Source organism: Pristiophorus japonicus, chromosome 23 (genome assembly GCF_044704955.1).
Source record: "Pristiophorus japonicus isolate sPriJap1 chromosome 23, sPriJap1.hap1, whole genome shotgun sequence".
NCBI classification, from domain to species: Eukaryota; Metazoa; Chordata; class Chondrichthyes; family Pristiophoridae; genus Pristiophorus; species Pristiophorus japonicus.
In genome coordinates, this window is record NC_091999.1 from 26,554,611 (window position 1) to 26,698,789 (window position 144,179).

General features: G+C 44.4%; 1 non-coding gene and 1 pseudogene across 1 annotated transcript; one reads left to right on the top strand and one right to left on the bottom strand.

The window, feature by feature from the left end:
- The first annotated feature begins 29,099 nt into the window (after positions 1–29,099).
- trnal-uaa (transfer RNA leucine (anticodon UAA)) lies at positions 29,100–29,182 on the top strand. Its single transcript has one exon. It is a non-coding gene; the product is annotated as a tRNA-Leu (tRNA).
- A 24,465-nt stretch (positions 29,183–53,647) lies between these two features.
- On the bottom strand, positions 53,648–108,610 carry LOC139235451 (Ig heavy chain C region, secreted form-like; annotated as a pseudogene).
- Positions 108,611–144,179: the final 35,569 nt, after the last annotated feature.

Sequence of the window (144,179 nt, forward strand, 5' to 3'; positions counted from 1 at the left end):
TAACACAGGGTACTGAGGTAGTGTGACTAACACAGGGTACTGAGGGAGTGTGAGTAACACAGGGTAATAAGGGAGTGTGAGTAACACAGGGTACTGAGGGAATTTGAATAACACAGGGTACTGAGGGATTGTGAGTAACACAGGGGACTGAGGGTGTGTGAGTAACACAGGCTACTGAGGAGTGTGAGTAACATAGGGTACTGAGGGATTGTGAGTCACACATGGGACCGAGGGTGTTTGAGTAACACAGCGTACTTGGAGAGTGTGAGTAACACAGGTAGTGAGGGAGTGTGAGTAACACAGGGGATTGAGGGGGTTTGAGTAACACAGGGTACTGAGGGAGTGTGAGTAACACAGGGTACTGATGGAGTGTGAGTAACACAGGGTACGGAGGGAGATTGAGTAACACAGGGTACTGAGGGATTGTGAGGAACACAGGGAACTGAGGAACTGTGAGCAACACAAGGTACTGAGGGATTGTCCGTAACAGAGGGTACTGACGGAGTGTGAGTACAAAGGGTACTGAGGCTGTTGTGAGTAACACAGGTTACTGAGCTACTGTGAGTAATGCAGGTTACTGAGGGAGTGTGAGTAACACAGGTTACTGAGGGAGTGTGAGTATCGCAGGATACTAAGGGAGTGTGAGTAACACAGGGGATTGAGGGAGTTTGATTAACACAGGGGACGGAGGGAGTGTGAGTAACGCAGGGTACTGAACGAGTGTGAGTAATTCAGGGGACAGGGAGAGTTTGAGTAACACAGGGTACTGAGGGATTGTGAGCAACACAGGTTACTGAGGGATTGTGAGGAACACAGGGTACTGAGGAACTGTGAGCAACATAAGGTACTGAGGGATTGTCAGTAACAGAGGGTACTGACGGAGTGTGAGTAACAAAGGGTACTGAGGCTGTGTGAGTAACACAGGTTACTGAGCTACTGTGAGTAATGCAGGTTACTGAGGGAGTGTGAGTAACACAGGTTACTGAGGGAGTGTGAGTATCGCAGGATACTGAGGGAGTGTGAGTAACACAGGGTACTGAGTGAGTGTGAGTAACACAGATTACTGAGGAAGTGTGAATTACACAGGGTACTGAGGGAGTGTGAGTAACACAGGTTACTGAGGTGGTGGGAGTAACACAGGCTACTGATGAGTTTGAGTAACACAGGATACTGAGGGAGTGTGACTAACACAGGGTTCTGAGGGAGTGTGAGTAACACAGGGTACTGAGGGAGTGTGAGTAACACGGGGTACTGAGGGGGTGTGGGTAACACAGGATACAGAGGGAGTGTGAGTAACACAGGGTACTAAGGTAGTGTGAGTTACACAGGGTAATAAGGGATTGTGAGTAACACAGTGTACTGAGGGAATTTGAGTAAAACAGGTTCCTGAGGTGGTGTGAGTAACACAGGCTACTGAGGACTTTGAGTAACACACGTTACTGAGGGATTGTGAATAACACATGGGACTGAGGGTGTGTGAGTAACACAGCGTATTGAGAGAGTGTCAATAACACAGGTACTGAGGGAGTGTGAATATCACAGGGAACTGAGGGAGTGTGAGTAACACAGGGTGCTAAGGGAATGTGAGTAACACAGGTTACTGAGGGATTGTGAGAAACACAAGGTACTGAGGGAGTGTGAGCAATAGAGAATACTGAGGGAGTGTGAGTAACACAGGGTACGGAGGGAGTGTTATTAACATAGGGTATTGAGGACGTGTGAGTAACACAGGGTACTGAGGGACTATGAGGAACACAGGATTCTGAAGGAGCGTGAGTAATACAGTGTACGGAGGGAGTGTGAGTAACACAGTGTACTGAAGGAGTGTGAGTAACACAGGGGACGGAGCGAGTGTGAGTAACACAGGGTACTGAGTGATTGTGAGTAACAGAGGTTACTGATGGATTGTGAGTTATACAGGGAACTGAGGAAGTGTGAGTAACACAGGGTACTGAGTGAGTGTGAGTAACACAGGGTACTGAGTGAGTGTGACTAACACAGGGTACTGAGGGAGTGTGAGTAACACAGGGTAATAAGGGAGTGTGAGTAACAAAGGGTACTGAGGGAATTTGAATAACACAGGGTACTGAGGAATTGTGAGTAACACAGGGGACTGAGGGTGTGTGAGTAACACATGGTATTCAGGGAGTGTGAGTAACACAGGGGGCAGAGGGAGTGTGAGTAACACGGGTTACTGAGGGAGTGTGAGTTATACAGGGAACTGAGGGAGTGTGAGTAACACAGGGTACTGAGGGAGTGTGACTAACACAGGGTACTGAGGGAGTGTGAGTAACACAGGGTAATAAGGGAGTGTGAGTAACACAGGGTACTGAGGGAATTTGAATAACACAGGGTACTGAGGGATCGTGAGTAACACAGGGGACTGAGGGTGTGTGAGTAACACATGCTACTAAGGAGTGTGAGTAACATAGGGTACTGAGGGATTGTGAGTCACACATGGGACCGAGGGTGTTTGAGTAACACAGCGTACTTGCAGAGTGTGAGTAACACAGGTACTGAGGGAGTGTGAGTAACACAGGGATTTGAGGGGGTTTGAGTAACACAGGGTACTGACGGAGTGTGAGTACAAAGGGTACTGAGGCTGTTGTGAGTAACACAGGTTACTGAGCTACTGTGAGTAATGCAGGTTACTGAGGGAGTGTGAGTAACACAGGTTACTGAGGGAGTGTGAGTATCGCAGGATACTGAGGGAGTGTGAGTAACACAGGGTACTGAGTGAGTGTGAGTAACACAGATTACTGAGCAAGTGTGAATAACACAGGGTACTGAGGGAGTGTGAGTAACACAGGTTACTGAGGTGGTGGGAGTAACACAGGCTACTGAGGAGTTTGAGTAACACACGGTACTGAGGGATTGTGAGTAACACATGTGACTGAGGCTGTGTGAGTAACACAGCGTACTGAGAGAGTTTCAATAACACAGGTACTGAGGGAGTGTGAATAACACAGGGTACTGAAAGAGTGTTAGTAACACAGGGGACGGAGGGAGTGTGAGTAACACAGTGTACTGAAGGAGTGTGAGTAACACAGGGGACGGAGGGAGTGTGAGGAACACAGGGTACTGAGGGATTGTGAGTAACAGAGGTTACTGAGGGATTGTGAGTAACACAGGGTACTGAGGGACTGTGAGTAACACAAGGTACTGAGGGATTGTCACTAACTGAGGGTACTGACGCAGTGTGAGTAACAAAGTTTACTGAGGGAGTGTGAGTAACTCAGGGGACTGAGGATGTGTGAGTAACACAGTGGACTGAGGGACTGTGAGGAACAGAGGGTACTGAGGGAGTGTGAGTAACACAGATTACTGAGGGAGTGTGAATAACACACGGTACTGAAGGATTGTGAGTAACATAGGGTACTGAGGGAGTGTGAGTAACACAGGGTACTGAGGGAGTGTGAGTAACACGGGGTACTGAGGGGGTGTGGGTAACACAGGATACAGAGGGAGTGTGAGTAACCGAGGGTACTAAGGGAGTGTGAGTAATACAGGGTAATAAGGGAGTGTGAGTAACACAGTGTACTGAGGGAATTTGAGTTACACAGGTTACTGAGGTGGTGTGAGTAACACAGCCTACTGAGGAGTTTGAGTAACACACGGTATTGAGGGATTGTGAGTAATACATGTGACTGAGGGTGTGTGAGTAACACAGCGTACTGAGAGAGTGTCAATAACACAGGTACTGAGGGACTGTGAATAACACAGGGAACTGAGGTGGTTTGAGTAACACAGGGTACTGAGGGAATCTGAGGAACACAGGGTACTGAAATAATGTGAGTAACACAGGGGACGGAGGGAGTGTGAGTAACACAGTGTACTGAAGGAGTGTGAGTAACACAGGGGATGGAGGGAGTGTGAGGAACACAGGGTACTGAGGAATTGTGAGTAACAGAGGTTACTGAGGGATTGTGAGTAACACAGGGTACTGAGGGACTGTGAGTAACACAAGGTACTGAGGGATTGTCACTAACTGAGGGTACTGACGCAGTGTGAGTAACAAAGGTTACTGAGGGAGTGTGAGTAACACAGGTTAATGAGGTACAGTGAGTAACGCAGCGTACTGAGGGAATGTGAGTAACAGAGGGTACTGAGAGATGTTTGAGTATCACAGGATACTGAGGGAGTGTGAGTAACACAAGGTACTGAGGGAGTGTTACTAACCCAGGGTACTGAGGGAGTGTGAGTAACACAGATTACTGAGGGAGTGTGAATAACACAGGGTACTGAAGGATTGTGAGTAACATAGGGTACTGAGGGAGTGTGAGTAAAACAGGGCACTGAGGGAGTGTGAGTAACACATGGTACTCAGGGAGTGTGAGTAAAACAGGGGACAGAGGGAGTGTGAGTAACACGGGGTACTGAGGGGGTGTGAGTATGACAGGGTACTCAGGGAGTGTGAGTAACACATGTTACTGAGGGTGTGTGAGTAACACCGGGTACTGAGGGAGTGTGAGAAACACAGTGTACTGAGGGCACGTGAGTAATACAGCATACTGAGGGAGTGTGAGTAACACAGGGTACTGAGGGAGTGTGAGTAAAACAGGGTACTAAGGGAGTGTGAATAACACAGGGTACTGAGGGAGTGTGAGTAACACAGGGTACTAAGGGAGTGTGAGTAACACAGGTTACTCAGGGATTTTGAGAAACACAGGATACTGAGGGAGTGTGAGTAACACAGGGTACTGAGGGAGTGTGAGTAACACAGGGTACGGAGGGAGTGTGAGTAACACAGGGTACTGAGGGAGTGTGAGAAACACAGGGTACTAAGGGAGTGTGAATAACACAGGGTACTGTGGGAGTGTGAGAAACACAGGGTTCTGAGGGAGTGTGAGTAACACAGGGTACTGAGGGAGTGTGAGTAACACGGGGTACTGAGGGAGTGTGAGTAACACAGGATACAGAGGGAGTGTGAGTAAAACAGGGTACTAAGGGAGTGTGAGTAACACTGGGTAATAAAGGAGTGTGAGTAACACAGGGTACTGAGGAAATTTGAATAACACAGGCTACTGAGGGATTGTGAATAACACAGGGGCTGAGGGTGTGTGAGTAACACAGGCTGCTGAGGAGTGTGATTAACATAGGGTACTGAGGGATTGTGAGTAACACATGGGACCGAGGGTGTTTGAGCAACACAGCGTACTTAGAGAATATGAGTAACACAGGTACAGAGGGAGTGTGAGTAACACAGGTGATTGAGGGGGTTTGAGTAACACAGGATACTGAGTGAGTGTGAGTAACACAGGCTACTGAAGGAGAGTGTGTAATACAGGGGACGGAGGGAGAGTGAGTAACACAGGGTACTGAACGAGCGTCAGTAACTCAGGGGACGGGGGAGTGTGAGTAACACAGGGTACTGAAGGATTGTGAGTAACACCGGTTACTGAGGGTTTGTGCGGAACACAGGGTACTGAGGGAGTGTGAGTAACACAGGGTACTGAAGGTGTGTGAATAACACAGGGTACTGAGGGAGTGTGAGAAACACAGTGTACTGAGGGCACGTGAGTAATACAGCATACTGAGGGAGTGTGAGTAACACAGGGTTGTGAGGGAGTGTGAGTAAAACAGGGTACTAATGGATTGTGAATAAAACAGGGTACTGAGGGAGTGTGAGTAACACAGGGTACTAAGGGAATGTGAGTAACACAGGTTAGTGAGGTACTGTGAGTAACGCAGGGTACTGAGGGAGTGTGAGTAAGACAGGGTACTGAGGGAGTGTGAGTATCACAGGATACTAAGGGAGTGTGAGGAACACAAGGTACTGAGGGAGTGTTACTAACCCAGGGTACTGAGTGATTGTGAGTAACTCAGGGCACTGAGGGAGTGTAAGTAACATATGGTACTCAGGGAGTGTGAGTTACACAGGGGACAGATGGAGTGTGAGTAACACGGGTTAGTGAGGGAGTGTGAGTTATACAGGGAACTGAGGGAGTGTGAGTAGCACAGGGTACTGAGTGAGTGTGAGTAACACAGGTTACTGTGGTACTGTGAGTAATGGAGGTTACTGAGGGAGTGTGAGTAACACAGGTTACTGAGGGAATGTGAGTATCGCAGGATACTGAGGGAGTGTGAGTAACACAGGGTACTGATTGAGTGTGAGTAACACAGATTACTGAGGGAGTGTGAATAACAGGGTACTGAGGGAGTGTGAGTAACACAGGTTACTGAGGTGGTGTGAGTAACACAGGCGACTGAGGAGTTTGAGTAACACACGGTACTGAGGCATTGTGAGTAACACATGGGTCTGAGGGTGTGTGAGTAACTCAGCGTACTGAGAGAGTGTCAATAACACAGGTACTGAGGGAGTGTGAATAACACAGGGAACTCAGGGGATTTGAGTAACACAGGGTACTGAGGGAGTGTGAGTAACACAGGGTACTGAGGGATTGTGAGTAACAGAGGTTACTGAGGGATTGTGAGTAACACAGGGTACTGAGGGACTGTGAGTAACACAAGGTACTGAGGGAGTGTTACTAACCCAGGGTACTGAGGGTTTGTGAGTAAAACAGGGCACTGAGGGAGTGTGAGTAACACATGGTACTCAGGGAGTGTGAGTAACACAGGGGACAGAGCGAGTGTGTGCAACACGGTTTACTGAGGGGGTGTGAGTAACACAGGGTACTCAGGGAGTGTGAGTAACACAGGTTACTAAGGGTGTGTGAGTAACACAGGGTACTGAGGGAGTGTGAGAAACACAGTGTACTGAGGGCACGTGAGTAATACAGCACACTGAGGGAGTGTGAGTAACACAGGGTACTGAGGGAGTGTGAGTAAAACAGGGTACAATGGGAGTGTGAATAACACAGGGCACTGAGGGAGTGCGAGTAACACAGGTTACTGAGGGATTGTGAGAAACACATGGTACTGAGGGAGTGTGAGTAACACAGGGTACGGAGGGTGTGTGAGTAACATAGGGCACTGCGGACGGGTGAGTAACACAGGGTACTGAGCGAGTGTGACTAACACAGGGTACTGAGGGAGTGTGAGTAATACAGGATACTGAGGGAGTGTGAGTAACAGAGGGTACTGAGGGAGTGTGAGTAACACAGGGTACCGAGGGAGTGTGAGTAACATGGGGTAGTGAGGGAGTGTGAGTAACACAGGATACAGAGGGAGTGTGAGTAACACAGGGTACTAAGGGAGTGTGAATAACACTGGGTAATAAGGGAGTGTGAGTAACACAGGTTACTGAGGGAATTTGAATATAACACAGGGTACTGAGGGATTGTGAGTAACACAGGGGACTGAGGGTGTAAGAGTAACACAGGCTACTGAGGAGTGTGATTAACATAGGCTACTGAGGGAGTGTGATTGACACAGGGGATTGAGGGGGTTTGAGTAACACAGCATACTGAGGGAGTGTGAGTAACACAGGCTACTGAAGGAGAGTGTTTAACACAGGGGATGGAGGGAGAGTGAGTAACACAGGGTACTGAACGAGTGTGAGTAACTCAGGGGACGGGGGAGTATGAGTAACACAGGGTACTGGAGGATTGTGAGTAACACAGGTTACTGAGGGATTGTGAGGAACACAGGGTACTGAGGGAGTGTGAGTAACACTGGTTACTGAGGTGGTGTGAGTAACACAGGCGACTGAGGAGTTTGAGTAACACACGGTACTGAGGCATTGTGAGTAACACATGGGACTGAGGGTGTGTGAGTAACTCAGCGTACTGAGAGAGTGTCAATAACACAGGTACTGAGGGAGTGTGAATAACACAGGGAACTGAGGGGGTTTGAGTAACACAGGGTACTGAGGGAGTGTGAGTAACACAGGGTACTGAGGGATTGTGAGTAACAGAGGTTACTGAGGGATTGGAAGTAACACAGGGTACTGAGGGACTGTGATTAACACAAGGTACTGAGGGAGTGTTACTAACCCAGGGTACTGAGGGTTTGTGAGTAAAACAGGGCACTGAGGGAGTGTGAGTAACACATGGTACTCAGGGAGTGTGAGTAACACAGGGGACAGAGGGAGTGTGTGTAACACGGTTTACTGAGGGGGTGTGAGTAACACAGGGTACTCAGGGAGTGTGAGTAACACAGGTTACTGAGGGTGTGTGAGTAACACAGGGTACTGAGGGAGTGTGAGAAACACAGTGTACTGAGGGCACGTGAGTAATACAGCACACTGAGGGAGTGTGAGTAACACAGGGTATTGAGGGAGTGTGAGTAAAACAGGGTACAATGGGAGTGTGAATAACACAGGGCACTGAGGGAGTGCGAGTAACACAGGTTACTGAGGGATTGTGAGAAACACATGGTACTGAGGGAGTGTGAGTAACACAGGGTAAGGAGGGTGTGTCAGTAACATAGGGCACTGCGGACGGGTGAGTAACACAGGGTACTGAGCGAGTGTGACTAACACAGGGTACTGAGGGAGTGTGAGTAATACAGGGTACTGAGGGAGTGTGAGTAACAGAGGGTACTGAGGGAGTGTGAGTAACACAGGGTACCGAGGGAGTGTGAGTAACATGGGGTACTGAGGGAGTGTGAGTAACACAGGATACAGAGGGAGTGTGAATAACACAGGGTACTAAGGGAGTGTGAGTAACACTGGGTAATAAGGGAGTGTGAGTAACACAGGTTACTGAGGGAATTTGAATATAACACAGGGTACTGAGGGATTGTGAGTAACACAGGGGACTGACGGTGTAAGAGTAACACAGGCTACTGAGGAGTGTGATTAACATAGGCTACTGAGGGAGTGTGATTGACACAGGGGATTGAGGGGGTTTGAGTAACACAGCATACTGAGGGAGTGTGAGTAACACAGGCTACTGAAGGAGAGTGTTTAACACAGGGGATGGAGGGAGAGTGAGTAACACAGGGTACTGAACGAGTGTGAGTAACTCAGGGGACGGGGGAGTATGAGTAAAACAGGGTACTGGAGGATTGTGAGTAACACAGGTTACTGAGGGATTGTGAGGAACACAGGGTACTGAGGGAGTGTGAGTAACACTGGTTACTGAGGTGGTGTGAGTAACACAGGCGACTGAGGAGTTTGAGTAACACACGGTACTGAGGCATTGTGAGTAACACATGGGACTGAGGGTGTGTGAGTAACTCAGCGTACTGAGAGAGTGTCAATAACACAGGTACTGAGGGAGTGTGAATAACACAGGGAACTGAGGGGGTTTGAGTAACACAGGGTACTGAGGGAGTGTGAGTAACACAGGGTACTGAGGGATTGAGAGTAACAGACGTTACTGAGGGATTGTGAGTAACACAGGGTACTGAGGGACTGTGATTAACACAAGGTACTGAGGGAGTGTTACTAACCCAGGGTACTGAGGGTTTGTGAGTAAAACAGGGCACTGAGGGAGTGTGAGTAACACATGGTACTCAGGGAGTGTGAGTAACACAGGGGACAGAGGGAGTGTGTGTAACACGGTTTACTGAGGGGGTGTGAGTAACACAGGGTACTCAGGGAGTGTGAGTAACACAGGTTACTGAGGGTGTGTGAGTAACACAGGGTACTGAGGGAGTGTGAGAAACACAGTGTACTGAGGGCACGTGAGTAATACAGCACACTGAGGGAGTGTGAGTAACACAGGGTACGGAGGGAGTGTGATTAACATAGGGCACTGCGGACGGGTGAGTAACACAGGGTACTGAGCGAGTGTGACTAACACAGGGTACTGAGGGAGTGTGAGTAATACAGGATAATGAGGGAGTGTGAGTAACACAGGGTACTGAGGGAGTGTGAGTAACACAGGGTACCGAGGGAGTGTGAGTAACATGGGGTACTGAGGGAGTGTGAGTAACACAGGATACAGAGGGAGTGTGAGTAACACAGGGTACTAAGGGAGTGTGAGTAACACTGGGTAATAAGGGAGTGTGAGTAACACAGGGTACTGAGGGAATTTGAATAACACAGGGTACTGAGGGATTGTGAGTAACACAGGGGACTGAGGGTGTGTGAGTAACACAGGCTACTGAGGAGTGTGATTAACATAGGCTACTGAGGGAGTGTGATTGACACAGGGGATTGAGGGGGTTTGATTAACACAGGATACTGAGGGAGTGTGAGTAACACAGGCTACAGAAGGAGAGTGTGTAACACAGGGGATGGAGGGACAGTGAGTAACACAGGGTACTGAACGAGTGTGAGTAACTCAGGGGACGGGGGAGTATGAGTAACACAGGGTACTGAAGGATTGTGAGTAACACAGGTTACTGAGGGATTGTGAGGAACACAGGGTACTGAGGGAGTGTGAGTAACACAGGGTACTGAGGGTGTGTGAGTAACACAGGCTACTGAGGGGTGTGAGAAACACAGTGCACTGAAGGCACGTGAGTAATACAGCATACTGAAGGAGTGTGAGTAACACAGGCTTCTGAGGGAGTGTGAGTAAAACAGGGTAATAAGGGAGTGGGAATAACACAGGGTACTGAGGGAGTGTAAGTAACACAGGGTACTAAGGGAATGTGAGTAACACAAGTTACTGAGGGATTGTGAGCAACACAGGGTACTGAGGGAGTGTGAGTAATAGAGAGTACTGAGGGAGTGTGAGTAACACAGGGTACGGAGGGAGTGTGATTAACATAGGGTATTGAGGACGTGTGAGTAACACAGGGTAATGAGGTAGTTTGAGAAACACAGGGTACTGAGGGAGTGTGAGTAACACAAGGTACTGAGGGAGTGTGAGAAACACAGGTTACTGAATGAGTGTTAAAAACACAGGATACTGAGGGAGTGTGAGTAACTCAGGGTACTGAGGGAGTGTGACTAACACAGGGTACTGAGTGAGTGTGAGTAACACGGGGTACTGAGCGGGTGTGGGTAACACAGGATACAGAGGGAGTGTGGGTAATACAGGGAACTGAGGGAGTGTGAGTAACACAGGGTACTGAGGGAGTGTGAGCAGCACAGGGTACTGAGGGATTGTGAGTAACACAGTTTACTGAGGGATTGTGAGGAACACAGGGTACTGAGGAACTGTGAGTAAGACAGGGTACTTAGGGAGTGTGAATAACACAGGGTACTGAGGGAGTGTGAGTAACACAGGGTACTGAGGGAGTGTGAGTAACACAGGGTACCGAGGGAGTGTGAGTAACATGGGGTACTGAGGGAGTGTGAGTAACACAGGATACAGAGGGAGTGTGAGTAACACAGGGTACTAAGGGAGTGTGAGTAACACTGGGTAATAAGGGAGTGTGAGTAACACAGGGTACTGAGGGAATTTGAATAACACAGGGTACTGAGGGATTGTGAGTAACACAGGGGACTGAGGGTGTGTGAGTAATACAGGCTACTGAGGAGTGTGATTAACATAGGCTACTGAGGGAGTGTGATTGACACAGGGGATTGAGGGGGTTTGAGTAACACAGGATACTGAGGGAGTGTGAGTAACACAGGCTACTGAAGGAGAGTGTGTAACAGAGGGGATGGAGGGAGAGTGAGTAACACAGGGTACTGAACGAGTTTGAGTAACTCAGGGGACGGGGGAGTATGTGTAGCACAGCGTACTGAAGGATTGTGAGTAACACAGGTTACTGAGGGATTGTGAGGAACACAGGGTACTGAGGGAATGTGAGTAACACAGGGTACTGAGGGTGTGTGAGTAACACAGGCTACTGAGGGAGTGTGAGAAACACAGTGCACTGAAGGCACGTGAGTAATACAGCATACTGAGGGAGTGTGAGTAACACAGGCTTCTGAGGGAGTATGAGTAAAACAGGGTACTAAGGGAGTGTGAATAACACAGGGTACTGACGGAGTGTGAGTAACACAGGGTACTAAGGGAATGTGAGTAACACAGTTTACTGAGGGATTGTGAGCAACACAGGGTACTGAGGGAGTGTGAGTAATAGAGAGTACTGAGGGAGTGTGAGTAACACAGGGTACTAAGGGAGTGTGAGTAACACTGGGTAATAAGGGAGTGTGAGTAACACAGGGTACTGAGGGAATTTGAATAACACAGGGTACTGAGGGATTGTGAGTAACACAGGGGACTGAGGGTGTGTGAGTAATACAGGCTACTGAGGAGTGTGATTAACATAGGCTACTGAGGGAGTGTGATTGACACAGGGGATTGAGGGGGTTTGAGTAACACAGGATACTGAGGGAGTGTGAGTAACACAGGCTACTGAAGGAGAGTGTGTAACAGAGGGGATGGAGGGAGAGTGAGTAACACAGGGTACTGAACGAGTTTGAGTAACTCAGGGGACGGGGGAGTATGTGTAGCACAGCGTACTGAAGGATTGTGAGTAACACAGGTTACTGAGGGATTGTGAGGAACACAGGGTACTGAGGGAATGTGAGTAACACAGGGTACTGAGGGTGTGTGAGTAACACAGGCTACTGAGGGAGTGTGAGAAACACAGTGCACTGAAGGCACGTGAGTAATACAGCATACTGAGGGAGTGTGAGTAACACAGGCTTCTGAGGGAGTATGAGTAAAACAGGGTACTAAGGGAGTGTGAATAACACAGGGTACTGACGGAGTGTGAGTAACACAGGGTACTAAGGGAATGTGAGTAACACAGTTTACTGAGGGATTGTGAGCAACACAGGGTACTGAGGGAGTGTGAGTAATAGAGAGTACTGAGGGAGTGTGAGTAACACAGGGTACGGAGGGAGTGTGATTAACATAGGGTATTGAGGACGTGTGAGTAACACAGGGTACTGAGGGAGTGTGAGAAACACAGGTTACTGAATTAGTGTTAAAAACACAGGATACTGAGGGAGTGTGAGTAACTCAGGGTACTGAGGGAGTGTGAGTAACACAGGGTACTGAGTGAGTGTGAGTAACACGGGGTACTGAGGGGTGTGGGTAACACAGGATACAGAGGGAGTGTGAGTAACACAGGGTACTGAGGGAGTGTGAGTAACACAGGAGTCTGAGGTAGTGTGAGTAACATAGGGTACTGAAGGAGTGTGAGCAACACACGGTCCCGAGGGAGTGTGAGTAACACAGGGTACTGAGGGATTGTGAGTAATACAGGGTACTGAGGGAGTGTGAGTAAGACTGGTTACTTAGGGAGTGTGAATAACACAGGGTACTGAGGGAGTGTGAGCAGCACAGGGTACTGAGGGATTGTGAGTAACACAGTTTACTGAGGGATTGTGAGGAACACAGGGTACTGAGGAACTGTGAGTAACACAAGGTACTGAGGGATTGTCAGTAACAGAGGGTACTGACGGAGTGTGAGTAACAAAGGGTACTGAGGCTGTGTGAGAAACACAGGTTACTGAGGTACTGTGAGTAATGCAGGTTACTGAGGGAATGTGAGTAACTCAGGTTACTGAGGGAGTGTGAGTATCGCAGGATACTGAGGGAGTGTGAGTAACACAGGGTACTGAGTGAGTGTGAGTAACACAGATTACTGAGGGAGTGTGAATAACACAGGGTACTGAGGGAGTGTGAGTAACACAGGTTACTGAGCTGGTGTGAGTAACACAGACTACTGAGGAGTTTGAGTAACACACGATACTGAGGCATTGTGAGTAACACATGGGACTGAGGGTGTGTGAGTAACTCAGCGTACTGAGAGAGTTTCAATAACACAGCTACTGTGAATAACAAGGGAAATAAGGGGGTTTGAGTAACACAGGGTACTGAGTGAGTGTGAGTAACACAGGGAACTGAAAGAGTGTGAGTAACACAGGGTACGGAGGGAGTGTGATTAACACAGTGTACTGAAGGAGTGTGAGTAACACAGGGGACGGAGGGAGTGTGAGTAACACAGGGTACTGAGGGATTGTGAGTAACAGAGGTTACTGAGTGATTGTGAGTAACACAGGGTACTGAGGGACTGTGAGTAACACAAGGTACTGAGGGATTGTCACTAACTGAGGGTACTGACGCAGTGTGAGTAACAAAGGTTACTGAGGGAGTGTGAGTAAAACAGGTTAGTGAGGTACTGTGAGTAACGCAGGGCACTGAGGAAGTGTGAGTAACACAAGGTACTGAGGGAGTGTTACTAACCCAGGGTACTGAGGAATTGTGAGTAAAACAGGGCACTGAGGGAGTGTGAGTAACACATGGTACTCAGGGAGTGTGAGTAACACAGGGGACAGAGGGTGTGTGAGTAACACGGGTTACTGAGAGGGTGTGAGTAACACAGTGTACTGAGGGCACGTGAGTAATACAGCATACTGAGGGAGTGTGAGTAACACAGGGTACTGAGGGAGTGTGAGTAAAACAGGGTACTATGGGAGTGTGAATAACAAAGGGTACTGAGGGAGTGCGAGTAACACAGGGTACTGAGGGAGTGTGAGAAAAACAGGGTACTGAGGGAATGTGAGTAACATGGGGTACTGAGGGAGTGTGAGTAACACAGGATACAGAGGGAGTGTGAGTAACACAGGGTACTAAGGGAGTGTGAGTAACACAGGATACAGAGGGAGTGTGAGTAACACAGGGTACTAAGGGAGTGTGAGTAATACTGGGTAATAAGGGAGTGCGAGTAACACAGGGTACTGAGGGAATTTGAATAACACAGGGTACTGAGGAGGGTGATTAACATAGGGTACTGAGTGAGTGTGAGTATCGCAGGATACTGAGTGAGTGTGAGTAACACAGGGTACTGAGTGAGTGTGTGTAACACAGGTACTGAGGGAGTGTGATTAACACAGGGGATTGAGAGCGTTTGACTAACACAGGATAGTGCGGTAGTGTGAGTAACACAGGCTACTGAAGGAGAGTGTGTAACACAGGGGAGGGAGGGAGAGTGAGTAACACAGGGTACTGAACGAGCGTCAGTAACTCAGGGGACGGGGGAGTGTGAGTAACACAGGGTACTGAAGGATTGTGAGTAAACATGTTACTGAGGGTGTGTGAGTAACACAGGGTACTGAGGGAGTGTGAGAAACACAGTGTACTGAAGGCACGTGAGTAATACTGCATACAGAGGGAGTGTGAGTAACACAGGGTTCTGAGGGAGTGTGAGTAAAACCGGGTACTCAGGGAGTGTGAATAACACAGGGTACTGAGGGAGTGTGATTAACATAGGGTACTGAGGACGTGTGAGTAACACAGGGTACTGAGGTAATGTGAGAAACATAGGGTACTGAGGGAGTGTGAGTAACATAGGGTACTGAAGGAGTGTGAGAAACACAGGTTACTGAGGGAATGTGAGTAACACAGGATACTGAGGGAGTGTGACTAACACAGGGTACTGAGGGAGTGTGAGTAACACAGGGTACTGAGGGAGTGTGAGAAACACAGGGTACTGAGGGGGTGTGGGTAACACAGGATACAGAGGGAGTGTGAGTAACACAGGGTACTAAGGGAGTGTGAGTAACACAGGGTAATAAGGGAGTGTGAGTAACACAGGGTACTGATGGAATTTGAGTAACACAGGTTACTGAGGTGGTGTGAGTAACACAGGCTACTGAGGAGTTTGAGTAACACACGGTACTGAGGGATTGTGAGTAACACATGAGACTGAGGGTGTGTGAGTAACACAGCGTACTGAGAGAGTGTCAATAACACAGGTACTGAGGGAGCGTGAATAACACAGGAAACTGAGGGGGTTTGAGTAACACAGGGTACTGAGGGAGTGTGAGGAACAAAGGGTACTGAAGGAGTGTGAGTAGCACAGGGTACGGAGGGAGTGTGAGTAACACAGTTTACTGAAGGAGTGTGAGTAACACAGGGGACGGAGCGAGTGTGAGTAACACAGGGTACTGAGGGAGTGTGAGTATCACAGGATACTGAGGGAGTGTGAATAACACAGGAAACTGAGGGGGTTTGAGTAACACAGGGTACTGAGGGAGTGTGAGGAACACAGGGTACTGAAGGAGTGTGAGTAGCACAGGCTACTGAGTGATTGTGAGTAACAGAGGTTACTGAGGGAGTGTGAGTAACACAGGAGTCTGAGGGAGTGTGAGTAACACAGGGTAGTGAGGGAGTGTGAGTAACACAGGGTACTGAGGGAGTGTGAATAACACAGGGTACTGAGGTAGTGTGATGTGTATGTGTTTGTATGTGGGGTTGGGGTTGAAGCCCAGATTCTCACAGAGACAGAATCCAGATTCTGACAGAACCAGAAAAGACGAGTGGTTCAGGCGTTGGCCTTAAAATTCAATGGCCTTTTCCCGCGTGGGTTCGTACCCCGCATCTCTATATATGTACATATTTGAGTCTTTTTCTCACGCAGTCTGCCTCTCCTTCTCAGTCTCACACAAACTGTCTCTCGTTGTCTCTATCTCGCTGTCTGTCTCCCCCTGTTTGTCGGTTTGTCTCTATCTCTCAATGTGTCTGTCGACTTCTCATGGTGTCCAGTTCTGTTCACAGTGGCTCGATTCCTGCTCTGACAGAACTGATACCCGTCAGTTCCTCGTTAGTATAGTGGTGCGTATCACTGCCTGTTACGCGGGAGACAGGGGTTCAATTCCCCAACGGGGAGGCAGTTGTTTCAAAATGGAGAATTTTACTTCTGTTTCTTGGTCGAGATTCATATTGAAAAGAGCAAAAAAGAACTGTAAAAATACAGGTAGAGGAGATTGCCTCGTCCAGATTTTTAGCAAACGGAGAATTTTTCAGGAATCTTTGTCCGTCTGCTGCACAGAGATGGATGACTGAGTTTTTTCTGAGTAATGTTTAAAAAGGCAGCGACACAGTAGTCGTGGCCGAGTGGTTAAGGCGATGGACTAGAAATCCATTGCGTTATCCCGCGCAGGTTCGAATTCTGCCGACTACGACTCTCTCGCGTTTTCCATTCCATTTCACAATTTGACCAGTTTTCTGCGAAACTGATCCTCAGATAGATGGAATAACGTCCCACACCTTTCAAAACTTACATGTTTTTCTCATTTTTATTTATCTGCAATATTCACGATACATCCGTTTAAGAAATCGCAAACATCAGTCAAATTTGCGACAGTGATTCAGCCTGTCTATCCCTCGAGATGTCCAAGGCATCTGTGCATGTCTGTTGGTGCGTGCAAATTTTTGGTTATGTGTGTGTCTGTGTCTGTCTATCTCTATATATGTCTCTGTGTATGTGCAACTGTCTGTGGAAATCATCACCATGAATTTTGTATGCCCTGGAACTTATAAAAAAGACTTGGGGGAAATAATAAGGTTGTGAACTTTTGTATCGGCTTTGGTTCAGTGGCAGCATTCTCGACTGAATCGGGAGTATGTGTGTTCAAGTCCACTCTTGAGACTTGAGCATATAATCTTGGCTAACACTCAAGTGCAGCTCATGAGGAATTTTGCAATGTTGAAGATGTTGACTTTCGGATGAAATGTTAAATTGAAGCTCCGTCTGCACCCTCGGGTGGATATGAAAGTTCCCAGTGCATTACTCGAAAAAGAATAGGAGAGTTGCCCCGGTCTCAATATTACTAAAAATGTTCGTAAATGCTCACTGAAAGCCGATGTGTATGTGTTTCTATGTGGGGTTGGGGTTGAAGCCCAGATTCTCACAGAGACAGAATCCAGGTTCTCACAGGAGCAGGATAGCCAAGTGGTTGAGGCGTTGGCCTTAAAACTCAATGGGTTTTTATCCCGCGTGGGTTCGTACCCCACTCCTGGTATCTCTTTAATTTAACACGGATTTCCTCCCATTCTGATCAGTGAGACCGGATTTTCATCGGTTGAATCAGCAATTTTCTGTAACAATGTGACACTCTGAACCGATAATGAAATGAAATTGTGAAATGTATCTGTGTCGCTCGGTCTCTACCTCTCTCTCTCTCTTCAGAGAGTTGTGTATGTGTTTGTATGTTTGAGTCTTTGTCTCTCTCAGTCTGACTCACTCTGTCTGTCCCTGTTTCTCTGTTTGTCTCTGTCTCTCAATCTGTCTCTTTCTCACGGTGCCACGTCTGGTCCAATGGGATTCTCTCAGACTCTTTGTCTGACTGGCTCTCTCTTTCCCATCATTTCGGTCTGTCCATGTCTTTGCCTGTCTCTGTTAGTCCCTGCCTGTAAGCTGAGAAGTATTCCCATCATTTTCTGTTTTAGTATTTATCGCTCTCTCTCCATCTGTCTCTCTCCTTGTCACTGTCTTTATCATTGTCTTTCTCTCACTCTTTCCCTCTCTCTTAATAGATCACACACACACATCTCTGTATATGTATATGTTTGAGTCTTTTTCTCACTCAGTGTGCCTCTCCTTCTCAGTCTCACATTTTCTGTCTCTCGTTGTCTCTATCTTGCTGTCTGTCTCTCCCTGTTTGTCGGTTTGTCTCTGTCTCTCAATGAGTCTGTTGACTTCTCATGGTGTCCAGTTCTGTTCACAGCTCGATTCCTGCTCTGATAGAACTCATGCTCGTTAGTATCGTGGTGAGTATCCCCGCCTGATCCGCCGGATACCGTGGCTTTACTTCCCGACGCGGTGGCAGCTTTTACAAAATGTAGAATTGTACTTCTGTTTCTTGGTGTTGATTCATATTAAAAAGTTCCAGAGCAATATAGAAGAGTACAAATACAGGAAGAGGAGATTGCCTCTTACAGATTTTTAGCAAACGGAGACTTTTTCCGTATTCTGTGGCCGTCTGCTGCAAAGAGATGGATGACTGAGTTTTATCTGAGTAACATTTAATGATGCAGCGAGCCAGTAGTCCTGGCCGAGTGGGAAAGACAATGGACACAAAATCCATCGGGGTTTCTCTGCGCAGGTTTGAATCCTGCCGACTATGTTTCTCAGCATATTCCATTCTGTTTCACAATTTAACCACGTTACTGCAAAATTGATTCTGAGATAGATAGAGCAACGTCCCACATCTTTCTATGCAGCCGCTGTTTTCTTTCTTACATTAATCTGCAGTATTCACGATACATGTGGATAGAAAAACGCAAAAACCAGCCAAAGTAGCCTCAGTGACCCTGCCTGTCTATCCATCTATTTGTCTAAGGCAACCAGTGTATATCTTGATCTGGGTGTCATAGTGCATCAGTCATTGAAAGTTGCATGCAGGTGCAGCAGGCGGTGAAGAAGGCAAATGGCATGTTCGCCTTCATAGCTCGGGGATTTGAGTATAGGAGCAGGGAGGTCTTACTGCAGTTGTACAGGGCCTTGGTGAGGCCACACCTGGAATATTGTGTTCAGTTTTGGTCCCCGATTCTGAGGAAGGACGTCCTTGCTATTGAGGGAGTACAGCATGATTCCAGGGATGGCATGATTGACATATGAGGAGAGACTGGATCAACTGGGCTGGTATCCACTGGAGTTTAGAAGAATGAGAGGGGATCTCACAGAAACATATAAAATTCTGACGAGATTGGACAGCTTAGAGGCTGAAAGAATGTTCTCGTTGCTAGGGAGTATGAGAACAAGGATTACAGTCTAAGAGTAAGGGGTAAGCCATCTAGGACCGAGATGAGGTGAAACTTCTTCACTCAGAGAGTAGTTTACCTGTAAAATTTTCTACAGCAGAAATTCGTTGAGGCCAGTTCGTTAGATATATTCAAAAGGGAGTTAGATATGGCACTTACGGCTAAAGGTATCAAGGGGTATGGAGAGAAAGCAGGAAAGGGGTACTGAGGTTGAATGATGAGCCATGATCGAAGGGCCGAATGGCATATTCCTGCACCTAATTTCTATGTCTCTATCTTTCTATGTTGATGCGTGTAAAGTTTTGGTTATTGTGTGTGCGTGTGTCTGTGTATGTCTATCTGTATGTATTTTTCTGTGTATGTGCAACTGTCTGTGGAAATCATCACCATGAATTTGGTATGTCCTGGACCTTTTTAAAAAACTTGGGGAAAATAATATGGTTGTGAACTTTGGTATCGGTTTTGGTTCAGTGGTTCCATTCTCGACTGAATCAGGAGGTTGTGTGTGTAAGTCCCACTCCTGACACTTGAACACATCATCTTGGATGACACTCAAATGCAGTATTTGGGGAATTTTGCATTGTTGAAGCTGTTGACCATCGGCTGAAATTTTAAATTGAAGCTCTATCTGCCCCCTCGGGTGGATGTGAAAATTCCCAGAGCCTTAGTCGAAAAAGAATAGGAGAGCTGCGCCCGTGTCAATATCACGAAAAATGTTCGTAAATGCACCTTGAAATCCTCTGTGTCTGTGTGTCTGTGGGGGTGGAGCTGAAGCCCAGATTCTCACAGAGGCAGAGTCCAACCACTGACAGGATCAGGACCAGGATGACCGAGTGGTAAAGGCGTTGGACTTAAGATGTAATGGGTTTATTGCCCCGTGGGTTCAACCCCGCCTTCTGGTAATTCCTTCATTAAACAGAGATTTTTCCCATCCTGCTCAGTGATACCCGATTTTCATCTGCTGAATCTCCAATTTTCTGTAACTATGTGACACTCTGAGCCGATAATGAAATGAAATTGTGAAATGTATCTGTGTCGCTCTCTCTCTTTAGAGAGCTGTGTTTGTGTTTGTGTGTTTGAGTCTTTGTCTCTCTCAATCTACCTCTCTGACCCACTCTGTCTGTCCTTGTTTCTCTGTTTGTCTCTGTCTCTCAATCTGTCTCTTTCTCACGGTGTCTAGTTCTGTTGCAATGGGATTCTCTCAGACTCTCTGTCTGACTGTCTCTCTCTGTCCCATTATCTCTGTCTGTCCATGTCTTTGTCTGTCTCTGTTAGCCCCTGACTCTAAGCTGATAAGTATTTCCATCATTTTCTGTTTGTGTCTCTATGTCTCTCTCTCTCTATCTGTCTTTCTCTTTATCTGTCTCCCTCTTTGTCTCCCTCTTTGTCACTGTCCTTTTCTCTGTCATTCCATCGCAAATTGCCTCCCTCGCTTTATGGGGCACGCAAATACATCTCTGTGTATGTATGTGTTTGAGTATTTTTCTCATTCAGTCTGATCCTCTCTTTCAGTCACAAACTTTATGTCTCTCTTTCTCTCTATCTCACTGTCTGTCTCTCCCTGTTTCCCTGTTTGTCTCTGGTTCTCAATGTGTCTGTCTCTTTCACACCGTGTCCAGTTCTGTTCGAATGGGATTCTCTCAGTCTCTCTGTCTGACTGTCTCACTCTTTCCCATCATCTCTGTCTCTCTGTGTTTCTGCCTGTCTGTCTCTCTTTGCCTGTCGCTGGTAGTTCCTGTCTCTAACCTGCTGAGTATTTCCATCATTTTCTGTTTATATCTTTGTCTCTCTCTCTATCTGTCGCTCTCTCTCTATCTGTCTCTCACCTTGCACTGTCTTTATCACTGTTTTTCTCTCATTCTTTCCCTCTCTTTTTATAGATCGCACTTACACATCTCTGTATAAGTAGGTGTTTGAGTCTTTTTCTCGCTGTCTCTGACTGACTTTTCAGTCTCACCCTTTCTGTCTCTCGTTGTCTGTCTCTCGTTGTCTGTCTCTCCCTGTTTGTCGGTTTGTGTCTGTCGATCAATGTGTCTGTCGACTTCTGTTCACAGCTCGATTACTGCTCTGACGCAACCCGTTCCCTCGTCCGTGTAGTGGTGATTATGCCCCCCTGTTAGGCGGGAGAACCGGGTTCAATTCTCTGATGGAAAGCAGCTTTTTCAAAATGTCGAATTGTTTTTCTGTTTCTTGGTGTCGATTCATATTAAAAAGTTCCAGAGCAATATAGAACAATAAAAATACAGCAAGAGGAGATTGCCTCTTCCAGATTTTTTGCAACGGAGACTTTTTCGGGATTCTGTTGCCGTCTACTGCACAGAGATGGATGACTGAGTTTTTTCTGAGCAACATTAAAAGTGCCAGAGATGCAGCAGTCGTTGCTGAGTGGTTAAATCGATGGTCTAGAAATCCTTTGGGTTTTCTGTGCATTGGTTCGAATCCTGCCAACTACAGTTCACATCATTTTTCATTCCATTTTACAATTTAACCAGGTTTTTGCAAAATGGATCCTGAGATAGGCGGAATAATGTCCCACACATTTCAACACTGACATCTATTTCTCATTTTTATCAATGTGCAATATTCATGATGCATACGGATAGAAAAACGCAAAAATCAGCAAAAGTAGCGACAGTGATTCAGCCTGTCTATCCCTCTGTATCTCTAAGGCATGTCTGTTGGTGCATGCATATTTTTGGTTATGTGTGTGGGTGTGTGTGTCTCTGCGTCTGACGTTCTGTATATATGTCTCTGTGTATGTGCAACTGTCTGTGCAAATCATCACCATGAATTTGGTATGTGCTGGAACTTTTTAAAAAGACTTGGGAAAATAATACGGTTGTGAACTTTGGTATTGGCTTTAGTTCAGTGGCAGTATCCTCGACTGAAAAACGCAAAAGACAGCCAAAGTTGCAGCAGTGACCCTGCCTGTCTATCCATCTATTTGTCTAAGGCAATCTTTGTATATCTTGATCTGGGTATCATTGTACATCAGTCATTGATTGTTGGTATGCAGGTGCAGCAGGTGGTGAAGAAGGCAAATGCCATGTTCCCCTTCATAGCTAGGGGATTTGAGTATAGGAGCAGGGAGGTCTTACTGCAGTTGTACAGGGCCTCCGTGAGGCCACACCTGGAATATTGTGTTCAGTTTTGGTCTCCGAATCTGAGGAAGGACGTCCTTGCTTTTGAGGGAGTACAGCGAAGGTTCACCAGCATGATTCCCGGGATGGCAGGATGACATATGAGGAGAGACTGGATGAACTGGGCTGGTATCCACTGGAGTTTAGAAGAATGAGAGGAGATTTCAAAGAAACATGTAAAATTTTGACGAGATTGGACAGCTGAGAGGCTGGAAGTATGTTCTCGCTGCTGGGGAGTTCGAGACCAAGGATCACAGTCTTTGAGTCAGGGGTAAGCCATTTAGCAACGGGATGAGGAGAAACGTTTTCACTCAGAGAGTGGTTAACCTGTGAAATTTTCTACTGCAGAAAGTCGTTGTGGCCAGTTCGTTAGATATATTCAAAAGGGAGTTAGATATGGCCCTTACGGCTAAAGGGATGAAGGGGTATGGAGAGAAAGCAGGAAAGGGGTACTGAGGTTGAATGATCAGCCATGATGTTATTGAATGGTGGTGCAGGCTCGAAGCGCCGAATGGCATATTCCTGCACCTAATTTCTATGTTTCTATGTTGATGCGTGTATACTTTTGGTTATTTTATGTGTGTGTGTCTCTGTGTATGTGCAACTGTCCGTGGAAATCATCACAATGAATTTGGTGCGTCCTGGAACTTTTAAAAAAATCTTGAGGAAAATAATGCGGTTGTGAAATTGAAGCTCCGTCTGCACCCTCGGATGGATGTGAAAGGTCCCAGAGCATTACTCGAAAAAGAATAGGAGAGTTGCCCCCGTGTCAATATCACTAAAAATGTTCGAAAATGCTCCCTGAAACCCTCTGTGTTTGTGTGTGTCTGTGGGGGTGGAGTTGAAGCCCAAATTCTGACAGAGACAAAGCCCGTTTCTGCCAGGCCCAGGATGGCCGAGTGGTTAAGGTGTTGGACTTAAGATCCAATGGAATTATAACTGCGAGGGTTCGAATCCCACAACTGGTAATTGCTTAATTAAACAGAGATTACTTCCCATGCTGCTCAGTGATACCCGATTTCCATCTGTTGCATTTGCATGTTTCGGTGACACTCTGAGCAGATAATGAAAGGTATCTGCCTCTCTCTCTCTTTTTAGAGAGCTGTGCATGTGTTTGAGTCTTTGTCTCTCTTAGTCTGCCACTTGTCCAGTTCTGTTCCAAAGGGATTCTGTCAGACTCTCTATCTGACCGTCTCTCTCTTTCCCATCATCTCTTTCTGTGTTGGTCCCTGTCTCTAACCTGATGAGTCATATCATCATTTTCTGTTTTTGTTTCTATGTCTATCTCTATCTGTCTTTCTCTCTATCTGTCTCCCTTTTTGTCTCTGTCTTTTTCTTGTCAATCCATCACTATTTGCCTCCCTCTCTTTATGGAGCACGCAAACACATCTCTGTGTATGTAAGTATTTGCGTGTTTGTCTCAGTCAGTCTGACCCTCCCTCTCAGTCTAAAACTTTCTGTCTCTCTCTGTCTCTATCTCGCTGTCTCTCTCTCCCTGTTTCACTGTTTGCCTCTGGTTCTCAATGTGTCTGTCTCTTTCTCACGGTGTCCAGTTCTGTGCGAATGGGATTCTCTCAATCTCTCTGTCTCTCTCTTTCACATCATCTCTGTCTGTCTATTCCTCTGCCTGTCTGTATCTCTTTGCCTATCGCTGTTAGTTCCTGTCTCGAATCTGCTGAGTATTTCCATCATTGTCTGTTTATATCTTTGTCTCTCTCTCTCTCTATCTGTCGCTCTCTCTCTATCTGTCTCGCTCCTTGTCACTGTCATTAACACTGTCTTTGTCTCACTCTTTCCCTCTCTCTCTTTATAGAGCACACACATTTCTCTGTATATGTATGTGTTTGAGTCTTTTTCTCACTGCGTCTGCCTCTCCTTCTGAGTCTCACATTTTCTGTCTCTCATTGTCTCTATCTCGTTGTCTGTCTCTCCCTGTTTGTCGGTTTGTCTCTGTCTCTCAATGTGTCTCTCTACTTCTCATGGAGTCCAATTCTCTTCACAGCTCGATTCCTGCTCTGACCAAACCCACATTCGTTGGTATAGTGCTTACTATCCCGGCCTGTTATGCAGAAGGCAGGGTTTCAATTCCCCAACAGGCAGGAAGCTTTTTCAAAATGCAGGATTTTACTTCTGTTTCTTGGGAAAGATTCATATTAAATAGTTCCAGTGCAATACAGAGCAGTAAAAATACAGGAAGAGGAGATTTTTTCAGAATTCTGTGTCATCTGTTGCAGATGGTGGATGACTGAGTTTTATCTGAGTAACATTTAAAGACATAATGAGTAGTCGTGGCTGAGCGGTTACAGCGATGGACTAGAAAATCCATCGTATTTTCCCCCTGCAGGTCGAATCCTGCCGACTACGATTCTCAGCATTTTTCATTCCATTTCACAATTTAATCAGCTCTCTGCAAAACTCATCCTCAGATCGAAGGATTAACGTCCCACACCTTTCAAAACTGTCATTTTTAAAATCATTTTTATTAAACTGCAATATTCACGATACTTACGTATAGAAAAACGCACAAATCAGCCAAAGTTGCGACAGTGATTCAGCCTGTCCATCCCTCTATATGTCTGCGCATGTCCGTTGGTGCGAGTAGATTTTTGCTTATGTGTGTGTGTGTCTGTGTCTGTCTATCTGTATATATATATATCTGTGTATGTGCAACCGTCTGTATAAATCATCACCATGAATTTGGTATGTCATGGAACTTTCTAAAAAACTTGAGGAAAATAATACGGTTGTGAACTTTGGTAGCGGCTTTGGTTCAGTGGCGGTAATCTCGACTGAATCAGGAGTTTCTGTGTTTAATTCGGACTCCTGAGACTTGAGCAGATAATCTTGGCAGACACTCAAGTGCAGTACTGGGGGAATTTTGCATTGTTGAAGCTGTTGACTTTCGGAAGAAATGTTAAATTAAAGCTCCGTCTGCACCCTCGGGTGGATCACAGCATTACTCGAAAAAGATTAGGAGAGTTGCCCCCGTGTCAATATTACTAAAAATGTTCCTAAATACTCACTGAAACCCGATGTGTATGTGTGTGTCTGTGGGGTGAGTTGAAGCCCAGATTCTCACTGAGACAGAATCGAAACACTGGAAGGACCAGGCTGGCCGAGTGGTTAAGGCGTTGGCCTTAAAATTCAATGGGATTTTCCCACGAGGGTTCGTACTCGAATCTCTTTACTTTATCACTGATTTCCTCCCATGCTGATCAGTGATACCTGATTTTCATCTGTTGAATCACCAATTTTCTGTTACGCTGTGACACTCTGAGCCGATCATGAAATAAAATTGTAAAATGTATCTGTGTATCTCAGTCTCTGCCTTTCTGTCTTTAGAGAGCTGTGCATGTGTCTGTGTGCTTGAGTCTGAGTCTGCCTCTCTCTAATTCACTCTGTTTGTGCCTGTTTCTCTGTTTGTCCCTGTCTCTAACCTGATGAGTATTTTCATCATTTTCTGTTTTAGAAACATTGAAACATGGAAAATAGCTGCAGGAGTAGGCCATTAGGCCCTTCGAGCCTGCGCCGTCATTCAATATGTTCATGGCTGATCATTCCTTCAGTTCCCTTTTCCTGCTTTCTCTCTATACCCCTTCACCCCCTTATCCGTAAGGGCCATATCTAAATCCCTCTTGAATATATCCAATGAACTGGCATCAACATCTCTCTGCGGCAGGGAATTCCACAGGTCAACAACGCTGTGAGTGAAGAAGTTTCTCCTCATCTCAGTGCTAAATGGCCTACCCCTTATCCTAAGACTATGTCCCCTGGTTCTGGATTTCCCCAACATCGAGAACATTCTTCCCGCATCTAACCTGTACAGTCCCGTCAGAATCTTGTATATTTCTATGAGATCCCCTCTCATCATTCTAAACGCCAGTGAATAAAAGCCCAGTTGATCCAATCTCTGCTCATATGACAGTCCTGCCATCCCTGGAATCAGTCTGTTGACAATATCGGACCGAGTCAGCATGGATTTATGAAAGGGAAATCATGCTTGATGAATCTTCTGGAATTTTTTGAGGATGTAACGAGTAGAGTGGACAAGGGAGAACCAGTGGATGTGGTGTATTTGGACTTTCAATAGGCTTTTGACAAGGTCCCGCACAAGAGATTGGTGCACAAAGTCCAAGCGCATGGTATTGGGATTAATGTACTGACGTGAATAGAGAACTGTTTGGCAACTGGTTTGCTGCACTCCCTCAATAGCAAGAACGTCCTTCCTCAGAATAGGAGAGCAAAACTGAACACAATAAAGCAGGTCTGGCCTCACTAAGGTCTTGTACAACTGCAGTAAGGTCTCCCTGCTCCTATATTCAAATCCCCTAGCTTGAAGTCCAGCATACCATTTGCCTTCTTTACCGCCTGCTGTACCTGCGTGCCCACTTTCAGTGACTGATGAACCATGACACCCAGGTCTCGTTGCACCTCCACTTTTTCTAGTCTGCCTCCATTCAGATAATATTCTACCTTCGTGTTTTTGCCCCCAAAATGCATAACCTCACATTTATCCACATTATACTGCATCTGCCATATATTTGCCCACTCACCTAATCTGTCCAAGTCACCCTGCAGCCTCTTAGCATCCTCCTCACAGCTCGCACCGCAGCCCAGTTTAGTGTCATCTGCAAACTTGGAGATATTACACTCTATTCCTTCAACCAAATCGTTAATGTATATTGTAAAGAGTTGGGGTCCCACCACTGAGCCCTGCGGCACCCCACTAGTAACTGCCTGCCATTCTGAAAGGAACCTGTTTATCCAGATTCTCTGTTTCCTGTCTGCCTACCAGTTCTCTATCACATCAGTACATTAATCCCAATACCATGCGCTTGGATTTTGTGCACCAATCTCTTGTGCGGGACCTTGTCAAAAGCCTACTGAAAGTCCAAATATACCACATCCACTGGTTCTCCCTTGTCCACTCTACTCGTTACATCTTCAAAAAATTCCAGAAGATTCGTCAAGCATGATTTCCCTTTCATAAATCTATGCTGAATCGGTCCGATCCTGTCACTGCTTTCCAAATGGGCTGCTTTTTCATCCTTAATGATTGATTGCAACATTTTCCTCACGACTGATGTCAGGCTAACCGGTAAAGACTTACCCGCTTTCTCTCTCCCTCCTTTTTTAAAAAGTGCCGTCACATTAGCTACCCTCCAGTCCATAGGAACTGATCCAGAGTTGATAGATTGTTGGAAAATGATCACCAATGCATCCACTATTTCCAGGGCCACTTCCTTAAGTACTCTGGGCTGCAGACTATCAAGACCCAGGGATTTATCGGGTTTTAATCCCATCAATTTCCCGAACACAATTTCCCACCAATAAGGATATATTTCAGTTCCTCATTCTCACTAGACTCACAGTCCCCTAGTAGAATTGGAAGGTTTTTTGTATCTTCCTTTGTAAAGACAGAACCGAATTATTGTCTCTATCTCTCTCTATATCTGTCTTTCTCTCTATCTGTCTTCCTCTTTGTCTCTCTCTTTGTCCCTGTCTTTGTCTCTGTCATTCCATTAGTATTTGCCTCCCTCTCTTTATGGAGCACACAAACACATATCTGTGTATGTATGTGTTTGAGTCTTTCTGTCATTCACTCTGACCCTCCCTCTCAGTCTCACTCTTTCTGTCTCTCTTTGTCTCTATCTCGCTGTCTGTCTCTCCCTGTTTCACTGTCTCTCAACTTATCTGTCTCTTTCTCACGATGTCCAGTTCTGTTCCAATGGGATTCTCTCAGTCCCACTGTCTGACTGTCTTTCTCATTCCCATCATCTCTGTCTGTCCATGTCTCTACCTGTCTCTCTCTTTGCCTGTCTCTGTTAGTTCCTTTCTCTAACCTGCTCAGTATTTCCATCATTTTCTGTTTATATCTCTGTCTATCTCTCTATCTGTCGCTCACTCTTTCTCTGTCTCTCTTTTTGTCACTGTCTTTCTCTCACTCTTTCCCTCTCTCTCTTTATAGAGCACACACACACACATCTCTGTATATGTGTGTGTTTGAGTCTTTTTCTTACTCAGTCTGCCTCTCCTTCTCAGTTTCATACTTTCTGTCTCACGTTGTCTCTATCTCGCTGTCTGTCTTTCCCTGTTTGTCGGTTTGTCTCTGTCTCTCAATGTGCCTGTCGTCTTCTCATGGTGTCCAGTTCTGTTCACAGCTCGATTCCTGCTCTGACAAAACAAATACCCGTCAGTTCCTCGTTAGTATAGTAGTTGGTATCCCTTCCTGTCACGTGTGAGGTCGGGGTTCAATTCCCCGACGAGGGTGGAGCTTTTTCAAAATGTTGAATATTACTTCGACATGTCCTGGAACTTTATAAAAAGACTTGGGGAAAGTAATACGGATATGAGCTTTGGTATCGGCTTTGGTTCAGTGGCAGCATTCTCGACTGAATCAGGAGGCTGTGTGTGTAAGTCCGACTCCTGAGACTTGAGCATATAATCTTGGCTGACACTCAAATGCAGCACTTGGGGAATTTTGCATTGTTGAAGCTGTTGACTTTCGGATGAAATGTTAAATTGATGCTCCGTCTGCACCCTCGGGTGGATGTGAAAGTTTCCAGAGCATTATTCGAAAAAGAATAGGAGAGTTGCCCCTGTGTCAATATTACGATAAATATTTGAAAATGCTCATTGAAAACCTCTGTCTGTGAGAGTGGAGCTGCAGCCCACATTCTCACAGAGACAAAATCCGAACACTGACAAAACCAGGATGGCCGAGTGGGGTAGGCGTTGGACATAAAATCCAATGGAAAGATAGCTGCGTGGGTTCGAACCCCACTCCTGGTAAATCTTTAAATTCAAACCGATTTTCTCCCAACCTGCTCAGTTATACCTGAATATATTCTATTGAATCTGTACATGTCGATAACTTTATAACATTCTCAACTGACAAAGAAATGGCAATATGTAATGTTTCTGTGCCTCTCACTCTCTGTCTTAAGGGAGCTCTTTATGTGTTTGTGTTTGAGTCTGACTCACTCTGTCTGAGGAATTAAAAGCTGAATTTCGGGAGCTGGGAGCAAAATTAACAAATAGGACCTCAAAGGTAGCAATTTCAGGATAGCTACCACTGCCAACTGCTAGTCAGAGTAGGAATCGCAGGATAGCTCAGATGAATGTGTGGTGCAGAAGGGAGGGCTTCAATTACCTGGGACATTGGAACCTGTTCTGGGGGAGCTGGGACCAGTGCAAACCGGACGCTTTGTACCTGTGCAGAACCAATGTCCACAGGGGAGAGTTTGCTCGTGTTGTTGGGGAGGGGTTAAACTAATATGACAGTGGGATGGGAAACTATGCAGTGAGACAGAGGGAAGTAAAATGGGGGCTGAAAAGTAAAGGTGGAGGGCAGAGAAACACAAGGCAAAAATCAAAAAGGGCCACATTGCAGCCAAATTCTAAAGGGACAAGGTGTGTTAAGGTAACAAGCCTGAAGGTACTGTGCCTCAATGCAAGGAGTATTCGTAATAAGGTGGACAAATTAACTGCACAGGCAGCAATTAATGAATATGATGTAATTGGCATCACGGAGAAATGGCTCCTGGGTGACGAAGGCTAGGAACGCAACATCCAGGGAGATTCACCATTCAGGAAGGATAGACAGAAAGGAAAAGGAGGTGGGGTGTCATTGCTGGTTGAAGAGAAAATTAACGCAATAGTAAGGAAGGACATTCGCGTGGATTCTGTGTGGCTGGAGCTGCAGAATATCAAAGGGAAGAAAACGCTAGTGGGAGTTGTGTATCACCAAACAATCGTAGTTAGTTTGGGGACAGCATCAAACAAGAAAGTCGGGATGTGTGCAACATAGGTACAGAAGTTATCATGGGAGACTTTAATCTACATATAGATTGGGCGAACCAAACTGGTAGCAATACGTTGGAGGAGGATTTGCTGGAGTGTATTCGGGATGGTTTACTTGACCAATATGTCGAGGAACCATCTAGAGGGCTGGCCATCCTAGACTGGTTGATGTGTAATGAGAAAGGACTAATTAGCAATCTTGTTGTTCGAGGCCCCTTGGGAAAGAGTTACCACAATAAGGTTGAATTCTTTATTAAGGTGGAGAGTGAAACAATTAATTCTGAGACTGGGGTCCTGAACTTAAGGAAAGGTAACTTCGAAGGTATGAGACATGACTTGGCTAGAATAGACTGGGAAATAATACTTAAAGGGTTGACGGCAGATAGGCAATGGAAAACATTTAAATATCACATGGATGAACTTCAACAATTGGACATCCCTGTCTGGAGTAAAAAATAAAATGGGAAAGGTGGCTTAACCGTGACTAACAAGGGAAAGTAAGAATAGCGTTAAATCCAAGGAAGAGGCATATAAACTGGTCAGGAAAAAGCATCAACCCGAGGACGGGGAGAAATGTAGAATTCAGCAGAGGAGGACAAAGGGTTTAATTCGGAGGTGGAAAATAGAGTATGAGAGGAAGCTTGCTGGGAACATACAAACTTCTATAGATATGTGAAGAGAAAAAGATTAGTGAAGGGAAACGTAGGTCCCTTGCAGTCAGATTCAGATGAACTTATAATGGGGAACAAAGAAATGGTAGACCAGTTGAACAAATACTTTGGCTCTGCATTCATGAAGGAAGACACGCATAACCTTCTGGAAATAGTACGTGACCGAGGGGCTAGTGAGAAGGAGGAACTGAAGGAAATCCTTATTTGTCGGAAATTCTGTTCGGAAAATGGATGGGACTAAAGGCCGATAAATCCCCGGGGCCTGATGGTCTGCATCCCAGAATACTTAAGGAAGTGGCCCTAGAAATAATGGATGCATTGGTTATCATTTGCTAACAGTCCATCGACTCTGGATCAGTTCGTATGGACTGGAGTGTAGCGAATGGACCACCACATTTTGAAAAATGAGGGTGAGAGAAACCAGGTAATTACAGACCAGTTAGCCTGACATCAGTGGTGGCGAAAATATTGGAATCAATTATTAAAGATGAAATAGCAGCACATTTGGAAAGCAATAACAGGATTGGTCCAAATCAGCATGGATTTATGAAAGTGAAATCATGCTTGACGAATCTTTGAGAATTTTGTGAGGATGTAACTAGTAGAGCGGACAAGGGAGAACTAATGGATGTGGTGTAGTGGGACTTTCAAAAGACTTTTGACAAGGTCCCACACAAGAGGTTGGTGTGCAAAATTAAAGCACATGGCATTGGAGGTAATGTACTGATGTGGATAGAGAACTGGTTGACAGAGTCGGGATAAACGGGTCCTTTTCACAATGGCAGGCAGTGACTAGTTGGGTGCCGCAGGGCTCAATGCTGGGACCCCAGCAATTTACAATATACATCAGTGACTTAGATGAAGGAATTGTGTATAATATCTCTAATTTTGCAGATGACATTATGCTGGATGGCGGTGTGAAATGTGAGGAGGATGCTAAGAGGCTGCAGGGTGACCTGGATAGGTAAGGTGAGTGGGCAATTGCATGGCAGATGTCGTGTAATAACGATAAATGTGAGGTTATGCACTTTGGTGGCAAAAACACGAAGGCAGAATATTATCTGAATGGCGGCAGATTAGGCAAAGGGGAAGTGCAACGAGATCCGGGTGTCATGGTACATCAGTCATTGAAGGTTGGCATGCAGGTGCAGCAGACAGAAAGAAGGCAAATAGCATGTTGGCCCCATATCTTGGAGATTTGAATATAGCAGCAGGGCGGTCTTGCTGCAGCTGTATAGGGCTTTGGTGAGGCCTCACCTGCAATACTGTGTTCAGTTTTGTTCTAATCTGAGGAAGGACGTTCTTGCTATTGAGGGAGTGCAGCGAAGGTTCACCAGACTGATTTCCGGGATGGGAGGACATATGAGGAGAGATAGGATCGACTGGGCCTGTATTCACTGGAGTTTAGAAGAATGAGAGGGGACCTCAGAAACATTCTGACGGGACTGGGCAGGTTAGATGCACGAAGAATGTTCCCGATGTTGGGGAAGTCCAGAACCAGTGGTCACAGTCTGAGGACAAGGGATAAGCCATTTAGGACCGAGATGAGGAGAAACGTCTTCACTCAGAGAGTTGTTAACCTGTCGATTTCTCTTCCGCAGAATGTTGTTGATGCCAGTTCATCAGATATATTCAAGAGGGAGTTGGATATAGCCCTTAAGGTAAAGGGATCAAGAGGTGTGGAGCGAAAGCAGGAAAGGGGTACTGAGGTGAATGATCACCCATGATCTTATTGAATGTTGGTGCAGGCTCGAAGGGGCGAATGGCCTATTCCTGCAACCTTTTTCTATGTTTCTATGTTTCTGTGTTTCAGGGTGCATGCATCTAATAGCCCAGTGTGTTGTGCCATTTCTTTCAACTGGGTACTATTTATTGAACCTGTAACTCGCCCGGTTTGTATCTGATCCATATTGTGTCTCACCTGACCAATCATCCATCTCCCATAGGCATGACATGTGTCGCTTTTCCTGTCCTCGGCATCGTCCTCTCAATTCCTGCTTATTTTGCTCGTTAGTTGTTCGTGCATGGCCTTCCAATACGGATACACCCTCTAGCATTTTTTTGGATGTTTTAGATCCTAACTCTGAAGATGGTATCTCAATCCTGATCTGCTTCCTGATTAGTAACTCCGTTGTTCCCCTCAAACTATCTACACCTGCCTGGATCGCCTGTATATCTGGTGCATCTACTAGAGATGTCCCTGTAAAGTTAATACGTCATTCGCTGTAAATCTCCTCTGTCTTCCTTCTTTGTGTCTCAGCTTCTTGTGTTACTCCCTTGCTCCTGATGTGTCACTAGCTATTCTCAGGATTGTGTCTAGCAATCCTATTTACAACGCTTTAGTCTTGTGGCTATTTTTTTCTGGCAGGTATAGGGCTGATTAATTTATGCTCACAGGTCACATTTCATGCTGGTCATTGTCAAATAACAACATTACTTCTGTTCCAGGTTTAATTACCACGCAATTTCCCAAGGTTAATTCCCCTGGTTTACAATATTCAGGTAACATTTTTTACACACTTATCTTATGGCTTCAAGACAAACGCTCCGGACACTTAGATGCCGCCCCCTAGAGGCTGCTTTACGTAGTTGTTGTACCCTCCGCTGTGGTTAAATGTTTCCTGGCCCCCTCGGGGCGGCCTTGTAGCTTGTCCTTGTAGAATCGGAAGGACGGTGATGATCACATTTATATTCTGTTGATAAAACACATCTTGGATATTCCAGGTTTTAGTTAGACTCTTACCATTTCCATTTCAACCGGATTTTCCTTTCACTCGCCATGTATTGGTTCTGCAATTGCTTTGGTTAGGCACAAAATTCCTGCAATAGCTAAAGAACCCCAGTACCTTACGAACCCCTCAGGCTGGTTTTGGTCGTGGCATAATCCTAATGTCCTCCTTCCTGACATTGGACATGGTCCGAGTTCCTTGAGATATTTCGTGTCCCAGGTACTGTACCACAGGTTGTCCTATTTGTGCCTGTTTGGGATTTACTTTAAATCATGCTTTCCGTTATCTCAAATGTCTTTTTCATAACTAGAACATAGTCTAGCACGTAGGCTTTGATAGCTGCTTTCTGTTATCTCAAATGTTCCAGTTTCAAAGCCTTTACGTCTCAGTTTCTATGGTTCTTCAACCACTGTATCTTAAGTCACAAGTTCAACTTATATTTTCCTTTGTTCTAAACTGCTAAAGCCTGCCGTTTTAACATTTAATTTTTTTCAAAATTCCTTTTACACTTTCGCAGATAGCTCCCCACTTGCCCAGGAGTTTGACCTGATCACTGAAGGTATTTCTACATTGTTTCCAAACATTATAGTTTTATTTCTTTTTTTTAAGAGATCAGATTTAAATTTTTATGTTAAATGTATTTCATTTTGTTGTGTATTTTCTTAAACAGTGGTACTTGAAATCTTCACAACAAGATTAACTCTTCACTGCTCCCATCCTAATTTCTGCTCCCCTTTTGCAGTATTTGTATTCATTGTTGGATTATGAAATGTCAAATATGGTAATACTGTTTTTTAATCGGACTTATCATTTATGCTTATAGTGATTCATAGATCACAGAATGCAAAGTACTTGTTTTATAATTATTTGCCTGACTTCTGTTTTAGAAGCTGAACATCAAAAACTCTAATCTTTTGCACTGTAACTTCAATTTTGTGATACAGTATCTCATAAATTTAATCTTTTTAAGCTTCAGCTTCTGACGCAGTATGTTTACTTTTATTAAAAGTCTTCCAAACCCAAGATTTTCCAATACAACCAAAATGTTTATCAAGGAGAATCACCAGAAATATCTCAAAATCCCAATTCAAATATTGTACTGCCAATCTTTTATTTAAAAATCTGTTTACTGAGCTCGAAGCTTTCACATCAAGATTTTACACAAAGAAATATGGGGGCGTACTTCCCAAGCCCGCAGCCTTGAGACACCCACGCAGGATTCTTTTTTTAAGGCATTACAATTTCCCTTCTCCATTCTTTATCTCATTCCTAGACTAAATGTATTGTCTTTCAAACAAATGTAATCAATGATTACATGTTTTCTTTTGACAAGTGAGCGTGTCAAAACATTTTTTTTAAAACCATCGGGACCACACATTTTTTATCTTTTGCTCAACAAACCTATCCTTTGTGCATTTCCTAGCTCCATATCATATCATCTGAATAAATCTACACCTGGGTTTCTAAATTAAAAAGTAATTCAATTCTAGGTTCACATTTTATTAAAACTTTCCTCATACAGGACAACACTGCAAAGGGTTAAAACAAATTCACTCTGTCTGAAAAAGTGGGTGGGGCCAAAACAACAGACACCTCTACCACTTCTGAAGCATGCTTTCAGACACCTGAAAAATTCATTAATTCCCACCTCAAATATTCCGAAGTTAAAAATCACACAAGCACTTTCATTCAAAGACAGACATTCACAAAAATCTCTCTTCATTCAACAAAGCTTATTGTTTGGCCGGCTCTATTTTTGTATCCATACTTCACTTAAGAAAGTCACTAACAGTTTTTGTTATGGACTTCCGAAAAATATCTACTAAGCGAGCCTTCTGGCCCCCAATCAATCCTTCATTTTCATCAGGTCCTAATCATAACCCTGTTAGTGGGGGATACAAATTTGGGCCAAATTCCTCTGTCCATTCCCTTCTGTCATCTATATCTATTTTTATACTTACATCCTGTTGTCTTTTGTCACTTTCTCTGTCCATCTCACCTTCGGGTATCTTTCTATTCATCTTTCCGGCTGTTAAAATTATCTTTTTCCCTTCATCATATCCTGCCTTAACCATCTTCATGACCTTTTCAGATTTATCTCTCAGAAACTTTTCTGGTAGTTTATACATCAGCCCTCCAAGGGGCTTGGCAGATTCCTTTGCCATTTCATACATTGGGGCTTTTTCCCCAGTTCCTGTTTTACCATCTTTACTTAAGCAGAACTTTTTAAACCAAGGCTTTACACCTAGTGCTGTTTTTCCGCCTTTACATATACGTAACTATTTACACTGAGGCTTTTTCCCCGATATCTCGTATATGTACTTATTGTCCCAACACTTACAGTACTTATTTACATTGTCCTGACGCACCCTTCAACTGGATTTACTGGCTGCATGGACTCTACCTCAGATTCGTTGGATCTCTGGTTACTTTGCGAGGAGAATTTCTCAAGGTAATTCTCTAGTCACTCATTATTCGGTTGGTTTGGCTTTTTGTGTCAAATCTGCCCGTCCAGTAGATCCTGCTGACTGCGCCAAGTTGTTAGAGTTAACTTCAAACCACCACTCGGAGATACAAGCTGGCAGGTGAGCTACCCTTGAATGAATGCTCAGAGAAACTGCCAGAGACATCTTATTTTATACAGTTTCAGATTATCGTCTTATATAATTACGCAAGTTACAATTAATATGTGCTGATTGATTAATACATGATTATCTGGTAGGTTGCTTCCTCCAATCTGGCCTCTATATACTTTAATTAGTAATTCAGGATACATGTTGTTATGATTTATTTTATTTAACTTGTATCTTATTATAGAATTCAAATTCTATGTTATCTGTGTCTGCGCCCAGCTCCCAAGGCCTCTGGTCGATGAATTGGAACATTTGCCTCTCTGCGGAAGGCATCCCACACATGCTTCCCACATTCTGAAAAACAGGCTGTGGGATCCATTTAAAAAATATGTTAACTCCATTTTAAAAAATCACAATTATTATTATTAATTGTAATTACAATTTGTGATCTGCCCTTTCAGTCTATTATGGGGTATCTTATCGAAGGCCTTTCGAAATCTAGATAAATTACATCTACTACATTACGTTAGTTTACGCTATCTGTTACTTATTCGAAAAATTCAAAGAATTTGGTCAATTCAAGACTTTCCTTTTCTTATCCATGCTGACTATTCATTTTTGGTTTCTAGTTGTTCTTCCACTTTCTCCTTTAGTAGGGAATCCATTATTTTTCCTCCCAACGATGTTAAGTTGACTGGACTATAGTTCCTCAGATACGTTCTACCTCCCTTCTTAAAAATAGGTATTACATTAGGTATCTGCCAATCCTCCAGCACTGCACCTTATTCTAACGATATATTAAATATGTTTATTAATGCCTCTGCTATCTCTTTTCTAGATGTAATTTGTCCGAAGCCGGCATTTTATCCATTTTCGGTTTGATTAGTTGATATAATATTTTCCTCTTGTTATTTTAAATGCAGTTATTTCATTTCTAATATCATCCAATGTCATGTCCACCTGTGTTCACTCCCTGATAAATACTGATTCAAAGTAATTGTTTAATATTTCTTCCTATCTCTGCCTGTGGACAACCTTCTGAGCCACGTACCTTGGTATGTATTGTGGATGTCCTCCACGCAATCTTTATCCTTATCGTTGGGCAGGAGCAGTGTCTCATTCTCAGCCTCTTCTCATTTCTCGCTTCACGGCACCCAATCAGCCACGGACTTTACTGAGCCTGCGCTTTTCTGTGGGATGTGACTGTTTTCTGGATTAAATCACTTCTCCTGTGTGTTTCAGAGTGTGTCGAACTTGCACTCCAGCCCAATTATCCTGAGCCAGAGAGAATAAAGCAGAGACATTTCCTGCAGATGTAGGAATGTGGGACAGATTTGATGTCCACAAACTCACACACATTACAGTCTCGACTTATTGCCTGCCCTGCCATCTTTTGTTATTTTTTATAAATTTATTTGCTTATTTACACACTGAATTAATTTAATTACTTTGTTTTTATTCAAATGGTTATTTATAATTATATTAATTAATTAGTAATTATAGTTAAATTATTAATTTAATAAAGTATTGTTATTGCTCCCAGGTCTTAGTGTGGACCAAACTTCGAGAAAAAAGGTAAAACTCACCAAACGTTCATCTACCTGCTGTATTTTGGAGGCCAAAGCAGCACCTCCTTCAACCATTGTTCCCATTCAAACTCTCACCAAATTCCGTTTAATATCACTGTGCAGAACACACTGTGCATCAGCAGTTAGTCTTTAGTTTTATACCATTGGAGCCACACACAAGTTACAAGTGCTGTCTCAGCTCCATGCCCATTGCTCGCAGTAATTAGCACATATTTAAGACTAACACTTACAGCTGACTGATAGTTAACTACCAGTAACAGGCAGTTTCTGCTAACTTCTGTTTTTAAAGTTCTAACTTCAATTCAAAACGTTAATCCAAATGTCCCTTTTTACAGCTAATACTCAGCCAGACTCACCACGGACTTACCACGGAATCTCACTTTCTCTCCGTTCCCAAGTTTAGCACTCTCTTTGTGCACTCCGTTTAAGATCAGGATGTGATGATAGAGTAAGCTCTGACATGCTTTGCTGGGCCGAAAGGGTCCGGGTGGGGAAGGTCGCTCTGTAAATTTGCAGTCCACAAGCAGATGGGCTGCTAAGTCCCAGCACCCCCAGGGAAACCTCAGGGCAACCGCCTCAGACCAGTTTGTAGCCGCGAGCAACGAATGGCCTATTTCTGTGCTGCAGACATAAGTAACTCTTTGTAAAGTGAGGTGTGAAGGAGAAGGGATGTCTGAAATGCGATTCTGGGTCAACCACAGACCAGGGCGTGGTCAGAAGGGCAGGTCTGTGATGGCACAATGCTCAGGCACAGTGTCATGCGAGTTTCCCCGCTTTATTACATCACACATACTGCAATACCTAGCAACAAAGCTCGTTACCACCCTCCCTGAACACTGCATATTATGGGCTATGTTTAGCACGGAGATTTTACAGAGAGTGAGGAGGAGCTGAGTTTAATGTGTGTCGAGTGTGTGCGGGGAACACTTCATCCTGCAGATCACCGCATTGTTCAGGCAAACTTACAAAGGAACGTTATAGTGGTGAATGTCACTGGGATATACTCCGTCTGCAGGAGACCCTTTAATCCCAAAGGTAGATTATCTGAAACAAGGATACGTCACTGTCTCCGGGCGCTGGGGCTGCTCACGTTAAACCCCACTGGGAGAAAAACACAAGGAGCCTGTAAAAGGATGAAAGCACTGACCTTTGAGCCTTTGAAACCTTCCCTCCCTGGCTGTTGTTTGGTCCCAGGCCATTTCCCCCCAGCTTTCCCTGGGAGTGCTGGGGACTGAGCGGCCCGCCCGTGGACTGAAATGTAACAGAGCCACCTTCCCCGCGCCGCTCCCTTTGGGTAAACACATCCGACACGAGCCTGGCTGTCGGTAGCTATATAAATCCGTCCCAGGCCGCAGCAGACATCTTAGCGGGGATAACATCTGCAGGAGTCCAGCGGGACTGATCTCCGTGGACTTCCCCACCTCTATCATTTTTGTTAGTCGCTGAATCCGCGCGGTGAAAGATGAAAACAGGCCTCACTGTGTGTGTATAACAGAGATGAGCGAATTGGGCAGAACACCCGCCCAAAACATTGTGTGATTCTTATTATTTAATACATTTAAAAATTACAGTAAAGGGATATTTCACCACATTCTTCAACTCCTCTCTGAATTTCGACTGGGTCACGGCATAAATACATGTGTTGGTGCAGCAACTCAGGAGCTGAAGCATAAATCCAATTTCCTGTACATATTGAGGTAGATATACAGGAATAAAGTTTAACAAATACAATCGTTCAACCACAGAATATAAGAGAAACACTGCCCATAGCAGGATAAAATTGCCGGATATAACAAACAGTAAAATGATGGATTTCCTTCGCTTCTCCATCTCTGGGTCACTGGGAATCTCCCCACTGCTGTGGGCCCTGAGTCTCCTGCGGGCTCTGCTCGATACTAAAACCTGTCTGACAGTTAAAGTATTGAGCAGAAGGATCAGAACAAATGGAATAAACGGTGTTATAATATAATGAAGGAATTCAATTACTGCCCATGATAGTGACTCAGAGACTTCCCATGTAACAAAACAAAACCAGCTACCATTGGAAATCTGATACATACCTCCATACATAAAGTACCAGAAAGTGTTCTTTACACAGAATAGCGCACTCAGTGTTCCCATAGCCACAGTCGCCGTTTTCTCGGTGCAATATTTGGTTTTGAGCTTCTGACAACAAATGGCTATACATCGATCAAAGGTAAAAGCAACTGTGAACCAGACGGAACAGTCAGTGACTGCGTAAAGCAGGATGGCATGGATATTACACACTTTGCTCTTCCACTTGAAATCAAACGCGGTTGAATAAAGAATAGGAATCTGCCTGGATATCAGGTCGAGGATAACGACCAGTAGATCTGCCGCTGCCATTGCCACCAGGTAACGGCTGACACACTTGGAGAGACCGCACCTTCCTCGAGACAGGATCATTATCGTCACTAAGTTCACTGCAAGAAAGAGAAAAACAGGGAATTTATATTTCAGATTGAGAGCAACATCAGCTGTCTCAAAGAATTATGTGTGAAATGTGTCAGGATTAAATGAACTATACAATGGGACGTGTGGTGTTTGGGTCAGGACTGATTACACCAGCGGATGGGACGTGTGGTGTTTGGGTCAGAACTGATTACACCAGCGGATGGGACGTGAGGTGTTTGGGTCAGGACTGATTACACCAGCGGATGGGTCGTGTGGTGTTTGGCACAGGTATTGAAAGAACCAATATATGGGACGTGTGGGTGTCGGGGCAAGGACTGAATGTACCAATGGATGGAACGTGTGGGCGTTGGCTCTGGACTGAATGTACCAGTGGATGGGATGTTTGGGTGTTGTGACAGGGAGTGAGTGAAGCGGTGGATGTGATGTGTGGTTGCTGGGTCATGACTGAAAGAGTTAATGTGTTGGACTTTTGCCGGGATGTTAAAGCGCTGAATGAGACTAATATATAACGCCATATCCAAGTCAGAGTGAGCAATAATTCAGCACAAGAAGCCGCGAGTTTGTCAATAACCTGTGTCCATTGAGGGGAATAGAGTCATTGTCCAGGGATGGGAATGTAGTCTGGGGACAGCGAGGGGAATGGAATCTGTGTCCAGGGAGGAGAATGGAGTTGTGGGCCAAGGGAGGAATGGAGTCTGTGGCCAAGAAAAGGAATGGAGTCTGTACAGGGAGGGGAATGGAGTCTGTGGCCAAGGTGGGGAATGAAATTTGTTGCCAGAGAGGGGAATGGAGTCTTTGGCGAGATTATGGCGGTTGTGTCGAAGGCTGAAGAAGATGACTTGAATTGCATTATGTATCGAAATCAGAACCTTTCCAACCATTGTATTGAAAGTACACTTTGTAACTGGCTTAAGCTGACTTTCCAGGAATATTGCAAATAATCTTTAAAGAAGGGACTGTCGCTTTACAATAGACTAATGATGACCCATGTTGTATGATGTCACAGAGGATTTTCGAACGTGTCTGTTTACAGCTGGAACTGTGTCAACCTGCTGCCTTTCACCTGGTGTGAGAAAGTTACAGACTTCCAGTTGACAGAGAGAGTTTGAGACTGGAAATATCAAAATATTTCACAATATAGTGCTACATTTTGAATAGTTGCTACCGTGCGGCCCACACCGAGATCTCCTGAACTGTGGCTGAACAAGGGAAATAAATCAATTCAAGCACAACTGAATAAACATTTTACTGGAAGACGCATTGCAGTTTTAACCCGGTCCTGATCATCTGGAATTAGTGACTATGAGGCAGAGCGGGAGGCGGTGGAAATTACGACAACTGTCTATAGCTGAATCATTAGTGGATAATGTCTCATATCTCAGTGTATTTGTGAAGGATCTCTCAACGCTGATTTCCACAGAGCAGTGTCATTAACAATAACCAGCGGTCCTTAAAACACGTATTACCGCTGAACACATATTTATTATCCAACACTGGGCATCAGTGCAGAAAGCTGACTGCAAGCTGTTCAATAATCTAATCGTTCACTAACATATCTTGTGTCAATAAAATAAAATTTCTGTCAAATCCTGTAAACCACTATCACTGGAAACAATTTGCGGAAACAACACACTGTTTATTGAACTGGGAGCAGTGAGTCAGCAAATGATCAAACATTACATGACAGAAACTTCCGTGCATTGCCTGACACAGAACAAGAGGTTTAAATTGTGAAAGCAACATACTGTTCATTGAACTGGGATCAGCGAATCAGCAAATCATCAAACATTACATGACAGAAACTTCCGTGCATTGCCAGACACAGAAAATAGGTTTAAATTGTGAAAACAACATACTGTTCATTGAACTGGGAGCAGCAAATTAACAAATGATCAAACATTACATGACAGAAACTTCTTTGCATTGCCAGACACAGAACAAGAGGTTTAAATTGAATACAATTAATAACTAGAACTAAAGGACAAGGACAGAAAATACAGGGAAACATGGGTTACATAATTAATTGTAGATGAAGGACTCACCAGGAACACCAACTGCAGCGAGGAGCGGGTAATAAATACGTTCCACATTTAAAAGTGCCAACAGGATCCTAAGCTCAGTTGGAATCTCCCAGAACATGACTTGACTTTCTGTGACCTCCAATGAGAACTGTTCGTTTTAGAAAACAACTTCAGTCAAACATTGCTATACAGGCTGAAAAAAATCCCTATTTATAGGCTGAGTGATCTCTCCAGTGAGACAATTAAACTGCACACTGAAGGATATTAATCACAGTCACTGAATAAACAAGTTTTCCGAACCTTTTCTTTGCATCACTTTCAATTGCAAAATATCTTAAAAGCAACGTGGCTTTCAGATCAAATAACTTTATCCAAAACCAAGCACTATTGGTAAAAGCAGAAATAGTTAAGTCCACAGAATCACAGCATGCATGTGAAGGGAGCAGCTTCATTTAGGGAGTTTATATTATTACTGAGAAATAAAATAACTCTGTAATTTCACAATTTCAATTCACTTCTCGGCGTAACACAAGTGAAATAAAACAAATGGAAGGATAGATTTCTAAGTAAAGGTCAGTAACATACATGGGGACTGACAGTACAGTGCTAAGTAAGGATACATTGGCACTGATAATACAATGGTCAGTAAAGATATATGACGACTGATCACACACTGGTCAGTAATGATACATGAGGACTGATAATACAATGGTCAGTAAGTATACATGGGGACTGATAATACAGTGGTCAGTAAGGGTACATGAGGACTGATAATACAATGGTCAGTATGGGTACATGGGGACTGATAATACAGTGGTCAGTAAGGGTACATGAGGACTAATAATACAATGGTCAGTAAGGGTACATGATGACTGTTAATATAATGGCGAGTAAGGATACATGGGACTGATAATACAGTGCTCACTAAGTGTACATGCGGATGGATAATACAGTCGTCAATTAGGATACATGGGGACAGATAATACAATGGTCAGTAAGGGTAAATGGGGACTGATAATACAGTGGGCAGGAAGGGTACATGGGGACTGATAATACAGTGGTCAGTAAGGGTACATGGGGATTGATAATACAATGGTCAGTAAGGGTACATGGTGACTGTTAATATAATGGCGAGTAAGGATACATGGGACTGATAATACAGTGGTCACTAAGTGAACATGCGGATGGATAATACAGTCGTCAATTAGGATACATGGGGACAGATAATACAATGGTCAGTAAGGGTACATTGGGAAGGATAATAAAATGGTGAGTAAGGGTAGATGGTGACTGTTAATATAATTGTGAGTAAGGATACATGTGGACAGATAATACAGAGGTCAGTAAGGATACATGGGGACAGATAATACAGTGGTCACGAAGGGGACATGGGGCATATAATATATTGGTCAGTAATGGTTCATGGGGACAGATAATACAGTGGTCCGTAAGGGCATATGGGGGCCGATAACATATTGGTCAATAAGGGTACATGGGGACAGATAATACAATGGTCAGTAAGGATACATGTGTGCTGTTAATACAATGGTCAGTAAGGATTCATGGCGACCTATGCCATGCAGATAGTCACACGCCATGCTATCGTTTATTTTACTCAGAGCATGAAATGGAGAGACTGGAGGTGAGGAAATGCGATGAAAGGAGCAGAGAGGTGAGGTGGGGAGAAGAGAGAGGACAGGAGGCGGGAGGGGAGTAGGCGAAAGGAGATGAGTGTGGAGGAGAGGAGAGGAGGGGAATAGGAGAGCAGAGGTGAGGGGAGGAGATGAGTGGAGTGGAGAAGACAGCAGAGCAGAGTAGAGGATAGGAGGTGAGAGGAGAGGTTGGAGGAGGAAAGAGAGAAGATGAGCAGGAAGGGGAGAAGGGTTTAGTGGAGGAGAGGATAGAGGAGAGGGGAAGTAGAGAGGAGAGCAGAGCAGAGATGAGTAGAGAAAAGTTGATAAGAGGTAAGGAGAGGACAAGAGAGGAGAAAAGAGGGCAGAGGAGAAGATAGGAGAGGGGAAGAGAGGAGAGGAGGGGAATGGAGATGAGAGTGTAGGGGAGATGGCAGGAGAGGAGAGTGGAATAGAGGTGGGGAGAAGGTAGGGGAGAGAAGAGAGATGAGAGGGGAGAGGAGGAGAGGAGCGGAACGTAGAAGGGAGGAATGGAGTGAAGTGGAGAGAGGAGAGAGGATGCGAGGGAAGCAGAGTAGAGCAGAGGAGAGGGGAAGGGCGGCGGGAGAGTAGAGGAGAGACCATCAGAGGAGAAGAGAGGAATAGAGTGGGGAGAGCAGGGGCGAGAAGAGATGAGAAGGGAGGGGAGGAGAGGGGAGAAGAGAGGGGAAGTGGGGAGGAGAATGGAGGGGAGAAGAGCTGTGGAGAGTCGAGCAACGGAGAGGAGAGTAGAGGAGATGAGAGGAGAGGAGAGAAAAGATGAAAAGGAGAGAGGAGGGTAGTAGATTAGAGGAGAGGAGAGGATGAGACATGGGACAAGAGAGGAGAGTAGAAAAGAAGGCAGGAGAGGAAAGAAGAGTGGGTAGTGGAGAGGTGAGTAGAGGTGAATGGAAAAGAGGGGTGGTGAAGTTAGGGGAGAGGAGAGGAGAGAGAAGACAATGAATGAGAGGAGGAGGTGAAAAGAGGGTAGAGGAAAGGAGAGAAGATGGGAGGAGAGGGTAGGAGGGCAAGGAGAGGAGTGGAGAAGAGAGGAGTGGAGAGGGTACAGGAGAACAGAGTGAACGTGAGGAGCGGGAAGGAGAAGAGAGGGGAGAACATCAGAGGACACAAGTTGAGGAGAGGAGTTAAAATGAAAGGGGAGAAGAGGGGAGACGGAGGGGAGAGGGGAGAGGAGAAGAGGGGAGAATTTAGGGGAGCGGAGTAGAGATGATTGGAGTGGAGAAGAGAGTAGAGATAGAAGCGACTTGAAAACAGGGGGGAGGAGAGGATAGGGGAGGAGAGGAGATGATTGGAGATGAGAGAGCAGAGGAGAGGAGATGAGAGGAGATGAGAGGAGAATGGAGGAGAGGAAAGGGGAGGAGAAATTGGTCGGGGTGAGGGGAGAATGGAATAGAGGCATGGAGAAGGTAGGCGAGAGGGGAGAAAATGAGGACATAAGAGAGTTGAGGAGAACAGCTGAATGGGGAGGAGAATTGTGGAAAGGCGGGGAGATGGGAGAGGAGAGAGGAGAGAACGGGAAAACAGGTGAGGAGAGAAGTGGAGAGGAGAGAGGAGCAGATGGGAGAAGGGATGAGCCGAGTGGAGCGGATAGAGGAGGAGAGGGGAGAGGAGGAGAGAAGATGAAAGGAAAAGGAGGTGAGCAGAGTAGAGAGGAGATGAGAGGAGTGTGGAGGAGAGGGGAGGCGAGAGGCGGAGAGTTGTGGAGAGGGCAGGAAAAGAGGGACGAGCGGAGAGAGGAGGGTAGAGATGAGCAGGGAGGGGACGAGAGTGTAGGGGAGGAGAGGTGAGAAGAAAGCAGAGCAGGGGAGAGTAGAGGAATGGAGAGTAGATGTGATGAGAGGAGAGGAGAGGTAATTGGAGTGAAGAAGGGAGGGGATTAGAGGGGAGGACTGGGCAGGGGACAGGAGAGGGTAGGGGCGAGGATAGGAGAGGAGAATAGAGTAGAGGAGGGAAGAAGGCAGGGGAGAGGAGAGGAGACGAGCATAGGAGAGATGTGAGGAGAGAGGAGAGGGGAGGGGTGAGGAGGGGAGGTGTTGGGGTAAAAAGGAGGCTTCTCTCCTTTAACGTGGACTAACTGATGGAGCTAAACGACATCTCGCCCAGCTTCCCACTGTATAACGACCAAGGAAGTAAACAAACGAAACCTCAGGTTTATTGGTTTTATTACGAGCAATGCACGGGAAGGTTCAATCTTGGAACCTCTGAAATAGAAGGGTTTTCAAGCATAATTTATACAGGTGTTGGAGAGGAGCTTTCCTCCTGCAAAATCATCGATAGTTCTATTGCTATTAGCGAAGTTACATTGATTTATTGACTCTTATCAGATGGGCTCTGAGTGGTACATGCAACAGCCCATCTCTCATCTTTGTTTTGTTCCATTTTGCCCTCTACCCCAGTATATCCGATGTCTGGTACGGTTGTCCTGGCTTCTTTATCTCTTCTCAGGGACTTGTAAAGAAAACTGCTGATTTTGGCTGCTTAAGTCTTACTAAGGTTAAGCTATAATATGCTGCGTATAAGCGTGTTATACCTTTATAAGCAAGTGTTACATACATAGGTAATTGATAAGTTCACAACCTTCAGCATAATTCTGACCCCATATCTACAACCTTATTATTTATCCTTTACGATTCCCCCTAATGGCCCTTGGCTATATGCCCAAGATAGGCAATTTCGCAATTAATTCCACATGGGTGAGCTTCCAGGGGTGACCTTTTACTGGGTAGTGCTACTTCCCGAGCTCCTGGACCTATCTGTTGGTTTGCCCATCAAGGTTGTACTATGTATGTCCTTTCTGCCGGACAGTCTGATTTCCCTTTGTTCAATGTTTTATCCATAGTACGGACTAGGGCCTGCCTCTTACGTCGGTTGCAGCTTTTTAAAGGATAATACTAGCAAGGTGAGTTCCCTTGCACTACAACCAGTACAATGAGTCCAGCATAGTTCGTGTATAAGTCCTTTCTAGCCAATATTTTCTCGGTGTTAGAATTATGCCCCGCCTGGGGTATCCTCTCTTTCTTCTATTTTTCTTCCACTTGGGGTCTTCTCTATTGTACCGAATTCCTGCCCTGCCTGGGGTATCCTCTATGTTGACGAATGGTGTACAATTCAGTCCAGTTTGTTTCTCTTTCAGTTGGAGTATTGGTTTTCCTTGTTGTCCGATGGCCTTCGCATAACCTCCTTAGGTAATGTCCATCATTGCCCCGTCGATCTTTCCTCCTTTAGCTCAGGGGTTGTAATAAACCCATTTATATCTGTCTCGTCAAGTGGAGTAAAGCAGAAGTCAATATCCATAATGGTGCATGACGTGTTCCTTTCTTCATTTCAGTTGCCGTGATGCTCACACATGAATCTCCATATCCTCGTGAAACAGCGATAATTTTGTAGTCCTGTGTTAGTGGGGGTGATGCTCAAGGTGCACCCGTCCACTTGGTTATATCCACAGTCATCTTTGAACATTCGTAGTAGATCTCGAAATAAAGCAACTTTTTACTCCTACATTGTTTGGTGTAGAGTATCTACGATTGTCACATCATACTGTCATATAGATAATAAAAAATCTATTTAATGTGCGGTTACACAGCAGGCCTTTGAAACCCAAGCATGACTGTTTCTCTGCACCTCGCAGGCATGAGTCATGTTTTTTCTAAGGTCCAGTTGGTAAATATATCGAGTATTTTCCAATCCGGCACCTTTCTATTCTGAAGCTGTTCAATGTTATGTTGTATTCCATTCAGCAACCATACTCCATATCCTATACATAATAGTTCTGTCTGTATGGTTTTACTTAAGTTCGTTTCTGCTCTTTTCATTTTTAGTTCTGGCGTGGTCTCGCAATGTGTGGGCCACTTTAATAATTCCCTTTCTGCGCCATTACCGAGTTGTGTCTGTAACTTTTCATGATCCTCATCCCTTTCCAGCAATCCCTGTAAGGTTTGTGTTTGGGCGTTAACTCGATCATCTATCGTGTCTGGCTCGATAGTGTTCCAACTCCCGCATTGTATCCCACCGTGTACCATTTCTAGCATCCCTCTTTTTCCCCTGTCCCGTTTTTTACCTGACCCTCTTTCGACAATAAATTTCATGGCTTTTGATTGAGGGCCTTTAAGTGCTCGCAGGGTCAGGTTTCTATACAGGCTTATACTGTTTAACCTGCAGGTGTTGGTGTTAGTTATATTGTTTAAATTTACGAATACAGTAATTATTCGCTGACGTACCCTGAAGTGTATCTTATCCTTGGTCTGCCATAGCAATTTCTCTTTTGCCCCAGTGTTCACAGTTGGACAGGTTTGTGGCGCTAGGGGTGTGATGGTCGAGGTCCTGGTAATGCTCACTGTTGCTAAACTAGTGGATGGGGCCGTGTTGGTGGGTCTATCTCTGGAGATATCCCTCCACCACCATTCATAGATTTTAGTGAAATCTGCACCCCCTTCCCCGGGTGCAGTATGTTTGACCCTCCTGATTATAAAACACACCGCGGTCTTATTCCCACTAATTATGGTCCCGTATTATTGACACATCCCCAATGTTGTTTCGTTTCCTTGTTACGTTGTTTTATGCCCGTTATTTAACTCTACTGTTGTTCCGTCCGTCACCATCAGTGTTTTTGATGTTTTATTAAACTAATGTCGCCCAAGTCCCTGTAATACAGGCCTTGCCATCCCTCAGTCTGTTGTCCCTGATATGAGGCTGCGTTACTCCACGTTATTTCCACGAGCTCTTGAGTCCTGCAAAAAGCAATATTTTCCAGTCGTCACTGGTTAGTTAGTGACCATGCTTTTTTAACTGGATCCAGTGTTTCCACTTGCCGATACTCCTTATAAGTACCATAACTTACCATGATTACGTGATAGAGGCCGATCCATTTGGATGCGATCCCGAACCTCTCTGGGGTAATCTCTTGACTGCCTATTTGGGGTGTTTGGAACTTCTGTTTCTTAGTGTCGTTCTCTAAATCCATCACCAGCATCTGGACATCAAGTTTATCATGTTGGTTCTACCTGTATGCACATACCCGTGGTATAAATTTAATAGGCTCCCGTGGATGCATTCCGGGGCCACCACATTCCCATCTTTTCTCCATATCCCGTCGGTCCCTTGTTTGGCCCTCTCTGCTTCCACTCCTCCTGTTCCTGCGGAGTGGCCTCTCCCTGTACCTCAAGCATATTTACTTCCTCAGGCCCAATTGTACATGCTCCGCCTTGGGCTTCCCCGGCCAGTGTACCTGCCACTCGCTTGGCTGCTTCATCTGTCCATGCATTCCCCTGTTCATACTGATCATTATTTTTTACGTGTGCTTTGATCTTTATTATCGCACACTCCTGGGGTAGGAAGGAGGCTTCCACTAGATGTTTCCCAATCTCTTCATGTTTAATCGGTCCTCCTCCTGAGGTCGTGTATCACCGTCTGCTCCAGGCTATCATATAATCATGCTCTACTCCGAAAGCATATCGACTGTCTGTATAGATATTTACTCATTTTCCCCTCGCAAGCCTCAGAGCCTCAGTGAGAACCACTAGTTCAACCACTTGAGCTGATAGATTCTCTACTAACCGTCCTTCCCCTTTGACCTGACCGCTGCTATCTACCACGACCCATCCTGTCTGTGGTGTCCCATTGATATAGCGCCGAAACTCATCTACATTTCGATCCATGTCTGCCTCCTCAAGCAGGGTTTCACTTGCCTGACTACTTCCCTCATCTTCTGTTGTGCTACAATGATGCTCCTCTCCCTTTGTAATGATCCACCCTGCAGGCGTCTTTTATTATTGTTACCGTCCCGTTGAGTGGGGCGGGGCGGGGGGTGGGGGGTGGCGGGAGAGGAGAGGGGAGAACATTATTTACCACCTCGCCATTTGTGCATCGAATACATTTTTAGCCTTCCAGTTTTAAGTAATTCTACTGAGGTACGCTGGGTTTGTAGAATAATGCACCCTGACATTATTATTGGTTCGTTAAATCTGATGGCCCAAGCCGCACAGTCGTGGGCAGCAACGCACCTGGACAGTCCTGCAGCTACAGGTTGCGGTTTATCTGAGTAATATGCCACTGGTCTATGCCTGTCTCCATGTAATTGAATCACCACCGCGTTATAATGATGGTTAATATGGTAGGTATAGACGTGAAAGGGCCTATTCTGGTCTGGTAGTCCCAGGGCTGGAGCACTTGTGAGAGTTTGTTTTAACCGCACACATGCAGTTTCTTGATCTGGACCCCAGTTTACTGGCTCTTAGGAGGGTTCCCATCCTTTGACCTGTTTCTGTATAGGTTAGGTCATCTTGGCATATTCGGGAATAACATTTCTGCAGTAGTTGAATAGCCCGAGTACCTGCCTGACCCCTTTCACGGTTCCTGATCTGGGGATTGATTGAATTGTTCCTTACTGTCCTCGGGCATCTGTCTCTTCCCTTACGATATTATGTATCCCAGATATGTTACTTCGCTCCTTCTTTCTCCTGACAATATTCGATGAAAGATGCTCCAGCTGTTATTGAATCCCAGTGGTACCTTCGCCCATGTGTTTTGTTATCCATTTACCTTGAAGACAAATTTTCCTTGAGACTCTTTGGCTAAGGGAATAGTCCAAGTTCCATTCACTATATCCAGCATGGTGAATATCTTATGATCTGGATCCAGGCCATTAAAAATTGTGGCTGGACTTGCCAATATTGGGTGTTCTCCGGAAGTCACCTTATTCAGGGTGGTATAATCGATAGTCAATCGGTAAGACCTGTCGGGTTTCTTCATCAGCCACACAGGTGAATTAATGGAGGCTATTACATGTTTCAATATACTTTGCTCCTCTAATTCATGCACTATCTAACAGACCGCTTCCTCAGCTTCTGGTGTTAATTGGAACTGTCGGTGAGCTTTGTGTTCGGGTCCAGGAATTTTGATGGGTGATATCTCTGCTAATCCATAATCTTGTTTGCATTGTGCCCACAGAGTCGGGTATAATTGGCACACGCTAGCCCATACACGCTTTGTTTCCCACTCGGGTTGGATTATGGTTGTTCCTACCACTCGTTGCTGCTGGTGTCCCGGGTTTTCGAACTTAATTCGGTTTCGTGCTTATCTCCCAAAATTATCCGATTACGCTGAAGAGCTATCAGTACCCCTATCTCCCTTAATGTATCGCTGCCTTCTGTATGCCTTCTTTATGTTGTCTTCTGTATTCTGACAGCACCAAAACTGAGCAGGTAGCATTACCCCTGTACTTCGACAACACCATCTCACTTCGGGTCGCTTTCTGATATCCCCCACTCTCTCCTTGTATGTTGATGGTCCTATGGGTCAGGGGCAAATCTAAGTTGGTTATTGGGTGTTCTCGGGTTGGGGCTGTGGTGGCAGTGGTACCAGTGGTGCTGGTACCTGTCTGAGCATGTCCATCAGATCTTCCCTGGTTAATGGTATTCCCTTCTTTGCCTGTTGTGGTCTCGCCATCCAGCGCCTTCCTCATAACTCCAGCAATCTTTGGCCAAATGTCCAAGTTTACCACAATTTTGACATGTCCCTTTAGAATTGCTGTAACGTCTGCTTTTCTGCAGGCAATCCCTACTGAAGTTACCTTCCTGATTGCAGTTTAAACATATCAGTGGAGCTGCGCGGGAGTCTGTCTCTTCCTCCTTCGTCTCTGCTACTAACGCTGTTGCTGCTATTTTTGCTCATTTATCCCTTGTTCTAACTTTAACCACTCTACATGTTCTGCCCATTCCAAAGTTTTATCATAATCATCTCCTGTCTTAAATACTCACTTAATTATCTTTTGATGTGCCTTTCCTAGTCCATCCTTAAACATTTTCAAGAATGCTGCATCATTTCTGTTGCGGTCATCAGCCCCAGAGTGGTTTTTGTATTCAATCCACTTTCGTTCCCCGTACTCCCCAAACCTTTTCCCTGCCATTTGAGTCACAGTATTCTACTCCAGTCTTTTGTCAGAGTTCTGTATCTCTACTATTTTGCTTTAGCGGGTGGTAACTTATTCAATAGAATTTGTCTCCTGTGGGCTGAGGGGCACCTCCTATATGGCAATGTGGGCTGCTCTACATCCGCTGGAGCGAATGGTGGTCGTGCGTATCAGTGCCACTGATAAATAGCCATTATCATGTGCCGGGGCCACCTCTACTCCAAACTCATTATCCCTGTCTGATTGACTGTTAGGTTGGGGTTGTGGACTGCACTTACCCAACTTGGGGTACATTATCTCTATTACCGTAGGTGATGGTGCTGTGGCTGTGCTCTGCACTATCTATCTGGTCCTGTCTTTTTCTCTGCCAGCTTATTTATCTTAGCTTCTAACTCTTGAATTTGATGTGTTTAAGTATCTATGTGTCCTCTGTAGCAGGTGAGTATTATTACATAGGCTTTCTTCGTTTTGTTTTCATTCTGAATATCCCCACATTTCTTCTGTCTGTCAGGTGAGTCTTTTTTCTTTTATTAAGAAATCCAAACTAATAATGTCCAGTATAAAATATCTTTCAATGGAAAGGGTTAACTCCACTACAGGTTTGTAAGAAGGTCTGGCGTCATTACGTGACTTCGGGTATCCATCTGAAAATATTACCCCAAGTCTTTGTGCTTTCAAAGCTTGATAAGAAATTAGGAATCCGTTAAAATAGCAGAAATTATTGGTAAAGTTGTCAAAATAAAACTTTCTCAGCGGGAAAGGCAGCATTTTAGATTAAACTCCAATTTCTCTACACACCCAATTCAAATACGTGCCAACGAGTTTTTCATTGATTTAAAGCGAGACCACACATTTTAATAGCTATTTTGTTTACAGAAATCCAATTTCCACGCAAGCTATATACATTCCAGCATTTTGTTTTTTTATGGTCCCGTTCACTGAGCAAATCTTGTGTTTTATTTTCTCTCGGCACAAAATCTAAACTTCGGTGCCAGTCCATCTTTTTAAGAATCCTGTAATTCCCAGTTTTTTCTTTCTGTGCTGAGTTCACATAGCTTAGATCGTTTCCCCCTTTTGAATCTGAACTTAATAATTTTTTGATGACCTTACTTCAGTCCATAGTTAAACATCTTTGTTTCTCTTCCTCGGCACAAAGTGTTGTCGCGTTTAACTCATAAGTTTTTATATTTCAACCAATATCCTTTTCACAGCCAATTTAAATCTCGTTTCTTCAAATTAGGTTTTGTATTTTGATGATCTTCCTCCAGTCCATTTTGCTCAACATCTTTGTTTCTCTGCAGCTTTCAAGGTCAAATTTCTATCTTTTGATAAAAACAGACTGTCCTTTGTAAATTCAATTTGATATCCAACATTTTTCTTTTCTTTTATTAATTTTCCATTTATCTCAGCTCGCATTTTATCCCACTGGCCAGTTTTCCTAGGATCCTGGGGTCCCACCCCACGGTTTAGGTTGTATTCCTTCTTGTTTGCACCGCACACGATCAATACCAGCTTCACTGTGTGATTACCACGTCATGCTTCAGGACATACACCTTATATTTCCCATAACGATCGCTGGGGTCCACTCCCCATGCGGTTGCATTCCTTCTTTCTCAGGCATACACCTATCCCACCCTTGGTTTTCAACCATCTTTGGTTCGTTATAAGTTGTCCTACAGCTGACCCCTTCAAATTCTTCATACAAATTAGTTCCTTCCCCGTAAATGCTGCAGCTGCATGTGGTAAAAAACATGCTCACTACCATTTAGCAGTCACGTGATCCAGGTCGGAAGGTCTGCATCCGGTTCATGACGCCAAATGTTGGGTTTAAAAAGGAGGCTTCTCTTCTTCCACGTGGACTAACTGATATAGTTCATCGACACCTCACCTTTCTCCCACTGTATAACGACCACGGAAGTGAACACACGAAATCCCAGGATCAACTCGCTTTTATTACGAGCAATTACAAGGGAAGGTTCAGTCGTGGAACCTCCGAAATACAAGAGTTTTCAAGCATAACTTATACAGGTTTTGGAGAGGAGCTGTCCTCCTGCAAAATCATCGATAGGTCTATTGATATCAGCGGAGTTACATTGATTTGTCGACTCTTATCCGACGGTCTCTGAGTGGTAAATGCAACAGTCCATCTCTCATCATTGTTTTGTTCCATTTTTCCCTCTACCCCAGTCTATCCGACGGTTAGAGTGGCTGTACTTGCTTATTTATCTCTTCCTCATGGACGTAAAAAAACTGCTGACCGGCTGTTTAAGTATTACAGAGATTACGGATTCAGTTCAATGCGTTATACATTTGCGCTGTACCTACATAAGCAAGTGTTACCTACGTAGCAATTATAAGTTCAAGACCTTCATCATAATTCTGAGCTCCTATTTGCAACCTTATAATTTATCCCTTGAAGGGGTCGATGCAAAGCCTCCATCATTGTTCCCCATGAGTCCTCTAATTGTTTGGTGAGACGTTTATTCTCTCTGCTTAGATCTTCTTTTTAAATCTCAAGATTTCCTAATTGTTTACATTGCAGCCCCTACGTGAATTGCATTGATACTCTGCTGTTGCATTACTGCAGTAGCTGAGGCAAATTGACTCTGCAAATTCACAATTTTCTGTTTAATGTCTGAATCTATTTTCTGCAATTCTTCATTCTTAGCCGAATTCTTTTTTCCAGTTCTGATATTTTATCCCCTAATTCTTTCTTGACCTTTGATTGACGTCCTGCGAAGTACGAAGCTGCACAGGTGACTAGACTCATCGCCTTACCCAGCTTCCATTTCTTAGCTTTAATCTGTTCATCAATAAAAGTGACCGTATCCTTAAGGGATACATTCGGATTCTTCCCTAGGCAATCTAGCAACAGTGTCTGCACTTGCGTTTTGTCACATATTTTTTCTAACTTTTTCTGATACTCTTCCAAGAGACACTCCTCCGGCATCTGAAAATTAAATATTTTTAAGTAAGCTTCCTTAATGAAGATAACAGTCACTAGCAGTTGACGTAAATCAACCTTACACAAGATTTGATCTGCCTTGCATCTGCTGGTGACACACAAGAACTTGTTTTCAAATAGACAGAAAAAATTACAAGAGTTCCCAATTAACTTGATTATTGAGTATATTGCATTTTGTTCAATATCTCTTTGTTTTGTTCCTTCGTGGTCGCCAGATGTAGTTTTTAACCAATGAGCAGCTTTTTGCCGCTTTGCTAACTATAGCAATTCAGCTATTTCCAGGGTATATACTTAATTCAAACTGGGAGACTCTTGTTCACATCATACCAAATACTTTTAATACAGGTATAGTGAGTAAAAACAGTGTTTTATCAAGTAAATTACATTCTGTTACAAAAGTAATACTTAACAAATTATAGTCTCAGCCTAATTCTCGATAGCGTCCTCTCGAGCTGACCGTGGTGCCGACTCCTTATCTCCTGTTCGCTTGATTCGCACTGCCTTCTGAGTAGAAGAGCTGTTACTTTATACCATTTTTCTCCCATTCAAAAGCTGTGAAAATTTACAGCTGTTGTAGCCTTACAGTAGATCATATTATCTACTGCCTTTGACTTTCCATGTTATCTCTATCTCCCTCCCTCTCTGTGGCAGGAATCAGTTCTCTGAGAACAATTATACAGACCATGGTCACACAGAATTCATTACTGAGCTTGGCTTTACAAAAATATGACTAGAACTGGTACGCAATGTATACCTTTATGTTATTGATTAATAATTTTGGCCTTGATCTTTCTATTTCTAAATGAAGCTTTATCAGCAGTTACAAAAATGGATAAAATAATAATGACTCAATTTTAAAATTTTGCTTTGTTCATGTTTGTAAATGTATATGTGTGGTTATGTCGAAATGTTTGTTTATGTTGAGGTGTAAGTGTGTGTGAGTTTTCGTGTAACATTGTGTTCACATGTAAGTGTGTGTGTGTGTGTGTTTTGTGTTAGTTTGTGTTTGGATTTATAGGCATATCCATGCTTGTGTAAGTGTGTTGAGGTATGTGTTTTCCAATAAGTGTATGGTTATGTCTCAATGTTGTTCATGTTTGGTGAGTGTTTGTGTGTGTGTGTTTTGTGTAAATCTGTATTTGATTTGATGCATTTGTTTACGAGTGTGTGTGTGTTTTGTGCAAGTCTGTGTGTGGATTGACGTGTGTATTTACCTGTGTGTAAGTCTGTTTCTGTGTTTTGTGTAAGTGTGTGTGTGGATTGATGTGTGTGTAAGTGTGTTTTTGCAAGTGTGTGTGTGGGTAGATGTGTGTGTTTATGTGTGTGTAAGTGTGTATAAATGTGTTTTGTGTAAGTGTGTGTGCGTGGAATAATGTGTGTGTTTATGTGTGTGTAAGTGTGTGTGTGCTTTGTGTAAATGTGTGTGTAGATTGATGTATGTGTTGATATGTTTGTAAATGTGTGTAAGTGTGTTTTTTGTAAGTGTGTGTCTGGATTGATATGTGTGTCTATGCTTGTGTAAGTGCGTATAAGATTCCGTTGTGTTAGTGTACGTTTCGATTGACGTGTATTATTGTTTTGTTCAAAGTTTCAGAGAGTACCAATAACTGGATTTGACAATGGTGGTTTTCATTAGATTCTAGTTATGTATAATATTATGTTTCAGGTTGTTAGTATGTCTTCATATGTAAGTCTTTGTGCGTTCATGTGTAATTGTGCACTTACACAAAAACACAAACATATACAAAATCATCAAAACACTTACATGTGAACACACACAAACTCACTTTCACATGTATTCTCCTCCGCTCTGTGTAAATGTGTTCTGTGTGAGGCGCAATGTGATATCAGCCGAACGAATGCAACAATTCAACCGATGGGCTTCAGCAACATCAGTGACACAACTGTGAGAAACTCGGAGAGGATTCAGTCACCAGTTTAGACATGGCCCATTAGAATTCAACATGTTAGTTTACAATTAACAGGGACTGTTGCACCCCCAAGCCTATTTAAAAATATTATGTGGAATAAATAGTTATTTCAGAATATAATACTCATATGGCAAATTTAAAATTTTTAGATCATGGGTTAGAATGTACGATGGCAACTTAGTGCATTAAAAAGAGAGTGGTTCACTTCCCATCTCCCTGCGGGAGTGGCAGTGGGGGTTACATGAATTATACGTTTCCCTTTCTCCTCTCGCTGGTGCGTGTGAGAGGTATAGTGAGTTAAAATTACCATTTACTCCCTCTCAGCTGAAGTTACCTTCAGGAATCCTGTAATGAGAGAACTCCACGCAGTTTCTAACTCATGCTGTATCTGAGCTGGGAGCGCTGGCTGTACAAGCCTTGGGACCGAGATCCGCAAACACCCTACTTCAGATAAACAGCCCTCACATTGGCCAAAATAGGAAACATAATTAATTGAGTGGCTGTGTGTTTAACTCACGATGGAAGAAAAGCCCTTTATTGTTTTTTATTTAAGAACTGAAATGCAATCGAGACATTCTCATTGACAAGAATGACTAAGAAAGCAATAAAGGAAGGAAAGATAGATTACAAAGGTAAACTTGCGCAAAACATGAAAACGGATAGTAAAAGCTTTTACCGATATGTAAAACGGAAAAGAGTGACTAAAGTAAATGTTGGTCCCTTAGAAGATGAGAAAGGGGATTTAATAATGGGAAATGTAGAAATTGCTGAGAGCTTAAACAATTATTTTGCTTCGGTCTTCACAGTGGAAGACACAAAAACCATGCCAGAAATTGCTGGTCAAAGGAATGTGGGAAGGGAGGACCTTGAGACAATCACTATCACTAGGGGGGTAGTGCTGGACAGGCTAATGGGACTCAAGGTAGAAAAGTCCCCCGGTCCTGATGAAATGCATCGCAGGGATAAAGAGATGGCAGAAGTTATAGCAGATGCATTCGTTAAAATCCACCAAAACTCTCTGGACTCTGGGGAGGTACCAGCGGATTGGAAAGCAGCTAATGTAACACCTCTGTTTAAAAAAGAGGGCAGGCAAAAGGCAGGTAACTAAAGGCCGGTTAGTTTAACATCTGTAGTGGGGAAAATGCTTGAAACTATCATTAAGGAAGAAAGAGCGGGATATCTAGATTGGAATAGTGCAATCAAGCAGACGCAGCATGGATTCATGAAGGGGAAATCATGTTTAACTAATTTACTGGAATTCTTTGAGGATATAACGAGCATGGTGGATACAGGTGTACCGATGGATGTGCTGTATTCAGATTTTCAAAAGGCATTCGATTAGGTGCCACACAAAAGGTTACTGCAGAAGATAAAGGCACGTGGAGTCAGAGGAAAAGTATTAGCATGGATAGAGAATTGGCTGGCAAACAGAAAGCAGAGAATCGCGATAAATGGGTCCTTTTTGGGTTGGAAATCGGTGGTTAGTGGTGTGCCACAGGGATCGGGGCTGGGACTACAACTGTTTACAATATATATAGATGACCTGGAAGAGGGGACAGAGTATAGTGTAACAAAATTTGCAGATGACACAAAGATTAGTGGGAAAACGGGTTGTGCAGAGGACACAGAGAGGCTGCAAAGAAATTTAGATTGGTTAGAGAATGGGCTAAGATTTGGCAGATGGAATACAATGTCGGAAAGTGTGAGGTCATGCATCTTGAGGGAAAAAAAAACAGCAAAAGGGAACATTGTTTGAATGGGGAGAAATTATAACATGCTGCGATGCAGAGGGACCTGGGGGTCCTTGTGCATGAAACTCTTTTAGGAGCAAACAAAAAACATTAACCCGTGCCCCCCGATCTGGGGGAAACACCAACATTTACAAGGTTTATTTTTGGCACAAAAATATATTTTTTCTCCAAGTGCCCCCTATAAAAGGGGAGGGGGACACTAAAAGCACCGGCAATTAAAACAAATTAACTTAAAAATATGAAATCAAGTTAAAATTTGGTTGCCGGGCGTGATGATGCACTCCAGTCCCTCCGGTGCCCATCTCTTGCAGAAGGCCACGAGCGTACCGGTGGACACCGCATGCTCCATCTCCAGGGACACCCTTGACCGGATGTATGCGCGGAAGAGAGGCAGGCAGTCTGGCTGAACGACCCCCTCGATCGCCTGCTGCCTGGACCGGCTGAGGGCCCCCTTGGCCGTGCCCAGGAGCAGTCCTACGAGGAGGCCTTCGGACCTACCCGCTCCCCTCCGCACAGGGTGCCCGAAGATCAGGAGTGTGGGACTGAAGTGCAGCCAGAATTTCAGGAGCAGCTCCTTTAAATAACAAAACAGGGGCAGCAACCTCGTGCACTCAATAAAAACATGGAACACGGACTCTTCCAGACCGCAGAAATTGCAGGCGGCCTGGGAGCCCGTGAACCGGCTTAAAAATTTATTGCACGGCACTGCTCCGTGCATCACCCTCCAGGCCAAGTCCCCGGCAAATAGTGGGAGGACCCCTGCGTAGAGTGCCCTCCATCGGGGACCCCCGCCTCCTCTGGACGGCAAGATGGTACGCCATGGCGTGTCCAGACGGCAGGCAAGGATGGCAAAGTTGAGAGTGTGCAGCAGCAGCCCGTACAGGAAACCCCTCCGCGCAGAACTGAAAGGCACGGAGGGGATTTCCACGAGGCGGCTCAAGTTGTGAGGCGTCGGCCCCCGAGGGAGGTTCCGGGGTTTGGCGCCGATGAGGAATTCCGTCCGGACGGGGGTCAGTTCGGATGGGATCTCCCCGCGTGCTTGAGCCTCCTCGATGCACCTAATGGTGTCGGGGCCCAGAGCTGTTTTTATCGACTCGATGGCATCAGCCGCGCGGCGGACGTTGGCGGAATTTAGGCGCCGCGCCAGCATGTCTGGCACCATCCAACCCGCTCCTCCGCCATCGAGCAGGTCCCTGACCCTGGTCACCTCACCAGCCAAAGCACGCTCATCCGATCGCCACCTAAAACCTCGGTCGTGGAGGTACGGATTCCCGAGCAGCGGCTCCTGCAGGACGGCCGCCACTCCAGCCGGTGGAGAGCTCCGCTTGGTGGAGACTTTGTTCCAGACCCTGATGAGTTCCTTGTAAAAGACAGGCAGCTCCCGGAGGGCGGTCCTGACGACCCCCACACTCACAAACAGGAGCTGCGTGTCGTAGTTGCGGCCGTGCTGCTGGCGGAAGAAAGACATCGCCAGAGCACACCACCTGGGAGGGGGGTCAACGTAAAGGTATCTCTGCAGGGTCTGAAGATGGAAAGTCGCGAGCTGGGCGCTGACGCACACCAACAACTGACCGCCCTCCCCAAGCGGGAGACTCAAGACCGCGGCAGAGACCCAGTGCTTCCTGTTGTTCCAGAAGAAGTCCACCAGCTTCTTCTGTATCTTGGCGACAAACTCAGGTGGAGGGGTCAAAGTGACCAGCCGGTACCACAACATGGCGGCCACAAGCTGGTTTATGACTAGCGCTCGACCCCTGCAGGACAGCACTCGGAGCAGTCCTGTCCAGCGCCCTAGGCGAGCGGCGACCTTGGCCCCCAGCTCTTGCCAGTTCGCCACCCACACTTCCTCGTCGGGGCTAAGGTAGACTCCCAGATTGAGGAGATGGGTCGTGCTCCAGGCAAAAGGCGTGAGCTCCTCCGGCAGGGAGTCCACCCGCCACTGACCCACCAGGAGTCCGTAACATTTCTCCCAGTTGATTCTGGCGGAGGATGCGGCTGAGTAAATCTCCTGGCACTCACACATCCTCCGCAGGTCAGCGGGATCCTCTACCGTGAGGAGCACGTCATCGGCGTAAGCCGAGAGGACGACCTCCACGCCCGGCCCTTGCAGAGCCAGTCCCGTCAACCTCGTCCGCAGGAGGCGCAGGAAAGTCTGCACGCAGACGGCATATAAATGGCCGGACATGGGGCATCCCTGGCGCACCCCTCTCCCAAAGCGAAGGGGCGCCGTCAAGGACCCGTTAACATTAATCAGACACTCTGCGGCGGCGTATAAAAGTCGGATCCAGGCGACGAAATGCATCCCAAACCCGAAAGCGCGCAGAGTTCCAAGCAGATAGTCATCATTCACCCTGTCGAACGCCTTCTCTTGGTCGAGGGATAGGAAGGCGACCGGCAGACCAGCCTCCTGGGGAATAATGGATGAGGTCCCGGACCAGATGGATGTTATCGTGGATTGTCCGGCCCGGGACCGTGTAGGACTGGTCGGGTTGGATCATGTGGTCCAGCACGGCACCAAGGCGAGCAGACATCGCCCTGGCGATGATTTTGTAGTCCGTGCTGAGGAGGGATACTGGGCGCCAGATATTAAGGAGGCGGAGATCGCCCTTCTTATGGAGCAGGACAATGACTGCCCTGCGCCAACAGAGGGGCATCTCCCCGGTCACCAGACTTTCCCACAGGACCCGCGCGTAGTCGCCCCCCAGGACTTCCCAGAACGCCCTGTGGAACTCCACGGTCAGCCCGTCCAGACCCGGGGATATTCACCTCGAGAGCCGGTCGAGGGCGCCGGTCAGCTCCGCCAGGATTAGCGGAGCTTCCAGATTTTCGGCGCCCTCCGGGCTGACCTTCGGCAGGTCCTCCCACAAAACTCTATGCACTTCTTCGCTGGACGGCTCCAGAGAGAACAGGGCCCCGTAATATTCAATGGCCCTGTTGTTGACGTCCTCCGGATCCGAGACGAGAGAGCCGTCGTCGGCCAGCAGCGTCAAGAGCTGCTTACGGACACTCTGTCTTTTTTCCAGCGAGTAGAAGAAAGGCGGAGCCGCGGTCCAGATCCCGCAGGAACTGGATCTGTGACCTCACGAACACGTCTCGGGACCCTACGAGCTGCAGGTCCTTCAGCGTGTCCTTCTTCGCTTCGTACACCGTCCGCAGGGCCGGGTCCCCGACGACTTGCTCCAGGTCGAGCACCTCCTTTTCTAGATGCCCGACCCTGGCCGCCCGCCTCTTGGTCGACCCCCTCGCGTACTCTTGATAGAAGACGCGGACGTGAGCCTTGCCCACGTCCCACCATAGCCTCAAGGAGGGGACGCCCCCCTGCTTCCTTCTCCAGTCGGCCCAGAAACGACGGAACGAGTCCTGGAACCGCACGTCCTCCAGCAGCTGGTTGTTAAAATGCCAGTACGCGGACCCCGTCCTCGCGCGGAGCGAAGCGAGCTCTGCCCGCAGCAGGTGGTGGTCCAAACAGGGTACCTGCCGCATGGAGGCTGCCGGGACGCAGGAAACGTACGCCCAAGACAGGTAAAGGCGGTCGACTGTGGACCATCCAACTCCAGGCCTCACCCAAGTAAAGGCGCTGGAGTCTGGGTGGAGATTTCGCCAGACGTCCACCAAGTCGAAGGACCCGACCAGGTCCCACAACTTCTCCATCGCCGTCATGCTCTGCGGGGCACCGGAGGGGTCCCTGGCCTCGAGGGTGCAGTTAAAATCCCCCCCGAGGACAATGCAGTCGCCGACGTCGACGGAGCCAAGAAGAGCGGACACCTCTTCGAAGAAGCGCGTTTGCTGCGGGCCGGGCTGAGGGTCGTACACGTTCACGAGGTGGAGCGGCACGCCCCCAGGCGAACCGTTCCGTGCAGCAAGCGGCCTGGCACGGGCTCCTCGACCCCCAAGATCTCCGGCTGAAAATGCGGGGCCAGCAAGATGGCCACCCCACTAGAAGTGGCAGTGAGGTGGCTCATGCGGACCTCTCCTTGCCATTCCAGGATCCACGTGGCTTCGTCTCCCGGAACGGTGTGGGTTTCTTGCAGGAAGCACGCTGCATATTTCCCCTCCTGCAGGAGCGAAAAATTGTTAAATCTACGTCGTGCCTCTCTGCTGCAGTTGATGTTGAGGCTGGCTATGGTTATCTTCATGACTAGAGCATAGTGCAACCTCTATCTAACCTATTGTGGGGGGTGGGAGTGGAGTCGTTTGTTGACCTCCACTCCTTCAGCAGCCCAGTGAGGAACCTTTTGAGCCGGCGCAGCTCAAGGCCTTGCGCCTTTGATAAGGGCCCGCCCACGGCCATGGTTTTAGCGGCGGCGCGGACGGAAGCGATGAGCAGCCCCGGCTCAGACCATCTTTCTCGGGCCAGATGGGTTCGGTTGCGGCGACCCTGGCGCTGGACCAAAAAGTCCCGGAGTTCCTCGACGGGAATGAGGGGGGATTCAGCGGCGGTCACGAGGAGATCTACCGCCTCACTGGCGATGGACTCGAGATCTTCACCCGCGTCCTCCACCGAGTCCCCGTCCTCCTCCGGGAGGTCGCCGCTAGCAGCCGGCTCGTCGACCGCACGAGGTATGGCAAACGGCCCGGCCGCTCCATCTGGCCCTGGCTCTGCCCCAATCCCACCCCAGGATCGTCGGCAGAGGAGTCCCCACTGAGCTCTTTTAAAATTGGTACTGGGTCGGGAACCAACAGCGGAAGGGTTTCCTCCTCCGCCCCAGGAACCGCGGAACACGGAGAGACCTGGTCAAAGTAATGTTCCAGGTCCTCCAAGTACCCCAGCTCCAAAGTAGGTGGCGAAGGTTGTTGTTCTTCCCCCTCCCCGCCGCCACCCCCCGGCCCAGCGTGTACAGAATCGTTAAAATTAATCCATTTTCAGTTTCTTCCGGGCCGAGCGACTCTAGGGGGCAGATAATTAATATCTGGGCGGGCTCAGGTTCGGACTGTTCGGCCCCGCCTGCCTCAGTCCCGGGGACGCTCGACTCGGCGGCTACGCATTCCACCGCTGGCCCGTCGCCCCCCTCGTCAGGCAGATCATTCACACCATCCCCGGGAGGCAGAGGCCGGGCAGCCTCGACTGCCTCACCCTCCCCGGGGACAGATTCCTCACGCCTGCAGCGCAATTTGGGGGCGCTGGTGGGGGACGCGGGACACGCGGCGGGCACCGACTCCTCCGCGGAGGGATGTTGTTCCCCCTCCGCCTCATTGGAGCGGCGCCTCCTTTTGTTCCTGGGAGGGCGTGGAGGCAGGGAGACCTCCATGTCTGCCGAGGCCTCCCGCTCCACCCACCCCCTTTTTCTTTTCTTGCCCGCGCCCGAGCGCCTCTGTGATACTGGTCAAGGGCTCAGGCACGGGCTCAGGGCATCCCGCGCTCGCCGGTGACGGGGTTGGCCCGAGCGCGGTAAACAGATTGTCTGGCGCACTGTGGGGTCCCGCCTCTAGATGTTTCGCCTTTTTCCGTGCCTTCTTTCCGGTCGGACGCTGTCCCTCCCCCCCCGCCGGAGGCCGTGAAAACAATGGCCTCCGACGATGCCCGCGCACCTACGGCTCCCGGCACGTGGACGCTACTAGGGGGAGGGGTGGCGGCGGCGCAAGCCTTGGCCACCCTCGGTGGTTTGGCGGCTTTGGAGGCGGGGCAGTTCTTGCGAACGTGCCCCACATCACTGCAGGCATGGCACCGCAACCCGTTCGACGTCCAGAAGACGTGGTAGGCAGTCCAATCGTGCACCACATTGAAATTGCCCTCCGTCGTCTCCTCCCGCGCCAGCCGGACAAAGAGCTGGCGGCGGAAGGAGAACACATGGCGCAGGCTGTTCTCCCTGAGGCCGAGCGGTATGGGGTTGATCCCCGACCTTACCTCCCCCATTTGGTGTAGATGAGGGAGGAGGAGCTCAGCGGGATCAAAGGGCGGGACGTTTGAAATGATGACCCTCTGCGCGGTGGCCTCGAGAGGGTCCACCGGCAGGAACACCCCGCCCACCATGAGCCCCTTTTCAATGGCCAGGGACATCGCCCGCTCTGACCCCAGGAAGAACACGGCCTTCCCAGACATCTTGGAGACTTCGACAATGGCCGAGGGGCCGACTACCCCAGCCATCGCCCGCACGCACTCCTCAATGCTCATTGCGGGTTTAGTGTAGCCCTTGACCCCGTGTTTTTTAGTTATCAGTCTGAATGGTGGCAGGGCAGAAGGAGGCGCAGGAGGTGCCGTGGATGTGGATGCCACCTGCGCATAAGTCCTAGCTGGCCCTGCCACCGGCGTGGATGGGGTCGCCATCACGGGGTCCCTTTCAGGGCTACACCCACCCCAAAGTCACATGCCTTAATTGTCTTAAGTGGCCTCGTTTAAATATTTAACAGCGGGAGCTCTGAAAGAGGCACTCCTCTCCCCTAGTTGGCATTTGGGGAGGGGCCTTGCTCCCTCTGCTCAGTTGTCTAAATTGTTCTTGTCTTTTTTTTTTCCAATTGGGAGGAAGGGCTCTCAGAGAGAGAGGGGAGAGACAGAGAGAGAGATAGAGTGAGGGGTTGTGGGAAAGAGGGAGGCTGCAAGGGCAGATCTCCCCTCACAGTAATGGGTGGGTGCACTCCCCAGATGGCAAACAAAACAGTCTTTGGGGTTGACTTCGGGTGGGGCAGAAGATGTCTTCACCTGGGGCAGCTGGAGCCACACAGGTACACACTCCCAACGATGTTAATTAGGGTGATTTAGTTTCTTCAGCCTGGTAGCTCCAGCTATCCCAGGCTAGGCAATGGGGGAGGGGTGCTTCAGTGGTGTGTGGGCCTAGCTGTAGTCAAGACCCCCACATACACTTCCACACACACACACACCCCCCGCGATGTTCTGGCCCTCGATTGGTCATCTTTCCTCCCCCCACCGATACAACAAAGTCTTTTTGGTGAATGCACCAAAACACACCCACCTTTGGCTGAAGAAGTCTTTCCCTCCTTCCACATTGGCAAGTTGTTGTTCTTTTTCCCCCCTCTCTCCAAATCTTTGTTGAAATAATGAAGGTGTTGCAGTCTTCTGCTCTCCTCCTCTCACTCTAGATGAATGGTAATGAAGCCCCTTCCTTCCTCCAGTTCCTGGGCTGGTCTCAGGGCTCACTCCAGGCCTTCCAGACGGGAGCTAAAGCAGGGAGTTCCTTCTCTCACAGCAGCTAGGCTCCAAGTGCATAGGCCACGCCTCCAAAGCTCCACCATTGGTCCTTGTGCATGAAACTCTTTTTGGGAGTAAACAAAAAACATTAAACCGTAACCTCCCCCCGATCTGGGGGAAATACCACACATTTACAGGCCCTTTTATTTTTTTGTGGTATTTTTTGGGGGGGTTTTTTGGGCACAGAAACATATTTTTTTCCAAGTGCCCCCTATAAAAGGGGAGGGGGACACTAAAAGCACCGGCAATTAATGTTAGTTTGCAGGTGCAACAGGTAATCAGGAAGGCGAATGGAATGTTGACCTTCATTGCCAGAGAGATGGAGTACAATAGCAGGGAGGTCCTTCTGCAACTGTATAGGGTATTGGTGAGGCCGCACCTGGAGTACTGCGTGCAGTTTTGGTCACCTTACTTAAGGAAGGATATACTAGCTTTGGAGGGGGTACAGAGACGATTCACGAGGCTGATTCAGGAGATGAGAGGGTTACCTTATGATGATAGACTGAGTAGACTGGGTCTTTACTCGTTGAAATTCAGAAGGATGAGGGATGATCGATAGAAACATTTAAAACAATGAAAGGCATAGACAAAATAGAGGCAGAGAGGTTGTTTCCACTGGTCGGGGAGACTAGAACTAGGGGGCCCAGCCTCAAAATACGGGGGAGCCAATTTAAAACTCAGTTGAGAAGGAATTTCTTCTCCCACAGAGTTGTGAATCTGTGTAATTTACTGCAAAGGGGAGGAATTGAGGATAGCTCATTGAATGTATTCAATTCACAGAAAGATAGATTTTTAACCAATAAGGGAGTTAAGGGTTATGGGGAGCGGGCGGGTAAGTGGAGCTGAGTCCACGGCCAGATCAGCCATGATCTTGTTGAATGGCGGAGCAGGCTCGAGATGCAAGATGCCCTACTTCTGTTACTAATTCTTATGTTCTTATGTTCTTATGAAGGTGTCCATCAGAACAAGGGAAATGCTTTACCACTGGATTTATTGACGGTTCTGTTGGTGATTATCAATGGGATCGCTTCATGTCCCACCACACAGGAGTGAGAGGCGCCGCTCGCCCACTCCTCGGCTGCAATGGATAGCAGGCTGTACATGAAGAAGGAGCTGCTGCCGTTCTCCGCCATCAACTCGGTGTTCATGGAGTTGCCGGAATCCACGGGCTTGTCATTGACGGTCCATTTGATGAAGATCTCTCGGGGGGAGAAACCTCTCACTAAGCAGGTGAGGCTGACCAACCTCTGAGCAGAGACTTCTTCTGCTGAGGGCAGGAGGACAGACACGGCCGCTTCCCGCGGATCTTTCGCTGTAGAACAGTTACAACAAAGGCCAATGAACTGGTTAGTTCCAGAGACAATGGGGGAATTTCAACCCAATACAGCGGGCGCATTTTGGGCGTGGTGGTTGTTAAATTGGTAAAAATTAGAATCCCTACCTCAACTCGCTCACTTCCGGTTGTAATATTATATTTCAGTAATATATTTAAATGAGACTTGAATCCTCTATTTTAACCACCATTTGGTGTTTAACAGTCGCTGGTCCGGTTTGACACACTTTGTAAATCTCAGCAGTTACAGCAAGGTGGAGATTGCTGCTCCCAGGTGGTAATTGCCCTTACACCTACCTCCTGAATCCAGGGTCCCTGCCTAACCCACCCCCCGCGATCCGCGACCTCCTCACTCGGCTTCCAATCCTCCCGTTTTCACTGGTGGCCTGTGAGATCAACGCCCACAACTCGCCTTCCTCATTTAAATTCAGCCAATTTCCGGTGGTTAGATGTGAGAGAAATGGACACTGCGTTTAATTTTTTACGCTTTTCCTTTTCCCCTCTGTTGCCTCTCTGGTTTTCCATCCCTTATCCGAGGGAATGTAATCTTTCTCTCTGAAATCTTGAAGCATTGGACTGGAAAATGACAAAGAATTTAATGCACAGAACGATGAGATTTGGCTAACTGGTCTATGCCGGTGTTTATGATCCACACAAGCCTCCTACGAGCCCACTTCATCTAAACCTAATAATATACCCTTCTATTTTTTTCTCGCTCATGGACTTATCCAGTTTCCCCTAAAATACATAATGTCAGGTCCCAGAGTGCTGAGTTGGTGGATTTACCAACCTGAATGATCAGAGTAGCCATTAAACACTTTATATAATCAATTGGCCCTTGCACACGCATCGAAATTGTCGCAGTGTCTCAATTATTGCAACAATTTCCCCGCTCACCCTTTTCCTTGTGGATGGAATCTCTGAGAGGAGTCGACATATCCTGATGGCTCACCACGCAGTAGAACCTATCCCCACTCAGCCAGTCTTCTGTCGAGATGTTTAAGTTGCTGATCACACTGTTGGGATCCTCTCCGGGTTGGACGGCAATCTCTGATTTCAAAGTCTCGTTTTTTCGGGTCCAGGTCAGGGTGAGCCCGTAAGGAACGTCAGACACGACGTACGTTAAGGTCACCGTGGCCTCCAGTAAAACCTGTTCCAGTGACGGTGGGCGAAGAGTGATTTTTAATCGCTGCATGGGACATCCACTGCGAAACAGGAATGAAAGTAAGGAAAAGCCGCATCTTCAGAATCAGGACACCAATAATTAGCCTTAACTCTTTCAAGGGGAATAACTCACTTTTGAGATATCAACCTCTCGCTATTGCTTGAACACTTTCGTTATGGAAGGGCAATGAATTGGCAACGATTCTGGGAGGTCTGTAATATTTCCTGTGTATTTGAGCCAGAGCCACCTGTAATGGGCTGTGAAGCAAATACCTGGCCTACAATGGGAATACATTGGGACACAATTGTGATAGGCACTGAATGGCGCTCTCCCTGCAATCCCTTGCTCCTTTACGCCCGTCTATAGATTCTTGCACCCAAACGCATCTCCACTGCGTATAATAGCTGATGCCCGAATATCCCCAAGTTCAAGAGGTCGACACCAGCATTATACTGGTTCAAAACCAGTGTCAAATTAATTGCAGGATTTATGGGACAACAGGAAACAAAGTTAAGTTTCTAGTCTTTTGCTGCTATTTTTGTTGCGATGAAAATGTGCAGGAACCAGTCACATCCCACGTCAGAGGAGAAGTGCAAGGTCCGGAGAATGGAGTTGCAAGGAATCTTTTGTGGTGGGGCATCATTTGTAATGAGGTGAGGTAGTTTGTTAATATCTGTAATTACTGAACATTTATCATGTCTGGTGAGAGAGATTCAGAAAGCACTATGACCTCAGGGCATTAATATCAACATAGGAATAGGAGAAGGCCATTCAGCCCATCCATCCTGTCCCGCCATCCAGTTAGATCATGGCTGATCAACACTCAACACCATCTTCACGCCTTGGCTATGTAACCCATGATAACCTTGCCGAACAAAAATCTATCAATCTCAGTTTTCAACTTTTCAATAGAAAGCAAGTGTCAGCAGCTTTTGGGGAGGGAAATCCCGACTTGCACTATTCTTCCTTTGAGAAATTCCTTTCTGACATCACCTGTGCACGGCCTAACTCTAATGTTAAGGTTCTGCTACTTGTTCTGGACTCTCCCATCAAACTAAATCAATGTTTCTATATCAACTCGATCAATTCCATTTATCAACTTAAACACGTCAATTGGATCATCTCTTAACGTTCCATACTCGCCACCTGATCATTTTACATTATTAGCCCCGGTATAATTCGGGTAAACATGCAGTTTAGCACCTCCACGTATATCCTTCCTCAGGTGCAGAGCCCAGAATTGGGCTCAGTACTCTGAATAGGGTAGATGCCCATTCTTGCAGTGGGTTCCTGGACAGTTAGCAGTAAAGGATTCCAGACTCCTATTGCCGTTGCGTATATAGAAACATAGAAACATAGAAAATAGGTGCAGGAGTAGGCCATTCGGCCCTTCTAGCCTGCACCGCCATTCAATGAGTTCATGGCTGAACATTCAACTTCAGTACCCCATTCCTGCTTTCTCGCCATACCCCTTGATCCCCCTAGCAGTAAGGACCTCATCTAACTCCTTTTTGAATATATTTAGTGAATTGGCCTCAACAACTTTCTGTGGTAGAGAATTCCACAGGTTCACCACTCTCTGGGTGAAGAAGTTCCTCCGCATCTCGGTCCTAAATGGCTTACCCCTTATCCTTAGACTGTGACCCCTGGTTCTGGACTTCCCCAACATTGGGAACATTCTTCCTGCATCTAACCTGTCTAACCCCGTCAGAATTTTATATGTTTCTATGAGGTCCCCTCTCATTCTTCTGAACTCCAGTGAATACAAGCCCAGTTGATCCAGTCTTTCTTGATAGGTCAGTCCCGCCATCCCGGGAATCAGTCTGGTGAACCTTCGCTGCACTCCCTCAATAGCAAGAATGTCCTTCCTCAGGTTAGGAGACCAAAACTGTACACAATACTCCAGGTGTGGCCTCACCAATGCCCTGTACAACTGTAGCAACACCTCCCTGCCCCTGTACTCAAATCCCCTTGCTATGAAGGCCAACATGCCATTTGCTTTCTTAACCGCCTGCTGCACCTGCATGCCAACCTTCAATGACTGATGTACCATGACACCCAGGTCTCTTTGCACCTCCCCTTTTCCTAATCTGTCACCATTCAGATAATAGTCTGTCTCTCTGTTTTTACCACCAAAGTGGATAACCTCACATTTATCCACATTATACTTCATCTGCCATGCATTTGCCCATTCACCTAACCTATCCAAGTCGCTCTGCAGCCTCACAGCATCCTCCTCGCAGCTCACACTGCCACCCAACTTAGTGTCATCCGCAAACTTGGAGATACTACACTCAATCCCCTCATCTAAATCATTAATCTACAGTGTAAACAGCTGGGGCCCCAGCACAGAACCCTGCGGTACCCCACTAGTCACTGCCTGCCATTCTGAAAAGTACCCATTTACTCCTACTCTTTGCTTCCTGTCTGACAACCAGTTCTCAATCCATGTCAGTACACTACCCCCAATCCCATGTGCTCTAACTTTGCACATCAATCTCTTGTGTGGGACCTTGTCGAACGCCTTCTGAAAGTCCAAATATACCACATCAACTGGTTCTCCCTTATCCACTCTACTGGAAACATCCTCAAAAAATTCCAGAAGATTTGTCAAGCATGATTTCCCTTTCACAAATCCATGCTGACTTGGACCTATCATGTCACCTCTTTCCAAATGCACTGCTATGACATCCTTAATAATTGATTCCATCATTTTACCCACTACCGATGTCAGGCTGACCGGTCTATAATTCCCTGTTTTCTCTCTCCCTCCTTTTTTAAAAAGTGGGGTTACATTGGCTACCCTCCACTCCATAGGAACTGATCCAGAGTCAATGGAATGTTGGAAAATGACTGTCAACACATCCACTATTTCCAAGGCCACCTCCTTAAGTACTCTGGGATGCAGTCCATCAGGCCCTGGGGATTTATCGGCCTTCAATCCCATCAATTTCCCCAACACAATTTCCCGGCTAATAAGGATTTCCCTCAGTTCCTCCTCCTTACTAGACCCCCCGACCCCTTTTATAACCGGAAGGTTGTTCGTGTCCTCCTTCGTGAATACCGAACCAAAGTACTTGTTCAATTGGTCCGCCATTTCTTTGTTCCCCGTTATGACTTCCCCTGATTCTGACTGCAGGGGACCTACGTTTGTCTTTACTAACCTTTTTCTCTTTACATATCTATAGAAACTTTTGCAATCCGTCTTAATGTTCCCTGCAAGCTTCTTCTCATACTCCATTTTCCCTGCCCTAATCAAACCCTTTGTCCTCCTCTGCTGAGTTCTAAATTTCTCCCAGTCCCCAGGTTCGCTGCTATTTCTGGCCAATTTGTATGCCACTTCCTTGGCTTTAATACTATCCCTGATTTCCCTTGATAGCCACGGTTGAGCCACCTTCCCTTTTTTATTTCTATGCCAGACAGGAATGTACAATTGTTGTAGTTCATCCATGCGGTCTCTAAATGTCTGCCATTGCCCATCCACAGTCAACCCCTTAAGTATCATTCGCCAATCCATCTCAGCCAATTCACGCCTCATACCTTCAAAGTTAGCCTTCTTTAAGTTCTGGACCATGGTCTCTGAATTAACTGTTTCATTCTCCATCCTAATGCAGAATTCCACCATATTATGGTCACTCTTCCCCAAGGGGCCTCGCACAACGAGATTGCTAATTAATCCTTTCTCATTACATAACACCCAGTCTAAGATGGCCTCCCCCCTAGTTGGTTCCTCGACATATTGGTCTAAAAAACCATCCCTTATGCACTCCAGAAAATCCTCCTCCACCGTATTGCTTCCAGTTTGGTTAGCCCAATCTATGTGCATATTAAAGTCACCCATTATAACTGCTGCACCTTTATTGCACGCACCCCTAATTTCCTGTTTGATGCCCTCCCCAACATCACTACTACTGTTTGGAGGTCTGTACACAACTCCCACTAACGTTTTTTGCCCTTTGGTGTTCTGCAGCTCTACCCATATAGATTCCACATCATCCAAGCTAATGTCCTTCCTAACTATTGCCTTAATCTCCTCCTTAACCAGCAATGCTACCCCACCTCCTTTTCCTTTTATTCTATCCTTCCTGAATGTTGAATACCCCTGGATGTTGAGTTCCCAGCCCTGCTCATCCTGGAGCCACGTCTCCGTAATCCCAATCACATCATATTTGTTAACATCTATTTGCACAGTTAATTCATCCACCTTATTGCGGATACTCCTTGCATTAAGACACAAAGCCTTTAGGCTTGTTTTTTTAACACCCTCTGTCCTTTTAGAATTTTGCTGTACAATGGCCCTTTTTGTTCTTTGCCTTGGGTTTCTCTGCCCTCCACTTTTCCTCATCTCCTTTCTGTCTTTTGTTTTTGCCTCCTTTTTGTTTCCCTCTATCTCCCTGCATTGGTTCCCATCCCCCTGCCATATTAGTTTAACTCCTCCCCAAAAGCACTAGCAAACACTCCCCCGAGGACATTGGTTCCGATTCTGCCCAGGTGCAGACCGTCCGGATTGTACTGGTCCCACCTCCCCCAGAACCGGTTCCAATGCCCCAGGAATTTGAATCCCTCCCTGCTGCACCATTGCTCAAGCCACGTATTCATCTGAGCTATCCTGCGATTCCTACTCTGACTAGCACGTGGCACTGGTAGCAATCCCGAGATTACTACTTTTGAGGTCCTACTTTTTAATTTAGCTCCTAGCTCCTTAAATTCATTTCGTAGGAATGATCAGCCAACTCAGGATATACCTTAGACTAAGGACACGTCACTCACTGCCTGACACCAGAGCAAGGGGAAAACTTCTTTGGCGAGGTTAATAAATCCTGAGCAATGAGGAATCCTGAACCAGAAGATCGTGGGTTGAAGTCCCACTCCAGATATTTGATCACAATATGTAAGCAGAGTCTCTCAGTGCAGTGCTGGGGGCCTGGTGCATTGTCGGAGGTGCCGTATTTCGGATCATGTGTTAAACCAAGAATCCATCTAGCCTCTCAGGTGGAGGTAAAAGTTCCCCTGGAATTATTTCAATGAAAAGCAGAGGAGTTCTCCCTTGTGGCCTGTGAATATTAATCCCTCAAGAAATAACACTAAACAAAAAAAATGGTCGTTATCACACTGCTGTTTGTGGGAGCTTGCTGTGCACTAGGTGACTGCCGCACTTTGTACATTACAACTGTGACCACATTTCACAACTTAATTCATTGCCTGGCAAGCGCTTTGGTTCAGTCTGTGGTCGCTGAAGGCGGTGTATAAAGTCAAAATTGTATCGCAAGAATACACAAACTGCATGATTGGGAATTAGGAATATTCCTCTGTTTCTACTAATTTCAATCAAAGTCCTGACTGAGATCAGCGCTCAGAATGGTCTGGAACCTCCCTGGATTGTGCCTCTTACCCTGAGATCTGCTGAAGTTACGGCTTTGTGTGCCCCCTTCATGAGTGACTTGGCAGGTGTAGACCGAGCCGGTGAACCATTCCCTGGCGGGGAGTGTCAGCCGACTGGCCGTCAAAACGTTTCCGTTCATCTCAAAGGCGGGAGAGGTGATGAAGCCCGAATCCAGGAGTTGTCCACTCTTCAGCCAATTCATGGTCAGTGACTTTGGCCTTAATTCGATGATTGAACACATGGCGCTTGCATATCTGCTGCTGATGATTTGTTCAGTGGAACATGGCAAGAGGAGAACAATTGGAGGAACAATGATCCGTTCACGACGTTCACGAGAAGGCATTTTATTGACATTGCTTGCAAAATAAATGATTAAGAAATGCAAAGTGTCCTTATATTTTAACAAGTTCTTTGCTGTCAGATTCACACCAACCTGGCATTTGCAGAGAGCAAAATTGTGCACAGTATACTCAGTGTAATATGCAGACCAGAACTGTGCATAATATTCTAAGTGCGATATGGGGATCAGAACCATGCACAGTATTCTAAGTGTGATATGGAGACCAGAGCTGTGCATACTATTCTAAGTACGATATGGAGACCAGAACTTTACACAGTATTCTAAGTATGAGATGGAAACCAGAATTGTAAACAATATTCTAAATGTGATAAGGAAACTAGAACTGTGCACAGTATTCTAAGTATTATATGGAGACCAGAACTATGCACAGTACTCTAAGTGTTGTCTAACCAAGTTTCTATACAAGTTCAACATAACTTCTCACCTTATCACAGATTGCCCTGTATCCCACATCATTAACCTGACATTGTGATGCTCCACACCGACACACCACGTCGAACCTCGCAGCAGATTGTGCTGCTCCCCACCTCCGACTCGGTGATGGTTAACTGGCTGCTCAGGGTGCAGGTTCAATTCTTTTTGAGCAATGACGGGTAGGTCTTCAATCCAGTGGTGATCGGCTCTTTATCTTCCTTCCAGAAAAGGCTGATGATGTCAGGGGAGTAGTCCATCACCAAACAGCCCTACGTGATGGAGCCATCGGTGCTGGGTTGTTCACAGGAGGAGAGCAGGGCGCAGAGGGTGGGGGGAGACGGTGTTACTGGGAAGGAATGGCCCATTGAACAAGTTAGACTCTGTAATCCGTGCTTACAAAAGAAATAAACAAATCGAAATTTGATTGCAGAATAAACTAATTCCACCATTTCTCCATCAAAGACTACACGGGCATTTGAGCTTCTGTCAGTTCTATCGTAAGCACCTGTCAATGCGCTGGTCAGGAACGCACCTCTCTATCACCGAGCTCTATCACATTACACAACAAGAACCTTTACACAACTCGTCAATAAAGAAGCCTTCATTGGATCATACAATAGCAGAACAGAGACGTTTTTCCTGTTATTTCGGCCTGCATTTATTTCTCAATCAGCACCATTTCTTGTCCTTTATTTAATTGCAGTTTGGGAAAATTTGCTCTGTGCACGTTGCCTGCGGTGTATCCGTACAAAGCAACAGTGACTGCACTTCAAAGTAACAGCGGAATTCCGGCTTAGGACGTTCGCAAAAAACCCTGCAAACTTGCCTATCACATAATTCAACAGGTAGCGTTTCCATAGTCTAGTTTCTAAGATGCAAGTTGTAAATGAACCGCGATTGAGTCGAATTTCTTCCTTATTTTCTCAGCATTTGAGGGAGAGCGATGTCCTTCAGCGCACTGTGATCTGAGCTCTATTCCATCCTATTATATGCATGTCTCTTGAGTAGCCTGCTTCCTGCAACTCAATTAATAATCCGAATAAAATACCATTCCAAAATCCGGTTAATTTGAAGTTACTCCTTAAATGGCCCGTTTCAATTCCCATTGTTGTTCTTGTTATATAAAAATGACATCGACTTGGTTACAGGGAATACAATTTCGAAGTTCAAAAATGATGCAAAACCTGGCAACGTAGCCAATAGTGAGCATGATAGCAGCAGACTCCATGAGGAGACAGATGGACCAGTGAAATAGGCTGGGACATGGCAATTGCAATTCAATGCGAATCATTGAGAAGCAATGCACATTGGGTGGAAGTTGGAGAGGCATATAATCTAAATAGTATTGTTTTGAGCGGATGCACGAATAGAGAGATCTGGATGTACATATTCACAAATCTTTGAAGAGGGCAGGGCAAACTGGTAAGGCTGTTAGGAAAGCGTATGGGATACTTGACTTTGTAAATGGGGCATTGAATACAAAAACAAGGCGGTTATGCTAAACATACAGATCACGTGTTAGGCCTCAGCTGGACTATTGCTTACAATTTTGTCACCACAATGTAGGAAGGATGTCAAGCCCTTGGGGAGTGTAGAGGGGAGGCTTTTACCTGGATGATGCCAGGGATGGGGTCTTCAGTTATGCGGAGAGATTGGAGAAGCTGGAATATTCTCCTTAGAGCAGAGGTTAAGAGGAGACCTAAGAGAGATATTCAACATTATGTCAGGTTAAGTATACTAAGTCGGGAGAAAATGTTCCGCTGGAAAGTAGGTGGGTAACCAAATGTCGCAGTTTTAAAATAATTGTGAAAAGATCAGAAGGTGAAATTCAGGTGATTTTATTCACACAGAGGTTTGCTAATTTTAGGAATGCTCCAGGCAGTATCTCCTGTACGTCAGGAGGACTCATTTGCACGTTTACAATGTAAACTCTGGGGAGTTGGACTAAATTGGACAGCTCTTTCAGAGCCGGCACAGGCACGATGCCTGAATGGCCTCTTCCAATGCTGTGTGATGCTATGAGTCTACACAAGTCAGTGGGAATAGTTCTTCTAGATTTCATGGAAGGAAACACTTCATATTTTGGACACCTCTACCAGATCTATTTTTATTGTTCGTTATAATGAAAGAGAATATTTAAAATAAAGGGATCTTATAAATCTGACGCAAATTGGTCAATCGCTTGCTGTTAGAAAAGCTTAAATTCATTGCGAATGATGACTTATTGCAGGTTGACTCTCTCTCTTTAAATGTTTCACAAAATTGCAGCTCAGTGACTGTGTGCCTTGTGTTGTGACCCAGGCCAATAGCTGCATCTCCTCACAGTTTGTCGCTGCCTTTAACCTTCACAGGAAGAATTGGACAACGTAATTTTTCTAAACATGAGGTCCCCATGATGGTTATTTGAAGTGGGAGTCTCGATATTCTCTATTTTAATTGTGGAAATAACTTGTAACCTCCCATCAGATCAGAACAGGCGCTGCTTTCTCGAGCGTTATTCACTTCCTGAAACTGTTTGTTCTGAAAGTGAGCTGAGGATCAGGCCAATCATGTTCTTTAGTAATCTGATGCTCAAAATGTTCAAACATTAATAACTCATAAAAAATTGGGCATTTTTTCAGAAAGAATATAAACATCAAAGAATGTGCGCTTTTTAATCTGTGCAATGGGACGAATTATTGTATATATCTGGCACGAGCAGTTTATCTGCTATCTGTTAGACGCAGATAACGGTGCCTAGAACATTGCCTGACCAAGCACTCTCAGGTCAGACACAGCACGGATAAGAGAGCAAAGCTCCCGCTATGCTGCCGTGTGGGTCAGGACAGGTATAGCAAGTGTTGCACACAGAGTAATATGTTATCTATACTATCCCGTCAAACATTCCCAGCTCAGGTACTGCAGAGATGTGCTACGAAATGTCTCCCCATAAAATGCGTTATCAAATTTACCGATTAATTAAGCACAATTATTACGAGTACAATGAAAATCTTCCAATACACTGTCCCATTAAAGCGCACCACCCCTCCAAAGCTCTGATTAAATAGAAGACATTCTATATTGAAGGACCCAATTAAGTTCCACGTCCTTGTAAAGAAAAGGTTAAATACTGATTAAAGCTATCTCTGCAATGTCCCATCATGCACTGCCAGGTAAGATAACGCACGGGTTAGTTGCAGAGTAAAGCAGTCATATCAAACACTGTCAGGGCAGGTACAACCGGGTTAGAAACTGATTAAAGCCTCTTCGACTGTCTCCTCGTGGTGTTTCGGAACTGCTCCTTCTGACTGTCACAATCTGGGTTACTGATCTCATTTCTACGGCGAATCCTCAACCTTAAAGTCAATCTTTCACGTTTCTCACAGATACCAATTTCTTAAATAACTGAATTAAATGACACTCCCCGCAATACAGGATCACAACCCAGAAGGTTTACAACCCGTCAGGAGGACTCCTGATGCTCACACAGTGAGCAGGCGCACAGAAACAGAACAGACACAAACGGTGCAAGAAGGGTGCTCTAGGCAGAGAGAGACCAGTTCAATCTGTTAATTTCAATGAAGATGTTAGATTTCTAGTTTATTTCTTGTCAATTTCCAACCACCTCAACGCTGCAGATTCTTTGAAATTAATCTGATATTAATTTGAGAGACTCTTCAACATCCAGCCATTTCCCCATCTCTGTCAACTATCTTGTAAACCGTGTAAAAATTTACTTCCCTGAAAGCAAGTAGCTGGAAATAATTCACATTCCACGGGAATTTGCTGCCCGTCACACGGGACTCGGTGACAGAGTAAGAATGTCACAATCCAGGAGACATATACAGCGATACCTAATCATCCACTGATTTTATATGTTTTCATCAGTAAATATAACCTGTAAAATCATCGCGGCAAAATAGGAAATTAATTCACTAAAATCTGCAGCGACACATTGTCGAACTCAGCACAGCCGAGTTATCAATGCATTGTTTTCTAAATTAATTCATGAATGAATTAAACATTATCTCCAACGCTTGAAATTTTGCAATAATTGTAATACTGACCAGTATGCAACACAATTGTAAGTGCTCGCTTATGTTTTAATGAATTAGCACTGATGTTACATTCTAATTTAATGTTCATGTTAGCTGAATATTGAAAATAATCTGAGTGCCATTCTGGCCCTTCCTCCTCAGAAGCATACCTACCTGGAACTTTTGAAATTAAATTAACGTGCTTGAATTTCAGCCATACAAATAGAAGTAATTATTAAACTTTTTAAAACCTTTTCTGCCTGATAACTTGTGATATATTATGGTTTACTTAACTTACCACAACAATTAATCAATATTAAAATATTAAGCTGCATATTAATACATGACTACTCTGAAATATACCTTATTTTTACTTAAATGGAATCAAATTTGAATAATTGACAATAATCACGCAGTTCTACTATTGTCCCGTTCTCGACCGACACCTTTTTAAACTCTGCATGTTTCTAATATAGCATAAACTGCGTCTATTTGCAGAGTGCATTTCACATTATGGATTTGGGTGTGGACTAATTTAAATAGTTCTCTGTCCAGCCAGGGTCACAACTCCGATGGGCTGTAAACCGCTTGTTTACTAATGCTGGAATCTCGAGCTGAAATATTCTCCTCAATCTTAAACCCCAAAAATGGTTTTATTAATTAAAATCCATCCTTGCAGTTTGCAGTCAGTAGCAGAGCCTCCACTACTTAATAACACAGACAATCTTTTAAAGTTCATAGAAACATAGAAAATAGCTGCAGGAGTAGGCCATTAGGCCCTTCGAGCCTGCACCGCCATTCAATGAGTTCCTGGCTGAACACTCCAGTTATTCACAAAATGCCCGTAAGTTAATGATTAAATATATTCTGCTACTTCTTGAAAATAGTTTCCAGAATGGTCAGTGTAAAACTAGAGGATAACAATTCATTCAGACCATCTGGGGCACTGAAACTGAATGTGCAAATGGAGGAGAGACTTTGTTCATCAATTTAATATTAATAAAAATTAAACATAGCTCTCAGATATGGTTTGTGCTTTGTCTACCTTCTATTCCGCATACAGCAGCGTTTTGGGAGATAGGATTTTGTTTCAAATACAAAGTAAGATGAACCTTTTGTAAGTAAATTAATCTGCTTGAATTTCAATGGATTACTTGCTGTCTCCAGCCATACGCATTCGGAATCTGCCTTGAATTTCAATATAATTACATGAACAATTCTTTGACTGCCAGCGATGCCTGTCTCTCAGCTTTTGTTCTTGCAAAGTGTTCAAGGTTAACTTAGTGATAATTCTATCAAACAACACACAATATTGATTCAATAACAAATTTAGGCTACACAGTGAGAATGTCATACCCCGGCAGATAGATTAAATTGACAAAATGCAATTTGCAACACGGCTTTAAGTTATAATTAATTGCACTCAGTCATTCATCTGTGTAAAGAGGAGGTAGCAAGTAATTGAACTCCCGACTCAAACTGAACACAGCGGTGGAATCAGTATGTTGTTAATGAAATAATTGCAGGCATAATTAATAACTGTATCCAGCCTCTAAAAGTTTCTGCTTCCCTTAATGGTGCCCAGTGTAGAGCAGGATTTTTGAAGGCGAATAATATTCAGAACATGAACATTGGACAAATAGCATATTTTAATAACATTCGGTGATATTATTGCATTATAATCGGTTGGTTAATAGTAATTTAATTCAACTACAACCTGAATAAGTTAATTATGTAGATGGCAACTAGTTACATTTCACATATTAATATACCAGCATCGTCAAAATAGATTAATAGTTGAATATATAATTATCACTTCAATAATTGTGATGTTAAAATACCTTTCAATGACTTCTGATGTCTAAACCCGTCCTGTTCTTTGCCTACCTACTGTTTAAAAACAGTTTCAAAATACATATCTTGTTTGGATTCGATCAGAAACCTGCTGCTGCCCGCTGTCACCGATATTAAACATTGTAGAAACGCCAAACAGCTTCACTAATTCTAGGTATTCTGAGTAACACAGGCACAAACTCTCCTCAGCAGATCAATACTAAATCACATCGCTGAGGGGCGGAATCCATCGACAGAACCTTTCATGGAGCAGATCCGTAATTCTATAAACCCTTTCAGCAGAATCAAATGTATCATTGCAAAAAAATCTCATTACACAATCACCGAACCCGCCTCACACTGAGATATCTAATGATTGAATTCAACAGAAATATAAAATACTGACAGAGAATTGTGATTCGACGGATTATGTTAAATACGTTAATTTTGATATTATAGCGTATTTCAATAATAATTGGTGATATTACTACGTTATAATAATGTTAATTTAAATGTGTTCCAGCTGGAAATATGTTAATTTTTCAGTTCTTAATTACAGCTCACGTATTGAATCTGATCATTTGGGAACATTCGGTCAGTAGATGACAATGTAATTTTCATGAAAAAACTAAAAGTCCTTTAGGTTATTTACTGATCGCTAAGCTTTCTGTTTTGTGCCTACAATGTTCTCTTAAACACATTCAAACACAATGTTTGCATTCGATCAGAAAAACTGCAGCAATCAGAGGTCACCAAGATTAAACATTGCAGAAACGTCAAACAGTGTAATAATCATAAAGTATTTAAAGTAACCTAGACACACAGTCTCGGCAGCAAATAAATACCAAATCACATCAACAACATTTTCTGTGGAGAAACAGTTGAATTCTATAATCACTTTGCAGCAGAATCACATTGATAATTGCAAAAAATCTCAAAACAAAATCCACCGAACCCAAGTTTCAGTGAACGAAATAATTATTAAAATAAACAAAAATATAAAATAAAGACACAAATAAAAGTGTTACTGAATCAGTGAATGCTCCTTACCTGCAGTCACCGTCACCATGGTCCCTTGTCCCCAGTAGCCCATTGCGTAACACAGTGAGACACGTTGTGTCAAATACTCAGGCGGACTGTTAACTGTAAAATACAGAGATTAAATTCCACCCAGCTCTAAAAACCCGATTCTGACTGTCGTAAGAGTGAATCAGCGAGATATTTCATTTTGTAGCGTTCATTATATTTACAAAAATGATTGGAATACTTCTCAAGCATCTGTGCATGTTCAACATGGCAATCAATAGTAATAAAGAAGAAAACTGTTATACATTTAAATATATATATATATATATATATATATAACTTATTTCTAATTATTTTTATTTAAGCCTCAGTTCCTTCGACGCTCCTGGCGTGGTAATGGTCGCAGGTTTTAGCAAACTCCCTGTCTGGGGTATTTGTATGGAGAGCTCACTCTGTATTGCACCGTGACCCACTCCCGTAGTCCTTCCTTGCACAGTAATAGATGGTGGTGTCTTCGCTCCTCTTGTTCTTTATGTCCAACGTGAAGATGTTGTTTGAAGTGTCTTTGGATGCATTAAATCGGCTGTCGATCCCTGGGACGTTATTCTTGCTCGATGGAGTGTAGTAGTAAACCAGCCACTCCAGCCCCTGACCGGGAACCTGGCGGACCCAGTTCATGCCATAGCCGCCAAAATCGAACCCGCTGGTTTACAGGTCAGTCTCAGGGAGACTCAGGAAATCCTGGTCTTTGCCTCGGGCTGAGTCAACACCACATCCGACTGGACACCTGTAAAAATAATCAAAATATCCCGAGGATCAATCCTCGGGAAATGATTCCTGACTCTGTAAAATTTCAGAGAGAGACTCGCACTGAGACAGTAACAATGAGAGAATTGGACAATAAAAACTACTCACGGGAAAGTAAAGCCAGCAACAGAACGAAAGCAATCGCCGACCTCATCCTCCTGGCAATGTGTGGTGACTGGTTCCAGCAAGAACTCACTGAGCAAACCCACTCCCAGACTGTTGTATTGCGCTCCCAGTGGCCGGCAGCTAAATACCTGGGAGATGGGGGCGAGGTTAAAGACGCCACCCATTGCTTCCCTGATAGAAGCGGTTTCTGGATCCACGTCACTTCTTCCACATCACCAACAGAATGGACTCACATCTGGACTGTAAATTAAATCCCTTTATTCCTCACTCTTTCACAGGGGATGTAAATCTTTGAGATTGAATTACATTATCAGGATCTAATGACACGGCCAGTTTGTGCTTTTACATCTCCCGCTATCTATCCATGCAACTGTACCAATAAAGTATCCCCTATAATCTGAATTGATATCACTCTATGTAACCGAGTGCGGTAGATGGGTAATGTGATTCTATTTACAGTGTACTTGGCTGAAGCTACACTTTTGTTCTGGAGATGAGATCATACTCCTCACATTATACAATTGTCTCTCACTGCATTTCACTAACTGCCCCTGAGTCTGTGACTCTAAGACAGCCGTTTGTAAATTTAGCTGTAAAATAAGTCTGCTTGTCTGATGATTAAGGAGTGAGTTGACGAAGACACATAAGAAAGTGGGGGCCGCCCGCTTCAGACCAGCGTTTTATGAGAGAAGCTGGTGAATCAGAATCGATAATGTGATCAGCAAACCTTGACATCCAAATCCTTGCCGCTAACTTTAATAGCGACCGAATGTGTAACAGACACGGGTAACAGGAACACGGTGTATCAGGACATAGTGGTATCTTACAGAATATCACAGGAATAAATGCTTCATCTCCAGCAGAAACAGAGATCACAATCTGGGCCTTTCACCACCCACTGGTAGCCGGGCTATGAGAGGGCTTGTTCAGGGATCCAAATCAGTTCAAGTTACACCGCACCCTGCGCGGCTACTGATCACGAATAATGGAGACATGTGTTTAGACCAGGCTCAAAATTCTGTGAGAATATTAAAGAAGTGCAGCTGGCACTTCTCTGTGAGAATATTCAAGGCAATTCAACCTGTTTTAGTTACTTTGCGAATCCCACTCATCTCATTACAGTGTGGGGTGAGGACATTAAACGTCTCTCCAGCACTTCATGCTGTACTGAATAAATCGATTGAAAGATTTAGAATGGTCTTTATTTGGAAATAGTTTTCATTAGGTACCGTGTGGATCAATTCATTATTTTCAGATCCTGTTTTGTAATATTGTGAGCATGCAATTTACGTAAAATCATTCTTGAGATGTTATACTATGGAAAATGTTTCTTATTTTAAAAGTTCGACTGAATAATGTAATATTTAAATAGTTAAATACCATATTTCTCTCATTCTTGTTCACGCTAATCTGACCCGCACAATATTTGGCAGTAACCCAACCGACTGCCGTCAGCGAGCCTCGAACACCAGTGTCATTTTCAGGAAGCATCTGGGGTTCTGTGCACTCCATCAAAGGCCAGTTTTCTCACTACTGACCGCATGCCTGGAAGCCAACTTCAAAACATTTACATTGACAAAAGACCTATTTATATACACATCTACCCAATAACAGAACTGGTGTTAAGTTAAATTTTTTCGTTGTGTAAATGTGTGTAACTGTTCACATATTGCAGGAAAGGAAATATATGCAAAGTCTCAGACACCATGTCAGTCGCAGCAGTCAGCTGGATTATCAGTACTGCACATAACCCTGTAATAGATAGATAGATAGACAGATAGATAGATAGATAGATAGATAGATAGATAGATAGATAGATAGATAGATAGATAGATAGATAGATAGATAGATAGATAGATAGATAGATAGATAGATAGATAGATAGATAGATAGATAGATAGAGAGAGAGAGAGATAGATAAACAGATAAACAGAGAGATAGAAAGAGGGACCCCACAAAGATCAGTGCTGGGTCCACTATTGTTCACAACTTATATTAACAATTTAGATTGAATGACGGAACAGGCTCGCTGAACCATATGGCCTATTCCTGCTCCCAATTCTTATGTTCTTATGTTGTGATTTCCGAGGAAATATGGACATAAGATACTCAATCTCTCCTGATAGAACAGCCCCCCGCCCCCGCCGCCGTCCCAGGAATCAGATCAGTCTGATGAACCTTAGATGCACTCCGTCCAAGGCAAGTATATCCTTCCTTAGATAAGTAGAACAAAACTGTACACGATACACCAGGTGTAGTCTCAGCAGAGCCCTATATAAGTGCATGAAGGCTTCTTTTTACTAATACTCCAATCCCTTTGCAATAAAATGTTGCTTTCCATTTGCTTTCCTAATTGCTCACTTTGGCTCCATGTTAGCTTTCTGTGATTCGTGCACAAGGCCATCCAGGTCTTTCTGAATAAGAACATTACCCAGTTTCTCAGCATTCAAAAAATATTCTGCATCTCTATTTGTCCTACCAAGGTGCGGAACTTCACACTTCTCCTATTATACTCAATCTGCCATGTTCATGCCCACTCACTTAACCTGTCAATATCCCTTTGCAGCCTCCTTACTTCTTCCTCACTGTTTACTGTCCCACCTACCTTTGTATTGTAAATTACGCTAATTTAAGTCATCTTTCTATACACGTGTAGAAGCTCTAACAATCTGTTTGTAGATTTTTGATAGCTTATTTAATTTTATATTTTCTCCCATATTATCAGTTGCATGTGCATCTTTTGCAGAATTCCAAAATCTTCCCAATTTTCGGGCTTACTACTCTTTTTGTCAACATTCCATGGCTGTTAATTTAATCTAATACTATCTTTAACTTCCCTTGTTAGCCACGGTTGCACCATTGTTCCTGTGAGGTTTTTATTCATTGTGGAAGTTTATCTAATCTGACGGCTCTGTATGATGAGCTGAAGGTGAATTTGCAATAATAATTTTGCTAATTCCGCCCTTGATACTTCCTGATCATCTGCACCTCTTGTGGTTTGTTCTAAAAAATCCTCTGGGTAAACGTTCAAACAAGTTATTGTAGTGGGTGTTATGAATCATGTTTAAAGTAAGCTCTGGAGCTTGCAGTAGATGTCTTTTATCAGAAGGTGGCGACAGTGATCATATTGATACATGAGTCATGTGGAGACGGATATTGCTGAGCATTTCAGTCACCGTCCGTTTTGTCAAAACAAGTAAAACAATATAATTAATGCTTCTCAGTCAGTCAAATTTAAAGGGAGCATGTATCCTTAGAAATAATCTGAAGGGCAAATAAAGATTGCATTTTTTTCAATCCACATTTTAAGAAGATTGTCAGCCTCTTGTCGAGGATGCAGAGGAGATTGGTGCAAGGCATGAGGGAGTTCAGTTTTGTGGAGACGAGAGAGGATGGGTTCATTCTTATTATAGCAGGGAATGCTTAGGGGAGAATTAACAGATGTTTTCAAAATTGTGAAGGGGTTTCATTGAGTTGATAGTAAGGTGGGGATTCTATCGGCAGGTCTATCGGTAACCAGAACACAAAGATTAAGATGAATGAAAAAATAAATCCAGACGGGAGATAAGGAGATTTTTTATGCAGCGAGTTGTAATAACCTGGAATGTACTCTCTGAAAGGGTGATGGCAGCAAATTTAATTATAACTTTCAAATAGGGAAATCAATATATATTTGAAAAGGAAAGATGATCTGGTGTAATAAAGAGAGAGACAGTGTCGAGGATAATATAAACAGTGACAATGCCTGGCGTATTATAAAAAGAGACAGGGTGTCGTGTGACATAAACTGAGACAGTGTCTACTGGAATATAAACAGAGACAGGGTCTAGTGTAATACAAACAAAGACAGGGTCTAGTGTAATATAAACAGGGATAGTGTCAGAAGGAATATAAACAAAGATAGTGTCTGGTGTAATGTAAACAGAGACATGGTCTAGTGTAATATAAACAGAGACAGGGTCTAGTGTAATATAAACATAGAGAGGGTCTAATGTAGTATAAACAGAGACAGTGTCTAGTATTTTATAAAAAGAGACAAGGTCTAGTGTATTATAAACAGAGACAGCGTCTAGTGTAATATAAACAGGGATAGTGTCTGGAAGAATATAAACAGCGACTGGGTCTTGTGTGATATGAACAGAGACAGGGTCCAGTGTAATATAAATAGAGACAGGGTCTAGTTTAATATAAAGACGGATAGTGTCAGAAAGAATATAAAAAGAGGCAGTGTCTGGTGTAATATAAACAGAGACATGGTCTAGTGTAATATAAACATAGACAGGATCTAGTGTAATACAAACAGAGACAGGGTCTAGTGTAATATAAACAGGGATAGTGTCAGAAAGAATATAAACAGATGCAATGTCTGGTGTAATATAAACAGAGACATGGTCTAGTGTAATATAAACAGAGACAGGGTCTAGTTTAATATAAACAGAGATATAGGGTCGAGTCCAATATAAACAGGGATAGTGTTAAGAAGAATATAGACAGAGACAGTGCCTAGTGTAATATAAACAGAGACAGGGTCTAGTGTATTATAAACAGAGACAGGGTGTAGTGTAATATAAACAGGGATAGTGTCTAGTATATTATAAAAAGAGACAAGGTCTAGTGTATTATAAACAGAGACAGCGTCTAGTGTAATATAAACAGGGATAGTGTCTGGAAGAATATAAACAGCGACAGGGTCTTGTGTGATATGAACAGAGACAGGGTCCAGTGTAATATAAATAGAGACAGGGTCTAGTTTAATATAAAGACGGATAGTGTCAGAAAGAATATAAAAAGAGGCAGTGTCTGGTGTAATATAAACAGAGACATGGTCTAGTGTAATATAAACATAGACAGGGTCTAGTGTAATACAAACAGAGACAGGGTCTAGTGTAATATAAACAGGGATAGTGTCAGAAAGAATATAAACAGAGGCAATGTCTGGTGTAATATAAACAGAGACATGGTCTAGTGTAATATAAACAGAGACAGGGTCTAGTTTAATATAAGCAGAGATATAGGGTCGAGTCCAATATAAACAGGGATAGTGTTAAGAAGAATATAGACAGAGACAGTGCCTAGTGTAATATAAACAGAGACAGGGTCTAGTGTATTATAAACAGAGACAAGGTGTAGTGTAATATAAACAGGGATAGTGTCTGGAAGAATATAAACAAAGACAGGGTCTAGTGTAATATAAACAGAGACAGGGTCTTGTGTAATGCAAACAGAGACAGTGTCTAGTGTAATATAAACAGGGATAGTGTCAGAAAGAATATAAACAGAGGCAGTGTCTGGTGTAATATAAACAGCGACATGGTCTAGTGTAATAAAAACAGAGACAGGGTCTTGTTTAATATAAACAGAGACTGGTTCGAGTCCAATATAAACAGGGATAGTGTTAAGAAGAATATAGACAGAGTCAGTGTCTAGTGTAATATGAAGAGAGACAGGGTCTAGTGTAAAATAAACAGAGACAGGATCCAGTTTAATATAAACAGAGACAGGGTCCAATATAATATGAACTGGAAGAGGGTCTAGTGTAATGTAAACAGAGGCAAGGTCTAGTTTAATATAAACAGAGACAGTGTCTAGTACAAAATAAACAGAGACAGGGTCTAGTGTAATATAAACAGAGACAGAGTCTAGTGTAATATAAACAGGGATAGTGTCTGGAAGAATATAAACAGAGACAGTGTCTAGTGTAATATAAACAGAGACAGGGTCTAGTTTAATATAAACAGAAACAGGGTCCAGTGTAATATAAACAGAGACAGGGTCTAGTAGAATATAAACAGAGACAGGGTCTAGACTAATATAAACAGAGACAGTCTCTAGTGTTATATGAACTGGGAGCGGGTCTAACGTAATGTAAACAGAGGCAGGGTCTAGTATAATATAAACAGAGACAGGGTCTAGTACAATATAAACAGAGACAGGGTCTAGTGTAATATAAACTGGGACAGGGTCTAGTGTAATAGAAACAGAGACAGGGTCCAGTGTAATAAAAACAGAGACAGTGTCTACTGTAATATAAACAGAGACAGGGTGTAGACTAATATAACAGAGACAGTGTCTAGTGTAATATAAACTGGGACAGAGTTGAGTGTAATATAAACAGAGACAGGGTCTAGTACAATATAAGCAGAGACAGGGACACGGGTAATATAAACAGAGACAGCGTCTCGTGTAATATTAACAGGGACAGGGTCTTAAGAGAGACAGGTTCTAGTGTAATATTAGATAGAAGTACAGATAGATGGATAGAAGTACGAATCGACGGTCGGACGGACAGACGAATGGACCGACCGACCGAATGACAGACAGATAGACAGTCAGACAGACATGAAGATTCGCATGGCTGGAATGTTACTATCAAATTATTCCAGGCATTCTATATGTTTAAATTACTCTGGACCCTGTTTAATTATAACTACATCTGATCATCTCTCTTTTCGGATTGCACAAGGCCCTGTCTCAGTTATTACTGCACTAGTCTCGGGATCAATTTTATTTCTGTGGATACTGTCTCAGTTACACTGCACTAGACCCTGTCTCTGTTTATATTATTCTCGGCTCTGTATCAGTTATCACAGTACTGGACCCTCCGTTATATTACATTAGACCCATTCTCAGTTACTACTGAACTAGACGCTGTCTCTGTTTATATGACCGTACACCATGTTTTTGTCAATATTTCACTAGTTCCTGTCTCTCTTTATATTACACTCGACATGTCTCAGTTTATATTGCACTAGAAAATGTCAATGTTTCTACTAAAGAGCTCATGTATTAGTTAGTATTAGAGCACGTTATTCTTTGTTATATTATGTTGGACCCTGTCACTATTTATATTATACTATCCCCTGTCTCTTTATAATAGATTGGTCCTGTCTCTGGTTATATTACACTAGACCCTGTCTCTGTTTATATTACACTCGACCCTGTCTCTGTTTATATTATACTAGACTCTGTATTTTTTACATTACACTAGACACGGTCTCTGTTTATATTACACTAGACACTGTCTCTGTTTATATTACACTAGACCCTGTATTTTTTATATTACACTAGACATTGTCTCTGTTTATATTACACTAGAGCCTTTATTTTCTATATTACACTAGACACTGTCTCTGTTTATATTACACTAGGCCCTGTCTCTGTTTATATTACACTAGACGCTGTGTCTTTTTATTTTACACTGGTCCCTGTCATTGTAGATATTACACTATATCATCTCTCTGTCTATGTTACACTTGGACGTGTCTCGGTTATTACTGCACTAGACCCTGGGGTATAGATGTGTCTATATAGGTTAAATCGAGCAATCCATTTGGCTGAGGGTCAGACGTCGCACTGATGTAGCTATGGCGACCAAATCACGTTGATGACGTTGCTTTGTTGTAAACAATTACGTCACCCATTGTTTACGTGTTGCTGACGTGATGATGTCAAACAGGTAAACACGAAATGCAATATACAGGAAGTTGCACTGACAAAATCAATTTTCTGCGATAGTGATGTCACACTGTGCCATCAAACATTCCCAGGGCAGGTACAGCGCGGGCCTATGCAAAGAAAAGCTCCGTCGATGCTGTCCCATCAAACACTCCCAGCTCAGGTACAGCACGAGTCGAAAAACAATAAAGCTCCCTCTACACCGTCACATCAAACACTCCCAGGGCAGGTACAGCACGGTTTAGATAGAGAGTAAATCTTGCTCTACACCGTCCCATCAAACTCTCCCAGGGCAGGTACAGCTCTGGTCTATGCAGAGTAAAGCTCCCTCCACACTGTCCCAGCAAAGACTCCCAGGGCAGGTACAGCACGGGTAAGCTATGGAGTAAAGCACCCTCTACACCGTCCCATCAAACTCTTCCAGAGCAGGTACATCACTCGTCTATGCAGAGCAAAGCTCCATCGAAACAGTCCCATTAAACACTCACAGGGCAGGTACAGCACGGAGTTAGATGCAGAGTAAAGTTCCCGCTACAGAGTCACATCAAACACCCAAGATCATTGAGTTCACACGACATATTTTATTATAAAGCTGCCTCTCCGCACACCCACCAATTTGGTTTGAGGCCTGGAAATAGACCTTAGAGAACATTTTTGTTAGACATTGACTTCTTATTGTGAGGTAAAAATAATGACGCATTCTTTAGAGGCAAGTCAAAAGGTGGGGATAGTAGAGAGAGGCAGAGAGGGAGGGGATACAGAGAATTGCCACGAATACATTTGAGCTGTTACTATATACGGTGACTAGAATCTTGCCCCATTCTGGCCGCAGATAACATCGTTGATTTGTTCACCAATAACTGAAAAAAATATCACAAACATCAATTGTTGCTGGAATCCGTTGAGACATTAGCGTTTCTTTATCTGTTTATTTCTATTCTGTCGTTCACTATTCTAATCTGGGTCTTCTATTTCTGCGTTTATTTACATAAACACCTCACAGGTTTCCATGAAGTGTTCATGGCAGCAAAAGCAGATCCACAAAGTCATTTATTGATTAGTTTTAACTCACAGCACGGGTTTATTTTATGAATATTGGTAGTTGGTACATAGAAATGGAAATATCTCCAGCTGTGACATCGGTTTTTGGTTTGTTCAATTAGAAGAGATGTGATTTATATCAAAGGGAACATATTAAAATTAATAATTCAATTCTGAAAATTCTGCTACCAATGTCAATGGAACCTCGCTGAACAGATCAGTAATTCACTGAATGTCCATTTAGCTTAAGAATCCAGCCACTTAAACTAAACAAGTTAAAACAGCGACCAGAGGAGTCACCCATTGCAACGTGTATTTTAAATGTTGACGTTTAGAAATAACTTTCACGACTTTCACGTCCTCAGAATGTCCAAAAGTGCTTTATAATGAAGTATGTTTGAAGTGTAGTCACTTTTATAATGTAGGAAACATGGAGTCAAATTGCACACAGCAAGCTCCCACAAACATAATGTGATAATAACCACAGAATCTGTGCTTTAGCGATGCTGGTTAATGGATAAATATGTGTAATGGACTTCGGGGTGAACTCCCCTGCTATTTAAAATAGTGCCATTCAATCTCTTACATCCAACTGTGAGTGAAGACTCAGCAGATGTAACGTCTCATCCGAAAGACTGCTCCACCGTCAATATAGCCCCCCCTCCCCTTCTCCTTCGGTACTGGTACCGGGAGTGCCAGCCGAGATTAGGTGCTCAGCCTCTGGAGAGGGGTTGAGAACCCACAGCCTTCTCACTCAGAGGTGAGAGTGATCCCATTGTACCGGGGCTTTAGCACGTCACAGCTTAATTTTGTAGACTTTGTCATTTAGTTCAGAGTGTCCAAAGTTTAGTGCCTGAGTCGAGTCTTACACAATCGGTTTAATTCCCGGGGATAATGCTCTTATCTTGCCTGGGATGATATTCTGGCACTGTTGTAAAATGGGATCAAATCTTAGCGACTCCTCATCTGGATGTTCATGAGGTGCATCAGTAGAACAGCTGGAAACTGGGACGGTGCTCCTTATATCCGAGAATGTTAAGGCAGATTTAATAGTGGCGATCAAAATTATGAGGAGTTTTAATCAAGTAAATAGTTAGAAACCTTTACCACTGGTAGGACGGACAGTAACCACAAGCCAGAGATTTAAAATGTATTACTGCACTAGACCCTGTCTCTGCTGAGATTACAATCGACCCTGTCCCTGCTTACATTGCACTAGACCCTGTCTCTGTTTATATTACACGAGACCCTGTCCCTATTTTCATTACACGAGACCCTGTCTCTATTTATATTACAGTCGCTTAAACAAAGGGGACTACAGTGGGATGATGGCAGAGTTGTCTAAAGTACACTGGAAAGGCAGACTAAACGGTGGCACAATTGAGGAACAGTGGAGGACTTTTAAGGAGCTATTTCATAATGCTCAACAAAAATATATTCCAGTGAAAATTAAGGGCGGTAAGAGAAGGGATAACCAGCCGTGGATAACCAAGGAAATAAAGGAGAGTATCAAATTAAAAACCAATGCGTGTAAGGTGGCCAATGTTAGTGGGAAACTAGAAGATTGCGAAAATTTTAATCGACAGCAAAGAATGATTAAGAGAGCAATAAAGAAAGGAAAGGTAGATTACGAAAGTAAATTTGTGCAACACATAAAAACAGATAGTAAAAGCTTTTACCGATATATAAAACGGAAAAGAATGACTAAAGTAAATGTTGGTCCCTCAGACGATGAGAAGGTGGATTTAATAATGGGAAATGTGGAAATGGCTGAGACCCTAAACAATTATTTTGCTTCGGTCGTCTCAGTGGAAGACACAAAAATCATTGCAGAAATTACTGGTCACGGGAATGTGAGAAGGGAGGACCTTGAGATAATCACTATCACAACGGGGATAGTGCTGGATAGGCTAATGGGACTCAAGGTAGACAAGTCCCCATGTCCTGATAAAATGCATCCCAGGGTATTAAAAGACATGGCGGAAGTTATAGCATATGCATTCGTTATTATCTACCAAAATTCTCTGGACTCTGGTGAGGTCCAGCGGATTGGAAAGCAGCTAATGTAACGCCTCTGTTTAACAAAGGGGGCAGACAAAAGGCAAATAACTATAGGCCGGTTAGTTTAACATCTGTAGTGGGGAAAATGCTTGAAGCTATCATTAAGGAAGAAATAGCGGGACATCTAGATAGGAATAGTGCAATAAAGCAGACGCAACATGGATTCATGAAGGGGAAATCATGTTTAACTAATTTACTGGAATTCTTTGAGGATATAATGAGCATGGTGGATAGAGATATACCGATGAATGTGGTGTATTTAGATTTCCAAAAGGCATTCGATAAGGTGCCACACAAAAGGTTACTGCAGAAGATAAAGGTACGTGGGGTCAGAGGAAATGTATTAGCATGGATAGAGAATTGGCTGGATAACAGAAAGCAGAGAGTCGGGATAAATGGGTCCTTTTCGCGTTGGAAACCGGTGGTTAGTGGTGTGCCACAGGGATCGGTGCTGGGACCACAACTGTTTACAATATACATAGATGACCTGGAAGAGGGGACAGATTCAATCAAGTTAGTCAGACATGACCTTCCCTTAACAAATCCGCGCGGACTGTTCCTGATTAATCCATGTCTTTCCAAATGAAGATTTTTCCTGTCATTCAGGATTTTTCCAAAACAAATTCCCACCACTGAGGTTAGGCTGACAGGCCTTTAATAAATCGATCCATCCTTGCTCCCTTTTTAAACAAAGGTTAAACATTAGAGGTCCTCCAGTCCTCTGGCACCACACCTGTAGCCAGTGCGGATTGGAAAATGATGGTCAGAGCCTCTGCTATTTCCTCTTTTGCTTCTCTTAACAGCCTGAAATACATTTCATCTGGGCCTGGGGATTTATCCACTTTCAAAGCTGCTAAGTCCCTTAATACTTCTTCTCTAACTATGTTTACCTCGTCCAATATTTCACACTCCTCCCTCATTGCAAAATCTGCAACGCCCCTCTCTTTTGTGAAAACAAATGCAGGGTATTGATTAAGAATGATAGTCACATCTTCTGCTTCCACACAGATTTCCTTTGTGGTCTCTAATAGGCCGCATTCTTTCTCTAGTTATCCTCTTAAGGTATTTATAATGTCTACCTGTCCTGAAACCTTCATGGGTCTGTGGATATGCACTCCTAGGTCTCTTTATTCATCTACACTTCTCAGTAATCTACGATTCATTATGTATTCCCTTGCCTTGTTAGCCCTCCCCAAATGCAAGACCTCACACTACCGCGGATTGAAGTCCACTTGCTACTATTCTGCCCACCTGATCAGTCCATTGCTATCTTCCTGCAGTCTAGAGCTTTCTTCTTCATTATCAACCACAAGGCCAATTTGTGTGTCATCTGCATACTTCCTAATCATACCCTATAGATTCAAGTCCAAATTATTGATAAAAAAGGGACCTGGTAGTGAGCCCTATGGATTCCCCACTGGAGACAGCCTTCCAGTCTCAAAAACACCCATCAACCATTAACCTTTGCTTCCTGACTCTGAGCCAATTTTGGATCCAACTTGCCACTTTGCCTTGTATCCCAATTGCTTATAATTTTGTGACCAGTCTGCCTTGTGGGACTTTATCAAAATAGTTGCTAGAATTCATATACGCTACATCAAATGCACTGCCCTCATTAAATTTTTTGAGGGGATATACAGGAGAGTCAATCGGTAGACAGACCCGACTTTCCCTTAACAAATCCATGCTGAATGTCCTTGATTAATCCGTGTCTTCCCAAATGAAGATTTATCCTATCCCTCAGCATTTTGTCCAAAAATGTTCCCACCAACGAGCTGAGGCTCTCCCCAGCTTGTAGAGGAACTAGGTCCCAGCTTTGTTCAGGTGCAACCCGACTGGCTTGTCCAGGTCCCACCGCCCCCAGAAACAGTCGCAATACCACATAAATTTAAAGTCTTCCCTCCTGCATCGTCTCAAGCCACATATTCACCTGCTCGATCCTCCTATTTCTATACTCACTAGCACGTGGTACTGGGAGTAATCTGGCGATTACTACTTTTGAGGTCCTGTTTTTTAGTCTCCTTCCCAGCTCCCTTAAAACTGCCTGAAGGACGTCATCCCTCTTTCGACCTTTGTCATTGCTGACAATATAGACCACGACTTCTGGCTATTCACACCCCTCCCCCCGGTTCCCTCACAATGTCCTGCAACCTTTTAACGACAAACCTTGACCCTGGCACCAGGGAGGCAATAACTATCTTGGAGTCACGTCTGCAGCCGCCAAACGTCCTTATTACTAGGGGGATCAAGGTGTATGGCGAGAACGCAGGAATGGGGTACTGAAGTTGCATGTTCAGCTATTAACTCATTGAATGGCGGTGCAGGCTAGAAGGGCCGAATGGCCTAGTCCTGCAACTATTTTCTATGTTTCTATGTCTGTCTATTCCCCATGTATCAAGTGACCTACCACTATTGCTCTTCCACTCTTCTTCCTTCCCTTCTGTGCAGCTGAGCCAAACATGGTTCCGTGGACTTGGCACTGGCTTCACTCCCCAGAGCAACCATCGTGCTCCTCATTAACCTGAACTGAAAAGCGGTTAATGAGTCAGGGGATTCCTGTCCTACATGTCAGTTCCTCCTTGCCTGTCTGACGATCTTCCATTCCCTCTATGCCTGCACAATTTAAACTGCTGGGTGACTACCTCCTGAAATGTGGTGTCCTCAAAGCTCTCAGCTTCACGGATAGACTGCATTGACGCTAGCAACCGGTCAAGCTGCGAAACCCGGAGCTCAAAATGCACCCTTATGATATGGAATCGATATGGGTAGAGCTGCAGAACACCAAATGGCAATACACGTTAGTGGGAGTTTTGTACAGACATATAAACCGTAGTAGTGATGTTGGGGAGGGCATCTTACAGGTAATTAGGGAGCTGGCGACACTTCCCGCAACGTGGTCATCCAGATGTTCCCACATGGCCCAGTATGTGTATTCCATGGGACTTTGCTGCCTGACCAGGATGTACATTCCATGGGACTGAGCTGCCTGCCCAGGATGCGCATTCCATGGGACTGAGCTGCCTGCCCAGGATGTGCATTCCGTGGGACTGAGCTTCCCTGCCCAGTATGTACATTCCATGGGACTGAGCTGCCTGCCCAGGATGTGCATTCCATGGGACTGAGCTGCCTGCCCAGGATGTGCATTCCATGGGACTGAGCTGCCTGCCCAAGATATACATTCTCTACAGACAGTTCTAGTTTCTCTGGAACATTTTTTCCTCTCTTGCTCATCCTAAGCTGTATAATTAGTCCACTCCACTGCTCTGCCTCATAACCCTGCAAATCTTTGCAACTCAAATATTTATCTCTTTTGCACTTAAAGAGTGAATCTGCCTCCACCACCCTTACAGGCAGTGCGTTCCAGGCCATAACATTTCGCTACTGAATGTTTTTCGCTCGTGTGGCATCTGGTTCATTTGCCAATCATCTTAAATAAGTGTCCTCTGGCTACCGAGCCGTCTGACACTGAAAATGTTTTCCCTCATTAAGAGGGTTGGTGGGCTGGAGGAGGTTACAGAGATCGGGAGTGGCGAGGTCTTGGCGGGATTTGAACAAGAGGAGGAGAATTTTAAAGGCTGAAGCTACCCGCCGTCTCCCCCAGTGCAGAATGTGGCTCTCTATTAACAGGAAGGATTTTTGTTTCACAACTAAAGATGCATAATGAGGGGAAATCAATCTGTGTATCTTTAACTAACAGCGAAATGGAAAGAGAGAAATGAATGGCCTTTAAACACCTGGTTATCGACCCCCGAAACTGTAAATTATTTCTCATTATATAACCATACAAATTTACAGCACGGAAGGAGGCCATTTAGGCCCATCTTGTTTGTGCAGACTGATAGAGAGCTATCCATTCTAATCCCACTTTCCAGCTCTTAGTCCGTAGCCTTGTAGCTTACAGAGGCGTGAGTTCGGGGCCATTGGGCAGCGCGGGCCAGACCACACAGTGATAAGTGTGCACACTAGGTCCGTGCAGCAGAGCACATCTAGGATAACCCTTGCCACTGGAATAAGACCTAGCTCTGTCAAGCCCGCGTGGCGGCTGGTGTGTAACGGCCAGCACACGTTAAAAAAATCCATGCACAAGCATCTTCCACCCGTCAGGATGTAGTTTGGAACATGGAATATTAGGTCCTTCATTGAAACATCTGTGAACTCATCCTTCTTTTTGGCGTGGAAGCAAGTCATCCTCGTTTCGACGCACTGCCAATGATGATACTTTGTATCGGGTGAGTATGCAATGTGTTGTGTGAGTACAGATTGACATTTGTCCGTATATGTTGTTTTGTGTGGGGACACCTTGTATTGTGTGAAGTCACGATATATTGTGTGAGTAGAACTTGTGTTGCATGAGTACAGCTTGTGTTGCGTGACTACATCTTGTATTGTGGGAGTGCACCATGTATTTATAAGTAAAGCTTTTATTGTGTGAGTACACCTTGTATTGTGTGAGTACTGACTTTGTTGCATAAATACAGCTTATATATTGTGAGTACTGATATTATGGTGTGAGTTCACATTTTATATCGTGTGAGTATAGTTTTTATGGTGTGAGCACACGTTTTATCGTGTAAGTACATCTTGTATTGTGAAAGTAAAGCTTTTGTTGTATGTGTACACCTTGTATTGTATGAGCACCCCTTTTACTGTATGTGTACATATTTTATTATGTGAGTACACCTTGGGGTTGTGTGCGTAAACCTTGTAATGTGTATGTACACCTTGTATTGTGTGAGAATAGTTTGTATTGCGTAATTTCAGCTTGTATTGTATAAGTACACCATGTATTATGTGAGTAAACCTTTGTCTCTGATCGGGAGGAGCATCAGTTGGAGGAGCTAGAGGGAGCGGGAGGATCGAGGCGGATAAAAGTACTGCAGCAGATCGGGAGGAAGAGCAGTCGCAGGAACAGCTGCTGTAGCGTCAAAAATCAAAAAGCAAAATAGAATTAAAAAGAAATCGAAGAGTAATGTCACAGCCAAGCGGGTAAGTTTTTGGCTGGTTGATTGGTAAGCATTTTTTCTTTTTTTTTTCTTTTCTTATCAGTAGGAAACCTTTGGCATTGTTGCCAAATTATGTTAATCTAAAGGTTAAGTCATGGCAGGAGAGCCCAGAGCCGTGTCCTGCTCCTCCTGTGGTATGTGGGAAGTCAGGGACACTGGCTACTATGTGTGCGTGAAGTGTGTCGAGCTGCAGCTCCTGTCAGGTCGCATTGAGGCACTGGAGCTGTGCATGGATTCACTCTGGAGCATCCGCGATGCTGAAGATGTCTTGGATAGCATGTTTAGTGAGTTGGTCACACAGCAGGTAAAGGTGACACAGACAGATAGGGAATGGGTGACCATCAGGAAGAGCAGGGGAAGGAAGGTAGGGCAGATATACAGTTTTGGATACTGCTGAGGATGGTGGCTCATCAGGGAAAGGGAGCAGCAGCTAAGTTCATGGCAGCAGGGGTAACTGTGCTGCGCAGGTGGGCTGGAAAAAGAGTGGAAGGTATATAGTGAGAGGAGATTCTATTAAAAGGGGAAGAGATAGGCGTTTCTGCGGCCGCAAACGAGACTCCAGAGTGGTATGTTGCCTCCCTGGTGCAAGGGTCAAGGGTGTCTTGGAGCGGGTGCAGGGCATTGTGGAGGGGGAGGGTGAACAGCCAACTATCGTGGTGCATGTAGGTACCAACAATATAGGTAAAAAACTGGATGACATTCTACAAGATGAATTTCGGGAGCTAGGAGTTAAATTTAAAAGTCGGGCCTCAAAGGTAGAATCTCAGGATTGCAATCAGTGCCACGTGCTATTCAGAGTTGGAACAGCAGGATAGTTCAAATGAATACGTGGCTTGAGGTTTGGGGCAAGGGGGAGGTATTCAAATTCCTGGGACATTGGAACAGGTTCTGTGGGAGATGGGACCAGTACAAACCGGATGGTCTGCACCTGGGCAGGACCGGGACCGAGGTCCTTGGTGGTGTGTTTGCTAGTGCTGTTGGCGAGTGTTTAAACGAATATGGCAGGCGGATGGGGATCTATGTAGGGAGGCAGAGGGAAGTAAAAAGGCTGCAGAAGCAAAAGATAGGAAGGAGAAAAGTAAGAGTGGAGGGCAGAGGAATCAAAAAGCGGCATATTAAAATATAATTCTAAAAGGACAAAGAGTTTAAAAAAAACAAGCCTGAAGGCTTTGAGTCTCAATGCGAGGAGCATTCATAATAAGGTGGATGAATTAACAGCGCAGATAGCTTTTAACGGATATAATGTAATTGGGAATTTCGGAGACATGGCTCCAGGGTAACCAAGGCTGGGAACACAACATCCATTGGTATTCAATATTCAGGAAGGATAGACAGAAAGGAAAAGCAGGTGGAGTAGCGTTACTGATTAAAGAGGAGATTAACACAATAGTAAGGAAGGCATTACCTTGACTGATGTGGAATCTATATGGATAGAGCTGCGAAACACCAAATGTCAGAAAATGTTTTCGGGAATTATGTACAGACCACCAAACAGTAGTAGTGAGCGTGGGGATGGCAAGAAACAGGAAATTAGGGATGCGTGCAATAAAGGTACAGCAGTTATCATTGATGACTTAAATCTACATATTGTCTGGGTAACCAATCTGGTAGCAGTACTGTGGAGGAGGATTTCCTGGAGTGTATTTGGGATGGTTTTCTGTACCAATATGTCGATGAATCAACTAAAGAGCAGTCCATCCTAGACTGGGTCTTGTGTAATGAGGGTGGATTAATTAGCAATCTTGTCATGCGAGGGGATGGGCGACCATAATATGGTATAATTCTTCATTAAGAAGGATAATGTCACAGTTAATCCAGAGTCTAGTGTCCTGAACTTAAAGAAAGGTAACTTCGATGGTATGAGACATGAATTGGCTAGGATAGAGTGGCGGATTATACTTAAAGGGTTGCTGGTAGATAGGCAATGGCAGACATTTAAAGATCACAGTGATGAACTACAACAATTGTACATCCCTGTCTGGCATTAAAATAAAACGGGGATGGAGGCTCAGCCGTGGTTAACAAGGGGACTTGTGGATATTATTAAATCCAAGGAAGAGGCATATAAATTGGCCAGAAAAAGTAGCAAACATGAGGACTGGAAGAAATTTAGAATTCAGTAGAGAAAGACAAAGGGTTTAATTATGAAGGGTAGTGGGATACCGCAAGTTTCAGTGCTGGGACCCCAACTATTTACAATATATATTAATGATTTAGACGAAGGAATTGAATGTAATATCTCCAACTTTGCAGATAACACTAAGCTGGGTGGCAGTGTGAGCTGTGAGGAGGATACTAAGAGGCTGCAGGTTGAATTGCCGGATAAGTGAGTGGAAAAATGCATGGCAGATTGAGTAAAATATGGAGAAGTGTGAGCTTATCCACTTTGGTGGCAAACATAGGAAGGCAAATTATTATCTGAATGGTGAAATATTAGTAAAATGGGAGGTGCAACGAAACCTGGGCATCATGGTACATCAGTCATTAAAATAGGCAGGCATGTACAGCAGACAGTAAAGAAAACAAATGGCATGTTGGCCTTCATAGCATGAGGATTTGAGTATGGGAGCAGGACGGTCTTGCTGCAGTTGTACAGGGCCTTGGTGAGACCACACCCTGAGTATTGTGTGCAGTTTTGTCTCCTAATCTGAGAAAGGACCTTCTTGCTTTTGAGGGAGTGAAGCGAAGGTTAACCGGACTGATTCCCGGGATGGCAGGACTGACATATGAAGAAAGGTTGATTCAATTGGCTTATATTCCCTGGAATTTAGGAGAATGAGAGGGGATCTCATCGAAGTATATAAAATTATGACGAGATTGGTCAGGTCGGATGCAGGAACATTGTTCCCGATATTGGGGAAGTCCAGAACCAGGTGTCACATGCTAATGATAAGGGGTAAGCCAAATAGGACCGTGATGAGGAGAAGCTTTTTCACCCAGAATATCGTGAACCTATGGAATTCTCTACCACAGAAAGCTTTTGAGTCCAGTTCGTTGGATATATTCAAAAGGGAGTTAGATTTGACCATTACGGCTAAAGGGATCAGGGGGTATGGAGAGAGGGCAGTAATGGGGTACTGAAATTGCATTATCAGCCCTGATCATATTGAATGGTGGTGCAGTCTCGAAGGTCCGAATGGGCTGCTCCTGCACCTATTTTCTATGGTTTCTATGTTTCTACACATTGTATTGTGTGTGCACACCTTGTATTTTGCGAGGACAATCAGAGTTGCATGAGTACATCTTGTATTGTGTACGTACACGTTGTACTGTGTGAGTAATCCTTGTATTTCGTGAGTACATTTTGTATTTTGTGAGCACTTTGCACTTTGTGAGTACACCTCGCATTTTGTGCGTATGCCTTGTATCATGTGAGTAAACATTGTATCGTGTGAATACATCTTGTATTGTGTGATTACAGCTTGTATTGTGTGATTACACCTTGTATTGTGAATACACCTTGAATTGTGTGATTACATCTTGTATTGTGAATAGACCTTGTATTGTGTGATTACACCTTGTATTGTGTGATTACAACTTGTATTTTGATTACCCTTGTATTGTGAGTGTACAGCTTGTATTGTGTGATTACACTTTGCATTATGTGAATACACCTTGTATTGTGTGATTACACCTTGTATGGTGATTACCCCTTGTATTGTGTGAATACACCTTGTATTGTTAGTGTACACCTTGTATTGCGTGATGACACTTTGCATTATGTGAATACGCCTGTATTGTGTGGGTACACCCCGTAATCTGCCAGTTCACGTTTTATTGTGTGAGAATAACTTGGAATATTTGAGTACACATTGTATTGTGTGAGTACACATTTTATAGAACGAGTACATCTTGTATTGTGCGAGTACATCTTGTATTGTGTGAGTACACCTTGTATTGTGTGAGTACATCTTGTATTGTGTGAATATATATTGTATTGTGGCAGTACACTTTAAAGCATGTGAGTACACATTGTATAAGTACACATTGTATTGTGTTCGCACATCTTCTATTGTGCGAGTACATCTTGTATTGTGTGAATATATTATCTATTGTGTGAGTACAGCTTCTATTGTGTGCGTACATCATGTATTGTGTGAGAATCCATTGTAATGTGTGACTGCAACTTGCATTGTCAGTTTGTGCATCTTGTGTTGTGTGAGTACACCATGTATTTTGTGAGGATACATTGTATTGTGTGATTTCACCTTGTATTGTATGAGTAGTGCTGATATTGTGTGAGTACACCTTGTATTGTCTACCGACACATTATTTTGTATTAGTACAACTTGTATTGTGTGAGCGATCCTTGTAATGGGTAAGTACAACTTCTATTTTCTAAGTACACGTTGTACTGTGTGTGTGCAACTTGGACTATTTTATTGCAAATTGTATATTGAAAGTACGCTTTCTATTATGTGAGTACATGTTTTGTTTATTTGTGCATCTTGTATTCTGTGAGTACACCTAGTATTGTGCGAGTACACCTTTTATTGTGTGGGTACGTCTCATATTCTGGGGTGTAACTTGCATTGTGTGGGTATAACTTCCATTACATAACTACATACGGCAGCATGTGACTGTCACTGTTGCTCTGATTCGTGCCTGTTCTAGATGTCCTTGAGCTGTGATTGGTTCCGCCTCATTAGAAGTGTTGTTCCTTTGCTGCTTCACAGAATTGAACATTCCATATGAGTCAGCCGTACTTAGTTTTGCAAAAACTGCTGGGATATTACTTTAGATGCTAAGCTGGGCCACATGATATCTCGAGCCTTGGGAGTCATATCCCAAGAGTCCGAACAAAATTGTTCCTCCTCCCACAATGAAAATGGAAAGTAAGTGCTGAATTTGTTTGTTCAAATAACTGTAAATAATTGTGAAAACTAATTGTCTACCTGTGGATTTCCAACACATATAAATGAGGACCCTTTGAGCCTGTCATGGAGAATCTGTTTGATTGACTCTCACAAGCAGAGACCATCGCTTCTCATAGAATATGCACGGTCGGATAACTGGTCTAGTTTATGCCATTTACTATCCTATTCTCGCAGCTATTGGAGTTCCGGGTGAGTCATTGCACTAAATCATTAAATTGTAAATGATTGTTGAATGAACTTACAGCTGTTACTGACAATTTAAAATGTGACATATTCATCTCCAGTTGTTTGTTAGAAAGTCACTTCGTGAGTGGTATCCTAGTTTTCCATCATTCTTTAATTTATATGTATTGTTTTACACAAGCTGCAGTGGTTGAGTCTCAAATACACACAGTACTCTGCGATTATTGCAAATAGCAAGCATTATGTTCGGCTTGTTCATTGTACTGAATTATATTTTTTAAATAATGTTTTGTTCACTTTTTTAACACCTATGATTGTGTGTGGATAATTCTACATGTGAACATCTGAGGACAAATTTTCAGCAAGATCACCTTAGATAGAATTTTAATATGTGTCATTGTGAAAAAGGTGAAAGTGAGTTGGCAGTCCGTGTTACATCTCTCCCGAATTTTATTTCATTGACTTCAATAGAAATACTAATTGGGATGCTGGAGTTTTGCCAGCGCTCAGAGGACGGGATCGGTGGAGAGTCAGCTATCAAAATAAAAACATTGACAGTGGGTTGGGACCGAGCGCCATGCTACTTTCCCAGATGTCGTGTCTGTAAACTCTCAACAGACCCGCCACGCTGCAGCAGGCGAGGCAATTTAGGTCATTGTGACCTTGTTAAGAGTTTATTAAAAATAATGTTGAGCTGAACTTCCCATTTTGCCAGGTTTTCAATGAGATTCACACGGCTCGGGAAGCAGGACATCGGGCCATCTGTTACCATGAATTCATTTCTTTACCTGCTAGCTACAAATATGTTATAAATACTCCCATCTCACAGCTGTTTGCATTTCAAGATTAAAACGTCATGCTTACTGGGTTTGGGAGGCACATTGAACTTTGTGGACGTTGCACGTCCTTGGAACAATCTCTCATTGGAAGTTTCACCTCATTGGAACAATCTCTCACCATTGATAGATCACTTCTGTCCTCTCAAGGTCATTTGCCATCTATTACATTAGCCTTTGGAAATTTAAGCTTTCTCACTTTGCTCCTCTGAATCACATCACGATTAGCGCCAGCACCATAATCACAATTAACACTAGCAGCACCAACAACAACATCCTTCTCCGCAATCAACTGATGCTGCACAGGAGAGAGGGCATCAGAACTCGGCCACATTGCTGACCAGGACGGGAGGGATGGCCTGACCATGATTTACTTCAGCAGACGCTGTACATCCTGCCTGTCACATAATGCGCTATTTTGACACCACTCCAAAAGAACATCATACAGCGTCGTTACAGTGCCCAAGCCACAGCTTTCACAATCGTTGCCATTGCGGGGGGGTACCGTTATGTTTCAACATTCACACAGCTCAGAGCATCACATCTGAAGATGCGCATAAATCTGTCCAAGAACACAAAGTGATGAAATTACAGGTGTCAATATTTGACAGCACATTAAAAGAAATCTTGTATGATCATTGGCTAAACCACACATGCCTATCCTTGTGTGTTGTTAGTTGGTATAATTGCAACAGGATGAGGGTGAGTATGGGGCGTGGCTAGCGAGATGGAGAAGTTATAATGTAGATAGAGAGGGATAGGTGGATGTGCAAGGAAAGTTGATGTGCGTAAGAATGTGCAGGAAGTGATGGGGCTGTGGTGAGTGGCACAACATGATAAGGTTGAGAATGGCTTTGCAATAAAGTGTGTGATCCACTTAGATCATGGAAAGATTTTCACCACTGCAGTCTGGTCCTGCTGACGATATCACTGCCTTTGATTCCACTGCAATGTGCAACCGTATTGATTTGGTTTCCTGGGGAGGTCGCCCCTGCCCATAGTAAGTAACGAAAACGTCTCTCTGTGCTGCATAGGAGAGCCTGGGTGAAGCCGTGCACCTTTCTGCAGTGCGTGTCACTGTTTGTAGCAATTCAATGCTGTGGAACTCTCAGAGCACAACTATTAAATTCAATTTCGAAAAGGTCCCTTTCAGGAAACCGTCTGATGAAGCGTCTCCAAATGACGTCATCAGGCCCCCTTCCTTCAAACCGCCCGAGCAATGCTCTGGGCGGGCTTAACAAGCTTAATCAATGGATAATCTTATCTACATAACTGGCTGGAGCCAGCAGCGAGATCGGAACCTGCACGGAGCCACTGAGGTAGGCGAAAATGCGGCCATAAAACGAGCTGCAGGTTCATTATCAGCCGCTTTACACTACCTCTTGAAGTGAAGATGTGCCTGCTTGAAATGATTATGGGTGAAATTCGTCTTGCATGGTAGAGGGAATCAGTAAACAGTTTTACAATTCTCCCGGTTATCTGCCCATTGACATCGAAGGAGAAGAAATTACGACTGAGCATATAACAGGTGGCCTATTCGCTACAGCCCGTCATTAATTGCACCCGTGTGTTCCTTCGGATTTTTATATTCCCGTGTTGCTAAGGACGGAGGCAATTTACAACATCCAGGTGTATATATCGCCCGGTATACGCAGTGCCTGACATTCAGTGTCTAACACCTGAGATTAATTCTTCGGCCCTGACTTTCAATATTGAGGTAGGATTGCAATTTGCAGCTATTACCTAAAACTGGCATCGCTGATCACTTGTCCTTATGGAAGCTGGTCGATTTTCATTTCCAGCTCCAACACCAAGCTGCTCAGTTGGGATCGACCTTTTGTGTTCCATGTTCTACATATCTCAATCAATGCAAGCAGTCTGTTTCTCGCTCCCTTGTCCTATCTTTTCATAATTTGAAACATTTCTATCACATCGTCCCATAATTAGGGTTCTAATCAATTAAAAAACATTTTTGGAAGATTTATTGATATTTGTATCTCATCATGCCAATCAGCATCGCGTGATTTTCTCTCTCTATTCCCTCACTATCCTTCCTATACTGCAATACTTTATACCGTATTCTTAACTAAATCTCGTTAACCATGCTTTCCGTATGCTAACTCCCACCATCCGTTTCATCCATCATGCCCTGTGCTTGCTGACCTACACGAGTTCCTGGTCGAACAACGCTTTGATTTGAACGTTCTCACCGTTGGTCAAATCCTTCCATTGCACCACACCTCCAGACCTTTATAACCTCCTTCAGCCCTACCATCTTGGATCATGAATGCATTCCTTCAATTATGGCCTATCCCCCATCCCCAATGTTCTTCATTCCACCATTGGTGGCCATGCCTTCAGCTCCCTAGTCGTTAAGCTCTGGAATTCTCTCTCGAACCGTGCTATCTCTCTCTCGTCATGAAAGACGCTCCTTAAACCTATCTACCTCTGATCCAGCATTTGGTTATCGTTCCGAATATTTGGCTCAGTATGATGCTCCTGTGAAGCGTCTTGGGACGCTTTACTACATTGAATGCGCAATATAAATGCAATTTCTTGTATTATATAGTTTCATTATTATCTCTTGGCTTTTATTTTCTATTCCACTAGAGATAAAATCTCGGGATTTATCCCCATTTAATTAGTTGCTACAATTATTGGGGATTGCAATCTCCAATATTTTCGTTGTCGTACAGTGTGCATGAAAAGACAACATGGAAAAGTTGCACATGAATAACAGGTGGGTCCCCGTTTGTAAGGAGCATTCGACATGTAAGGGTTGATGTGTAGGTCATTGGTGAGGAATTTATCATTTCTGGTGAAGGGCCTGCAACCGAAGCCAGATTCCTTCTGTGTTCTTTACAGATGCTGATTGAGTTGTTGTGCATTTCCATCTCAATGGTTTATTTTCAGAGCTGCAATATTTGCAGTTTCATTTCAGAGGGTTTTGGTTCATTTTTGTTACCCACTTTTTATTGTTATTTCTCATAATGCGCTAATTTTGGCCTTTTAATTGGATCTTTCGTCGGCTTCTAGTGGGTTTCCTAGCAGAAATGATTGCGTTGCTGATAATGAAAGACTGAATATAAACTGAATACAGACAACATTTTGTAAACCAATGAAGATATCAGACGAGAACGATCACATGCATCGGATAGAATTTTTAAAAAGTGAGGTTGTTAAATCAATTATTCAATCAATGATTACATTTATCGAGTAAGTTAACTTAAGTGATTATGTTTAATTTATACAATAATTATTAATTGAGAGAGTCAGTATCACTGTCAAATAAGGTGAATAGTTTATTGACTCGATAGAACGTTGTTCAGGTATGGCTGCTTAGTGTTAATGGGTAATTTCGCGATGCTCGATTCTGAGACACACCTGATGGCCAGAAGTTGATGAGCAAGGAAGGTGGCAGGGAAGACATGCTGCTTGCACGTTCAGCATAAAACCGGGCTAGTAGACCGAGGAGTGATGTGTTTGACAGGAAAATCGTTGAGGCTGAGTAGACAGAATTAGAATTTAACATGTATCATAGGACCAGTGTTTAAGACATAATGAACGTGGAGGGAGTCGGTGGGGTCGGCATTCATCGGGGAAGCTGGAACAGGTCTTGAAACGGTCGTTAGGTTGAGAGTTGGGCACAGGGCCTAGTCAAAGGCCAGTAGAACAAAACAAGTTTTGGCTAAGATTTATTTAAAAAGTGTACATTAGTAGCCACACGTAATTAAATAAACTGTGAATAAGTTTGATGTTTTTTCTTGTAAATTTTATATTTAGTTGCAAAGAGAAGCTATAATATTTTAGTGATAGATGAACGTTTGATATAAAACAATAAGCTGCATGAAATTTCCATCTAAAATATGCTCGCATCTAATTGAGTGTGATAAAAAACTCTGAGAAAACATTGAGATAGAAAGAGTGATGAACAGGAAATTCACGTGGAATGTAGGGTCCGGATATTGGGAGATCTCAATCCAGGAGCAGCATCGGGACACCCGTTTGGTGACCCGAATTGCCGGCCTGGCGTAAATGAGGCCGTTGCTTCAAAATCACAGGGACAGCACTGATCTTCGACTTCAACTCGACCTTCCCGTACTATCACCATATCCCTTGATACCTCCAATATGAAAAATCTATCGATTGCAATATTGAATAATAATATGCTAAACATATTTATGCTTGCTCTTGGTGACTAAAGGAAAGTGACTTTCCATTTTTACGTTTTGGCAAATGTTTGTGCGAATTTATTTCATTACATTAATAGAAACTGCTAACTGTAATCATTGCTATTTACTTACACAATTCCGGCATAAAGGGCGTTATAGCGCTTTAGTTTGATGTGACACAGCTGCTCACTTTACACTATAAAAAATCGCCAAATCTTCAACCATCTATTTTCCTCAAATTCAGTAACGGTTTCTATTTAACTAGGAATAATAATACTGAATCAGTATTGTAGGACTGGGGTAAATTCCTACTTTTGCTGCCAGGCAAAAAATGTGTCGCAGGCAATCCCAGTCCCTTTTGCACACCAATCTATTTTCATCGACTTTGCCCATTATAAAGATCGCTGTTTGTGTTAAACATTGAAGTAAATCGAAATGAAACGCAGCCGATGCTACACGCTTAATAAAGTATAAGGATCCATCATCTCTTCAACAGAGCATTCGCGCACACATTCCCATCCCATTTCTCTATCTACATATATATATATCGAAAATCTATAACCACATGTATTCTCGAACTTGTTTACTTTATTAATATTGACAGAACGTACAAGTATGTCATACTTCTACACTTACTAGTAGGATACCCACCGGTTTATAAGAACTATGGATCAACCCAGGATAATTTTCAGCACGGAGTGCCAAAGCATAACTGATGGGACCAAATTGCCCATTTTTAGAGGCCCGTTAGTGCCTCCAGGGCTGCCAACGGGGCAAAAGACAATTTTAGCAAGGGGTGTGGGGCTCTCCTGGCTCCTGGTAAATTGCACGGGAATTTGGAGAACGCTTCCCGCAAGGCTGGCGCGGGTGGGTGCCAACACCAGCTTCTGACATCCGCTGCAGCCAGAAGTTAAAGGTAATGTCGCCAGAGCCCGGCGACATCATCTTCCTCGTTTTGCCGACTCTCGGGTTAGCTCTTCATGTCCCCCTCTGGCATGGTCAAAGGGTACTGCACAAGATAAAGTTCACTTGGTTGTGACATGTAAAGAGGATTGGCTAACCAGCAGAGAACAGAGTGCCGGGATGAATGGTTCATTCTCTGGTTGGCAACCAGTAACTAGTGGTGTGCCGCAGGGATCAGGCTGGGACCACAACTATTTACAATCTATATTAATGACTTGAAAGAAAGGACTGAGTGTAACCTAGCCACGTTTGCTGACGATAAAAAGATGGGAGGAAAACAAATGTGTGAGTGGGACACAAAAAATCTGCAAAAGAACATTGAAAGGCTAAGTGAGTGGGCAAAAAATTTGGCAGATGGAGTTAAATGTTCGAAAGTGTGAGACAGTTTGGCAGAAAAAAATCAAAGAGCAAGTCATTATTTGAATGGCAAAAGATTGCAAAGTGCCGCAGTACAGCGGGACCTGGGCATAATTGAACATGAAATACAAAAGGATAGTACGCAGGTACAGCAAGTGATCAGTAAGGCCAATGGTATCTTGGCCTTTATTGCAAAGGGGATGGAGTATAAAAACAGTGAAGGCTTGCTACAGCTATAAAAAGTTTTGGTGAGGCCTCTCCTGGAATACTGTGTGCAGATTTGGTTTCCATATATACGCAAGGGTATCATTGCTTTGCAGGCAGTTCAGAGAAGGTTCACTAGGTCGATTCCGATAATTCTGGAGTTGATTTATGAGGAAAGGCTGAGAAGGTTGGCCCTATATTCTATGGAGTTCAAAAGAAGGAGAGGTGATCTTATCGAAACGTATAAGATTATGAGCGTGTTTGACAAAATGCATGGAGAGAGACTGTTTCCACTGATGGGGGAGACTCGAACTAGGGGGTATGATCTTAGAATAAGGGGCCGCCCATTTAAAACAAAGATGAGGAGGAATTTATTCTCTCAGAGGATTGTAAATCTATGGACTTCGCTGACTCAGAGAGCTGTGGAAGTTGGGATGCTGAATAATTTTAAGTCAGAAATAGACAGTTTCTTAAACGATAACGGGATAAGGGGTTGTGTGGAGCGGGCGGGGATGTGGAGTTGAGTCCATGATCAGATCAGCCATGAACTTATTGAATGACAAAGCAAGCTCGAGGGGCCGTATAACCTACTTCTGTTCCTATTTTTTATGGTCTTATGTTCTTATGGTCCGAGCCACAATCGTGGAGCCCGTTAATCTCTTTTGGGTGCCGGGCTGCAGGGCCGGTACCACGCTGTCCTGGTGGTTTAGTGGAGACCACCAGAGGCTTGCAACTTCAGTAGGGATTGCCTGCAGAAAAGCAGACGTTACAGCAATTCTAAAGGGACATGTCAAAATTGTGGTAAACTTGGACATTTGGCCAAAGATTGCTGGAGTTATGAGGAAGGCGCTGGATGGCGAGATCACAAACAGGCAAAGATGGAAATACCATTAACCAGGGAAGATCTGATGGACATGCTCAGACAGATACCAGCACCACTGGTACCACTGCCACCACCGCCCCAACCAGAGAACACCCAATAACCAACTTAGATTTGCCTCTGACCCATAGGACCATCAACATACAAGGAGAGAGTGGGGGATATCAGAAAGCAACCCGAAGTGAGATGGTGTTGTCGAAGTACAGGGGTTATGCAACCTGCTCAGTTTTGGTGCCGTCAGAATAGAGAAGGCAACATAAAGAAGGCATACAGAAGGCAGCGATACATTAAGGGAGATAGGGGTATTGATAGCTCTTCAGCGTAATCGGATAATTTTGGGAGATAAGCAAGAAACCGAATTAAGTTCGAAAACCCGGGACACCAGCAGCAACGCGTGGTAGGAACAACCATAATCCAACCCGAGTGGGAAACAAAGGGTGTATGGGGTAGCGTGTGCCAATTATACCCGACTCTGTGGGCACAATGCAAACAAGATTATGGATTAGCAGAGATATTACCCATCAAAATTCCTGGACCCGAACACAAAGCTCACCGACAGTTCCAATTAACACCCGAAGCTGAGGTAGCGGTCTGTCAGATAGTGCATGAATTAGAGGAGCAAAGTATATTGAAACATGTAATAGCCTCCATTAATTCACCTGTGTGGCTGATGAAGAAACCCGACAGGTCTTACCGATTGACTATCGATTATACCACCCTGAATAAGGTGACTTCCGGAGAACACCCAATAGTGGTAAGTCCAGCCACAATATTTAATGGCCTGGATCCAGATCATAAGATATTCACCATGCTGGTATAGTGAATGGAACTTGGACCATTCCCTTAGCCAAAGAGTCTCAAGGAAAATTTGTCTTCAAGGTAAATGGATAACAATACACATGGGCGAAGGTACCACTGGGATTCAATAACAGCTGCAGGATATTTCATCGAATATTGTCAGGGATTTTGGAACCAGTAGACTTAGGAGAAAGAAGGAGCGAAGTAACCAATCTGGGATACATAATATCGTAAGGGAAGAGACAGATGCCCGAGGACAGTAAGGAAGCAATTCAATCAATCCCCAGACCAGGAACCGTGAAAGGGGTCAGGCAGGTACTCGGGCTATTAAACTACTGCAGAAATGTTATTCCCGAATATGCCAAGGTGGCCTAACCTATTCAGAAACAGGTCAAAGGGTGGGAACCCTCCTAAGAGCCAGTAAACTGGGGCCTAGATCAAGAAACTGCATGTGTGCGGTTAAAACAAACTCTCACAAGTGCTCCAACCCTGGGACTACCAGACCAGAATAGGCCCTTTTACGTCTATACCTACCACATTAACCATCATAATAACGCGGTAGTGATTCAATTACATGGCGACAGGCATAGACCGTGGCATATTACTCAGACAAACCGCAACCTGTAGCTGCAGGACGGTCCAGGAGCGTTGCTGCCCTCGACTGTGCGGCTTGGGCCATCAGAGTTAACGAAACAATAATAATGTCAGGGTGCATTATTCTACAAACCCAGCGTACCTTAGTAGAATTACTTAACACTGGAAGGCTAAAAATGTATTCGATGCACAAATGGCGAGGTGGTAAATAATGCTCTCCCCCTCCTCTCCCGCCACCCCCCACCCCGCCCCCCACACCACTCAACGGTATGGTAACAATAATAAAAGACGCCTGCAGGGTGGATCATTACAAAGGGAGAGGAGCATCATTATAGCACAACAGAAGATGAGGGAAGTAGTCAGGCTAGTGAAACCCTGCTTGAGGAGGCAGACATGGATCTATATGTAGATGAGTTTCGGCGCTATATCAATGGGACACCACAGACAGGATGGGTCGTGGTAGATAGCAGCTGTCAGGTCAAAGGGGAAGGACGGTTAGAAGAGAATCTATCAGCTCAAGTGGTTGAATTTGTGGTTCTCACTGAGGTTCTGAGGCTTGCGAGGGGAAAATGAGTAAATATCTATACAGACAGTCGATATGCTTTCGGAGTAGAGCTTGATTATATGATAGCCTGGAGCAGACGGTGATACACGACCTCAGGAGGAGGACCGATTAAACATGAGGAGATTGGGAAACATCTAGTGGAAGCCTCCTTCCTACCCCAGGAGTGTGCGATAATAAAGATCAAAGCACACGTAAAAAATAATGATCAGTATGAACAGGGGAATGCATGGACAGATGAAGCAGCAAAGCGAGTGGCAGGTACACTGGCCGGGGAAGCCCAAGGCAGAGCATGTACAATTGGGCCTGAGGAAGTAAATATTGTGTACAGTTTTGGTCTCCTAACCTGAGGAAGGACATTCTTGCTATTGAGGGAGTGCAGCGAAGTTTCACCAGACTGATTCCCGGGATGGCGGGACTGACCTATCAAGAAAGACTGGATCAACTGGGCTTGTCTTCACTGGAGTTCAGAAGAATGAGAGGGGACCTCATAGAAACATTTAAAATTCTGACGGGGTTAGACAGGTTAGCTGCAGGAAGAATGTTCCCAATGTTGGGGAATTCCAGAACCAGAGGTCACAGTCTAAAGATAAGGGGTAAGCCATTGAGGACCGAGATGCGGAGGAACTTCTTTACCCAGAGAGTGGTGAACCTGTGGAATTCTCTACCACAGAAAGTTGTTGAGGCCAATTCACTAAATATATTCAAAAAGGAGTTAGATGAGGTCCTTACTACTAGGGGGATGAAGGGGTATGGCGAGAAAGCAGGAATGGGGTACTAAAGTTTAATGTTCAGCCATGAACTCATTGAATGGCGGTGCAGGCTAGAAGGGCCGAATGGCCTACTCCTGCACCTATTTTCTATGTTTCTATGTTTCTATATTTCTATGCTTGAGGTACAGGGAGAGGCCACTCCGCAGGAACAGGAGGGGTGGAAGCAGAGAAGGCCAAACAAGGGACCGACGGGATATGGAGAAAAGATGGGAATGTGGTGGCCCCGGAATGCATCCAGGGGAGCCTATTAAATTTATACCACGGGTATGTCCATACAGGTAGAACAAACATGATAAACTTGATGTCCAGATGCTGGTGGTGGAAGGGAATATCTAGAGATATAGAGGACCTCTGCAGAAGGTGAGTGATATACGCAAAATACAACCCAGGGGGGAAAGTAAAGGTCAAAATGGGACATCAGCCCCCACCGAAGGGACTCTGGGAAAATTTGCAGGTAGATTTTACTGGACCTTTATCCAGCAACAAGGGGAAAACATACTGCTTAGATATAATAGACACGTTTATGAAGTGGGTAGAAGCTGTCGCCACTAGGAATTGTTCAGTAGAAACCATGGCCAGGATCCTAGCAAACAAAATAACGGCACTGCAGCTGAACTCAGATCAAAGTTCAGACTTCACAGGGAAGATCATGAAACAGGCGTGCGCTTAGGGATTAGGCAAAAACTATCCCACATCAACGAGACTGGAAAGGGATGGGTTGACAGGATACACCGAGTATAAATAAAGCTCAAGGCAACCCCTAGTCGAACGATAGGAATGATACCCTTTTAACTAAAATAATATGGAAATCTGTAATGGAACTCTGTAAGCAGTTACATGATATAGAGGCAAAGATTAGAGATCAGCAAATCAAGGATTTAGAGAACGACACTAAGAAGCAGAAGTTCCAAACACCCCAAATAGGCAGTCAAGAGATGACCACAGAGAGGTTCGGGATCGCATCCAAATAGATCGGTCTCTATCAGGTAATCATGGTAAGTTATGGTACTTATAAGGAGTATCGGCAAGTGGAAACACTGGACCCAGTTAAAAAAGCATGGTCACTAACTAACCAGTGACGACCGGAAAATATTGCTTTTTGCAGGACTCGAGAGCTCGTGGAAATAACGTGGAGTAATGCAGCCTCATATCAGTGACAACAGACTGAGGGATGGCAAGGCCTGTATTACAGGGACTTGGGCGACATTAGTTTAATAAAACATCAAAAACACTGATGGTGTCGGACGGAGCAACAGTAGAGTTAAATAACGGGCATAAAACAACGTTACAAGGAAACGAAACAACATTGGGGATGAGCCAATAATATAGAACCATAATTAATGGGAATAAGACCGCGGTGTGTTTTTAATCAGGAAAGACAAACATACTGCACCAGGGGAAGGGGGTGCAGATTTCACTCAACATCTATGAATGGTGGTGGAGTGATATCTCCAGAGATAGACCCACCAACACGGCCCCATCCACTAGTTTAGCAACAGTGAGCACTACCAGGGCCTCGACCATCACACCCCCAGCGCCACAAACCTGTCCAACTGTGAACACTGGGGCAAAAGAGAAATTGATAAGGCAGACCAAGGGTAAGATACACTTCAGGGTACGTCAGCGAATAATTACTGTATTCCTAAATTTAAACAATAAAACTACCCCAACATCTGCGGGTTAAACAGTATAAGCCTGTATAGAAACATGATCCTTCGAGCACTTAAAGGCGCTGAATCCAAAACCATGAAGTTTAATGTGGAAAGAGAGTCAGGTAAAAAAAAACGGGACAGGGGAAAAAGAGGGATACTCGAAATGGTACGAGGCAGGATACACGGCAGGATACGTGGCAGGATACACTGCAGAATACACGGCGGAATACGTGTATGTGGCGGGAGTTGCGAAACTATAGACCTACACACGATAGATGATTGAGTTAACGCCTTCGCATGAACCTGACTGGGATTGCTGGAAAGCGATAAGGATAATGAAAAGATACAGGCACAGCTGGGTAATGGCGCATAAAGCGAATTATTACAGTGGCCCACACATTGCGAGACCACACCAGAACTCTAAATGAATAAAGCATAACGCAACTTAAGTAAAACCATACAGACAGAACAAGTACGTGCAGGATATGGAGCATGGTTGCTCACTGGAATACAACATAACAGAGAGTAGCTTCAGAAGAGAAAGGTGTCGGATTGGATAACACTCGATATATTTACAAACTGGACCTTAGACAAAAACATGACTCATGCCTGCGAGGTGCAGAGAAACAGTCATGCTTGGGTTTCAAAGGCCAGCTGTGTTACCGGACATTTAAATAGATTTTTTATTATCTCTACCACAGTATTATGTGACAACAGGAGATCCTTCATACCAAACAATGTAGGAGAAATAAGGAATCAAACTCGCGTGTGTTATGATGACAAACCAGAAATGTAACTGAGGAGAACAACAGTCCTAAGAGTCTCAGCATATGTAGATTGTTATAAAAATAACCAAGTTGCTTTATGTCGAGATCCACTACGAATGATCAAAGATGACTGTGGATATAACCAATTGGACGGGTGCACCTTGAGCATCACCCCCACTAACACAGGACTACAAAATTATCGCTGTTTCACGAGGATATGGAGATTGATGTGTGACCACCACGGCAACTGAAATGAAGAAAGGAACACCTCATGCACCATTATGGATATTGACTTCTGCTTTACTCCACTTGATGAGACAGATATAAATGGGTTTATTATAACCCCTGAGCTAAAGGAGGAATGATCGATGGGACAATGATGGACATTGCCTGAGGAGGTTTTGCGAAGACCAGCGGGCCACAAGGAAAACCAATACTCGAATTGAAAGAGAAACAAACTCGACTGAATTGGACACCATTCGACAACATAGAGGGTACTCCAGGCGGGGCAGAAATTCGGCAGAACAGTGAAGACCCCAAGTGGAGGGAAGATAGATGAAACAGCAGATACTCCAGGCGCGGCATAATTCGAACACCGAGAAAATGTTGGCTACAAAGGACTTATACATGAACTAAGCTAGACTCAATGTACTGGTTGTAGTGCAAGGGTGCTCACCTTGCTAGTATTATCCTTTAAAAAGCTGTAACCGACGTAAGAGGCAAGCCCTAGCCCGTACTATAGTTAAAACATTGAAGAAAGGGAAATCAGACAGTCCGGCAGAAAGGACATACATAGTATAACCTTGATGGGAAAGCCAACAGATAGCTCCAGGAGCTCGGGAAGTAGCACTACCCAAGGGCAAGGACAACCCTGGAATCTCACCCATGTGGTATTAATTGCGAAATGGCCTATCTTGGGCATATAGTCAAGGGCCATTAGGGGGTAATTGTAAGGGATAAATAGTAAGGTTCTAGATAGGGGGTCAGAATTATGCCGAAGGTAGTGAACTTATCAATTGTCGATGTATGTAACACTTGCTTATATAGGTATGACACACTTATACGCATTATATCATAGCTTAACCTGAGTAAAACTTAAACAGCCAAAGTCAGCAGTTTTGTTTAAAAGTCGCTGATCAAGAGATAAAGAAGCCAGGACAACCACACCAGGTGTCGGATAGACTGGGGTAGAGGGCAAAATGGAATAAGACAATGATGAGAGATGGGCAATTTCATGTACCACTCGGAGCCCGTCTGATAAGAGTCGACAAATCACTGTAACTTCGCTGATAGCAATAGACCTATCGATGATTTTGTAGGAGGATACCTCCTCTCCAACACCTGTATACATTATGCTTCAAAACCCTTCTATGTCGGAGGTTCCAATACGGAACCTTCCCGTGCATTGCTCGTAAAAAAACCGATAAACCTGAGGTTTCGTGTGTTTACTTCCGTGTTCGTCATACAGTGGGAAGCTGGGCGAGGTGTCGATTAACTATATCAGTTCGTACACCCCGAGGGAGAGAAGCCTAGTTTTATCCCAACGGAAGGTCAGGTGTCGATTAACTACATCAGTTCGTCCTTGAAGGAGAGAAGCCTCCTTTTTACCACAACACCTTCCCTCCTCACCACTCCTCTCCTCACCTCTCTCCTCACGTCTCTCCAATGCTCATCTCCTCTCATCTCCCCTACCTTCTACCCTCCTCTACTCTATTCTCCTCTCCCACCCTCGCCTCTACCCTCTCCTCTCCCCAGTCCTCTCCTCTAATCCCCTCCCCAATTCACTCCACTTTCATCTCCTCTCGTCTCCTCTCATCACATCCACTCTCCGTTCCACTACTCTCCCCTGCTCTGCTTTCTTCTCCCCTCTCCTCCCCTACACACTCGTCCCCTCCCTGCTCATCTCTACCCTCCTCTCTCCCCTCGTCTCTCTTTTCCTCGCCTCTCCACTACTCTCCTCCTCTCGCCTCTCCTCTCCTTCACACTCCTCTCCTCTCCCCTCTGCTCACCTCCTTATCCTTTCATCATCTCTACTCTCCCCTCTCCTCCCCCATCCTCTCCACTCGGCTCATCCCTTCACCCATCTACTCCTCTCTCATCTCCACTGCTCTTCTCACCTGTCTTCCCGTTCTCTCCTGTCTACTCTCCTCTCTCCTCTCCCCTCTCCTCAACTCTCCTCCCCTTTCAGCTGTTCTCCTCAACTCTTTTGTGCCTCATTTTCTCCCCTCTTGCCTACCTTTTCCACGCCTCTACTCCACTATTCTCCTCCCTTTCCCTCTCCTCCATTCTCCTCTCAGCTCCTCTGCTTTCTCATCTCCACTCATCTCCCGTCTTCCCCGATCCACCCCTATCCTCACCGATCCTCTCCTCTCTCCTGTTTTCAGGTCGCTTCTCACTCCACTCTCCTCTCTCCTCTCCACTCGTCTCCACTCCAATCATCTCGACTCCTCTCCCCTAAATTCTCCCCTCCTCTCCTCACCCCTCTCCTCTCCTCTTCACCTCTTCTCCCCTTTCATTTTAACTCCTCTCCTCACTTGTGTCGTCTGATGTTCTCCCCTCTCCTCTCCTCCCCGCTCCTCTCCTTCCCTCTGCTCTCCTGTACCCTCTCCAGTCCACTCCTCTCCTCCCGCTCCTACCCTCTCCTCCCCTCTGCTCTCCTTTCCTCTACCCTCTTTTCACCTCCTCCTCTCATGCACTGTCTTCTCTCTCCTCTTCTCTCCCCTAACTTCCCCCCCTCTTCTCCACTCACCTTTACTCCCCTCTCCGTTACCCACTCTTCTATCCTCTCCTGCCCTCTCTTCTAATCTCCTCCCTTGTCCCCTCTCTTGTCCTCTCCTCTCCTCTAATCTACTACCTCCTCTCTCTACTTTGCTTTCATCTTTTCTCTGCTATCCTTACATCTCTTCTATTCTCCTCTCCATTGCTCGTATCTCCATAGCTCTTCTCTCCTCCACTCTCCTCTCCACTTCCCCTCTCTTCTCCCCTCTCCTCCCCTCCCTTCTCATCTCTTCTCGCCCCTGCTCTCCCCGCTCTCTTCCTCTCCTCTGAGGGTCTCTCCTCTGCTCTCCCACTGCCCTTCCCCTCTCCTCTGCTCTACTCTCCTTCTCTCTCATCCTCTCACTTCTCCACTTTTCTCCATTCCTCCTTTCTCTGCTACGCTCCTCTCCTCCTCTCCCCGCTCCTCTCATCTCTCTTCTGTCCCCTACCTTCTCCCCATCTCTACTCCACTCTCCTGTCCACCCCTCTCCCCTACACTCTCATCTCCACTCCCCTCGCCTCTCCACTCCTCTCATCCCTCTCCTCTCCCCTACCTTTTCCTCACCTCTATTCCACTCTCCTCTCCTTCCATCTCCCCTACACTATCATCTCCTTTCCCCTCCTCTACTCTCTTCCCCTCTCCTATCTTCTCTTCCCCCCTCTTTTCTCCTCTCCTTTCATCTTATCAACTCTCCTCTGCTTTCCTCTACTCATCTCTGTTCTGCTCTACTCTCTACTCCCCCTCTCATCTATCCTATCCTCCACTAACCTCCCCTCCCCTTCCTGCTCATCTTCACTCTTTCCTTCTCCCACCCTCTCCTCTCACCTCCTACCCTCTGCTCTGTTCTGCTGTCTTCTCCACTCAACGCATCTGCTCTCCTCACCTCTGCTCTCCTATTCCCCTCCTCTCCTCTCCTCCACACTCATCTCCTCTCGTCTACTCCCCTCCCACCTCCTGTCCTCTCTCTTCTCTTCTCCTCACCTCTCTGCTCCTTTCATCTCCATTCCTCACCTCCAGTCTCTACATTCCCTGCTCTGAGGAAGATAAACGATTTGATGGCGTGTGACTGTCAGTATGGCATCGGTCGCCATGAATCTGGACTGACCATTGTAATAATAGCACACACATATCCTTACTTACCAATATGTTATCTGTCCCCATGTGCCCTGACTCACCACTCTATTATCTGTCCCCATGAACCTTTACTGACCAATATATTATCTGCCCCATGTCCCCTTACTGACCACTGTATTATCTGTCCCCATGTATCCTTACTGACCTCTGTATTATCTGTACCCATGTATCCTTACTCACAATTATATTAACAGTCACCATGTACCCTTACTGACGATTGTATTATCAGTTCTTATGTAGCCTTACTGACCACTGCATTATCAGTCTCCATGTACCCTTACTGACAATTGTATTATCAGTCCTCATGTACCCTTACTGACCAATATATTATCTGCCCCATGTACCCTTACTAACCACTGTATTATCAGTGCCCATGTATCCTTAATTTGCACTGTACTGTCAGTCCCCGTGCATGTTACTGACACTTACTTAGCCTGCCTCTATCATTCCATTTGTTTTATTTCACTTGTGTTACCCCGAGAAGTGAATTGAAAATCTGAAATTACAGAGTTATTTTATATCTCAGTAATAACAGAAACTGCCTAAATGAAAGTTGCTCCCTTCACATGCATGCTGTGATTCTGTGGAATTAACTATTTCTGCTTTTGCCAATAGTGCTTGGTTTTGGATCAAGTTATTTGATCTGAAAGCCACGTTGCTTTTAAAATATTTTGCAATTGAAAGTGATGCAAAGAATAGGTTCGGACAACTTGTTTATTCAGTGACTGTGATTAATATCCTTCAGTGTGCAGTTTAATTGTCTCACTGGAGAGTTCCCTCAGGCTATAAATAGGGATTTTTTTTCAGTCTGTACAGCAATGTTTGACTGAAGTTGTTGTCTAAAACGAACAGCGCTCATTGGAGTTCACAGAAAGTCAAGTCATGTTCTGGGAGATTCCAAGTGAGCTTTGCATCTTGTGGGCACTTTTCAATGTGGAACGTATTTATTACCCGCTCCTCGCTGCTGTTGGTGTTCCTGGTGAGTCCTTCATCTGCAATTAATTATGTAACCCATGTTTCTCTGTATTTGCTGTCCTTGTCCTTTAGTTCTAGTTATTAATTGTATTCAATTTAAACCTCTTGTTCTGTGTCTGGCAATGCAAATACGTTTCTGTCATGTAATGTTTCATCATTTGCTGACTCGCTGCTGCCAGTTCAATGAATAGTATGTTGTTTCCACAACTTGCTTCCAGTGATAGTGGTTCACAGGTTTTGACAGAAATTTGACTTTATTGACACAGATATGTTAGTGAACGATTATATTATTGAACAGCTTGCAGTCAGCTTTCTGCACTGATGCCCAGTGTTGGATAATAAATATGTGTTCAGAGGTAACAAGTGTTTTAAGGACCACTGGTTATTGTAAATGACACTGACCAGTGGAAATCAGCGTTGAGAGATCCTTCACAAATACACTGAGATATGAGACATTATTCACTAATGATTCAGCTATAGACAGTTGTCGTAATTTCCACTGCCTCCCGCTCTGCCTCACAGTCACTAATTTCAAACGATCAGGACAGGGTTAAAACTGCAATACGGATTCCAGTAAAATGTTTATTCAGTTGTGTTTGAATTGATTTATTTCCCTTGTTCAGCCACAGTTCAGGAGAGCTCGGTGTGGGCCGCACGGTAGCAACTATTCAAAATGGAGCACTATATTGTGCAATATTTTGATATTTCCAGTCTCAAACTCTCTCTGTCAACTGGAAGTCTGTAACTTCCTCACACCAGGTGAAAGGAAATTGGTTGACACAGTTCCAGCTGTAAACAGACACGTTCGAAAATCTTCTGTGACATCTTACAACATGGGTTATCATTAGTCTATTGTAAAGCGACAGTCCCTTCTTTAAAAATTATTTGAAATATTCTTGGAAAGTCAGCTTAAGGCAGTTACAAAGAGTACTTTCAAAACAATGGTTGGAAAGGTTCTGATTTCGACACATAATACAATTCAATTCATCTTCTTCAGCCTACGACACAACCACAGTAATCTCGCCAAAGACTCCATTCCCCTCTCTGGCCACAGATTTCATTCCCCACCTTGGCCACAGACTCCATTCCCCTCCCTGTACACAGATTCGATTCCCCTTCCTGGACAAAGAATCGATTCCTCTCATGGGCCACATACTCCATTCCCCTCCCTGTCACAGACTCCATTCCTTCCTTGGCCACAGGCTCCATTCCGTCCCTTGGCCCCCAATTCCATTCTCCTCCCTGGACACTGATTTCATCCTCCTCGCTGTCCCCATACTGCATTCCCATCCCTGGACAATGACTCTATTCTCCTCAATGAACACAGGTTATTCACAAACCCGCGGCTTCTTGTGCTGAATTATTACTTCCTCTGACTTGGATATGGCGTTCTATCAGAGTCTCATTCGGAGCTTTACCCACCTGGAAAAAGTCCAATACATTAATTATTTCAGTCATGACCCGGCACCCACACATCACATCCACCGATTCACTCACTCCCTGTCACAACACCCAAACACCCCATCCACTGGTACATTCAGTCCAGACCCAACACCCACACGTCCCATCCATTGGTACATTCAGTCCTTGTCCCGATACCCACACGTCCCATATATTGGTTCTTTCAATACCTGTGCCAAACACCACACGTCCCATCCACTGGTGTAATCAGTCGTGACCCAAACAGCACACGTCCCATCCGATGATTTCATCAGTCCTGACCCAAACACCACAAGTCCCATTGGTTGGTTAACTTAATCCTGACTCATTTCACACATAATTCTTTGAGACAGCTGTTCATGCTCTCAATCTGAAATATAAATTCCCTGTTTTTCTCTTTCTTGCAGTGAACTTAGTGACAATAATGATCCTGTCTCGAGGAAGGTGCGGTCTCTCCAAGTGTGTCAGCCGTTACCAGGTGGCAATGGCAGCGGCAGATCTACTGGTCGTTATCCTGGAACTAATATCCAGGCAGATTCCTATTCATTACTCAACCGTGTTTGAGTTCATGTGGAACATTAAAGTGTGTAATATCCATGCTATCCTGCTTTACGCAGTCACAGACTGTTCCATCTGGTTCACAGTTGCTTTTACCTTTGACCGATGTATAGCCATTTGTTGTCAGAAGCTCAAAACCAAATATTGCACCGAGAAAACGGCGACTGTGGTTGTGGGAACAGTGAGTGCGCTGTTCTGTGTAAAGAACACTTTCTGGTACTTTATGTATGGAGGTATGTATCAGATTTCCAATAGTCCCTGGTTTTGTTTTGTTCGATGGGAAGTCTCTGATTCAGTATCATGGGCAGTAATTGAATTTCTTCATTATATTATAACACCGTTTATTCCATTTGTTCTGATCCTTCTGCTCAATACTTTAACTGTCAGACACGTTTTAGTGTCGATGCAGAGCCCGCAGGAGACTCAGGGCCCACAGCAGTGGGGAGAGTCCCAGTGACCCAGAGATGGAGAAGCGAAGGAAATCCATAATTTTACTGTTTGTTATATCCGGCAATTTTATCCTGTTATGGGCAGTGTTTCTGTTATATTCTGCGGTTGAACGATTGCATTCGTTAAACGTTATTCGTGCATCTCTACCTCAATATGTACAGGAAATGGGATTTATGCTTCAGCTCCTGAGTTGCTGCACCAACACATGTATTTATGCCGTGACCCAGACGAAATTCAGAGAGGAGTTGAAGAATGTGGTGAAATATCCCTTTACTGTAATTGTTAAATGCATTAAATAATAAGAATCACACAATGTTTTGGACGTGTATTCTGCCCAATCTGCTCATCTCTGTGATACACACACAGTGAGGCCTGTTTATATCTTTCACCGCACGGATTCAGCGACTAACAAAAATGATAGAGGTGGGGAAGTCCACGGAGATCAGTCCCGCTGGACTCCTGCAGGTTTTATCCCCGCTAAGACATCTGCTGCGGCCTGGGATGGGTTTATAAAGCTCCCGACCGCCAGGCTCGTGTCGGATGTGTTTACCCAAAGGGAGCGGCACGGGGAAGATGGCTCTGTTACTTTTCAGTCCACGGGCGGAAGGGCCGCTCAGTCCCCAGCACTCCCAGGGAAAGCTGGGGGGAAATGGCCTGGGACCAAACAACAGCCAGAGAGGGAAGGTTTCAAAGGCTCAAAGGTCAGTGCTTTCATCCCTTTGCAGGCTCCTTGTGTTATCCTCCCAGTGGGGTTTAACCTGAGCAGCCCCAGCGCCTGGTGATAGCGACGTATCCTTGTTTCAGATAATCTACCTTTGGGATTAAAGGGTGTCCTGCAGACGGAATATATCCCAGTGACATTCACCACTATAACGTTCCTTTGTAAGTTTGCCTGAACAATGCGGTGATCTGCAGGATGAAGTGTTCCCCGCACACACTCGACACACATTAAACTCAGCTCCTCCTCACTCTCTCAATAATCTCCGTGCTAAACATAGCCCATAATATGCAGCATTCAGGGAGGGTCGTAACGAGCTTTGTTACTAGGTATTGCAGTATGTGTGATGTAATGAAGCGGGGAAACTCGCATGACACTGTGCCTCAGTATTGTGACATCACAGACCTGCACTTTTGACCATGCCCTGGCCTGTGGCTGACTCAGAATCGCATTTCAGACATCCCATCTCCTTCACCCATCACTTTACAAAGAGTTACTTAATGTCTGCAACAAAGAAATAGGCCATTCGGTGCTCGCGGCTGCAAACTGGTCTGAGGCGGTTCCCCTGAGGTTTTCCTGGGGGTGCTGGGAGTTAGCAGCCCGTCTGCCTGTGGACTGCAAATTTACAGAGCGACCTTCCCCACCCCGACCCTTTCGGCCCAGCAGAGCATGTCAGAGCTTACTCGATCACCACATTCTGATCATAAACGGAGTGCACAAAGAGAGTGGTAAACTTGGGAACGAAGAGAAAGTGAGATTCAGTGGTAAGTCCGTGGTGAGTCTGGCTGAGTATTAGCTGTAAGAAGGGAAATTTAGATTAACGTTTTGAATTGAACTTAGAACTTTAAAAACAGAAGTTAGCAGAAACTGCCTGTTAGTGGTAGTTAACTATCAGTCAGCTGTAAGTGTTAGTCTTAAATATGTGCTAATTACTGCGAGCAATGGGCATGGAGCTGAGACAGCACTTGAAACTTGTGTGTGGCTCCAAAGGTATAAAACTAAACACTAACTGTTGATTCACAGTGTGTTCTGCACAGTGATATTAAACGGAATTTGGTGAGAGTTTGAATGGGAACAGTGGTTGAAGGAGGTGTTGCTTTGGCCTCCAAAATACAGCAGGTAGATGAATGTTTGGTGAGTATTACCTTTTTTCTCGAAGCTTGGTCCACACTAAGACCTGGGAGCAATAACAATACTTTATTAAATTAATAATTTAACCATAATTACTAATTAATTAATATAATTATAAATAACCATTGAATAAAAACTAAGTAATTAAATTAATTCAGTGTGTAAATAAGCAAATACATTTATAAAAAATAACTAAAGATGGCAGGGTAGGCAATGAGTCGAGACTATAATGTGTGTGAATTTTTGCACATCAAATCTGTCCCACATTCCCACATCTGCAGGAAATGTCTTTGCTTTATTCGCTCTGGCTCAGGGTAATTCGGCTGGAGTGCGAGTTCGACACACTCTGAAACACACAGGATAACTGATTTAATCCAGAAAACAGTCACATCCCACAGAAAAGCGCAGGTTCCGGAAAGTCTGTGGCTGATTGGGTGCCGTGTAGCGAACTGAGGAGAGGCTGAGAATGAGACACTGCTCCTGTCCAACAGGCACGATATACTCGTTACCTTTAACGATAAGGATAAAGATTGCGTGGAGGACATCCAGATTACATACCAAAGTACGTGGCTCAGAAGGTTGTCTACAGGCAGAGATAGGTAGAAATATTAAACAATTACTTTGCATCAGTATTTATCAGGGAGACAAAAAGGTGGACATGACATCGGATGATATTAGAAATGAAATAACTGCATTTAAAATAACAAGAGGAAAATATTATTTAAACTAATCAAACCGAAAATGGTTAAATGCCAGCTTCGGACGAATCACATCTAGGGAAGAGATAGCAGAGGCATTAATAAACATATTTAATACTTCGTTAGAATAAGGTGCAGTGCCGGAGGATTGGCAGACACCTAATGTAATAACTATTTTTAAGAAGGGAGGTGGAACGTGTCTGAGGAACTATAGTCCAGTCAACTTAACGTTGTTGGGAGGAAAAATAATGGATTCCCTACTAAAAGAAAAAGGGGAAGAGCAACTAGAAACCAAAAATGAATAGTCAGCATGGATTATAAAAGGGAAAGTCTTGAATTGACCAAATTCTTTGAATTTTTCGAACAGGTAACAGATAGCGTAAACTAACGTAATGTAGTAGGTGTAATTTATCTGGATATCCAAAGGCCTTCGATAAGATACCCCATAATCGACTGAAAGGGCAGATCACAAATCATAATTACAATTAATAATAATAATTGGGATGTTTTGAAATGGAGTTAACAGATTTTTAAAATGGATCCCACAGCCTGTTTTTCAGTCTGTGGGAAGCATGTGTGGGATGCCTTCCACAGAGGGGCAGATGTTCCAATTCATAGACCAAAGGCCTTGGGAGCTGGGCACAGACACAGATAACATAGAATTTGAATTCTACAACAAGATACAAGTCAAATAAAAAGAATCATAACAACATGTATATTGAAATAACCATTTAAACATATAGGGGCCAGATTGGAGGAAGCAACCTACCAGATAATCATGTATTAATCAATCAGCACATATTAATTGTAACTTGTGTAATTACGTAATGCTATAATCTGAAACTGTATAAAATAAGATATCTCTGGCAGTTTCTCTGAGCATTCATTCAAGGATACCTCCCCTGCCAGCTTGTATCTTTTATTATGAAAAACTGCATTTACTTTAAGGCTAACGGACTCCGAGTGGTGGTTTGAAGTTAACCCTAACAAATTGGCGCAGTCAGCAGGATCTACTGGACGGGCAGATTAGACACAAAAAGCTGACCAAACTAACAACGAATGAGGAGAGAATTACCTTGATAAATTCTCCTTGCAAAGTAACCAGAGATGCAACGAATCTGAAGCAGAGTCTGTGCAGCCAGTAAATCCAGTTGAGCGGTGCGTCAGGACACTGTAAGTAAATACATGTGTCGGGAGAATAAGTACTGTACGGGATATTGGGCTAAAAGCCTCGGTGTAAATAGTTCCGCTTTAGTAAAGGTGGGTAAAATGGGAACTGGGGAAAAAGCCCCAGTGTAAGAAATGGCAACGGAATCTGCCAAGGCCCTTGGAGGGCTGAGGTATAAACTACCAGAAGAGTTTCTGAGAGATAAATCTGAAAAGATTAAGAAGATGGTTAAGGCTGGATATGATGAAGGGAAAAAGAGCAGTTTAACAGCCGGAAAGATGAATAGAAATATACCCGAAGTTGAGATGGACAGAGAAAGTGACAAAAGACAAGAGGCGGTAAGTATAAAAATAGATATAGTTGACAAAAGGGAATGGACAGAGGAATTTGGCCCAAATTTGTATCCCCCACTAACAGGGTTATGATTAGGAGCCGAAGAAAATAAAGGATTTATTGGGGGCCAGAAGTATTGCTAAGCAGATATTTTTCGGAAGACCATAATAAAAACTGTTAGTGACTATCTTAAGTGAAATATGGATCCAAAATTAGAGCCGGCCAAACAATAAGCTTTGTTGAATGAAGAGAGACTTTTGTGAATGTCTGTCTTTGAATGAAAGTGCTTCTGTGATTGTTGACTGCGGAATATTTGAGGTGGGAATTAATGAATTTTTCAAGTGTCTGAAAGCCTACTTCAGAAAGTGGTGGAGCTGTCTGTTGTTTTGGCCCCACCTACTTTTTCAAACAGAGTGAACGTTTTTTTTAACCCTTTACAGTGTTGTCCTGTTTGAGGGAAGTTTTAAGAAACTATGAACCTAGAATTGAATTACATCTTCATTTAGAAATCCAGGTGTGGATTTATTCGGATGATATGTTATGGAGTTAGGAAATGCACAAAGGATAGGTTTGTTGAGCAAAAGATAACAAATGCGAGGTCCCGTTGGTTTAAATTGTTTTTTTCGACACGCTCACTTGTCAAAAGAAAACACGTATGCATTGATTACATTTTGTTGAAAGAAAATACATTTAGTCTAGGAATGAAATAAAGAACGATGAAGGGAAATTGTAATGCCTTAAAAAAAGAAGCCTGCGTGGGTGTCTCAAGGCTGTGGGCTTGGGAAATACGCCCCCATATTCCTTTGTGTAAAATCTTGATGCGAAAGCTTCTAGCTCTGTAAAAAGATTTTTAAATAAAAGATTGGCAATACAATATTTGAATTGGGACTTTGAGATATTTCAGGTGATTCTCCTTGACAAACATTTTGGTTGTATTGGAAAATATTGTGTTTGGAAGCCTTTTAATAAAAGTAAACATACTGTGTCAGAAGCTGAAGCTTAAAAAGATTACATTTATGAGATACTGTATCACAAAATTGAAGTTGCAGCGCAAAAGATTAGAGTTTTTGACGTTCAGCTTCTAAAACAGAGGATAGGCACATATTTATAAAACAAGTACTTTGCATTCTGTGATCTGTGACTCACTATAAGCATAAATGAGAAGTCCGATTAAAAAACAGTTTTACCATACTTGACATTTCATAATCCAACAAGAAATACAAATACAACAAAAGGGGAGCAGAAATTAGGATGGAAGAAGTGAACAGTTAATTTTGTTGTGAAGATTTCAAGTACCACTGTTTAAGAAAATACACAACATAAAAAGTTAAATCTGATCTCTTAAAAAAAAAGAAATAAAACTATAATGTTTCGAAACAATGTAGAAATGCCTTCAGGGATCAGGGCAAATCCTGGGCAAGTGGGGAGCTACCTGTGAAAGTTAAAACGGCAGGCTTTAGCAGTTTAGAACAAAGGAAAATATAAGTTGAACTTGTGACTTCAGATACGGTGGTTGAAGAACCACAGAAAATGAGTCGTAAAGGCTTTGAAACTGGAACAATTGAGATAACGGAAAGCAGTTATCAAAGTCTATGTGTTAGACTCTGTTCTAGTTATGATAAAGACATTTGAGATAACGGAAAGCAGGATTTAAAGTAAATCCCAAAAAGGCACAAATCGGACAAGCTGTGGTACAGTACCTGGGACATAAAATATCGCAAGGAACTCGGACCATGTCCAATGACAGGAAGGAGGACATTAGGATTATGCCCCGACCAAAACCAGCCTGAGGGGGGTGTAAGATATTGGGGTTCTTTTGTTTTTGCAGGAATTTTGTACCTAACCACAGCAATTGCAGAACCAATACAGTGGCTAGTGAAAGGAAAATCCGGTTGAAATGGAAATGGTAAGACTCTAACTAAAACCTGGAATATCCAGGATGTGTTTTATCAACAGAATATAAACGTGATCATCACCGTCCTTCCGATTCTACAAGGACAAGCTGCAAGGCCGCCCCAAGGGGGCCCAGAAGCATTTTACCACACCAGAGGCTACGTAAAGCAGCCTCTAGGGGGCGGCATCTAAGTGTCAGGAGCGTTTGTCTTGAAGCCATAAGATAAGTGTGTAAAAAAGGTTACCTGAATATTGTAAACCAGGGGAATTAACCTTGGGAAATTGCGTGGTAGTTAAACCTGGAACAGAAGTAATGTTGTTATTTGACAATGGCCAGCATGAAATGTGACCTGTGAGCATAAATTGAACAGCCAGAAAAAAGTAGCCACAAGACGAAAGCTTTGTAAACATGATTGCTAGACACAATGCTGAGAATAGCTAGTGACACATCAGGAGCAAGGGAGTAACACAAGAAGCTGAGACACAAAGAAGGAAGACAGAGGAGATCTATAGCAAATGACGTATTAGCTGTACAGGGACATCTCTAGTAGATACACCAGATATACAGGCGATCCAGGCAGGTGTAGATAGTTTGAGGGGAACAACGGAGTTACTAATCAGGAATCAGACCAGGATTGGGATACAGTCTTCACAGTTAGGATACAAAACTTCCAAAAAAATGCTACAGGGTGTATCCGTATTAGAAGGCCATGCACGAACAATTAACGAGCTAAATAAGCAGGAATTGAGAGGACGATGCTGAGGACAGGAAAAGAGACACATGTCATGCCTATGGGAGATGGATGATTGGTCAGGTGAGACACAATATGGATCAGATACAAACCGGGCGAGTTACAGATTCAATAAATAGCACCCAGTTGAAAGTAATGGCACAACACACTGGGCCATTAGATGCATGTACCCTGAAACATAGAAACATAGAAACATAGAAAAAGGTTGCAGGAATAGACCATTCGCCCCTTCGAGCCTGCACCAACATTCAATAAGATCATGGCTGATCATTCACCTCAGTACCACTTTCCTGCTTTCGCTACACAAACGTTGATCCCATTAACTTAAGGGCCATATCCAACTCCCTCTTGAATATATCTGATGAACTGACATCAACAACGTTCTGCGGAAGAGAATTCCACAGGTTAACAACTCTCAAAGTGAAGAAGTTTCTCCTCATCTCGGTCCTAAATGGCTTTTCCCTTGTCCTCAGACTGTGACCACTGGTTCTGGACTTCCACAACATCGGGAACATTCTTCGTGCATCTAACCTGCCCAGTCCCATCAGAATGTTTTTGAGGTCCCCTCTCATTCTTCTAAACTCCAGTGAATACAGGCCCAGTCGATACTATCTCTCCTCATAAGTCAGTCCTGCCATACCGGAAATCAGTCTGGTGAACCTTTGCTGCACTCCTTCAATAGCATGAACGTCCTTCCTCAGATTAGAACAAAACTGAACACAGTATTCCAGGTGAGGCCTCACCAAGGCCTAGTACAGCTGCTATATTCAAATCCCCAAGATATGGGGCCAACATGCTCTTTGCCTTCTTTCTGTCTGCTGCACCTGCATGCCAACCATCAATGACTGATGTACCATGACACCCGGATCTCGTTGCACCTCCCCTTTTCCTCATCTGCCGCCATTCAAATAATATTCTGCCTTCCTGTTTCTGCCACCAAAGTGCATAACCTCACATTTATCCACATTACACTACATCTGCCATGCAATTGCCCACTCACCAAACCTGTCCAAATCAACCTGCAGCCTCTTAGCATTCTCCTCACATTTCACACCGCCATCCAGCATAATGTCATCTGCAAACCTGGAGATATTATACAAAATTCCTTCATCTAAATCATTGATGTATATTGTAAATTGCTGGCGTCCCAGCACTGAGCCCTGCAGCACCCCACTAGTCACTGCCTGCCATTATAAAAATAACCCGTTTATTCCGACTCTCTGCTTCCTGTCTGCCAGCCAGTTCCCTATCCACGTCAATACATTATCCCCAATACCATGTGCTTTAATTTTGCTCACCAACCTCTTGTGTGGGACCTTGTCAAAAGCATTTTGAAAGTCCCACTACATCATATCCACTGGTTCTCCCTTGTCGACTCTGCTTGTTACATCCTCACAAAATTCTAGAAGATTTGTCAAGCTTGATTTTCCTTTCATAAATCCACGCTGACTTGGACCAATCCTGTCACTGCTTTATAAATGGGCTGCTATTTCATCTTTAAAAATTAATTACAACATTTTCCCCACCACTGATGTCAGGCTAACCGGTCTATAATTCTCCGTTTTCTCTCTCCCTCCTTTTTCAAAATGTGGTGTTAAATTCGCTACCCTCCAGTCCATACAAACTGATCGAGAATCGATGGACTGTTGGAAAATAATCACCAATGCATCCACTATTTCTAGGGCCACTTCCTTAGTACTCTGGGATGCAGACCATCAGGCCCCGGGGATTTATCGGCCTTTAGTCCCATCAATTTCCCTAACACAATTTCCCACAAATAAGGACTTTCTTCAGTTCCTCCTTCTCGCTAGCCCCTCGGTCACGTATCATTTCCAGAAGATTATGCGCATCTTCCTTCGTGAAGGCAGAACCAAAGTATTTATTCAACTGGTCTACCATTTCTTTGTTCCCTATTCACCTGAATCTTACTGCAAGGGACCTACGTTTGCCTTCACTACTCTTTTTCTCCTCACATATTTATAGAAGTGTTTATGTTTCCAGCAAGTTTCCTCTCATACTCTATTTTCCCCCTCCGAATTAAACCCTTTGTCCTCCTCTGCTGAATTCTAAATATCTCCGCGTCCTCAGGTTGATGCTTTTTCTGACCAATTTATATGTCTCTTCCTTGGATTTAACGCTATCCTTAATTTCCCTTGTTAGCCACGGTTGAGCCACCTTCCCCGTTTTATTTTTACTCCAGACAGGGATGTACAATTGTTGAAGTTCATCCATGTGATCTTTATATATTTTCCATTGCCTATCTGCCGTCAACCCTTTATGTATCATTTCCCAGTCTATTCTAGCAAATTCATGTCTCATACCATCGAATTTACCTTTCCTTAAGTTGAGGACCCCAGTCTCAGAATTAACCGTTTCACTCTCCACCTTAACAAAGAATTCTACCTTATTGTGGTTACTCTTCCCCAAGGGGCCTCGCACAACAAGATTGCTAATTAGTCCTTTCTCATTACACATCAAGCAGTCTAGGATGGCCAGCCGTCTAGATGGTCCCTCGACATATTGGTCGAGAAAATCATCCCTAATACACTCCAGCAAATCCTCCTCCACCGTATTGTGACCAGTTTGGTTAGCCCAATCTATATGTAAATTAAAGTCGCCCATGATAACTGATGTACCTTTATTGCACACATCCCTACTTCCTTGTTGGATGCTGTCAGCAAACTCACTACGATTGTTTGGTGGTACACAACTCCCACTAGCGTTTTTGTCCCTTTGATATTCCACAGATCCACCCACGTAGAATCCACGCAAATGTCCTTCCTGACTATTGTGTTAATTTCCTCTTCAACCAGAAATGCCACCCTACCTCCTTTTCCTTTGTGTCTATCCTTCCTGACTGGTGAATATCCCTGGATGTTGCGTTCGCAGTCTTCGTCACCCTTGAGCCATTTCTCCGTGATGCCAATTACATCATATTCATTAATTGCTGCCTGTGCAGTTAATTTGTCCACCTTATTACGAATACTCCTCGCATTGAGGCACAGTGCCTTCAGGCTTGTTATCTTAACACACCTTGTCCCTTTAGAATTTTGCTGCAATGTGGCCCTTTTTGATTTTTGCCTTGGATTTCTCTGCCCTCCACCCTTACTATTTTACCCCAAAGGTTCCCATCCCGCTGCCATATCAGTTTAACCCCTCCCCAACAACACGAGCAAACTCTCCCTCGTGGACATTGGTTCTGCTGAGGTTTGCACAGGTCCCAGCTCCCCCAGAACGGTTCCAATGTCCCAAGAAATTGAATCCCTCCCTTCTGCAACACACATTCATCTGAACTATCCTGCGCTTCCTACTCTGAAAAGTGGTAGCTATCCCTGAGATTGCTACCTTTGAGGTCCGATTTGGTAATTTAGCTCCCAGCTCCCTAATTTCAGCTTATAATTCCTCAGACACAGGGAGTCAGACTCAAACACATGAAGAGCACTCTAAAGACAGAGAGTGAGAGGCACAGATACATTGCACAATCCCATTTCTTTGAATGTTACAAAGTTATCGACAAATGCAGATTCAACAGAATAGATTCGGGTATAACTGAGCAAGATGGGAGGAAATCGGTTTGAATTTAAAGATGTACCAGGAGAGGGGTTCGAACCCACGCACGTATAAACCCATCGGAATGCCTTAACAACTCGGCCATCCTGGTTTTGTCAATATTCGGATTTTGTCTCTGTGAGAATCTGGGCTGCAGCTCCACTCTCACAGACACAGGTTTTCAATGAGCATGTTCGAATATTTATAGTAATATTGACACAGGGGCAACTCTCCTGTTCTTTTTTGAGTAATGCACTGGGAACTTTCACATCCACCCGAGGGTGCAGACGGAGCTTCAATTTAACATTTTATCCCAAAGTCAACAGCTTCAACAATGCAAAATTCCCCAAATACTGCATTTGAGTGTCAGCCAAGATTATATGCTCAAGTCGCAGGAGTGGGACTTGCACACACAACCTCCTTATTCAGTCGAGGATGCTGCCACTGAACCAAAGCCGATACCAAAGTTCACATCCGTATTATTTTCCCCAAGTCTTTTTATAAAGTATCAGGACATACAGAAGTAATATTCAACATTTTAAAAATGCTTCATCCTGGTCGGGGAATTGAACGCCAAAACGTGCGTGACAGAGCGGGATATTAACTAAGACACGAATGAGGAGCTGAAGGGTGTGGATTCTGTCAGTGCAGGAATCGAGCTCAGAACAGAAATGGACACCATGAGAAGTAGACAGGCACATTGAGAGACAGAGATAAACCGACAAACAGGGAGAGACAGACAGCGAGTTCGAGACAACGTGAGACAGAAAGTGTGAGACTGAGAAGGAGAGGCAGACTGCGTGAGAAAAAGACTCAAACTTATACATATACAGATAGAAAGAGAGAGAGGGAAACAGTGAGAGAAAGACAGTGATAAAGACAGTAACAAGGAGAGAGACAGATGAAGAGTGAGCGACAGATAGAGAGATATACAGAGATATAAACAGAAAAAGATGGAAATACTCAGCAGGTTAGAGACAGGAACTAACAGAGACAGGCAAAGAGAGACAGACAGGTAGAGACATAGACAGACGGAGATGATGGGAATGAGAGAGACAGTCAGACAGATAGACTGAGAGAATCCCACTGGAACCTTCCTAGGGGACTGTGGGTCTCGTGAGAATGAGGAACTGAAAGATATCCTTATTGGCGGGAAATTGTGTTTGGGAAATTGATGGGATTAAAGGCCGATAAATCCCCGGGTCCTGATAGTCTGCATCCCAGAGTACTTAAGGAAGTGGCCCTAGAAATAGTGGATGCATTGGTGATCATTTTCCAACAATCTATCGACTCTGGGTCAGTTCGTATGGACTGGAGGGTAGCTAATGTGATGGCACTTTTTGAAAAAAGGAGGGAGAGAGAAAGCGCGTAATTCTAGACCGGTTAGCCTGACATCAGTCGTGGGGAAAATATTGGAATCAATCATTAAGGATGAAATAGCAGCCCATTTGGAAAGCAGTGACAGTATCGGACCGAGTCAGCATGGATTTATGAAAGTGAAATCACGCTTGACGAATATTCTGGAATTTTTTGAGGATGTAACGAGTAGAGTTGACAAGGGAGAAACAGTGGATGTGGTGTATTTGGACTTTCAATAGGCTTTTGACAAGGTCCCGCACTAGTGATTGGTGCACAAAATCAAAGTGCATGTTATTGGGATTAATGTACTGACATGGACAGAGAACTGGTTGGCAGACAGAAAGCAGAGAATCTGGATAAACGGGTCCTTTTCAGACTGGCAGTAAGTGACTAGTGGGGTGTCGCAGGGCTCAGTGCTGGGACTCCAGCTCTTTACAATATACAAGAACAATTTAGTTGAAGGAATAGAGTGTAATATCTCCAAGTTTGCGGATGACACGAAACTGGGTGGCGGTACGAGCTGTGAGGAGGACGCTAAGAGGCTGCAGGGTGAATTGGACAGATTAGGTGAGTGGGCAAATACATGGCAGATGCAGTATAATGTGGATAAATGTGAGGTTATCAATTTTGGGGGCAAAAACACGAAGGCAGAATATTATCAGAATGGCGGAACACTAGAAAAAGTTGAGGTGCAATGAGACCTTGGTGTTATGGTTCATCAGTCACTGAAAGTGGGCATGCAGGTACAGCAGGTGGTAAAGAAGGCAAATGGTATGTTGGCCTTCATAACTAGGGGATTTGAATATAGGAGCCAGGAGATCTTACTGCAGTTGTACAAGGCCTTAGTGAGGACACACCTGGAATATTGTGTTCAGTTTTGGTTTCCTAGTCTGAGGAAGGACGTTCTTGCTGTTGAGGGAGTGCAGCGAAGGTTCACCAGACTGATTCCAGGGATGGCAGGACTGTCATATGAGGAGAGATTGGATCAACTAGGCCTTTAATCACTGGCGTTTAGAATGATGAGAGGGGATCTCATAGAATCATATAAGATTCTGACGGGACTGCACAGGTTAGATTCGGGAAGAATGTTCTCGATGTTGGGGAAGCCAGAACCAGGTGACATAGTCTTAGGATAAGGGGTAGGCCATTTAGCAGTGAGATGAGGAGAAACTTTTTCACTTAGAGATTGTTGACCTGTGGAATTCCCTGCCACAGAGAGTTGTTGAAGCCAGTTCATTGGATATATTCAAGAGGGAGTTAGATATGGTGCTTACGGTTAAGTGGATGAAGTGGTATGGAGAGAAAAACAGGAAAGGGTATCTGAAGGAATGATCAGCCATGATCATATTCAATGGCGGTGCAGGCTCGAAGGGCCTAATGACCTACTCCTGCAGTTATTTTCTATGTTTCTATGTTTCAAAAACAGAAAATGATGGAAATACTCATCAGATTAGAGACAGGGACAAAATGAGACAGGCAAAGACACGGACAGGGATGATGGGAAAGAGAGAGACAGTCAGACAGAGAGTCTGAGAGAATCCCATTGGAACAGAACTGGACAGCGTGAGAAAGAGACAGATTGAGAGACAGAGACAAACAGAGAACCAGGCACAGACAGTGTGCGTCAGAGAGAGGCAGACTGAGGGAGACAAAGGCTCAAGCACACAAACACATACACAGCTCTCTAAAGAGAGAAAGTCAGAGACTGAGATACACAGATACATTTCACAATTTCATTTCATGATCGGCTCAGAGTGTCACAGAGTTACAGATTCAACAGATGAAAATCCGGTGTCACTGGGCAGGATGCGAAAAATCTCTGTTAAATTAAAGAGATTCTAGGATTGGGGTTCGAATCCACGTGGGAAAAACCCATTGAATTTAAAGGCCAACGCCGTAACCACTCGCCCATCCTGGTCTGTGTAGCGTTTGGATTCTGTCTCTGTGAGAATGTGGCCTTCAGCTCCACCCCCACAGCAACATACACACATACCGATCGGGTTTCAGTGAGCATTTACGAACATTTTTAGTAATATTGAGACGGGCACAACTCTCCTATTCTTTTTCGTGGAATGTTCTGGGAACTTTCACATTCACCCGAGGTTGCAGACGGAGCTTCAATTTAACATTTCAGCCGAAGGTCAACAGCTTCAACAATGCAAAATTCCCCAAATACTGCATTTGAGTGTCATCCAAGATTATCTGCTCAAGTCTCAGGAGTGGGACTTGCACACACAACCTCCCGATTCAGTGGAGAATGGAGCCAATGAACCAAGGCCGATACCAAAGATCACAACCGTATTATTTTCCCCAAGTTTTTAAAACATTTCCAGGACATACCAAATTCATGGTGATGATTTGCATCGACAGTTGCACATACACAGAGACATACATATAGATAGACATACACAGACACGCGCACACACAATAACCAAAAATATACACGCATCAACATAGAAACATAGAAAAATAGAAATTTGTTGCAGTAGCAGGCCATTCAGCCCTTCGAGCCTGCACCGCCATTCTTTAAGATCATGGCTGATCATTCAACCTCAGTACCCATTTCCTGCTTTCTCTCCATAACTCTTGAACCCTTGAGCCGTAAGGGCCATATCTAACTCCCTCTTCAATATATCTAACTAACTGGCCTCAAGAACTTTCTGCGGTCGAGAATTCCACAGGTTAACCACTCTCTGAGTGAAGACGTTTCTCCTCATCTCGGTCCTAAATGGCTTACCCCTTATTCTTAGACTGTGACCCCTGGTTCTCGAACTCCCCAGTAACGGAAACATTCTTCCTGCCTCTCACTTGTCAAATTTCGTCAGAATTTTATGTGTTTCTATGAGATCCCCTCTCATACTTCTAAACTCCAGTGGATACCAGCCCAGTTGATCCAGTCTCTCTTCCTATGTCAGTCCTGCCATCCCGGGAATCATGCTGGTGAACCTTCGCTACACTCCCTCAATAGCAAGGACGTCCTTCCTCAGATTTGGAGACCAAAACTGAACACAATATTCCAGGTGTGGCGTCACCAATGCCCTGTACAACTGCAGTAAAACATCCCTGCTCCTATACTCAAATCCCCTAGCTATGAAGGCGAACATGCCATTTGCCTTCTTCACCGCCTGCTGCACCTGCACACCAACAATCAATGACTGATTTACCATGACACCCAGATCAAGATATACAGAGGTTGCCTTGGACAAATAGATGGATAGACAGGCAGGGTCACTGTCGCTACTTTGTCTGGCTTTTGCGTTTTTCAGTCGAGGATGCTGCCACTGAACCAAAGCCGATACCAAAGTTCACAATCGTATTATTTTCCCCAAGTCTTTTTAAAAAGTTCCAGGACAAACCAAATTCATGGTGATGATTTCCACAGACAGTTGCACATACACAGCGACATATATACAGATAGACAGACACAGAGACTCACACACACATAACCAAAAATATACATGCACCAACGGACATGCACAGATGCCTTAGACATCTCGAGGGATAGACAGGCTTTTTGGTCCAGAGCCAGGGTCGCCGCAACCGAACCCATCTGTCCCGGGAAAGATGATCCGAGCCGGGGCTGCTCATCGCGTCCGTCCGCGCCGCCGCTAAAACCATGGCCGGAGGCGGGCCCTTATCAAAAGCGCAAGGCCTTGAGCTGCGCCGGCTCAAAGGGTTCCTCGCTGGGCTGCTGAAGGAGTGGAGGTCAACAAAAGACTCCGCTCCCTCCCCCACAATAGGTTAGGTAGAGGTTGCACTATGCTTTTGTCATGAAGATAACCATAGCCAGCCTCAACATCAACGGCGTAGATTTAACAATTTTTCGCTCCTGCGGGAGGGGAAATATGAGGTTTGCTTCCTGCAAGAAACCCACACCGTTCCGGGAGACGAAGCCACGTGGCTCCTGGAATGGCAAGAAGAGGTCCGCATGAGCCACCTCACCGCCACTTCTAGTGGGGTGGCCATCTTGTTGGCCCCGCATTTTCAGCCGGAGATCTTGGGGGTCGAGGAGCCCGTGCCAGGCCGCTTGCTGCACGTCACGGTTCGTCTGGGGGACGTGCAGCTCCATCTCGTGAACATGTACGCCCCTCAGCCCGGACCGCAGCAAACGCGCTTCTTTGAAGAGGTGTCCGCTCTTCTTGGCTCCGTCGACGTCGGCGACTGCATTGTCCTCGTGGGAGATTTTAACTGCACCCTCGAGGCGAGGGACCGCTCCGGTGCCCCGCAGAGCATGACGGCGATGGAGAAGTTGAGGGACTTCTTGAGGCTATGGTGGGACGTGGGCAAGGCTCACTTCCACGTCTTCTTGTGCTGAGGTATTGCTTCCTCTGACTTGGATATGGCGTTATATTAGAGTCTCATTCAGCGCTTTACCCGCCCGGCAAAAGTCCAATCCATTAATTATTTCGGTCATGACCCAGCACCCTCACATAAGATCCACCGCTTCACTCACTCCCTGTCACAACACCCAAACATCCCTTCCACTGGTACATTCAGTTCCTGTCCCACCATCCGCACGTCCCATACATTGATTCTTTCTGTACCTGTGCCAAACAGCACACGTCCCATCCGATGATTTCTTCAGTCCTTACCCACACACCACAAGGCCCATTGGCTGGTTCATTTAATCCTGACACATTTCACACGTAATTGTTTGAGACAGCTGTTATTGCTCTCAATCTGAAATATAAATTCCCTGTTTTTCTCTTCCCTGCAGTGAACTTAGTGACAATAATGATCCTGTCTCGACGAAGGTGCGGTCTCTCCAAGTGTGTCAGCCGTTACCTGGTGGCAATGGCAGCGGTGGATCTACTGGTCGTTATACTCGACCTGATATCCAGGCAGATTCCTATTCGTTATTAAACCGCTTTTGAGTTCATGTGGGCGATTAAAGTATGTAATATCCATGCCATCCTGCTTTACGCAGTCACAGACTGTTCCGTCTGGTTCACAGTTGATTTTACCTTTGATCGATGTATAGCCATTTGTTGTCAGAAGCTCAAGCCCAAATATTGCACCGAGAAAACGGTGACTGGGGTTGTGGGAACAGTGAGTGCGCTGTTCTGTGCAAAGAACACTTTCTGGTAGTTTATGTTTGGAGGTATGTATCAGATTTCCAATAATCCCTGGTTTTGTTTTGTTACATGGGATGTCTATGCGTCACTAGCATGGGCAGTAATTGAATTCCTTCATTATATTATTACACCGTTTTTCCATTTGTTCTGATTCTTCTGCTCAATGCTTTAACTGTCAAACACTTTTAGTATCGAGCAGAGCTCGTAGGCGATTCCGGGCCCACATTAGTGGGGAGGGTCCCAGTGACCCAGAGATGGAGATGCGAAGGAAATCCATCATTTTACTCTTTGTTATATCCGGCAATTTTATCCTCTTGTGGGCAGTGTTTCTGTGCTCTTCTGTGGTTCATCGATTGTATTCGTTAAAATTTCTTTCTGCACATCTACCTGATTATATACAGGAATTGGGATTTATGCTTCAGCTCCTGAGTTGATGCATCAACACATGTATTTTTGCTGTGAAATTCAGAGAGGAGTTAAAGAATGTGGTGAAATATCCCTTTACTGTAATTTTTAAATGTATTAAATAATAAGAATCACACAATATGTTGGGCGGGTGTTCTGCCCAATCCGCTCATCTCTGTGATACACACACAGTGAGGCCTGTTTTCATCATTCACCGCCCGGATTCAGCGACTAACAAAAGTGATAGAGGTGGGGAAGTCCACGGGTATCAGTACAGCTGGGCCCCTGCAGGTTTTAAGCCCGCTAAGACCTCTGGTGAGGCCTGGGACAGGTTTATAAAGCTCCCGACCGCCAGGCTCGGGTCTGATGTGGATACCCAAAGTCGTGGGGAATGTGTCTCTGTTACTGTACCGTCCACGGGCGGAAGGGCCGCTCAGTCCCAGCACTCCCAGGGAAACCACGGGAGAAATGGCCTGGGACCAAACAACAGCCAGGGAGGGAGGCTTTGAAAGGCTCAAAGGTCAGTGCTTTCAGCCTTTTACAGGCTCCTTGTGTTTTTATCCCAGTGGGGTTTAACCTGAGCAGCCCCAGCGCCTGCTGATAGCGACGAATCCTTCTTTCAGATAATCTACCTTTGGGATTAAAGGGTCTCCTGCAGACGGAGTATGTCCCAGTGACATTCACCACTGTAACGTTCCTTTGTAAATCTGCCTGAACAATGCAGTGATCTGCAGGATGAAGTGATCCTCGCAAATTGAACTCAGCTCCTCCTCACTCTCTGTAAATTCTCCTTGCTAAACATAGCCCATAATATACAATGTTCAAAGAGGGTGGAAACGAGTTTGTTGCTAGGTATTGCTGTACCTGTGAAGCAATACAGCGGTGAAACCCCCATGACACTGTGCCTGAGCATTGTGACATCACAGACCTGCCCTTCTGACCAAGCCCTGGTCTGTGGTTGACCCACAATCGCATTTCAGACATCCCTTCTCCTTCACCCATCACCTTACATAGAGTTACTTAACGTCTGCAACATAGAAAGAGGTAATTTGGTGGCCACGGCTGCACGTTGGTCTGAGCCTGTTTCTTGTGGTTTCCCTGGGGGCTCGTGGAGTCAGCAGCCCGACTGCCTGTAGACTGCAAATTTATAGAGCGACCTTCCCCACCCCGTCCCCTTTCGGCCCAGCACACCATGCCAGAGTTTACTCCATCACCACATCCTTTTCTTAAACGGAGGGCACAAAGAGAGTGTTAAACTTGGGAATGGGGAGCGAGTGGGATTCAATGGTAAGTCCTGGGTGAGTCTGGCTGAGTATTAGCTGTAAGAAGGGAAATTTAGTTTAACGTTTTGAATTGAACTTAGAACTTTAACTAATGTAGTTAGCAGAAACTGCCTGTTAGTGGTAGTTAAATATCAGTCAGCTGTAAGTGTGAGTCTTCAATATGTGCTAATTACTGCGAGCAATGGGCATGGAGCTGAGACAACTTGTGTGTGGGTCCAAAGGTAAGAATAAACACGAACTGCTGATGCACAGTGTGTTCAGCACAGTGATATTAAACGGAATTTGGAGAGAATTGGAATGGGAACAGTGGTGGAAGGAGGTGCTGCTTTGGTCTCCAAAATACAGCAGGTAGATGAATGTTTGGTGAGTATTGCCTTTTTCACGAAGCTTGGTCTAAACTAAGACCTGGGAGCAATAACAACACTTAATTAAATTAATAATTTAACTATATAACCTAATTAATTAATAGAATTATAAATAACCGTTTGAATAAAAACTAACTATTTAAATTAATTCAGTGTGTAAATAAGCAAATATATTTTTAAAAAATAACTAAAGATTGCAGGGTAGGAAATGAGTCAAGACTGCAGTGTGTGAGAGTTTGTGGACAGCAAATCTGTCCCGCATTTCCACATCTGAAGGAAATGTCTCTGCTTTATTCTCTCTGGCTCAGGGTAATTGGGCTGGAGCGCGAGTTCGACACATTCTGAAACACACAGGAGAAGTGATTTCTGGATAGTTTAATCCAGAAAACAGTCACACACCACAGAAAAGCGCAGGTTCAGGAAAGTCCGTGGCTGGTTGGGTGCCATGTAGCGAGAACTGAGGAGAGGCTGAGAATGAGACACTGCTCCTATCCAACAGGTAAGATATACTCGTTACCTTTAACGAGAAGGATACAGATTGAGTGGAGGACAGCCACAATACATACCAAGGTACGTGGCTCAGAAGGTTGTCCACAGGCAGAGATAGGTAGAAATATTAAACAATTACTTTGCATCAGTATTTATCAGGGAGACAAAAAGGTGGACATGACATCGGATGATATTAGAAATGAAATAACTGCGTTTAATAAGAACAAAAGGAAAATATTATTTAAACTAATCAAACCGAAAAAGGATAAAATGCTTGCTTCGGACGAATTACATCTTGGGAAGAGATAGCAGAGGCATTAATAAACATATTTAATATTTCGTTAGAATAAGGTGCAGTGCCGGAGGATTGGCAGATACCTAATGTAATACCTATTTTTAAGAAGGGAGATGGAACGTGTCTGAGGAACTATAGCCCAGTCAACTTAACTTCGTTCGTAGGAAAAATAATGGAATCCCTACTAAAGGAGAAAGTTAAAGAGCAACTAGAAACCAAAAATGAATAGTCAGCATGGATTATAAAAGGGAAAGTCTTGAATTGACCAAATTCTTAGAATTTTTCGAAGAAGTAACAGATAGCGTAAACTAACGGAATGTAGTAAATGTAATTTATCTAGATTTTCCAAAGGCCTTCGATAAGATACCCCATAATCGACTGAAAGGGCAGATCACAAATCGTAATTACAATTAATAATAATAATTGGGATGTTTTGAAATGGAGTTAACAGATTTTTAAATGGATCCCACAGCCTGATTTTCAGACTGTGAAAAGCATGTGTGAGATGCCTTCCGCACAGGGTCAGATGTTCCAATTCATAGACCAAAGGTCTTGGGAGCTGGGCACAGACACAGATAACATAGGATTTGAATTCTATAACAAAATACAAGTTAAATAAAAAGAATCATAACAACATGTATCCTGAATTACCAATTAAACATATAGAGGCCAGATTGGAGGAAGCAACCTACCAGATAATCATGTATTAATTAATCAGCACGTATTAATTGCAACTTGCGTAATTACGTAATGCTATAATCTGAAACTGTATAAAATAAGATGTCTCTGGCAGTTTCTCTGAGCATTCCTTCAAGGATAGCTCCCCTGTTGGCTTGTATCTTTTATTAATAAAAATTGCATTTACTTTAAGGCTAACGGACTCCGAGTGCTGGTTTGAAGTTAACCCTAACAAGTTGGCGCAGTCAGCAGGATCTACTGGACGGGCAGATTAGACTCAAAAAGCCCACCAACCTAACAACGAGTTAGTAGATAATTACCTTGAGGAATTTCTCTCGCAAAGTAACCAGATCCAACGAATCTGAAGCAGAGTCTGTGCAGCCAGTAAATCCAGTTGAGGGGTGCGTCAGGACAAAATAAGTAAATACATGTGTCGGGAGAATAAGTACGTATACGGGATATCGGGGTAAAAGCCTCGGTGTAAATAGTTCCGCTTAAGTAAAGATGGTAAAACAGGGGGAACTGGGGATAAAGCCCCTGTGTAAGAAATGGCAAAGGAATCTGCCAAGGCATTTGGAGGGGTGAGGTATAAACCACCAGAAGAGTTTCTGAGAGATAAATCTGAAAAGGTTAAGAAGATGGTTAAGGCAGGATATGATGAAGCGAAAAAGAGTAGTTTAACTGCCGGAAAGATGAAAAAAAATACCCGAAGGTGAGATGGACAGAAAAAGTTACAAAAGAAAAGAGGATGTAAGTATAAAAATAGATATAGATGACAGAAGGGAATGGACAGAGGAATTTGGCCCAAATTTGTATCCCCACACTAACAGGGTTATGATTAGGAGCAGAGGAAAATAAAGGATTCATTGGGGGCCAGAAGACTAGCTTAGTAGATATTTTTCCGAAGACCATAATAAAAACTGTTACTGACTACCTTAAGTGAAGTATGGATCCGAAATTAGAGCCGGCCAAACAATAAGCTTTGTTGAATGAAGAGAGCATTTTGTGAATGTCTGTCTTTGAATGAAAGTGATTGTGTGATTTTTGACTGCGGAATATTTGAGGTGGGAATTAATGAATTTTTCATGTGTCTGAAAGCCTGCTTCAGAAAGTGGTGGAGCTGTCTGCTGTTTTGGCTCCACCCACTTTTTCAGACAGAGTGAAAGTTTTTTTTAACCCTTTGCAGTGTTGTCCTGTATGAGGGAAGTTTTAAGAAAGTATGAACCTAGAATTGAATTACATTTTAATTTAGAAACCCAGTTGTGGATTTATTCGGAAGATATGTTCTGGAGCTAGGAAATGCACAAAGGATAGATTTGTTAAGCAAAAGATAAAAAATGCATGTTGGTTTAAAAAAAAATTACTGGGGAAGTACGCCCCATATTCCTTTGTGTAAACACTTGATGCAAAATCTTCTAGCTCAGTAAAAGTATTTTTAAATAAATTGTGTAAAAA